Source organism: Prionailurus viverrinus, chromosome B2 (genome assembly GCF_022837055.1).
Source record: "Prionailurus viverrinus isolate Anna chromosome B2, UM_Priviv_1.0, whole genome shotgun sequence".
NCBI classification, from domain to species: domain Eukaryota; kingdom Metazoa; phylum Chordata; class Mammalia; order Carnivora; family Felidae; genus Prionailurus; species Prionailurus viverrinus.
In genome coordinates this window covers 16,754,847-16,898,250 of record NC_062565.1, presented here as the reverse complement: position 1 = coordinate 16,898,250, position 143,404 = coordinate 16,754,847, and the positions used below count along the sequence as shown (strand labels likewise).

At 45.0% G+C, this 143,404-nt stretch overlaps 1 protein-coding gene, 3 long non-coding RNA genes and 1 other non-coding gene across 13 annotated transcripts; 2 read left to right on the top strand and 3 right to left on the bottom strand.

Moving 5' to 3' along the window:
- Nucleotides 1–22,090: 22,090 nt before the first annotated feature.
- On the bottom strand, nt 22,091–31,424 carry LOC125166226 (uncharacterized). 3 transcript variants are annotated; one of them, XR_007152403.1, is made up of 3 exons: nt 31,108–31,423; nt 30,784–31,018; nt 22,091–22,273 (listed from the first exon to the last, which is right to left on the bottom strand). It is a non-coding gene; the product is annotated as an uncharacterized LOC125166226 (long non-coding RNA). The 3 variants fall into 3 exon arrangements; XR_007152405.1 differs by lacking the exon at nt 22,091–22,273 and adding an exon at nt 23,447–23,955 and having other exon boundaries at nt 31,108–31,424; XR_007152404.1 differs by lacking the exon at nt 22,091–22,273 and adding an exon at nt 29,961–30,140 and having other exon boundaries at nt 31,108–31,424.
- Nucleotides 31,425–33,626: 2,202 nt separating this feature from the next.
- On the bottom strand, nt 33,627–118,965 carry ADTRP (androgen dependent TFPI regulating protein). 5 transcript variants are annotated; one of them, XM_047860105.1, is made up of 7 exons: nt 118,034–118,148; nt 117,128–117,381; nt 106,945–107,079; nt 105,448–105,549; nt 74,151–74,266; nt 59,711–59,862; nt 33,627–33,649 (listed from the first exon to the last, which is right to left on the bottom strand). In XM_047860105.1, the coding sequence occupies exons 2-7, from the start codon at nt 117,278–117,280 to the stop codon at nt 33,642–33,644; spliced, it is 666 nt and encodes a 221-aa protein (XP_047716061.1). In that variant the 5' UTR covers nt 117,281–117,381; nt 118,034–118,148; the 3' UTR covers nt 33,627–33,641. The 5 variants fall into 5 exon arrangements, with proteins under 5 accessions (XP_047716061.1, XP_047716060.1, XP_047716059.1 ...); XM_047860104.1 differs by lacking the exon at nt 33,627–33,649 and adding an exon at nt 49,950–50,784; XM_047860103.1 differs by lacking the exons at nt 33,627–33,649; nt 118,034–118,148 and adding exons at nt 54,545–54,642; nt 118,803–118,965.
- LOC125166261 (uncharacterized) lies at nt 90,931–92,662 on the top strand. 3 transcript variants are annotated; one of them, XR_007152416.1, is made up of 3 exons: nt 90,931–91,811; nt 92,003–92,199; nt 92,575–92,662. It is a non-coding gene; the product is annotated as an uncharacterized LOC125166261 (long non-coding RNA). The 3 variants fall into 3 exon arrangements; XR_007152418.1 differs by lacking the exon at nt 92,575–92,662 and having other exon boundaries at nt 90,931–91,072; nt 91,597–91,811; nt 92,003–92,409; XR_007152417.1 differs by lacking the exon at nt 92,575–92,662 and having other exon boundaries at nt 90,931–91,152; nt 91,597–91,811; nt 92,003–92,409.
- A 2,565-nt stretch (nt 118,966–121,530) lies between the features above and the next one.
- On the bottom strand, nt 121,531–124,088 carry LOC125166263 (uncharacterized). The gene is made up of 4 exons (XR_007152419.1): nt 124,036–124,088; nt 123,763–123,902; nt 122,620–122,792; nt 121,531–121,712 (listed from the first exon to the last, which is right to left on the bottom strand). It is a non-coding gene; the product is annotated as an uncharacterized LOC125166263 (long non-coding RNA).
- Nucleotides 124,089–129,808: 5,720 nt separating this feature from the next.
- Nucleotides 129,809–129,893, top strand: TRNAQ-UUG (transfer RNA glutamine (anticodon UUG)). The gene has a single exon. It is a non-coding gene; the product is annotated as a tRNA-Gln (tRNA).
- The last annotated feature ends 13,511 nt before the right edge of the window (nt 129,894–143,404 follow it).

The window sequence follows — 143,404 nt, the reverse complement described above, 5'->3', positions numbered from 1 at the left end:
TGAGGAAGAATTCATTAGGTGAGGGGGTAGGAAGAGGTGAGATGGAAGGTCAGATCAGGGACAAGCAAGTTCAAAGACCTTAGGGTGTGAGGGAGACTGGAGCATGTGAGACCCCAAGATGCAAGGGGGAAGGGACTCAGTGTTGAAGGGGAGAATAGATGCTATTACATGAGCGAAAACTCGTCATGGGTTTTACATTCTTCATGTTTTTTGAAATTAAAATTTTTTTAAAGTATTTATTTTTGAGAGAGAGAGAGAGACAGACAGAGCACAAGCAGGGAGGGGCAGAGAGAGAGAGGGAGACACAGAATCTGAAGCAGGCTCCAGGCTCTGAGCTGTCAGCCCAGAGCCCGACGTGGGGCTCGAACTCACAAACCGTGAGATCCTGACCTGAGCTGACATCGGACACTTAACTGACTGAGCCATCCAGGTGCCCCATCTTCTCCATATTTATTATATTCCCCACCACCACCAAAAGAAAAAAAAGTCTAACACACACACTCCAAAATTCTATTACTCACCTGATCTGTAGTGGTCTCCTGCTTTTGTAATATGGTCGGCTTGAAGCCAATGTCCAAATACTCCTGAAAAGTTTGGGAATTTTCTTTTCCTCAGTACAGGGACCCATAAGAATGGACACAAGTGCCTCTGAGGAAGGCTAGTTGTGAAATTCAGTACTATCACCTGCAATGCTAGAAAGTGGGTTATTAAGCCTTCATTTGAGGAAGTGTGGACCTGTGAACTGATTGAGATTTAGAAATGACCCCAACCTTCTGATACGGTGGTAGCCTTGGTTCACCAAATCTGGAATTTTCTCAGTTATATACATCAAGCTGGGCCAGGAACTCGATGATCAACCTACCATGCCCTAAGACCTCAGCAGGTCAGTCTTTCCGATGAGTCCTAATGTCTACCAAGGTGAGTGTGTACCTATTTGTATTTGTCTGTTCTAGTGTAATTACATACCCTTTGCCACCTTGGGACGTTCCCATGGTCATCGCAATCAAGGCAAGTTGCCTTTTCAATGGCAGCATCTTCCTACAGTAGAAGAGCCACTATGTTGCTTTTCAAAGACGTTGGTGTTTCCCTCTCCAGTGGCTATCTCAGGCCCTGATGATGAGATCATCTATGGGGCTACTTCTACAACTGCATTCCTATCTCTTGACATCTTTGAGTTATTTTCTTCTCTATTGAACTCACCATTTCCGGCCTCTCAGCTTTCCCGAGACTGAACTTCCAATTGAGCCAAGGCTTCTTCAGCTGACAAGCACTCTATGAGAACGGCTCTCAGCTGCTCAGCGTAGCATTAGTAGATCCGGAATCATGGGTGATTGTACCCACAGTTATCCTGATCAAAATGATGTTTATTCCTCCCGCCTGACTCAATAGCCCTCAGGATCCCTTTTCTCACACATCGGCGGATCTTTGTCAATATAATTGAGTCAAGTCTTGTAAGGCTTTTGGTGGGTAAATCTACTGGGTTTGGCTTTGTAAATCTTCCCCTCCCCTTAGGAAATTCTGGGCTCTGATTTTAGTTACATGTCTGGGGATATCAAGGATTGGCATATAAAATGGTTTGGTGGGGGGTGGGGGCGCATAGAGCATTAAGAGAATCTGCTCTTCTCCATCTGGGAGAAGGTCAGAATCCTCAGGCCAAACATGGAGATGCCTAATCAGACAAGGAAAGAGGAGACTCAAAAGGGGATGCTAAGAGTGGGTTGAGGGTTGGGAAAATTGGAAGTCTTTAAATCTTCCCATATATCCCCATTCCAGTTCTCTTCTGATCAATGACCTTATACATACAAAAATCAAAAACACAGAAACATTATGTAGATATGAATTCAGCTGATAATATAATTGGGGAACTTTACATCACACTTGGCCTTTGATTTTCAACTACCTCAGTGCCATCCTTTTGACATAGACTTCGAAAAATGAGAATAAACAAAGCTGCAAATGCCAGCTTTAAAACTAGGATGACCCTGGGGGTGCCTGGGTGGCTTAGCCGGTTGAGCGTTCGACTTCGGCTAAGGTCATGATCTCGCGGTTCGTGAGTTCGAGCCCCACATCAGGCTCTGTGCTGAACGCTTGTTCAGAGCCTGGAGCCTGCTTCAGATTCTGTGTCTCTTTCTCTCTCTGCCCCTCCTCTGCTCATGCTTTGTCTCACTCTGTCTCTCAAAAATAAATAAATGTAAAAAAAATTTTTTTTTAAAGAATTCAGAGGACAGAGACGTGTGGGCTTGAAGGCTGAGGGAATCCTTGCTATAGGAGGTGGGGGCTGAGATAAACCTTGAAGAACATTTAAATAAGAATAAATAGGAATCCAATTTTGTCAAAAATTACAGATACGTGATAGAAATAAAGATAATATGTTCCAGGGACATTGACTGGGCTGATTTCATTAGTTTGGAGGAGTAGGACTTAAGGTTGTAGCCATACTGAGGAAGATGTTGCTAAATTAAGTTTGAAGTATTAATACATGGGGCCATCTGAGTGGCGCAGTCAGTTAAGCATATGACTCTTGATTTCGGCTCAGGTAATGATCCTAGGGTTGTGGGACAGAGCCCTGCGTTGGGCTCTGCACTGAGCATGGAACCTGCATACAAATCTCTTTGTCTCCCTCTGCCCCTCTCCAACTCATGCATGCATGTGCACATGCTCTCTCTCTCTCTCTCTCTCTCTCTCTCTCAAAAAAGAAAGTACCAATACATGACTTTAATGCTAACATATCTTCAAGTATAGTGCAAATGTTGATTGCTATTGTTATTTTTTAATTAATAGCACCCTTTCAATTAATAGTAACCCATACCAATATACTTGACCCTTAAGTGCTTTCCACAAACAGTATCCCATAATCTCCTAATCTTGCATAATGTCCATTCATTTCTTTAATACTTCTGGGTGTCTGCTCTGAACTGGGCACTGTACTAGGCATGGAGTATATAAAATTATATCCAATATTGCCCCTGCTTTCAAGGAATTCACAGTTAGTTTTTATGTGAACTGGTCTGTTGAGCAGGAAAAAATTAGGGGGATGAGCTCCGGAGGGAAGTCAGGGCTAAACACATAAGTTTTGTTCGTTGCTGAGATGTGCACAAGGCACATGTGTGTTTTAGAAAGAAAAACAAAAAACAGATTTCGAAGAACAACCCAAAGCAGTTGGAGCCTTTTTAAAAATTTCTGAATCATACACACATATATATGCACATGCGTGTGTGCGTGCACACACACACACACACAACCATTTTAGCTAATCTTGCAACAAGGAGGTAATGAGAAATGTTACTTTGAGGTCAGAAAACTGTTATTATTATAATGTACACATTCCCTTGAATCAGTGGAGTATTGGGTAACTGGAGAAATGGATGTCAGGGTTAGATAGGTGATCAATATCTTTTTAATGCTTATGATAAGCTTATAGTTAAATATTTCTAGGCTTGAATCAGGTTTTATCTTCTTAGGGAAATGTGAATCATTTTCTCAGGAAGCCCAGTCTTGGGACAGAAGAAAATAGCTCATTCCCAGAGGTAGAGTTGAATTGTACTGAATATGTTTGGGGCTCGTCTCCATTCTTTTAGGGAGACAAAGATTTTAGGAGGAATTAATAGAAATGTAATCTTACCATCCACATACTACATCGCCCAGGGAATTCTTTATCTCATCTTATATTGCAATAGAGCTGACTATGGAGTAAAAGGAGATTTTGGAGCCTTGGAAGCAGCAGCATAGCATGACCTCCAGCCAGGGGTCCTGAAAGTCATTATCATTAAGAGCACCCGGTGAGAGAGTGATCCCCACAGAGATGCTTGGTGAACAGAGGCTCAGTGGGGAGGAGAAAGTGAGGAGAGGAAAGGCTGGGGCCAGAACCCTGTGGAAGACTCGTGATTAGGGGGCAGGAAAGACAGAGAAGATAAGATGAAATGGAACAAAGGATGAGCACAGTCTCAGGAAAACATTGAATCACAGAAGGCGAGGAAAATAATTTTCATCGGAGTCAAATAGCGCTAAATGAAAGAACATGACAGATATCTTTTAAAAAAAGATCTTTAAAAAGATCTTAGAGTTGGCTTCTCAAAGTTATTAGTAAAAGTTTGGAAAACAATCTCTGATCTTAACTTTCTGAGATCATCCAGTTGTTTTGTTAGCTGCCTTTTTGTTTCCGGAAGATTCTGAAGAACAAATCAATTTATACATATATACAAATAAATGAGAAATAGGTGTACTTGTTACTCAAAGATCACCTTGCAGAGATAAACATTGGAGAAAAGAGATGAAATATGAAAGCATACATACGTTTATAACAACTGATAGCAAGTTCGGGGGCTTTCTTCTATCCAGAAGCCATGGCTCCCTTTGTCTACAAACCATGGTACTCCTTCTTCCATCTGGAAGTCAAAGCCTTGCCCTTTGAGTGTTGTCTCCCAGGACCCTATACCTTCCCAACTGGGCAACCACCCTGCGCCCACTTATCTTTCTCACCCAGGTACCTTTGCTTACCCTCCACTTAAACTTTCTTTGGTGCCTTTATTCAATAAGTATTAGATGCCTTCTTTTTGCCCGGTAAGGGAGTTACTATGGAAACTCAGATGACCATGGCCTCTGTTCCTGTAAAATTTTGCATCTCATGGGACAGGAAGACATTAAATAACAGCACATATAATCATGTAACTCGGAGCTATGTGCAGAAGAAACTGATGTAATCACATGAAAGTTAAATAAAAGTCTGGACCCAGATGCCCAAGATCTGAGGGGTATGTAGGTGTTAATTTGGTGAAAGGTAGGGGAAGTGTCGGAGGCAGAGAGAACAGCGTGAAGGCCAAGAAGGGAGCCCAGAGCACAGAAAGTGACACAGCAGCACAGGATGAAGTAATGAGGAAGGCAGGGGCCAGACTGGGCCATGAGCTGGGCCACAATAAGGCTTCGATCTATATCTATTTCCTATAGGTAGTTGAAAGCAAGTGAAGGATGTAAACAGAGGAATTACACAGTCGAATTTATGTTTTGGAAGATCATTCTGGGACAATGTACCTGAATAAACATTAGTTTTGTATAACAATAGCAGTAAATGAAATTATAAATAATTACACACCATGACTAACTGGGGTTTATTCTAGGGATGCAAACCTGGTTTAATACGTGAAAATCAGTCAGTGGACATCCACCATGTTAACAGGTTAAAGGAGAGAAATGACATGGTTAAATCAAGCAATTCAGGAAAAGCACCTGAAAAAATCCAACACACCCATTCGTGATAAAAAAAAAAAACTATCAGAAAAATAGGAATAAAAGGGAACCTCCTCAAACTAGAACAGAATGTTCATAAAACACCTATTGTTAACATCCGACTTAGTGGTGAAGAACTGATGCTTTCTCCCTAAGGTTGAGGGTAAGGTAAGGATAGCCACTCTTAAAACGGCTATTCAGCATAGAACTGGAAATTTTAGCCAGCACAATAAGGAAGAAAAGAAAAGAAAACGCATATAGAATGAAAAGGAAGTAATAAAACTGTCCCTATTTGCGTATTACATACTGTCCACGTAGAAATCACGAGGAATCTACAAAACAACTCGTATAGCTATTGAGTTCTCTGCTATTACAAGATCAGCATACAAAAATCAATCTATATAGTATTTATATATACTAGCAATTAGCTTGTGGAAACTGAAATGAGATATACAATACTATTTACAATCACTAAAGCAATGAAATACTTAGGTGTAAGTCTAACAAAACATGTACAAGATTTATGTGCCTAAAACTACTAGACAGTGATGAATGAAATTAAAGATCTAAATAAGTGGAGAGGGGCACCTGGGTGGCTTGGTTGATTGAGCATCTGACTCTACTTTGGCTCAGGTCATGATCCCAGGGTCATGGGATAGAGCCCCATGTCAGTGGGTGTGGAGCCTGCTTGAGGTTCTCTCTCTCTCTCTCTCTCTCTCTTTCTCTCTCTCTCTCTGCCACTCTCCTTTGCTGGCACATGCTCTCTGTCTCTCTCTCTGTTGGATAGATAGATAGATAGATAGATGTTCCATTTTCATGAAGAGGAAGACACAACATAGTAACGATGCCAGTTCTCCCCAGATTGATATACAGATTTAATATAATTCTTATTAAAATCCCAGCAAGATTTTCTGAAGATATAGACAAGATTATTCCGAAAAGTGTATGGGAAGGCAAAGGAACGAGAATAGCTAAAACAATTCTACAAAGGAAGGGTGAAGTGGGAGGAACTACTCTACCTAATGTCAAGATACCATGTAGCTACGATTATCAAGACTGTTCACATTAGTAGAGGAATAGACGCACAGATCAGTGGAACAAATTAGAGAAACCAAGAAATATCTTCACGTAAGTACACCAACTGCTGTTTGATAAGGCTGCGAAACCAATTCAGTGGAAGAAGGATGGGTTTTTTTTTTGGTGTTTTTGTTGTTGTTGCTTTGTTTTTGTAACAAATGGTGCCGGAGCAATTAGACGTCCACAGGCCAAAAGCTGAACCTTGACCTAAACTTCACACCTTATATGATGATTAACTTAAAATGGAGTATAAATGTGAAGGTCAGACATAAAGCCATAGAACTTTCAGACGATAACATAGAGGAACATCTTCGAGACTCAGGGCTTGGTGGAGAGTTCTGAAACACCAAAGGCACGATGCACAAAAGAAAAAAATATGAATAAATTGGATTTCATCAACATTGAAAACTTCTGCTCTGGAAAAGACTCTGTTAGGAGGATGAAACGACAAGCTACAGACTGGGAGAAAATATTTGCAAACCACATATCCGACAAGGGGTTCTTAGCTACAATATGTAAAGAATTCTCAACGGGCAGCTTCAGAAACAACAACAACAACAACAACAACAACAACAAACAAGCCAATCAGAAAATGGGCAAAAGATATGAAGAGACATTGGACCAAAGAATATATACAAATGGCAACAAGCATAGTAAAAACGTTCAGCCCCACTAACCATTAGCTAAATGTAAATGAAGACCAAGGCGAGAGAACACCACACACCCTTAGGACAGCTTAAAAAAAAGTGACGATCCCAAGTGCTGTTAGAGATGCAGAGAAAGTGGATCTCCCAGACGTTGCTGGTAAAATGATACAGCCAGGCTGGAAGATGATTTGGTAGTTTCTTATAAAACCAAATACACAGTTCCGCCCCTGGGCTTTTCAGAGGAACGAGGCTTATGTTCACATTCACGACTGTATACAACTGTTCACTGTGGTTTTACTTATGTGAGCCAAATTAGAAACAGCCGAAATGAATTCATGGAAGTTCACTCATCCATGACATGAATACTGCCGAACAAGAAAAAGGAACAAACCGCTGGTACGCAGTAACTTAGATCTCAAGGGCATCGTGTTGGGTGACACAAGCCAATCTCCGAGAATCACCTACTCTATGATTTTTGAGGAGACAGCATTTTCAAAAAAGACACAATTAGTTAGAGATGGAAAACAGATTGGAGGGTGAACGGGTTCCAGATGATGGAGGCAGACAGTGGGGAGAGGTAGGTCTGACTCCCAAGAGGTGACATGAGGGAGGTTCCGTGCCTCGATTGCTGTAGCGGTGGTAGCATCAATCTACACACGTGATAAAATGCCACAGGACTAAACCCACACGTGGCGCCAATGTCAAATTCCTGGCTTTGACATTGTACTATAACTATACCAAATGTAACCGTCAAGGAACCTGGGTGCAGAACGTGTCGGCGGGTCCTCTCTGTCCTATCTCTGTAACTCCCTGTGAATTTATGAATACTCTAAAATTAAAGTTAAGAAAAAAAGCCCCTTTGGTTGTGGCATGAAGAGACTAAGGGAAGAAATGGTAGAATGGTTCCGGTGCAGGGGAAGCGACAAGAGATCAACTGGGAACTTTCCTCTAGTCGTCGCTCTGACGAGGCTGGTAGTGGGAGACATGGAGACAAGTGAACGGATGCGACAGATCTTTTAGGGAGTAAGATGGCAAGTATTCCTTTGGTGTTGGATACGGGGTGAAGGAGAGGGCATTGTCAGCAATAACGCCCGGGTTTCTGGAAAGACCACTACAGTGATGGTGGTGTAGTCAGTGAGCTAGGAAATGGGAAGAACAGAAGGAGTGCAGGGACTTGGGTGGGGAGATCGAGTCCGCTTTAGGCTGGATTTGGAGTGCTTTCGAGACAGCGAGGTAGAGCTGTTGACTCTCAGAAATGCAGAGCTGAGTATGTGGGAATCCAGAACATAGGATACTTAAAGCCACATTGGATGAGATCACTTAGGGAAAGTACAGAAAGCGGAAGAATGAAGTCCTAGGATCTGTTCCTAAGAAATTCCAACATTTAATAGGCCGGGGAGAGAAGTACAAGCAGACAAAGGATATGGAGGAGGCGTTGCCAGAGAAAGAGGAGAAAAGTTGGAAGTGTCAGGGAAGCTGAGGACAGAATGTCTTCCAGGGAGAGCGCGACTCACAGTACCGGACGGGCTGGGTAGTCCGGTTAGATTAGAACCGAAGATGTCCCTTGGGTTGGTGATATAGAGGTGGCCTTATTGAGCGTCTCTTTCCCTCCCAGAGCATGGTGGAGTCGATTAAGGAGGCAGTGGAAAGGAAGACAAGTCTGTATCATTTTTCCTGGCGTTTGGCTGTGAAGGGATATAGAGAGAGCTGTGGAAGGAGGTCTTCATTTGCCTGTTGTTAGCCTGTCTCAGAGAGACGCCAATGGAAGAGGACTGAAAATACACCCGAGTAGAAGTGTATGATTCGGCACCTGAGAAGCTCAGAGGCCACAGCTTCCAGAGCACAGAAGTAGACACATCACAAGTCATTTTTCGGAACCAGAGAGAGAGAAGTGCCTCTCGCTCAGCAATGCCGGGCTTTGCGTTGTAATGATAATTATGGCACTTGGGTTTGGTCTGTGTTTTTCCACGTGAATAGATGTTCTTTCCTTAAGTTACTGCTTAGAAGGTTAAAGTTAGAAGGGACGCTGGCATTGACCTAGCTCAGAGGCTGAGAGGAGTCGCTCCTCCCTGTGGTGGGCAGGACTTGGATGGAAGCCACTGGAATCCCTCTCATCGCTGCATTCTTCAGCAGATCAGCACACTTCTTTGAGCCCAGGCTTCTCTGCTTACAACATGAACCATAATGCTTTCAAGAGGAGGGGTCTTTGGGATGATCTCTTTTTGTCGATACGGCTTGGAAACATGATTGTATGTTTCTCTGTTCACCAGCTTCTCGGTTTGAAGCTGACAAGCCTTACAGAGAAATCTGATCAAGCCCCTCGATTACAGTACAATAGCCTGTACTGCGGCACCATGTTATACTTGGAATATAAACAGGTGACTGGTTTTCAGGTGTCTATTTCAAAAGGACTCGTGGCTCACTTGTATTTGGGCAGGGAGGCCCCGATTCCTTGCCGCTTTTGCAAAGACTTAGGCCGACACCCAGCAGCCCGCAGGCCCCGTCAGCAGGGCAGCCCAAGGCAGTAGGTCAGGCATCTGTTCCGTATTCCTGCTGTTGCATCCGCTGAGACCAGAGGTGGTGATTCTGTTTTTCTATTACATCAAGAAGAACTCCGTTTTCTTGAGGGGCCATAGGGTCAGTAGGATCAATTTGCATGCCTGTGTGTGTGTGTGTGTGTGTGTGTGTGTGTGTTTGGAACCCTGCCCATATAACACTTTCTTCTTTTTTTTTAAGTTTATTTATTTTGAGAGAGAGAGAATGAGTGTAGGAGGCACAGAGAGAAAGGGAGACAGAGACTCTGAAGCGGGGTCTGTGCTGACAACAGAGTCCTACGTGGGGCTTGCGCTCACAAACCCATGAGATCATGACCTGAGCCAAAATCAAGAGTTGGACGCTTGACCCACTGAGCCACCCAGATGCCCTGGAGCCCCGCCAACTTAAAATCTTTATGATATTCTCTGCATAGAAACATCTACGTATACATCTTTTTATGTATCTGTTTTGGCTTTTTGTTTGCTTATTTGTTTATGTTAGGGATATTTGAAACAATATTTTATTATGAATTAACTGTAGTCTTCTATCCAAGTGGTAAAAATAGCCCCAAAAGTTTTCACGTATTCTTCTATCTTCCGCAAATGAAACCATTGTACAACTGTCGAGACCGGGAAAGTAAAAATAGTACAGACAATACCACTAATTAATCAACAGACCTTACTCCAATTTTGCCAGTTGTCACATCAATGTTCTTTCTATAACCTAGGACCCAAGCCAGCATTTCACAATTGCATTTAGTTGCAATGACTCTAATCTGGGACAGGTCTCCGTTGTCTTTTTTGTCTTTCATAACTTTGATACTTTTGAGCCTGTCTCTCAGTGTGGGTCTCTCTGATGTTTCCTCACAGTTGAAATCAGGTTTGTATGCTCCTCTCTTTTAAGCACCGGGTTTTGGAGTTTGGGAGCCAGAATTCACATGCTACCCATGCATCATGCGCCTGTGTTCTTAGCGAAAGGCAAATTCACTTACAGAAGAAAGAATCTGCTTCTGGCTGTACCTCTGGAGCTATAAAATTAATCCTTAATGCAACTAATATAGCACTTATGGTTCACCTCCTGGGTTTTCATGAAGTATATTTTTTAAAGGAACGTGAACTTTAAGTGTTATATTGTTTAATGTGCTATTTAAAACAGCTAAGTACCTGAGGGTATCAGTTCTTAAATCCCTATCATTAGTCATCATTAATTCACAGGGAACACAGCTAAATCATCAGAAACTAATGCTTAGACCAATTATTGGATCAACAGAAATTCTTAAAGACTACAGTCACCCATAAATAACTTCATGGTTTAACAGCAACCAATCGCGGGGCACGAAGGGGCTCAGCCCCCGAAAGATTTGCAGGCTGGGTACGACTATTGACGTCTCCAAAATGAGTGTGGGAAGGTGACAGTGGTCTAGAAGTTCTTTCAAGCTTTCAGTTCAAATGCCACGTAAAAACTATAACTGGGACAGGAATCAAGAGCCAAATTCCAGTCCCCCAGCTTACTATCATGTCACCTTAGTCTAGGAACTCAACCCCACTCATGTATTCCCTCCTTTTTAAAAAAAGAGAGAGTGTCTTCTGTGTGCTCAGCTCTAAGCCAAGCACGGGAGATCTTACGCTGAATTAAAATAGATAAGGTATTTGGCCAGAAGGGATAAGGGAAAAGTGTTCTAGGTGGCGGGAGCAGTGTGAACAGAGCCATTTGGCAGAAGAGAGCAAGAGTTTGGAAAAGAGACCACGGCAGCTAGATGGCAGGGAAAAAGGGCAACAGAACAGAAGCTGACTTTGTGGTGGAGGGAACGGCGAGACTGTGGGAACACCACAGGGAAAAATGAACCCAAATGGATCATAGAGCTAAATGTAAACCCTAAGCTTACAAAATGTTTAAAGGAAATGGAAGAGAATTCAAGTTGAGAGTCTGAGGTAAGCAAAGATTTCTTGGATGTGGTGCTACAAGCAATTGAACACAGAAAAAAAAAATGGTGCAGTGGACTTCATCACAATTTAAAACTTCTGCCTTTTATAACACACTCTTTTTAACAAAATGTTTAATGTTTCTTTATTTTTGAGAGAGAGAGAGAGACAGAGAGAGAGAGAGCAGGGGAGGGGCAGAGAGAGAGGGAAATAGAGGATCAGAAGCAAGCTCCTCACCGACAGCAGAGAGCCCAAGGCAGGACTCGAACCCACGAACTGTGAGATCATGACCTGAGCCGAAGTCGCATACTTAACCGACTGAGCCACCCAGGCGCCCCTAAAAGACACTTTTAAGAGAACAAAATGGCAAATCCCAGGATAGCAGAACATGTGAAAATATTTGTAACCTGAATATGTAAAGAGCTCTCTCAAAACTCAATAATAAAATAAACCCAAACGACCCAATTAAAAACGGGGCAAAGGACTTGACCAGATACTTCAGCAAAGAATATATATGGGTGGCAAAAAGAAGCAGATGAAAAGATACCTCGATGTCATTGTTAGAGAACCACAAATTAAACCGTGATGAGATCTCTTCATGCCTATTAGAAAGGCTAAAATTTAAGAAGACTTATCACACCAAATGTTGCAGAGGATGTGAAGGGCCTGGAACTCTCCTTGCTGGTGGACATGTAAAATGGTGCAATCACTTTGGAAAATTCTTGGCAGTTTCTTAAATTAAACATTACCTTATCATATTATCCAGACATTTCACCCCAGGCATTTACTCAGAAGAAATGAAGGCACATGTCCATGCAAAGACTAAGATATGAATCTCCATAGAAGCGTTATTTGTAACAAGCCAAACCTGGAAACAACCCAAATGTCCATCAGCAAATGAATAAATCGTGGTATATCTTTACGACGGAATGCTACTTAGCGATCAAAAGGATTGTTAAATGATTGATACTTGCAACAAGCTGAATGTCCAAATAGTTACGTTGGGTGAAAGAAGCCAGACAAAAAGTGTGTACTCTGTATGATTCTATTTATGCAAAATTTCCAGAAAATCATTTTCTGTAATGACAGAAAACAGATCAGTGGCCTCTTGGAATAGGCAGAGAGGGGGGGAGGGGGTGGCAATGAGTGGAAAAGAAGACTTACAAAGGAGCATGAAAAGACTCTTGGCAGTGATGAATATTATCGCTCGTGTGATTTTGGTGATGATTTTGCAGGTCAGATGTATGTCAAAAATTATCAAATTATATACTTTAAATATGTGCGGTCTGTTGTTGTGTCGCGTCTATTTTATTCAATTGTACGTCAATCTAATTTTATTCTAGTGTATGTCGACTCTATTCTACTCTTTGTCGGCCAGAGCTGGGTCATAGGTGGGTCTTGGGCCACATGCCTGTGTCATGGCTGAAACGGAGGCTGGGAACATGCATGCTTGCCTTATAAGATTGGAGGGTTCCCCGAATGCTGCAAGGGTCATCTGATGCTGGATGGCCAAGAATTGCCAACATCAGGAGTCCGGGCCACTTTTAAGCTTACCCTCCATGCCCTTAGCTAAGAAAGGAATTTTTATAAGATTTCTGTTGAGAATCCCATGAGATCATATATGTGGAAGCTGCCATTTTCAGTATAAAGGCAAGCTGTTATTTTTCAAACCAATGAAACTTTGGAACTGAACATTTTTTTGTTTTTGGTCCAACTAAAGTCTTAAAGGAATACACAAGAACTAAATAGCTGAGGAGAAGGCCCCATGAACAAACAGTAGGAGAGGCCAGAAGACAGAGAAAGGCCTTAGATTCTAGGTTGTGAAGCAACCAGCAGAGGGCCCAGAGAGAACAGCCCGATAAAGCTGACTCCTTGAAGGAAATTCTTTCTCTGGCTATTTCTGGAACTTTAAAATCTAGTGACGATGGGGGCCGTAGCAGAAGCATTACAGTTAATAAGTTTATACACGTTGAAATCTGACACAGTGCCTATTATAAATAATAAATAAGTTGAATAAGAATACCTTTACAGCTGTCATAAAATATTTTTGTATTACTGCGTGTATATCCGTATAACACATATTACCAAGTCAAATCTGGGAAAACGCTATCACACCCATCTAACTGTTCTACATCATCTTACGGCACCGTCTTGCATTTGCATATCCCCAGCCACGCGCGCACGCACACACACACACACACACACACACACACAGTTTGTTAACACCAACTGAACTGACTAGATGCTGTAATTCCACACATGACTCCTATGACTTGGCCTTTGCTCTACCACAGTCAACACTGGAAATGGAAGCATTTAGTCTATAGGACACCCAGGGAAAGACCTTATAACTGCATTTAGAAGGTTATATGTTGGGGCGCCTGGGTGGCTCAGTCGGTTGGGCGTCCGACTTCGGCTCAGGTCACGATCTCGCGGTCCGTGAGTTCGAGCCCCACGTCGGGCTCTGGGCTGATGGCTCAGAGTCTGGAGCCTGTTTCCGATTCTGTGTCTCCCTCTCTCTCTGCCCCTCCCCCGTTCATGCTCTGTCTCTCTCTGTCCCCAAAATAAATAAACGTTAAAAAAGTTAAAAAAAAAAAAGGTTATATATTTCACAGCACCCCTGGTATACTAACAAAGTAACATTAATTCCTCCAGGTAATTGTTTGCCATGTGTTTTTAGGTAAACTTCTGTATTTTAGAAAAGTTTTAGAATTACAGAACAGTTGTGAAGACCAGAACGGAGAGTTCCCGGACGTTCCACACCCACTTTCTCTTATTGTTAACATCTTACATTCGTGTGGTGAGTTTGCTAAAGTGAATAACCAGTATTGATAGGTTATCGTTAACTAAGGTCCCTACTTCACTCATATTTTGGTGATTTTCACCTAATGTCTCCTTCTGTTCCAGGATCCCATCCAGGGAACCGCGTTGCATTTAAGTCATTGGGTTTCCCTAGGCTCCTCTTAGCTGTGACAGTTCCTCTGCCTTTCCTTGTTTTGGATGACTTTGACCGTTTTACAATTTACTGCTCAGAGATTTTGTGGACAGTCCTTCAGCTGGGATTTGTCCATTTTTTTGTTGTTGTGATCAGACCTGGGTTATCTGTTTGTGAAAGGAAAGCCACAGAGGTGAAGTGCCATTCTCACCACGTCATATCAAGACACATGCTACCGACATGACTTATCGCAGTTGGTGTGGACCTTGGTCGCCTGAGTTAGATGTGCTGCGTGTTGTGTATTGTTCACTCTGTGATGTAGCAGGTCTGTCTGCCACTTATTTTGTCATTGTTTTTCTAATATTTTATCATGAGAACTTGAAAACACACACCAAAGTTGAGGTTTTAGGTTTTTATAATATTTACATAAATCCCCAAGATAGATTCTACAACTGATCTTTTGCTACACTTGCTTGGCCACACACCTGCTATCCATTCTGCCACCCATCGCTGTCAATTCATCTTTTTTAAAAAAGTTGTCATTTATTTACTTATTTATTTTTAAAAATTTTTAAGTTTATTTTTGAGAGAGAGAGAGAGAGCGTGAGCAGGGGAGGGGCAGAGAGAGAGAGAAGGAAGAGAGAGAATCCCGAGCAGGCTCCACATTGTCAGCACAGAGCCCAACGTGGGGCTTGAACTCACAAACCATGAGATCGTGACCTGAGCTGACACCGAGAGTTGGACGCCTAACAGACTGGGCCACCCAGGGGCTCCTTGTCATTTATTTTAGATTCTGCCGGTGTTGCCCCACAATACAAGAAGAGATAGAACAGCCTTGTTGCAAAGAGACAAAGGAAGAGGATCATACTGGATTTTAAAATCCAAGTTGAGCTGCCGTGGCAGGAGCACATTGAAGAGAATAGTGGAGGGTAAAAATTAGCCTGCAATTTAGGAACTAGCGGAAAGTCCTTTGGCGTCATGAAGTGTGTCCAAAATACCACCGCAACTCCAAAGATTACCAGCCAATAGCATAGAAAGAAGCTGAAGAAAACTATGGCCCAAGGCATGTGTGATTTCGGGGCGTTTGAAGAAAAAGGAAGACCATTTTCCAGTTTGGGATACCAGGAGCGTATCTCCAAAGGAATTGTACCAGACAAACCTGGAATTGCATTCCCATTTCCAGGAACCGTCCCCAGCACTAAATGGGAAATGCCAGGGTGTCATATTTTAATGATCTATTCCTTTAAGGCAGAGAAGGACGCAATGAATATCCCTTTACACTCCTCCTTGCCTGTAAGTGTGAGTATTTCTCCGGGAGAACAGCCTTTGTGTTCCTTTGCTGGAGATGCTGTAAAAAATAGTACCACAGCCTGGGTGGCTTCAACAACAGAAATGTATTTCTCACAATTCTGGAGGTTGGAAGTCTGAGATCAGTGTCTGCAAGAAGGATTCCCTGTAAGCATTGTGAGAGTCTATTCCAGGCCTCTCGCCTCGGCTAGAAGATAACCACCTTCTCCCTACGTCTCTTCACACTGTATCGCCTCTGTCTCTGTGTCCAAGTTTTCCTTTTTATTAGGACACCAGTCATGTTGGAGGAGGGCTCACCCTAATGGCCTCATTTTAACTCGATGATCTTTATAAAGGTCCTGTCTCCCAATAAGGTCATGTTCTGAATTGCTAGGCTTAGCACTTCAGTGTAGGAACTGGGGGGGGCAATTCAACCTGTAAGTCTTCAAACTTATTTTTTGTACAACCCTTCAACGAATTTGGAGAAACTACGCACCCCTCACACAGTTTAACATTGACCTTTAAGAAATTACAGGCTTAAAACGGTTCTGAAGGGTAGAATTGCTAGCATTTTGTAAATATTAACATTTAAAAATAAATAGTGACTCTTTCAAGTGTATCCAAAAAAATCTAAATACCATAACAATTTGATTCAATAATCATCATCTATTAAAAAATGCATGCATAATTTCCTATGGAAATTTGATATCTTTCCTGTTTCCACATTCCGTTCCAATTCCCCCACAGAGTTTTTATCTTCGTGTTATATATTTTCACGCTGGGAAGTCCCAGTTTTGATCACCCTATTATACTTCTTTTTGACAAGATTATAAGTGGAAATTAAAATTTTTAAACGTTTTATTTCCTGGGATCAGAAGGCTGTAAGTGTTTAAACTTTCTAATTGGGAGTGTTATCAGTTGAGCAAGAAAACAAAACTGTATTAGAAAATAATTATCCTCTTATAATTTATTGAGCAGAAGAAATAAACTATCTTTGAAAATGCTTCTCCACAAATGATATAAATGGTGCTTCTCCCTCCAATTAGTTCATGTATCCATTGATGAATGGCTTTATACTAGAACAATACGATTTCTGCAGTGACTTTTATTTCTGTCCTCCACCCCATTTTTATAGAAGTAACTGCTGAGAAGACTCATTCAGAGTAATAAATAAGTGGGAATGAAAGGTGTTTGTTAAAGCAATTTTATCCAATTATTTGAATTTTCTTCAAATTACATGCCAACTACTACCTAGTAATTTACTACCCAAAATTATTTTTAGTACTCTTCTTGTTAAACATCTATTAGATTCAGGGTGCCTGGGTGGCTCAGTGGGTGAGGTGTCTGACTCTTGATCTCAGGGTCGTGAGTTCAAGCCCCGCATTGGGCTCTGTGCTGGGCATGATGCCTATTAAAAAAAAAAAATTCTACTAAATTCTTCAAATTGGTGAAAGTTGAAAAACCACCTGACAAGCAAATGAGAGTTAGTTACACTTCCAAATTCCAGAAGAGACGCCTAGATTTATGAAACAGCTCTTGGTTACACGTTGCTCCTTCACTGTAAGCACCTTGTTTAGAACAGATTGCTCTCTTAGAGTTCTCCAAAAAAGCAAACTCTAAAATCAAGTCTTGGGGCCCCTGGGTGGCTCAGTCGGTTGAGCGTCCGACTTCGGCTCAGGTCATGATCTCACGGTCCGTGGGTTCGAGCCCCGCGTCGGGCTCTGTGCTGACCGCTCGGAGCCTGGAGCCCGTTTCGGATTGTGTCTCCCTCTCTCTCTGCCCCTCCCCCGCTCATGCTCTGTCTCTCTCTGTCTCAAAAATAATGAATAAACGTTAATAAAAAAATTAAAAAAAATAAAGTCTGTTATCATCAAAACCTTGAAGCTGCAGATTTATCTCATTTAACTTATAAAAAATATCCTTCTTACACTGATAAAACCAACACCCTCTGTCAAGCCTATCCACAAAATAAAACATCTTCTGACAGCAACAGTTTAACTTCGTTTTTGATTCCAGTAAATGTTAATACAGGATTCAAAAATCTCATTAGCCATTCCTTGAATCGAATTTGAATTTAATAGTACATACATATTAAACACTACTAAAACTAATGAGAAAGAAATTTCAAGATGCATATTGTAAAGGGATGATTTCAATGGTGTAGAGATTATTAATTTATTCCCTTATAATAAGTTATCCAAACAAGAAAATGAACTGACGTGTCTTGTCATTTAACTTACGATATTTTGTAAATGATATTTAGATACCATTTGGCTAATACCGTAAATTATTTTTGAAAAGAGGTATATGATGAAAAACATGGCATTGCTTTGGTAAGTGTGTCTGTGTGCATTTTTGGATTGTTGGTATTGTGCTATGGGGAGTAATTAAATTAGAACCCAGTATAGATGTCAGAAATAACATCATTGATTTTTAGATCTCAGGATAAAACTTGTCCTCATATTTAAAGGAAAAGGGGGCATCTGAGCGGGGGCGGGGGGGGAGGGTCTTAGTCTGTTAAGCGTCTGACTCTTGATTTTGGCTCAGGTCACGATCTTACAGCTGTGAGATTGAGCCCCATGTCAGGCTCTGTGCTGCGCATGGAGTTTGCTTAAGATTCTCTTTCCCTTGCTCCCTGCCCTTCCCCAGCTTGCGTGGGCACAAGAGAGGGAGAGAGAGAATTCTAAGCAGGCTCCCCACTGTCAACCCAGAGCCTGGCATGGGTCTCTATCTCACCAACCATGGGACCGTGCGTGACCTGAGCCAAAATCAGGAGTCAGATGCTTAACTGACTGAGCCATCCAGGCGCCCCAACATGAAGCGTTTTATAAATAAAATGAGCTGGGAATTAATTTCAGCTAGAATAGACATTTAACGATATGCTTTTATACTGTGCATTTTAGCTGCTTTATTGAAGAGCACACACCAAAAGAAAGAAACGATGAACACATTTTATTTGTGGCTTTTTATCTAATTTACTTTGGGCAGTTTGGTGTCTCCATGTCAGATGCATTAAAAAAAAAAAAAAACACAGAGTCACTAACCTATGCTTTTCTGGCTTTTTAATGTTGTTTTTCTTTCCAGCTAATGATACGCTTTAGGCATAAATATTGAGGATGGCCTAGAGGAACTGCGAAATTTTAACTTGACGAACAAGCGATGTCTCGCAATACGACTAGTACGTGACGCTGAACATCACATGATCACAACAGAGCCAATGGTTCTCGAAATTCGCTCTGATATTCAGGTGCTTTGGATGACAAGCATGTTTCCAGACGAACTGTGCCTACAAACCAAGGTTTTACTGTATCTCATCTCAGAGCAAGGCTTTACTCCTAATAGAAATGTGCCTACAAACACTAAAAGACCAAAAGCTTTATGGTGCTCTGAGTGGTCCTTAAAGGAGGCTTCTCTTTTGTTACTCACAGGTTTTTGAACTCAGGAGCCATGAACTGAAGTAGGATTTGGGATGGATGTAGGAAGGGCTTTTGTGAACACAGGTAAGCTCTTAGGTCAGTCCAGTAAAATCCTGCAACCTGACGAACCCTTTGAATAGCCCTGGTGTAAAGAATACCGGGTTCCTGGGTGTGCACATGTTCAATGTTAAGAAACACGGCCAACATGCCCTCCATGGTGTTTGTGCCCATTTACACTTCCATCACCCGTGCACGAGTGTTCCCATCACTCTGGACACTTGTCTCCATTTGATACGATACCATCAGACTTTGAAGGTTTCATCCCCTTGGCGGGTGGATTTTGCTTTACAAGATTTCCAAAGAAGGACAATGAGTTCATGGATTTTGCTTTACCTTTTCCAAATTATTGATGAGTTTTGGCTTATCGTTTGTCAGCTTGTCAGTTTGTCAGCTGAGTTTCTATGGTGGTAAATGATCCTTATTTCTTTCTTCCTTTTTTGTTTGATTTTTAGAATTAAATTTTGAAGCTATATGTATATATATATATTTTTTAATGTTTATTTATTTATTTTGAGAGAGAGTGAGAGAGAGTGGGGAAGAGGCAGAGAGGGAGAGAGAGAGAGAGAGAGAGAGAGAGAGAGAGAATCCTAAGCAGGCTCCATGCTGTCAGCACAGAGCCCAAAACAAGGCTCGATCTCACAAACCATGAGACCATCGCCTGAGCCAAAATCAAGACAGAGTCAGGCATTTGACCCACTGAGCCACTCAGGTGCCCCTAAGTTCTTTATATATTCTATAGGCTGATCCTTTAGTCTGGCTTAGTGTTGCAAGTACTGTCTCCTAATCTGTCCCTGTATCATATCTTTAACTTTAGAGTCACTGTCATTATCCTCATCGTCCAGGCCTATTTAAATACCTTGTGTGTATTACCTCATTTAATTCTCACAATAGCCCTATGAAGGAGGGATTATTATATCCCCATTTTACAGGTAGAGAAAGTGAGGCATGCCAAGCCTTAAGGAAATTGATCAAGGTCGTCCAGCCAGTCAGGAGAGGAGCACTCATCCTTAATCAATAGACTTGCCTCCTATAACCTCATCTTAATACAAGGCAAGCAATATTGCAGTGTTTAAGATGTAACTTCAGTATAATACAAATGGTATTGAGTTTTATAGTCAAAAGCTATAGGCCATTTCATTTTGATTGACATAAAGTCCTCACAATGGATTATATATTATGTGAGACCTGTGGATTACAAAAAGGAGAAAGAAAAAGACACAGTCCCTGCCCTCAGGGTGCTTGCAACGCAGGAGGGAAGGTAGTCAATTGCAATACTGTGTAATGAGCCCTGTAATAAGATACAGCCGAGGACGCTAATAGAACATGCAGGAGGGGCCCTAACATGCAATCATGTGTGGTTCTACCAATAATCATGTCATACGAATGATCTCTGGCACATGTGCCAACCTTCCCTTGTCTTATACATTAGTTGAGACATAAATGTCCTAATTCATACGGCCGATCTGCTTGTTGAGATCTTTTTGGGACTCTGACTTGCCCACGGCAGGTTTCAGTGAGCATTTCCACCAGCATGCCAGTTACAGTTTGCTTAGAACGTTGTCAATGTCCTTATTCGTATCATTCACCACCCAAAGAACTGGAAAGAGACGTGGGATAGATTTTTGGAGACAAGTTGGGGGGGGGGGGCAGCATGCAAGCCAAACTGATCAGCGTTCTGACGGTGGTTCGTCCCGTTTTGCCTCTACTTCTAGAATACAGAAGGGCAGCATGGGCGAGGGGAACACAGAGCAAGGTGGTGACAAGCAGCTCTGGCCACAGAGGTGGGGCTGACCACGGCGGCTGTCCCGCTGTTTCCTTTCCTTTTTCTTCTTTTCCTCCCTTCTCCCCGCCCCCAACCACCATCAGACGCTGCAGAATCTCTTCAAGAAATTAGTGAAGCTTTAAGTTCTCATTTGAGCTGAAAATTACACAGCATCGCTTAAAACTGCTGGCACCGCAGTTTATTCCTGTTTAAAAATGGGGGGGGGGGGGACAAGTAATGCTGGACGCTAGATGGGAAATTTCAATTCTTCACTGCGTTTTGGAGGGAGGAAAGATTAGGAAAGGCGGGAGATCACTTTTGCCTGTGAGCCCTGGTGGTACCAAGCGGGAAAAGCGCACCCACCCGTAAAGCCATTTGTGACTTCGTGCGAGAGCAAATGTTGTCTTACCTGGATTTTTCCTATTCTGTCATTCCAGATTGGTTATTTTTAAGCCCGCAAGCGCAAATATTCTTGGCTGCTAGTGTTCGGTCTCACCTCGCTTGCTATTTTAGCCACTGTCCTATAAAGGGACGGCCCTGTGATCTCGCAGGGTGCCGTGGAAGAGAGGGAAGAGCGGGGAGGCAAGCAGGAAAACGTGACCAGGGGGGCAGACGGGCTGCCACCAGGGCTGTTAGCAGGCACAGGTGAGGGGCGGGGGCAGGGGGAAGCGACCAGAAACAAAGTCCAGCAAAGTGCGGCTGCCGGGAGATGGGCTGGTTGCCATTCGTGAGAGTGAGTTTCCTTAAGACTATGAAGGAGTAAGGCTGGGGTGACGCTAACGACCGTAGCAAACAGACAAGAAGATGTAAGGGACCTTCTCGGCCTGTTATGCCCTATCCCCTTCCCTATTGGAGGAGGCAAAGGTGGAGGAAACTGGCGGAAAAAAACAAAAACAAAAAACAAAAAAAACCCACGGAGTTTGCAGCATCGGTGCCAGAATCACAAAGCTGAGTACTCAAGGATGAGTTGGAGGCCGAGAGAACAACTTCATAGCTGGCTCCCTAATAAAGTCCACAAGGACAGAGCCTCAGCCACTTTATCATTGAGTTCACTCCTAAGACACAGCTAGAGCCAGGACAGTGATTCAGGAAGCAGGGCAAGACATTTACCTTCCCCAGGAAAGAGAATACTATCAGTTTCCCTATGAAAATGTTGATTTTTAAGGTACCTCCGGGGAGTTACGCATGCACGCTATTGAACATTATTTATTAGCGCATGCCTTTATTTAACACATGTCGGGATGTACCTTCTGGGTTCATGGTCTTTACTGCCTAGGGATTCTGGAGGTGGAAAAGAGGGCTCATTTAAAGCCAAGTTTTCCACTGCGGCGATAGCAAATTTATCTAAAGCTGGCCAGGCTCCTAGGCAATTATCTTTCACCACGGTCCGTTCTCTGTCGCCAGGAGGGCTGCGTGAGAGAGAGAGAAAAAATTAAAAGTATTTTAAAATATAAATGCCACGCCATCCCCGCCACTTAATCCATTGCTTTTGCAATCTCTCAGGAAATTTGGGAGAGGAAGGAAGTTTGAGTCTCTGTCTTTAGGCACTGATTACATAAGGTGAGATTAATTTTCCCATATGGTGCATGGAATCCACCTCACTGCTCTGCAGGCATACTTTTGCCTCACGTAAGTCTATTTGTGTCGAGCTAAGCACACAGAGTAGAGTGTAGCTTAGAATAGAAAAAAAAAAAAAAAGAAATGGGAAGGTAAGGAGAAAAAGAAGTGTGAAAGGCAAAGAGAGAAACAGAGGACAATTTCATTCCAGGTTCATCCTTCAGGATGGGTCAAACCCATTAGGATCGCGTCATTCATTCCAACATGTAACATGTATTGAACATTTACGTGCCAAGTACTGCAGGATAAAGTCTCTAGACACGAGGCACGCAAAGACAAAACATGACCCCTACCTTCAAGAAGCTTCCTTTCCCGTGGAGAAGCTGCGCGAGCGGAAGAAGTCATGGTGCAACGTGGCAAGGATTCTAATTAATGAGATGTGCTCAGGGTGCCGCGAGAGAAGAGATGAATGGCACCAAAATCCCACTGGAAGTCTGGAAGGCTTCCTAGAGGGGATAGCACTTTTGGCTGGTCAAAAATAAAGGGAAGATGCCTGGGTGGCTCAGTCGGTTAAGTGTCTGGCTCTTGACTTTGGCTTGATCTCATGGTTTGTGAGTTCGAGCCCCACGTGGGGCTCTGCGTGGATAGCCTGCTTGGGATTCTCTCTCTCCCTCCCCCCCCCCGCCCCTTCCTGATTCGCACAAACACACGCACTCTCTCTCTTTCTCTCTCGCAAAATAAATAAATAAACTTAAAAAAAGAAAAGAAAAGAAAGTAGATAAGATTTGGGGAAGTGGGATCAGCATCTTTCAAGGCACAGGGACAGGAAACGGGTCAGTATAACCAGAGCATAGGATGAGAGATGGAACAAGAGATAGGAGGAGACAGGGCTGTCAAAAACCGTGAAAGGTATGGAATTTTCTCTATTTGCAAGCTAACAAGTTAGCTTGGCATGGTTTTGTGGATCGTGGCAGATGACACAAGATTCCCGGGTCAGAGACAAAGTACTTTATTATTAACGGGGTAGCAAGCAGCTTTATCTTCAGCATATTTGCACTGGCCTCCTTTTTCCCCCAGATGACACAGAAGTCATGTGATGGACCCGGATGCATGCTACACATTCAGTAGGTTTGCTCTGAAGCTGAGGAACCCAGACCCAAAGGCACAGCCCTTTTGAAGCAAGCAGCTCTCAAGTCCCCCACTCCAAGGGAGCAAGCAGAAACACAGTGATCATGCTGTCATCACCTGGATCTCCATGGGTCCCTATGTGACTGGCTTCAGGAACAGCTCAGTGTCAGGAGAGGGCAATTCTTGCAGTCTGGCATGCTTGGTAAGGGTGTGCAGAGACACTCGGCCCCCATGTGGACCACCTCTCCCAACAGGGGCCAGACAGTAAGCAGGAGCCATCTCACGAAGGGCGCTTTAGATGACGCTGAGGAATTTGAGCTTTGCCCCAAAGCATGTGGCGCCCTTGAAGACTTGGCCAGAGATATGTGCTGATAGGAGCTCCAATGTGAAAGGATGACTCCCGTAGCTGTGTGAGGAAAGGATCAGACAGCGAGCTGAGACAATGAAGAAAAGCTCGTTAGGTGGCAATCCCAGTATTCCGTGTGTGAAGTGAGCTACCGGAAGTCAAGGTAGCAGAGGAAGAGGTCGGGGGAAGGTGGTTAGTCCAAGGGTATTATGCAAGGTAGGATCTGAAGCATTTTTGTGGAGTTGGTTAAAAACATTATTTTAGAGAGTGTCTAAGTCAATACTACGGATAACTTAGTGTCCTGAATTTCATTAGCATTTTACACGTATCAACTCATTTGACCTAACTCTTTGTGAAGGAGATACTATTGTTGTTTTACAGATGAAGAAACAGGTGCAGAGAACCTAGAAGGAGAGCCCTCCCGGTTGCCAGGCAGGCAGCTGGGTGGGTGGTGGTGTCTCCCATTGACATGACCCATAGCACATGTGGGGCAGGTCTGGGAAGGAAGATGAGGCATTCGGTTATGACCTGAATGTTTGTGGCTCCCCCCACCCCCCGATTCATATGTTGGATCCCTAACCCCCAAAGTGATGCTGGTATTTAGAGATGTGGTCTTTGCGAGGCGGCTAGGGTTGATAAGGCCATGAGCGTGGCACCCTCATGATGAGGTCAGTGCTCTTCAAAGAAAAGGAAGACAAAGAATTCTCTCTTCGTGAGCATGCACTGAGTAAAGGTCAAGTGCGTGCGCAGAGAGAAGTTGCCGTCTGTCAGCCAGGAGGAAGGCCCCCGCTAGGAACTGAACTGTCTGGTCTCTTGATCTTGGACTTCCCAGCCCCCAGAACTGTGAGAAAAGAAGTTTCTGTTGTTTAAGCCACTCATTCTATGGTGTTTTGTTACGGCAGCCCAAGTACACGGAGATAGCCCAGTTGAGCGTACGATATCTGGTCAACATGTGAATGGTGATTCTTAGTAGGTATCTGAATCCATAACTCTGGGCTCCAGAAGGGAGGTCTTTGGGGGAGAAATAGATTAAGGAGTAGTCATTGAAGGGATGGTAAGTGAAATCACGAATTTAGATGAAACTGCCTGGAAAAGTGGGATGAATAAAAGGAGCAAAGGGTTATGGGATGAGGCTGAGGCAGGGAAACTAAAGAGATCCCAGGAAAAACTGCTTTTTTCACTCCTTTTTCTGCTTCTATTCTTGCTAGGACCTACACGCCCGCCTTACACAGGCCTTATAGAAACAGATCGTGTGTGTCCTCCTTGTGAAGGTCGTGGCGTTGATGATTTCTTTGGAGTCCTTCAGCACAGAGACCACGGACTCATCAAGACCCCCAGGTTCCAGGGCGTAAGTGACTTATGGAGGACACCTACACATTCGCATTTGTTCCTGGATGCCTGAGAAGACACGTGCATGGTACCACAACCCTCAAGAGAAACCCCAGACCCCGAGCAAAGATGGGACTCCCTCTCTTTTCCCTTCTGAGTCTCCCAGACACTCTGTCTGTGTCTACACGCCACATCTTCAGTCAACTCTGCTCTCACTTCTCCTTGGCTTACACATGATTTCTATCCTGCCTGAAGCCAAGGACTCCCCTCTGAGTCCTCGGACCCAGCCAGCCTGCATCAAAGCTATGAAGCTTGCATCAAAGCTACATTTCGGGGGCAGGTAGAAAGGAAAGCCCCAGAGAAGACTGACAAGGGATGATTAGAATGGTAAGAAGGGAAAAAAAAAGGAGAGAAGGCACAGAAGCCAAAGGCGGGGAGAATTTCACGTAGAACAGAGTGCTTAATAAAAACTTGACCTCAGGGGTGCCTGAGTGGTTCAGCTGATTAAGTGTCAGACTCTTGATTTCAGCTCAGGTCATGATCTCAGTGTTGTGAGATTGAGCCCCAAATTGGACTCTGCACTGGGCAGGGAGCCTACTCAAGATTCTCTCTCCCTCTCTCTGTCTCTCTCTCTCCCTGCCTCTCCCCACTTTCTATGTCTCTCTAAACAAACCAAACAAAAAACTTGACCTCTGAAAGGTTGAGTAATGAAAGCACCATGCGCATTGAGTAAGGTAATTTGCAGGTAATTTCTAAGTGTAAAGAGAGTAAGTTAAGGTAGTGGACAAGGGAGGAATCATTGAAATTTGGACTGTGGATGACAAACTTGAGATACTACGTGTTAAGTTACCTCAACGATAACTTGAGAGGATGTTCAACTGTGTTGGTTGGCGGGATAAGTGAAGCAACAAAGTGGACAGCCGTTTTTTTTTTTTTTTTCTTTTTCTAAAAAGATGAGATTCGATATCTCTCTGGAAGAGAATACTGTTGGCTTTTAAGAAGGTCATAGCAAGAATATGCACTCTCCTTGCATAGACTGGAAAAAGAGTGGGCATGTGTCCCAGAGAGCCTACTTGTAGTCTAGACAGGATTTGGATTCTGATCCTGGTGCCTTGCTCCGCTGCAATAAAAATGGAAAGTGAGGGGTTAAGAGAACAGAACCAGCTCTCTTGTTGGTCGCGCTAAAATGTAACTGTTGTTTTTTAAAAAGCGTTAGAAGTGTTGTAAGATAGTAGGAAGCAGGGATAGGCCAAAAAGACCATGTGGCGGAGACCTCTCTTATCTTTCACTGCAGTTAATTAATCAGCTCAGAGAGTAGATAAAGGAGGAAGAAATGCTTAAAAAATAAATAAATAAAACATGGGCAAAGGGTCAAGCAGAGCACTTGTTGTAGGAGATGATTATTATAATTAATGGTGATACATATGGATGATGTCAATTTGCAAAAGCTCTGAGGGCCTGGGAATTCTTCCATTCTCTTGTCCTCTAGACCTCGGCTAACTCAGCTACTCTTCCCTGTTAACCCGCTGACCCTGCTGCTGTCTTCGTATTTTTGGTGTGTGTGTGTGTGTGTGTGTGTGTGTGTGCACGCGCGCGCAGGCACATGTGCGTAATTCTAAATAGCTAGATATATATCGCTATGGAAAGTAGTTCTACAGACACCAAGTATCCCAGAATAACCAAAAGGGCTGGACGATAGGCTTAGTTGAATGTAATCCAAAGTGCAATCAAGTTCACGGTCTCCCGTGATTATCAAGAGGTAGCCCTCTCATCTAAGATGGAAAAGTAGGATGTCCTTTCCCAATATGGACTGTTGCACGTTAACCAGCTTATTGAAGAACTACTAAATTTTAAAGTTGGAAGAAATCAAAATTTCTAACTTTTTATCCCTGTAGATGAGAAAAATTGAGGCCTAGATAGGCTAAGTTATATCTCCAGGGTCACACGGCTGGACAGTGGCATGGCTAGGATCGGTACAAAGGTTTTCCAGTAACTTACCGTTACTCATTTCACGTGGCATATGTGTGAATAGAAGTTAAATATATTATTGTGTGTTCGGACACATTTGAATATATTTTTTAAAACTCTGCTCTCACTGCTTTACACGTATGTTTTTCATGCACAGACATGGGTTCAAAGACCTATCCAGCTTTTACTTGTATAATCTTGAAAGACAAAATTTTGTTATTTGCAGAATATCAAGCTATATCATTGAGAACCTTAACCCTTTTACCATTCTATATCCTAGCTTTTTTTTTTTTTAAGATTTTATTTATTTATTTCGAGAGAGAGTGGGAATGAGCGAGGAAAGGACAGAGACAAAGGGAGACAAAGAATCCCAAGCAGGCTTCATGCTGACAGCACAGAGCCTTGACTTGGGGCTCGATCTCACGAACCGTGAGATCATGCCCTGAGCCGAGATCAAGAGTTGGACGCTCGACCGAATGAGCCACCCAGGCGCCCCCTCGATATCCTACCTTTTAAAGTCTAAATATCTAAATCTTTTGGGGGAGGGGTGCCTGGCTGGCTCAGTTGGTAGAGCATACAACTCTTGATCTCACGGTTGTGAGTTCAAGCCCCAGGTTGGGTGTACAGATTATTACTTAACTACATAAAACTCATAAAAATAAAAAAAAAAATTAAAAAAACGTCTTTGGGGAAAATTTCAGGCTGATGATAAAGGAAATAATATAGTTGGCTGGACATAAGCTCAAGGTCTCTTTGATAAGCCTGTCACAGAACGATTCCTTAGGAGACGGGCTGGTCTCTGAGCTGTGAAGGGAAGAACAGGAAGGGTCGAGCTAGAGAAAACTTCAGCGTCTCAGTGGCGATCTCTCTAGCTCTTGTTTGGTCTTTTCGGGAGACCTGTGCCAACTCGTCCATTCACCTTTGAAAGTTGCTGTGAATTCCCTCTTTTAAATATAGCAATCACGTCCCAGATGCCTGTTATTCTCTCTGACATCAAACGGACAGCTCATGTTCTTTACTGGCATTGTTTCCAATAGCTCCAGAATGGCCTCCTACAGCAGGCCGTGGGTTCATTAGTCATAATTTCCCATCTTTGCTCTTTCTTTCTTCTTTCCATCAGAGCCTGTAGCACCACGTATGATCACATAACTTATTTTCATGAATGTTTATATTTGTTACTGCTTATTTCCATTTACCTTTGGAAAGCTCTGATGACAACTTCCAATTCAACTACTTCTTAGCTCTGTGGCTAGAACCAAATCACTCTGGCTTCTCAGAGTCTTTTTTTTTTTTTTTTTTTAACCTCTGTAAAGCTGTAAAGTTTATACCTGATCTTCTGCTCCAAGGAGATTAAAAGTAGGGAAGTGCTTGACATTTTCCAGTGTGATAAGCTGAATTCAGAGATGGGCCCCAAGATTCCCATCCCCTGGTTTATATACCCTGTATAATCTCCTCCCCTTGAGTGTGGGCAGGACCTGTGACCATGATAGGGTTTCACTGCTATGAAAGGATTACTAATCAGTTGACTAGGAGTTCATCAAAAAGGGTGGGCCTGGCCTAATCAAGTGAACCTTGAAAGAGGAACTATAGCTTTCCTAAAGGGAGATATAAAGCCAGAGAGGTGCTCCTGCTGACTCTGAAGTCAACAGTCTTGCTGTGAGCTCTCTATGGAGGGTGGGCCTGTGACCTTGGCAGGGACTTGAGTGTGGCTTCAGGGAGCTGAAAATGGTCCCCAGTGGATAGCTACCAAGAAATCAGGGATTTCAGACATACGGCTGCAAATAAAAAAATTCCACCATCATCTGAGGGAGCTTGGAAACAGGCTCTTGTCCAGTTGAGCCTCCCAGTGGGAATACAGTCCAGCCAATGCCTCCATTACAACCTGGTGAGACCATGAGCGGAAAGCCCAGCTAAGAATGTGGTGGAACTCTGGTCCACAAAAGCTGTAAGGTAATAGGTGACTGCCATTTTAAACTAAGTCTGTGCTAGCTATTATGCAGCAGTAGAAACTAATACAGCTACTCAGTACCAAACACCAAGAGGTGAGGGGTGAGGGAAATGGACGTTCTCTCTTCTCGCCTGACACCGCCCTCCCCCTTTCCGACCGCTGGGGCACAGGCGAGATCAAGCAGATGTGCCTACCTGGAACTTTGAATCTCGGGGGAGGGACACAAAGACTCAGAGACTATTAGAGGTCAACCCCTGAGGTCAGAGGCAGGGGGAGCAGTGCCTCGCTCAGCTTTCAGACAGGATGTGACCATGTGGTCATGCCACATGGAACCAGGTCCCCTTCGTTCCTGACTGTTCTCCGTGTTTGGTGTTCGTGTAAATCCTGTGAACTGATACGTTGCCTTTCCGATGCATTTATTTCTGTTGCCATTAGCCAGAAATTGCTTCTGTGATTTGCCACCAAGAACTTAGATTATTATAGATCATACATGTAAAAGTGCCTCGTAAACTGTGACAGATACCATGGATGTAACATATTATTTTGACTGTTTCTCTGCCTTCGCTTTTCTTCAGGCTCCTGTGTATGACCTCGGGCCCTCTCTGGGCTGTTATAATTCTTGGTGTCATTCTGTCCACTGATATTCCAATAAATAAGGGTACCTTGATTCTAATAAACAAATGGAACTAATAGGTCAGTCTGTGTGAAAACGAAGAAGTCGTTATCAAAAAACACTGAGGGACATTTAGGCTCTCAGAGACACAGAGAGGGACCATGGGGGCTTGAGTGGCCTGTGTAGGTTTAAAGGACTTGCCTCCAGTCAAACTCAGAGGTCAAACCGAACAATCCCTACCTGTCTTCAACCCTTCAGGAGGCAAGTGTCTGCTACCGTGGGGGTCTCCAGGGAAGACGTGTCCTGGGCGATCCTTCAGAATGGGCTTGCACCTTAGAAACGTACCTTCCAACGGGCTCAAATTCACATCTAGGGTTTACACCTGCCCTGTAATGAACCAGAAGCCTGTGTGTTATCTTCTCAGACTCCCTGCATTTCCACCACGGACAGAATGGGAAACAAATGAAAAGAGAAGCATCGTCTTTGAGAACAGATGATTACAAAGCACAGTTTAAAAAAAAAAAAGAAGAAGAAAACCAACACACAGGGACGCCTGGGTGGCCCAGTGGGTTACGAGGCCGACTCTTGATCGCTGCGTAGGTCATGATCTCACTATTGGTGAGTTCAAGGCCTGCATCGGGCTCTGCGTTGATGGCGTGGGGCCTGCCGAGGATTCTGTCTTTCCTTCTCTCTGCCCCTCCCAAACAAACAAATCCCAAACACACAAACACAAAACCACTGCCTTCTTCAGAGTCGTCTCAGGGGCCGCTGGTGCAGCTGGGCAAGAGGGGTGGGGGCGGGCAGCCACCACGCACAGTCCTGGAGGCTATGCTCTTGGATCACGTGTTGGGTGTTGGGGCTGTAACCAGTGTGAGAGCACCTGAGAGCAGGTCTATTTTGTTCTGACCAGCTAAACCCTGGGCCCGTGGATCAATTTACATATGGCCAGCGGGGGCCCTGGGGACCCTTTGTGCGGAAAAGCCTCTGCGTTTGAAGAATGAGGACTCCGACCATGACTTTCCCCACTCACCATATTTGCATCCAGTTCCCAGCGAGGAAGGAATGAGGTGTTTGTCCGTGACTCCCGGCAGGAGAGCTCCGGTGAACTGAAAAGCAGGCCTACCTGGGGCCGGAAGCAGTCAGGGACTAACTGTTGTCTGTAGAGCACAGAGCAGGTGGAGGGAGGAAGAGGAGTCACCGGTGGCGGCGTGGTGTTGCACAGAATAGCTTCCCAGGATACCCACCGGAGGACTGCATTTAAGTTCCTAAATAGGGAAACAGCTGCCAACGTGACCTCAGTAGAGGAAACTGTAAAAAAGAGTGAACAAATTTAGCAACCTCGGTGGCAGTTTACCTGTAACCCTTGGGACAGAAATGGGGAGCGTGACAGAAAGCCAGTGGCACCGTGACAGAGGGAGGGGTGGAGCGCATGCGTGGTAGAAGGCGCTGCTGGGGGAGGAGCAGAGCGAGGACCGGAAGCAGGCGCACCGACCTCGGGGGCATCAGGCCAGACTGGGCTGGGGGGGGGGGGGGCACATAGAGGGAACATAGAGGGATCAGGCTGGTGCTGCCCCGGCCTGGCTCTGGGCAGAGTCACATCGGTCTGAGGTTCTTCAGGTTGACTAGGCATTTACTGCCCATCCCTTGGCATAGGAGCAAGCGGAGGGCGGCCAGGGTCTTGGCAGCTTTTGAGCCCCATGGCGTCTACGTGATCCCTTTCTTTGACAGTCCCAGGCTTGGCGGGGAATGGGGTCGTGTGCCAACTGCTGCAGCAGAATCAACTGGCCATCAACCCCTCTTGGTGGCTATGAGGTCAGAAGAGTTGCACCCCTGTCCCTTCGCTCTGTAGTTATGAACGTGGCCTGTGATGTAGCGAGGCCTTGTAGCTTTCAAATTTCCTCTGCAAATGATGCTTTCCATTGAGGATAATATAATGTCAGTGTTCCAAGGCTCAAAAGATAACTCAAAATAGCAAAACAAAGTGTAAATCATATTTCCTGGTTGACGTAGAAATGAATATGGTTGTAAGCGTGGTACTTTGTGTTTAGAAAAATCGACCGCCAGTTTATACACACCGTTCCCTTTATTCGTATTACCGAAAAGTCAGAGGTGCCGCATTTAAACTTGAAACTTGCAAGCTTCCATGAGAGAACAGGGGAGGCTGGGGTTTGCAAATGCTTGGACAAGTTGCTGGAAACTGGCCCCAGATACTTTTGTAATGGACATTCTGAATAGTGGCTCTGTGCAAAAGCTTTGGTAAGGCTGAGAGCAGGAGAATACTGATTGGGAGCCCTCCACCCTACCAGGGGTTGACCAGTTGGCCAGGAAGGAAAAGCACCATAGTAGGAACAGGTGGAAGGTGATATAAGATGCATTGTATCTTCTGATTGTCACAACATGATGGTAGGATTAGTATCTCCTTTTTAGAAGTTAACAGTCACATACCTAAGGACACATGGTTAATAGGTGGTCAAATAATGATGATGGTGGGGCGCCTGGGTGGCTCAGTCGGTTAAGTGTGTGACTTCAGCTCAGGTCATGATCTCGTAGTTCGCGAGTCCGAGCCCTGCACCGGGCTCTGTGCTGACAGCTCAGCCTGCTGAGTTGCGGGTTCTGTGCCTCCCCTTCTCTCTACCCTCCCATGCTCACGCTCTGTCTCTGTTTCTCAATAATAAACATTTAAAACTTAAAAAAAAAAATGGTGATGATGGTGATGGTAATGACAATGAGGGGGAGATGCTACCTGTGTATCGTGCTTTTCTGCTTACAGAATAAATTATTATTCAATAAGTGAGATCCTTGGATCCCTATAGTACACAGGTGATGCAGATTTTGTTATGATCATTTTTATTTCTGGTGTCGGAAAATTTGGACCAAAACAGCTTTTTAAAAATAAGTACTGAAACGTAATACTTATTGAAATAATGAATCAAAATCCCTCTTTCAGATTCATTGCAGGCCCTCCAATTTTTAGCTGTGTGACATTAAGCAAATGACTTAACTTCTATAAACCTTAGTCTCCTGGCACTAACTTTCCAGAGTATAAGGCATGAATGTGATGATCATTGTAAATTGTTTTGTATTGTTAGGGCTTAATAAATATTAACTATTTAAAAATAGTCATCATTAGAGGGGCTCCTGGGTGGCTCAGTCGGTTAGGTGACCAACTCTTGACTTCGGCTCAGGTCATGATTTCGGGTCATGATCGTGAGATTGAGCCCCAAGTATTGCGATTCTCTCTCCTTCCCTGTCACTCCCCCACTTGTTCTCTCTCTCTCTCTCTCTCTCTCTCTCTCAGAAAAGAAAAAAAAATCTTAAAAAAAAATAAAAATAAATAGTTATCGTAGAGATTCAAAAGTCCTTGCACCTTTTTCATGGGATTTATTTCACAAAATTGTTACAAGAAATTTTTGAAGATTTTTTTTATTTTGTATTTATTTTGAGAGAGAGACACACACACACAGGATGGGGGGGGAGGGGCAGAGAGAAAGGGAGAGAGAGAGAATCCCAACCGGGCTCTGCGCTGTCAGCACAGACCCCAATCCTGATGTGCTTCAGCTCACAAACTGTGAGATCATGACCCAAGCTGAAATCAAAAGTCGGATGCTCAACTGACTGAGCCACCCAGGTACCCCAAAAGGACTTTTTAATTAGGTGTTCATATCCCTGAAGTGTACCATGGCATAACCAAGACAAGCTGGATTGAAGATATGTTGTCTACTTATGTATTTTGTGTCTCTTGTGCTTTCTCCTCAGTATATGAACTCAAGAAATACATGGTTAATGCCTCCTCTTTCAAGAGCTTACAATCCAATCGGGCAGCCATTTTTGTGGGTAATCCCAGTACAGTGGGGTGAGTGCATGTTGACTCAGCAGTTCCACTGTTAATTATTTTCCTAGGAGAAAAGAGAAGATGGTTCAATATGTAGCCACAAAAGTACTTGCACAGGATTGTTCACGGCAGCTTTATTTACAATGGCTCAAACTGTGATTGACTGAAATGTCTAACAGTAGGATTATGGAAAACCAGATTGTGATAAACCCATACACATTAAAAGCAACAAAAAGGCTGAAATGTGGATGCAAAGACATGGGAACCTCAAGAACATCATGTCCATGCTGAGGGTAAGAAGCTAGACACAAAAGAGTACATCCTATGCAATTGATACGAAATTCTATAATAGATCATGTTAATCTATGGTGAAAGGAATCAAAGTGGTTGCCGGCGGTCGGAGGTGGAACAGGTTTTGACTGGGAAGGGGCATAAGTAAGCTTTCTGGAGTGATGGAAATGTTTTCTATCTTGATGGAGGTGGGTGTGGGATAGGATTCAGAGGTGTATGCGTTTGTCCGAAGTCACCAAATCAAACAGGTAAGATGTGTGCATTTCACTGTATATAAATTCTACCCTAATAACAAAAAGACTCTTAAGTCTTTTATGTTTTTACACTTTTATCAATGGTGTTTTTTAAAATCTTCTTTCCCAAATATTTACTATTAACATATAGCAAGTCAATTACTTTTTGTGTATTGACCTTGTATCATCTATTGGTAAATCCACTAATTCATTCTGGTAGTTGGGCTTTTTTATGTAATTTTCTTCAGGTTCTGCACATGGTAAACCTCCTTCAAGCTTCCATTTCCCTTAACTACCCACTTATGTTTCCCATTTGTGTCTCTCTGTTCTACAGTTGGGATCATTTCTTTGATCTTCTTGTTCTCTGCAGCTTAGTTGATTCTGCTCTCAGACTCCTCCTTTGAGTTTTTAATTTCAATTTTTGTATTTTTCATTTCTGATGTTCCATTTGGTTATTTTTCAAATCTGTTAGGTCACTCTCCCTGCCCCCACCCCAAGTTCCTGTTTACTGTAGGTAGTTTTAATTCTCATTTCTTTAAACATAGCTATTTTATAATTTGCTTCTGATTATTCGGGAAACTTAAGTCTTTCAGGATCTGCTTAGATAGTGAGGTTTCTTTTTTCTGCTGTTTTTTTTTCTCCCACTGTTTATAACTTATTTTCTTGTGGCTAGGCTATCATGACTTTGCACTGCTCGCTATCTATGAGACACGATTTTTGGTGGTTACCGTGGCTTGGGTGAAAGAGCTCTTTTTCAGTTTTGCATTGGCTTCTGCCAGACATGTGTGGACACTATCTCTCTGTTATCAATTCAAATTAAGTCATGGCTTAAAGTTTTCTGCACCACTCTTGGGTTTTTAATTTAGGTTATAATTTCTCAGGGGGCTAGTCTCTGGGTAGAACTACCCAGGGACAGATTGTGTGTGTGTGTGTGTGTGTGTGTGTGTGTGTGTGTGTTTCCCCACTCCTTTGCCCTATCCAACATTATGCCATCTCTATCTTGGGAGGTTTTTTTTTTTTTTTTATGGGGGCAGTGGGGGGGGAGGAGTGGCTTGTTTTACTTCTGATTTATCTTTATCCTGAGGATTCTTCCTTTGGGATTCTAGGTTAACACAAGAGAGGTGTCTAATATTAACTTTTCAACCTGGTGGACACTGAGCTTTGACTTCTTCTTTCTCTGTAAAGTCTTCAAAACAGGTATGTAAGTCCCCCAAATAAGTCTTCAGGGCGAAAGGCTTTTGTTGCTTTTCTTGCCTTTATGGGTTCTTGGAGCCTCTTAGACTTGGTCTGATAATTTCCTGTTGCTATTTTTTTCATGTTTTTAAAGAGATTAGAAAATTATATTTTCCATTGATTTTAGCATGTTGGTTCAAATGGCCTAGCCCTTCATTATTGGAAATAGAGGAAAATAAAATTTTTAATATTTCTAATAGGTCCTTTTTCATAATTTCTAGGTATAAAAATACCTAAATTGGTAAATTTCACTATGTAAAAATTTAAAATTCTGCATAGGAAGAAATAAAGGACATAAAAAGGAAAGAAATCATAAGGACAAAGGAAAACAGAAGTATTTGAAACTCAAAGAAGCTCAAACTCAAGAGAAAGGAGTGATTTTAACATATTTAGAGCTCTATATTATTGTTGACTGATGCATAACAAATTACCCCCAAATTTAGCAGCTTAGGACAACAAACATTTCGTACATTTAGTACCAACAAACATTTTAGAACATTTAGTTTCTGAGGTACAAGAATATGGGAGTAGCTTAGCAGGATGATTGTGGCTCAGAGTCTATCGTAAGATTGCAGTCAAGACTGCGGTCAGCTGGGGCTGCGGTCTCATCTGAAGGCTCAGCTGGGGCTTGAGGGCCCCCTTCTAAGGTCTTTCATGTGAATCTTGGCAGGAAACCTCACATCCTCCCTAGTCACTTGCTGAAGGTGTCAGTTCCTCACCACGTAGACTTCTCCATCAGCAGCTGGCTGACGTTGCAGCTGGTTTTACTCCAGAACAAATGACTCATGAGAAAGAGTCACCAAAAGAGAAGCCAAATGTGTTTTACAGACTAATATTGAAAACGACACACCATTCCTTCTGCCCTACACTGTTGGTCACTGAGACCACCTGGTACAGTGTGGGAGGTACCTATGACTGAATGTGGATGTCAGGGAGTGAAGGTCATCTGGAATGTCTTAGAGGCTGCCCACTATAGGCTCCTGAAGTTCAATACAAAGTAAAAAACCCCAAAGAGAAAAATAAAAGGTACAAAAGTCTGTGCATTAAAAACACATACAAATAATACATATTAAGATACATCTTAAACATGACAAGGGGTTCAACCTCATTCAAGGTAAGAATCATATAAATTAAAACTATAGAGAGATGCTGTGTCTACCCATAAAACTGTATAACCCACTCTACTTTTGAAGATTTGGGGAATCAGGGTCTCATATTTTGTCAGCAAAGGTAGACATTGGTGAAACCTCGAAGAAGAGTAATTTGGCAATAACTATCAAGAGTAAAAATACACATTTCCTTTGATCCAAAAATTCCATTTCTAGAAATTTATCCCAAGTATATTCTGGCACATATGCAAAATGATGTCTGTCTGAAGATCTTTATTGCAGCATTGACTTACAATAGCAAAAGATTGGAAACCATCTGAATTTCCATCTAAAGGGAACTGATTACACAAAGTATGGCAATATACATATAATGGAATTCTATGCATTTCTTAAAAAGGAATGCAGCAGACCTCTTTATACTGATTTAGAATTTTCTCCATGATGTACTGAAAGATGTGAAAGCAAGGTGCAGAAAAGCATGTTGTCACTTGTGAAAAAAACATATATTTATGATTGCACATGAAGGCAATATCTCTGGAAGCATATGCAAGAGACTGGAATTGTAGTTGCCTTTGTAGAGGGGGACTGTGTAGCCAAGGAATAAAGGTATGAAAGAGACTTGCTTTTAATGCATTCATTATTGTATATTTTGAATTTTATAATGTGTGTATTAACCACTCAAAGTAATTTTTAAATATATATATATTTTTATGATTTTTCGAGAGAGAAAGAGAGTGCATGATTTGGGGAGAGAGGCAGAGGCAGAGAGAGAGAGAATCCCAAGCAGGCTCCACACTCCACACGGAGCCCAGTACAGGGCTCGAGCCCACGACCCTGGAATCATGACTCGAGTTAAAATCAAGACACTCAACCGACTGAGCCACTCAGGAGCCCCACATATATATTTTTAAAGTATGTTGTGATAAACTGAAATGATAGTGCCTTAAGCTAAGCTGACATCAATAGAAACAAAGAGAAACAGAATTGGCAGGGCACGGCGGATAACTGTATCGGTGAGTGGGAGAAGGGAAAGTTCAGAATGGTGCTCAGGTTCCTGGTGCAGGACCTGAGCAGATAGAAGACAGAGAACCCAAGAGCATACCTCTTAGAAGAAATTTCTGTAGCTGATAAAATTATCAAGTTTTAGTAAAACAAAACCCACATTTTAAAAAATTCAAGGCTATTCTTTTCTATATTGTACCATAAGCTTCTTGCAATTGGAGATTATACTTTAAATGTCCTTGTATCTCTTACAGAATCTCATATGGTGTTTGACTTGTTATAGATACACAGTAGATATTTGTTAGATGAATGTCTGAAGATGAAATTTGTAAAAATGTGTTTTATCTCTTCAGAAGGTAGATTAAATAATTGCCCAGATATGTGCTGAGGGTGAGCATCAAAGAGATTGAAAATAAAAAATCTTATCATCTCTTTACCCGAGGGTGAAGGGGCACAGGTGGAGAAAAGATGAAGTTCATGCAGAAAGTTGCTTAATTGGAACAAGACACAGAACTTTCAAAACACAAGATAATTAGTTTTCCTATCTCTAATATAAGGGAAAGAGCCCATTTAGCCACCAGAGGGCTCTCATCATTCCATTTAATTGTAGGCCTAGAATTATTCATGAGACAGACAAATGTAGTCAAAGACCCACAGAGACTAGATCCCCTCCCCCACCCCATTAAATTTATACTACCGTTGTAAGCCACGTCATCTTATTACAAGATGAGAGAATTGAAACTCAGCACATGTGCTTTAAAGGCTACATTTCCAAATGTCAAGGATTGTCTTGTGTGAATTTAAAACTGAACTTATCTCTAGGACCCTGTAACATGAGGACTGCTTGGAAGGTTTTCCCATATATGGGATGGCAAGAAGGAGGAAGTTGCAATGCACTGTATGCCCTGATGCAAACCACTCTAAAGTAGCAATGTTTGTGGAAATTTTAGGGCTTGATGAAGACCTGCAGGGTTCCAAAAACTAGGATTACTAGAGTCTACGCATTTACAATCGTGTATTGCTTTCTCCCGCTTTTATTCTGCTGGGTGCTCTGTAATGGTCTCTTATTTGTACTCGAAGTCAGGGAATTTGGGGGACCTTCTTGTTGATTCTGTGAAGGCATTCAGACAATTAGTTAGTGTCCATTCCATTAAAATCTTCTGACCCCGGTGCCCTCATTAGCCGCTTTGTCCTCTGTGACTTAACACTGAATCTACAGGATCACAAATGATAACCTATAAATATCCTCATTGGATTAATAGAGGCTTTGAGTTAAGCGAGCAGAGAAGGACATGGATGTTTATTGGTTTCCAGACACTGGGCTGTATTCTAGGTCCATTACGACATTCCATCCATACATTGCAGTCACTCTAGCACAAGGTAGGTATTGTGCCCTCAATTTATAGATGAGGAAGCCCAGCTGTGAAGGCTGAATGAGTCACCCAAAATGGTAAATGTTGCGGTAATGGGACTAACTGAATTTTGCCTGCCTATCGTGTTTGTGCTCTTTCTGACATTACATTTCCCCCCTAAAATATGAACTCATGCCTTGGGCTTTCTTTATCTCTGCCTACCACCCTCTCCCCGAGCCATTCAGGGATCTTTGGTGGGGACTTCAGGCAGTGGCTCCCGCAGTATCTCCTGGGAGTGTGGTCTAATGGTGGTTACAGCAACAGCACAAGGTCTCTCCCCAGTGTCCCCCCCCCCAACTGTCCATCAACCACAGTGGACATAGGAGACAGCGACGAGACCCCAGAAGGTCTTTTGTAGTAACTGGTTTGGCCATGGCTGCTCTTCCCATTCCAGCTACTGATGACCTTTGACCCTGGGACAGCCTGCCAGGAAACACAGGTAGGGTTAATGGGCCACCAGATCAGTAACTGTGCTCCCTGATGGGAACTTTATGTATTGACCATCTGCACTGAACTTGTATAATAATTAGACTTGCTTCCAGGAGGAAAGCACAGTGGCCCAAAGTCAAGAGGACATATGCTTATGGGTTTGCTCTGATTCCTTCACACCTTCTCACCCAGTTCCCCTGGAAAGCAATGCTATAGGACCAAGATGGTAACGTGAGGTTGGTTGTAAAATCTGTTAACTGTGGAGGACAGTGGCCTTTAGCACCTCAATCAGAAAGCCACTCCAAGACCACAGTCTTGTAGGGTCATTAGCACATGTGAAGAGGTACCAGGCAGACATCTTCCCTGTGCGGTCCAGCCCATCCCCATCTGAGGCAGAGCATTTTGAAACCCCAAGCCCCCTCAGAGTCACGTGTGGAACAGTCTTGCAAGTTCATTTTCCAAGCAACGCTCCAACACTAGGGTTTTCTTGCTGAAATCTGTTCCACTGAATGGGCTTATCCGAGGGAGGGCAGACTGTTGTGTCTTTGATTGGATGATGTAGGATTTTGGGCGATTCTTGAATGAAGGGAAGAAAGACAGACAGAGAGAGAGAGAGAGAGCGTTTGGCAAACGGAAGCTGAGGGCTTATTATAGGCCTATGAGTCACAGGCACTGCAGGCAAATGATCTGGAGAGGGGCGAATGAGTGGGGGTAGGCGTGAAGCAGGGCTGGAAGACAGACCCAGGGAAAGAAAGCCAGGGCAGGGAAGAGGAAAAGTAGAGTGGATTAGTCAGGGTTCTCCAAAGAAACAGAACCAATAAGGTTTAGTGTCTGTGTGCAGATGTGTGTTTACATATATATGTATATGTACATACATACGTGAGGGGGCATTTTAAGTGATGGGCTCATGGAGTCGTAGAGGCTGGCAAGTCCAAAGTCTGCAGGGTCAGCCAGCAGGCTAGAGACCCAAGGGAGAGGCCATGCTGCAGTTCCCGTCCAAAGCCTGACCCCTGGCAGAATTCCCACAAGGGGCCCCCACCGTGTCCTTGCAGTTGGGTTCTTTTGCTTCTAGGGAAGTGTGTTGAGGTCTGAGGTAAGCATGAGGATGCCCAACCACAAAGCCTGCAGAGGCCTTTGAACCATTCTCAGATCCTGGCCCCACACTCTGCCTCAAAGTTACATCCAAAGGAACCAGGCAGACAGTCACGCCACCAGATTTGCCGAGCATTAGGATGGCTGGACTCTAGAAGGCAGCTTGGAAAGAAGGTTCTTCTGGGTGATGTTTAAAACAACCTGAAACTTATTATGTTCAATCAGACTTCAGCTGCCACCATGTCCGAGGAAAATCCAAGGAGAATTCCCATACATCAGTGCTTCCAACTTTGGCTGCACACTGGAGTGACCTAGAGGTGCTTTTAAAATTCCCAATGCCTACGGTGCGCCTGGGTGGCTCAGTCGGTTGGGCGTCCGACTTCGGCTCAGGTCATGATCTCACAGTTCGTGAGTTCGAGCCCCACATCGGGCTCTGCGCTGACAGCTCAGAGCCTGGAGCCTGCTTCAGATTCTGTGTCTCCCTCTCTCTCTGCCCCGTCTCCACTCATGCTCTGTCTCTCTCTGTCTTAAAAATAAAAATAAAACATTAAAAAAAATTTAAATTCCCAATGCCTAATCTATAGCCCAGATGGATTCAAATCTCTGGAGGAGGGATCTGGGCATAAGTATTTTTACAGTTCCCCAGGGATCCCAAGGCTGAATAGTTCTGCTCTACTCCTCCATCAGCCCTTTGTATTTCTGTTCAATGTCCATTTAGCCCATTTTCGTGGCCATTCAAGCTGTGAGGCCCAGGAAAGAGGCTCTTCCACAATAATGAGGTTTTCTTGGGCCTACACCCTTCCCATATTGCTCCAGAAGCCTTAAACTGAACATGTTTAACATTTTGACCTTGAGGACACAGAAAGAAGGGTTAACCATCTAGACATTACGGAGGAAACAGAAGCAAGATTTGGTGGAGATCACACGGCATAAAGGAAAGGGGCCAAGCATCCAAAGCTACCAGACTGGGCTTGGACTCCATTCTTCTTGGGTAATTCCTCCTTGGGAAAACGCACCAACCTCACTGAGCCTCAGTTTCTTTATCCTTAACATTTGGGACAATAATGTCTACTTTCGGGGCTGTGAGGAGGTCTAGAGGTAATAAACAGCAAATGACCATCTGTAGCAGGTTGTAATTGAGACAGATGAGTGAGAAGAATTAAAATCTGGAATTTGAGAGGCTCCTGAGTCACTCAGTTGATAAGCATCCCACTCTTGATCTCGGCTCAGGTCATGATCTCACAGTTTGTGAGTTCAAGTCCCGCATCAGGCTCAGTGCTCTCTCTCCTCTCTCTGCCCCTCCCCCACTTGTGTGTGTGTATGTGTGTGTGTGTGTGTGTTCCCTCTCTCTCTCTCTCTCAAATAAATAAAGTTAATTTTTTTTAAAAAGCTGGAATTTGATATCCAAAGACCTCTGACCCTCAATTCCCTCATTTGCAAAATAGGGATAATGTTCTGGGTCGAATGGCCTTTATGTCCAGCTTGAACCTCAGCATGTAAACTTATTTAGAAATAGCATCTCTGTAGATGCGATTGGTTATTGATCATCTTCAAAATAAGTTAAATGAGAAGCGATCATCTCCCCTAGTCTCATAAATCAAGAGGTATACAAAACAAAGAGGACACAAAGAGATCACAGAGGCCTGGAAACAAATGGACTTGTGTAACTCTGAGTTCCTGCCCTTGTAGATGGGACAGATTTCCTGGCTGACATGGTGTACTAGGAACAAAACTTCCTCTTTTTTCTTCCTCCAACTGAAGAGCCTCATCTGGAAAGCCATTACTTCTCCTGCTTCACCATTATGGGGGGAGAGCCTGGCATCTCCATGGTGCAGGTGGATTTAACTCTGGGGCCCTGTATCTTTCTCCCCGAGGCACTGCCCCTGTAGCCAGGAAGGGTGCACTAGGCGATGGGGCACATCTCTGCAGTGGGGTGGTCTGAATGAGATCCTTCTTGGCTTCGGGGAGCCCTAAAGACAATGACTGGTGTCTTTAAAAGAGAAAGGAGAGGTAGATTTGGACACCGATTTCAGAATCCTGCCATAGTAAGAGACACAGAGACATGCAAGGTAGAATGTCATGTGAAGACGGAGGCAGAGATTGGAGCAGTGCAGCCGCACACCAAAGATTATCAGGGGCCATCGGAAGAAAGGCTTCTTCTCTAGAGCCTTCGGAGGAAGCATGTGCTGCTGCCACCTTGATTTCAGATTGCTAGCCTTCAGCACTGGAAGAGGATAAACTATTGTTTTTAAGCTACCTAGTTTGTGGTCCTTCATTGTGCTAGCCCTGGGAAACTAATAAAGATAATAATGGCTGTACTACTTCTAGACTGTTGCAACTATAAATGAATATATACTGTAAATATAATTATAAATATATTTAAATTATATTATAAATATACTTAAATTTAGCCATGGTAAATGTTAACTGAGGCTATCCAGATATACTGGATAAACACTCTAGCCTGATGTTCACTGGTCCTTGGAGGGTCTTTCAAGGGTGACCCTATGAGAGATGAAGTGACATGACAAATGTCAAGTGGAGAAGGGGGCAAGGTGAGAGGTAGTAAGGCAATCTGTCAAATGCAAGAGCTGCCCATACTGGGCATCTCCACCCACCAGCCAGGGAAAAGGGGCTGGCTGCCCTTAGATTTCAGGCACATGACCACAACCTCCTTGTAACACAGACACAAGCACACTCAGTCACGAATAGCTTAGAGCCTTGCTGGCTCTCATCCTCGGAGACCTTCCACCCTCATCCCAGAGTTGTACTTCCAATCTCTTTCCCAATAAGGAACCACAGGACCAAGATTTACGTGCATGTGACATTTTCATTAAACCCCTCAGGATGTGCAGCAATCTTTCTTTATCGTCGCTGTAAGTTATCCCAGGGCTCAACATGGCTCCCAGGTGGGCCCAACAGAGTTCATCTGTGAGTTGGAAGGACATTTGCAACAGGTCTTTTCTTCCCCATGGTGGGAGGTTTAGCCAGAAATCACCACTGTTGAGCAGGGAGACCATGACTGAATTGGCTGCAGACATATCTCTTGGCCTCTTCGTCTCTGTTTGGTGATAGGTGAGGGCACCAAAAGGTCAAAATGGCCAGACTAGAGTCTAGCAGAGGAAAATACAGGCAATGCCAAAGCCATCTATTTTATAAAAAAAAAAAGAATTTTACTTAACCACATGACTTTACAAATTGGCAAAGATGAGAGAATGCGTGCATATAAAATGGCAATGTGAGTGCATTTTAGAAGATACTTAAGGAAAATTTTCCAATGGAACAAAACACAACTAGATTGGGAGTTTTCATCATCACATATCAGATTCCTGCCAAGGTAAAAGTCATACGGTATTTGTTTTCTTAACTCAACTTCATCTAACTTCATAATTTGAATCTTAATAAAATTAAGTGTTGAGTGAAAACAAATCCCCACAGTGTCACCAAATGTATCAGCTCAGGTCAGACTTAAGCCTCAGCGGAAGGTTTTGTAAGCTCTTGTAGTGGAAATGTTTTTTCTCTTCTTCCTGTCTGCATCTCAGAGGGGCTGAGTCTAGCAGAGCAGCTGTTAACACAGCGAGCGGGAGAAGCAAGGCTCACTTCTATATTCCCACAGACACTACAGGCAGAAAGGCTGCAAACCCCTAACCCCAATGCGAGTGGCCCGAGCAGTGAGCACCTCGTCCCTGTCCTCAGACCATGCGTGCATATGACCCAGGCACAGTAGGCACTTGTTCAATGAATGAATGAATCCTACTGAACGGTGGAGTGCTATGTCGTTCGTTGCAACCTTATTGCTGGATCAAGAAGTCAGTTTAATGAGGGGACACCTGCATAGCTCAGCTGATTGAGCATCCAACTCTTGATTTCAACTCAGGTCATGATCTCACGGTGGCTGGGTTCGAGCCCCCTGTCGGGCTCTCTGCTGACAGCTCAGAGCCTGAAGCCTGCTTCCGATTCTGTGTATCTCTCTCTCTCTCTCTGCCCCTTCCCACCTCTCTCTCTCTCTCTCAAGAATAAATGATAAAAATTATTTTAATTAAAAAAATAAATAAACATTTAAAAAAGAAATCAATTTTAATGGTCACAATTTCAGGCAATATTTCAGGTAATAGAATAGAAAATAATAGGATAGAGAATGGTCTGTCACACCTGTTAAAAGTGTGTTTATGTGTTTCTACGGAGTCGTGATGTAAAATGTATTTCTGAGGTATCAGTCGGGAAAGACTAAAAGCCTTTGGTGAAGTGGAAACTGTGGGGGCCTTGAGTTGGATGGATCTGGGTTTAAATTCCCACACCACCTTGACTGAACTGAACATGTTATTTAAATCTGAGTGCATCGTAGCGTGTGATGCACCGTACTCTGTGTATGGGCGGGTACAGTGATGAATAAGTCATGCCCCTTGCCCTCAACGCCACTCAGTATACCTTTAATAGGTGTCAGTCTATCTTGAACACTTCAGGAGGTCTGGGACTGGTTGCGAAGATGTTTGGGTAAGAAGGAATCTTGGGGAAGTTCAACCAGGCTGAAGCTCTTCAAGGGCCAATGGAATCCAATTTTTTTTTTCTTTGCTCTGCCTCCTCTCTTTTTAAGAATGGTGACAATCCAGCACTAACTTCTCTCTCTAGCTATAAAGCAAATTTAAATTCCGGTAGTGCCAGCCAGACAATCAAGACTAGAAACGTCGAGAATGGCGAGTCACAGCTGTGCCTCCTCTTTCCACTCCTCCAAAGGCTTGTAGAGTTTTGTTGACCCGTCAGTGGCCAAGATCATTGTGTAGCTCTATCTTGGGGCACACTAACCAAAGATTAGCTCCTGCAGAGTGGGATGGAGAGCCAGGAACCCACCCCCAGGCATCTCTTGGCAACTCACATGGTAAACCATTGTGAACTAGGCAAGTTTGTTCTTGGAGTCTGCAGCTGACCCTTTCTGAACCTATTCCTTTCTTCCAATATCCTCATTTCCATTCTGCTAAGCATACCTTTTCCCATATGAACACTTTCTTTCAGACGGCCAAATATCTCTCACTGATCATTGAACATGAATGAGAGCAAGTCCATGGGTCCCCTCTCTCAGTTATGTGTTAAAGGTGTCTCTCCATGTCCAGTGGAATACTTTACCCAGGCGAAGGGTTGCTTTGTATATTAGTGAGATATTTGGAGTGGCAGAAAGACCGGAGACCTTTTCCATGGTCCCGAAGAGTCATACCCTGGGAGTGGCTGAAGAAGTGTCAGTTAAGACAAAGAGTCAGACTAGACCAAGACTCAATGATAGGAGCGATCATCTGTGAGAAAGGGGTGAGAAGGAAAGGAAGATAAATGCTGAGGTAAACACGATTTGTCTTCAGTGGTCCCCTTTCTTAGGGATAAGTCTCCCTGATTTGGATCAGTGCCATGTAGGTGCTCCTTGGGGCAATCAGGGCTATCCAGTCATTCGATCTGGAGCCCCATCTGTGTGCAATCTTTATTCCCCAAGCCATTCCTTGTCTGATTTTCCCCTTTATCAAATAAAAATTATGCTTGATATTTTGATTACAGAATATGCTGCATCCTGTAATGTGCTTTCTACTTCCGGGTCCCATGAAACTATCACCTGACCATCACTGTTAACAGGATTCTTGGATCGAACATGGAGAGAGTATCTTAAATGAAACAGCAGCTCTCATGTTAACAGTCTCAGCTTCTGGCAGAAGGGGGAGACCCCTGGTGACGATGCCCATATGATTATGAGGCTGTAACCAACCCTCAAGTCAATCCTCTGTACATATTTCCAGTACTTTCTCAGGGCACAGAGCGAGGCCTTGTGAGGGATGCAGACAACCCTACATGGCTCAAGTTCTCCATGAGCTTGGAGTCAAGTGGGATGGAGAATCTTGGATGCCGCCACCACTTAAATAGTCTTATTCACTCATGGTAGGTATTATCGTGTGACTTGAAAGAACCAGGACTCAGAAATGTAAACTATTTCCTCCAGATTGCAAATACATGGTGCGGGGTGGAGTCTGCCGGGTTCCGAAGCTCACCTTCTTTCCAGCATCCCAACCGCCATGGGGACAGAAGCCAAGAGGCTGGATGGAGAAGAGAGATGTCGTACTGGGTGGGACTGGTACGTCCCACTCTAGGGTGCAGAGAAGGGAATGAGCCTTGTGTCTTGGGGAACTCCAGGGAGCTTTTTAGGAGACTGGGCACTGGCTCCCACCAAAGCCGGAAGCCACAAAGGACAACTGGCTTATACGATGATAGCTGGGTGGAGAGAGGTCTTTCCAGGTAGGGAGACCAGTTGAAGGAAAGGCTTGGAAATAGGAATAAAATCACGCTGGAGGCCCAAACAGGGGGCCCTGATGATTCCTTGTGGGACACTTGGTCTTTCACCTCCTCTTAATTCAGCCGAGGGACGGAGGGGCCCCAGTCTCAGGGACAGGAGCTCCGCAAACCTGGCCTTGCCCACAGTCTTATCTGGAGCTGCTGCCTCAAGAGGAGGAGGATGAGGGTCTCCAAGGTGAGGGGCTTTTGCTCAGAAGGCCCTGATGACGCAGGTTGCCCGTTTGGGGGGGGGGGGCGGGGAGGAAGGCTGAAGGAGCCAGGTGCTGCTATATTTGCTATTTGGAATCCTGGCCAGTTTCAATTTACATAACACAACTTAATCCGCAGAAACCGGAGCCCAGGAGGCAGGTTCTTTCTCTCTCTCTCTCTCTCTTTTTTTCTCCGAGACACGGAAACCTTTATTTTCTCCCTACACCACAAACCGGTGCTGTTAAATAATATTGGATAATTGCACCTGTCGTACTCCCCATATTGTGCTGAGGAAAAATAATTGCCGGTTTTCTGCTTTGCAGTTGAGCTGTGACTTCGTCATTTGACTCGGAGCATGTCATTTTCTCCCATTTTAGACTGTGTACAGGCAAACTGTGTGAAAGGACTCACAGATAGCAGTCCTGCGTGTGTGAGTGGGCGCAGGCCTCATTCAGCAATGATTTCTAATTTATACAGCATTGAGAATCCACAGCTATAAATAAACAGTTCTGACTGGCTTTGCTGCCTACTCAAATGCTTTATTAAAAAAAAAAGAAGAAGAAGAAGAAAAGAAAGAAAGAAAGAACGAAAGAAAGAAAGAAAGAAAGAAAGAAAGAAAAAAAAGAAAAAGAGCCACCAACGCCATGAGAAGGGAAGACAATGTCTGGGTACGGATTCTGGTCTCTGCCACCCGGGCCCCGGAGGGAGAGGCCCAGGCTTGGGACGGGTGGCTTCAGCGCTCAGCCTGGAGGCCTTCTGGAAGCCCCGCCTCCCCGCTCCTCCCTCAGCCCCCTGGGCTCCCCACGTGCAGGCGCCACGTGTTCGGGGATTACAGTAGATGAAACTGACTTCCTGTTATGACAAGCACTGCAAGCGAGTAGGTGCGGGGGAGCTGAAAATAGCTTGAGAAATGGATGACCCATTTGAGGGGAGGATGGGGTTAATGGATCGTTTAGGCAAACAGGAGAAGTCTTCGCCTCGAACTGAAAACGGGGGTCGTGCGTAAGGTAGCCACTCCAGAACGTATGGCCGGGTCATGAGGCACCAGAGTTGCTCTTCCCTCTGCCGCCGGGGATGACAGTTGCCACCGAGTTGGGGGCCCCTGACCATCACCTTCTTCGGTCCAGCCCTGCTGACGTACTAATACATTTTTGCTTTTTTTTTTTTTTTTTTTAAGTGAAAGCTTTCAGATGGCCAGTTACTGCTTTGCCGTGTGACCAAGAGATGGGAAGGTGGGTTCGGGAAGCAACCGCCCCTGTGGCCCTGGCCCAGTCGCTTCCTTCCTCCGGGGCCAGCGGAGCCCTCCAGGCCAGCTCCTCCAGCCTTACGAGGCCCACGTGGTTACGCGTGTCTCGTCCCAGCTCTGCCTTCGGTGGCCGGTTGGTGGCTTGGAAAAGGCTGTGGTGGAGTGTTTACGCCGTGGAGTGGGCAAAACACTATAAATCAGGGCCTTACACTTTCTTTTCCCTGGAGAGTTGACTTTTTTTTTTTTTTTTTTTAGGTTTTCTTTTAAAGCTTATTCATTTCGAAGGAGAGAGGACGCGGTCACGTGTGCATGTGCGTGTGCGTGCTCAAGTAGGGGAGGGACAGAGAGAGAGAGAGAGAGAGAAAGAGAATTCCAAGCAGGCTCCCCACCGTCAGCTCAGAAGCCCTACACGGGGCTCGATCACACGAACCGTGAGATCACGACCTGGGCCAAAATCAAGAGTCCTTCGCTCAACCGACTTAGCCATCCAGCCCCCCCCCCCCGCCCCCCCGAAAGTTAATTTTTAAACATTCACGGAGCACACCAATATCAGAAACTCCGTTTGTTCATCTGGAAAATGAGAACCGAATATATTTTGTACCTATATTTTTGTGCGGGTAAAACGAGACCACGGGGCTGAGTGCAGCTTGTAAATTACATGCCCCTGTACAAATATTATCACCGATTCTCTCACTGGTGGGTGTTGTTTTCTAACCACGCAGGGCCTGGCGTAGCCTTACGCAGGCAGCAAACCCTGCGGACCTCCTAATGCTTATTCAGTGCTCATCGCAGGTGTTCTGCCGATTTTCCCTTTACCGCGGCACCCTGGAGCCACCTAAGGGCTGATGTGCGTGCCCAACCGGAGGTGGTTCTGAGGGATTTCTGGTGTTGGAATGGCTGCTGCACTTTGGTCAGTCATGCAGAAATCAAGGTTTCATTTGGTTCCAGGGACAGCGAGGCCGCAGAGAGAGTTCTGCGGGCTCTTTCCGGCCAACAGCTCACAATGGCTCTGAGAAGTATGCAGCCCGAGTCACTTTCGGGGTGTGGAAAATGTGGGTGATCCCCTGCGGGTTTCCCATTTGGGGAATTTCCGCCTTGACAACTGCCTCGGGGCTCCTGCGGAGACCAGGTGCTTGGAGCAGTCAGGCAGCAGCAGGTATAGGAAAGGAGGCAGTCGGTGTTCTCAGCTCAGCCCAAAAAGACTGGAGGCTCATATCTATATATTAGTGGATCAAGGATTAGGAAGACAGCAGGTTTCTCGGTGCCTGCCCTAGGCTTCCTGTGGGCCACCCGCCCTGCTGTGTCAGTTGGCGGCCTTCTCTGACACTTCAAGACTTCTTGGTCTTTCTGAGGTTTTCTGGTGTTGGGATAGATACGGCACGGTGGCCGGTCAAATGGCAATCAAGGCTTACTGTGATTCCAGGAACAGTTTTTACCAAATTTTACCGATTGTTGCCAAATTTCTCCTGTACGGCGTTAGGTTAGGAAGCCCAAGCACAGTCTACTCTGGGGCCCACACCCAACCCACCGGGACCTGGTGACACGCTGCCAGACTCCAACATGTTGCCCCACATGTAAACCCTTGTTACCCATGTTCTTTACAAAATGAAGGCCCAGTAAATAAAGACCCTGTAAAGAAAGACCCACAAAAACCCCCTAGGAAGATCAAAGTAGGGTTCACGGATGTGCGTTGTTAGTCACCTGGCAGTCAGCTTTGTTAAACCATAAGAGCTCACTCAGCGAGGTGTTTTGTACCAATGCGTTCTCGGGGCTCCCCAGGGCCATGTCACTTCCCGTCACTTGCTCCCCAAGTAAGAGGTACATTTATTTGATGAAGTAATCCACATTTGAATGGAAGAGATGTTGATGACATTGCTATGTCCCGTCTTTGGACCTGCCCCAGATGCTCGCTCCCAAGATGGACAGATGTCCCCATATTTTTTTTTTTTACAACTTAACTGTCTCATTGCACCAGTTTGCTATCCTGTGAGGCGGACAGACAACTTCGGCAGCACCCGTCTCCCTAAATTTATGTCTAGACTGTGGAAAACAAAATAGATGAGCAATCCGTGAAAATGACTAGTTTACGAAAATACTTGCTTTTAGGAAAGTTGGGCTTATTAAAAATGGCACTGGCCTGAGAATTAGAAGATCGGGGGGACAAATGCTATTGTCTTTGGCCCTCATGCAGGTTACTTTTTATCTAGGTCCTCAGCACCCTCCTCTCCAAAGTGAAGAGTTTTGACGACCCTAAGTTGCTTTCTCTCTCCTAGGCATTCTCTAACGCCAAGTTTATGCAAATCTCCTTGGCCTTTGGCCAGATTTTGACTGCAGAGGCCAGAAGAAGGGAACGAATTCTGAGACAGCAGTTGTTTTTGAACAACTGTCCAGTAAAACCTTTCAAAAAACGAAGAGTCCCCAAATTAAGCTACCTTCAGAAACCCTCCTATTAAATTTAATATCATCCTCTGTCCTTTCTGCCTTCCTATCTGACTCGATCACCTCCCCGCCAACCAGAAAGAGAAGAAAAGAAAAAAAAAGAAAAAAGAAAAGAGAAGTATCTCATGTTTTCTTCCTCTTTTGTTCTTAAAAAATGGCCTGTGATCACTTCCTCTTCTTCCTTGGCTGGATCACGTCACCTGCACAATGAAGAACAGAGAGAGAGAGAGAGAGAGAGAGAGATCAGACTTCAGGGTTTCCCTAATGGGTATTCTTGTGTGAATAGACATTCACTGTGCCTTGGGCCAGTGGAAGATCAAGGGCAATTATCCCAAGGCAAGTAGATGCACTTTACGAAGTTCTGAAAATCTACCACCTCTCCAGAGAGGGCAAGAAGTGACTCTGTTGTCCCCACTTGGTGCTTGGCTCACAGCTAGCCTGTTGACCAATGGTTCCATTTGCCTTCAAGGCTTCTGCACGTCTAATGTGCACCGACTGATGTCGCTTTTGGTCAAGTCTTTACAGGCGGCACACCACCCATCGACTAACTCGGAGATTGTTGCAAACGGAGATGAAGAGACATCAAATGAGAGGAGAAATAGAAGAGTGGCTATTCACCTATTTACGGTTCATTCCGCAACCTCTCATCGAATCACCTTATCAGAACGGAAAAGTACTGGCATATTAGATTCTAGTAAGCTCTTGAGAGGGGCATTCTTCCACTGAAATTATAGCATTAGAGTTCTAGAATCACTTCCATTCAGCCAGGTTGGTACCTCCGTCTTTATTGATCATACATCTTCACACAAGCTCTGAAATGTCTAACACCTCACGAATGCATTATCCTTCCCACCTGTTGCCAAATGTTAACAATCCTACTTCGAAAACTTTTCTCAAGTCAGCCTCTCCTTGCCCATTCCAGAGCCCTGTTAGTTCTGGCTTTGTGCCACAGCGACCTCATGCCCCTAGTTTCATGCTTCACCCTTCAGATTCTGCCCCCTCCATCAATTATATCCTTAAATATCTTCTACTAATTTTATTTTGCTAGAAGTCCCCTTCTCGGGGGCTGTAGTGACTGATGACCTGAAATCCCCCTTATCACACTGATTTTCTAGGACAGCAGACTCCTAATCACACAGCCTTTGGGGCCATCCTGCATTCATGTCTCTCAACACTTAAGGACCGTCCTCTCTCTTATTCTTCTACTCATCAATCCAGACACCCTCAGTCACTCCAGAGAAGCCTTCCTAATGTACCCAGCTTTACAGGCTTCATGTCATTTTCATTTATGATCTCACTTATTTTTCATTTTCCATGTAGATTCTCTCCTCCCCAGGTCCCTGACTACAAACAAAGGACCTCCTCTTTTCTGAAGCATACCCATTTTGTCTGTAATGAATCCTTTTTCAGCGAAATGACACATTAATTCCTCCCTGTTCAAGATCTTGGGCAACATAAGCTTCTCACCTTTGTCCCCCCCGCCTCCCCGCAGTCCCTTTGAAGGTTCCTAAAACTCTCTTTATCCATGCTGTTTACCAACCCCCCAGCCCCTCAAGTGTAACTGTAACCATAACCATACTTCTGCAACCCCAGTTGCCAATGATTGGAGAGTCCTTCTCCATTTAAGAAACACGACAGAAACTGAAGACTTCGAAAGAGCCCGGGAGCGGAAGTGGTGGCAGGAAGTTCCTTTGTGGGAGGAGCGCAAGTGTCTCTTTCTCCTGGATCAGAATTTCCCACGTCTAACACTAAACAGCTAGACGGAGCACTGAGACATTTCCACACACCCACAAACACATTAGAGAAGGCATCGAGTATGTCTCTGTGTGGACTTCCAACAATCATTTCTTCTGTAGTGACCTCCGTGGTGTGAACATCACAGAAACCATATTTTTCTTTTTGTTTCTGGCAGGTAGGGGTGGGTCCTCAGTCCTGAATGCTCACGGAACTGAGGGGTCTCTAGGCTTTGAATGCTCAGAATTGGTCTCTGACCACGATTCCACAGCACATGGCTGGAGATAAAGGAACCGTTGACTTAGTAACGGATAGCATTACCTTACGCAAAGTTCACAACAAGGACTCCAAATTCTGACCGGGAAACCGTGTTTGTTATCGCTCTTTTCTTCGTGGCAGGACGGTTCTTCCCGTGGGATGCCAACTAGGACTTGGCAGGGAGTTAGGGAGCTACGTCCACCCCTGCCTCATGTTAGTCCTTTCTTAATCTTCTGTTAGATAGTACCAAGGAGTAGAGACATTTTAGGCCAAGCATTTAACGTTTGTCTTGTGCAAGATCCAAACGTTTTCTGCCGTCATGGCAAAAAAAACCAACCCATTCTTTTAACCAACATCACTATGGATACCATATGTAATTATATTCCTTATTATTCCAATAGTCAGAAAACAGAGTAAGGAAAAACATTATATTCACAAAGATTTACACCTATGTATCTACAATCACAAAAGCTACTGCTGCTAGACTTTGAACTGAAAACTTGAAGAATATTTGCCTAGTTTATGCGGGTTGGCTTGGAAAAGGGTGAGAAGGCAGATGGTTGGGGAGATAGGAGGTGTTAGAAGAATGAGGTTTGCACATGAATGAGTAAAAGTTTCAGTGCAGACGTAGCAGGAAGGCGACGGATTCGAGGTTCTGGCTGGAGAAACCCTCGTGAGGAAAGAGGCAGTGAAAGGAGGAGAAGCAATAATCCAGTTTGGACTCTGTTTGAGCTGAGGGAGATGAAATTAGGGCGAGAAAGGCAAAAAGGAGATGCGATTTTGTTGTTGACTGAATTTCTGCTCCTGTGAGACCACGCTTTAGAAATACATACGGACTGGGGCGCCTGAGTGGCTCAGTCAGTTAAGCCTCTGACTTTGGCTCAGGTCATGATCTTAATGCTCGCAAGTTCGAGCCCCACGCTGGGCTCTGGGCTGACGGCTCAGAGCCTGGAGCCTGCTTCGGAGCCTGTGTCTCCCTGTTTCTCTTCTCCTCCCCCGGCTTGTGCTCTGTCTCACTCTCTCGAAAATGAACAAACATTTAAAAAAATAAAAAAAAAAATAAAAAGAAATGCATGTGGAGTCATCTCCTGATAAGATTCTTTGGTGAGGAAATGATCAGGGGCAAGATGCAAGATAGAAAAAAATCGCAAAGCAAATATCTTCATGTATAAAACTAAAGAGGTAGACTAGATGGCCTCTAAGCAGCTTCAACAATGAAATCTCCCTTTTAAAATAGCTGGTCTATGGGGCGCCTGGGTGGCGCAGTCAGTTAAGCGTCCGACTTCAGCCAGGTCACGATCTCGCGGTCCGTGAGTTCAAGCCCCGCGTCAGGCTCTGGGCTGATGGCTCAGAGCCTGGAGCCTATTTCCGATTCTGTGTCTCCCTCTCTCTCTGCCCCTCCCCCGTTCATGCTCTGTCTCTCTCTGTCCCAAAAATAAATAAACGTTGAAAAAAAATAATTAAAAAAAAATAAATAAAATAGCTGGTCTACAGGGGCCCCTGGGCAGCTCAGTCGGTGAAGTGCTGGGCTCTTGAGTTCAGCTCAGGTCACTACCCCAGGGTCATGGTATCACCCTGAGTCGGGCTCTGTGCTGAGTGTGGAGTCTCTCTCTCTCTCTCTCTCTCTCTCTCTCCCCCTCTCCTGCCCCTAGTCTCATTCACTCTTTCCCTCCAAATAAGTAAATAAACACTAAAAAAAAAAGATCCTGTCTACAGAAAATAGTATTAAAGGAAGGCCTTAACGTTATTCTGTCCTAGCCATAGACAAAGTCACTTGGTTAGACTAGAATTTTCAGTTTATAAACTCTCCTTAGGAAGAAGAGGATTTGTGGTCACAGGCCCTGACAAAGGATAGTCTGATTCAGGGCACAAGTCTCTCAGGAATGTAAGAAGAGGGGTCAGGGGCCAGAGATAAGCTGATTACCTCTCTGGCCACAGCTACATATAAGAGGCTTTGCCATGATGTCCTGGAGGCACTTAGCTCCTTCCTGTGCCTGACCTGTCTTGTGGGTTGTGTTTCTCTTCCTGAGGAAGAGACCTGCATCTGGACGTCAGCATTCTTGTGTCTTATCAAGGAGAAAACAAGAAAAGAAAGAGAATTCAGTACTTCAATGGCAGACAAGGAAGCCTGAACCGGAATCCCTTGACAATCCCTTTCTCCAAATCAGGGTGGAAAGAAAATGTCTGGAGCCTCCCTAGGTGCTCAGACATGGCGGGCCAAGCTTACACCAATCTGCCAGAGGCTGTTTCACCTTGCCTGATTCTACTATCGTTTGAGATGTATGTTCCATCTAACTCGGCCCGAAAAGTAGAAATCGAATCTTTCCTGGTGGACGTCTGGTCCCCCCAAAGTGACCCAGTGCTGGTCCAGTCCTCTGTCCTGTAACACATGACAGCTAGCACAAGAACGGGGGTGAGATGGCGACAGGTCAGGCAGGGTGGCCCTCTGGCACCGCCTGAGAGCTCTTCGGGCCACAGCATCCCCTTGGAGACCAGCAAGACCTTCCTGAGGGCCTGATAGCGTTTGTCTCCCTGCACACAGGGCCGGTCCCGTGAGTCTGCGTGCTCCTGGGGGACATCACGTACTATCCAGGTTTACATGTGATCACCGGCATCACCTTTTCCTACGGCCCTTCTCACTCCTCTCCACTGTCACCCGCCAACGTGACACGTGAGGAGGTAGGAAGAGGGTAGGCGTTCAGCCACTGTGGCCATCACTGCAACAGGCCAGCAGCATCAGTGTCTTTCTTTGGGTGTAGGCGTCAGAAGGCCAGAATGCCCTGCCATACCTCAAATCTGCTGAATCTACTGCATTTTAACAAGAGCCTCGTGTTAGCAAGAGCTGGAGGCGCATGCAAGTCTGGGAAGTGCTGCCCTGAGACGGTGGCTCCGGATGTTGCCTGCAAACCACAGTAACTGGAAAGCTTTGAAAACTATCGATGCCAAGGGCCCACCACCAGAGACAGCGGTGTCATTGGTCTGGGGTGGACCCGAGGATCAGTGTTTCTCAAACGCCCCCAGTGATTTAGCAACAGTAATTTTACAATGTGGTGAGGAGATTAAGGACCGTTGCTAGAGAGTTCCTCGCATGGTCGATGGGTCCTCACTGGTATTTTCCTGACCGCTTGGTGCTTGGCTGATAACTCCTGTGTCTCAGGATTTCAGAACCGGGGATTCTGATTAATTCCGGCCTCGGTTAGCCTGACCTCCTCCATCACGCTAGCTTTGGAAGAATTGTTTCACCTCTGTCGATTTGCCCGCAGCTGTGTGATTGTTGCTTTTCAAGGGCATTCGGCTGGGGAAACTGGTCATTGATGCGTAAAACTGAGGGAGAGGATGGGAACGTCCGCATAGAAAAGGTGACTGGGTTTTGAGGAGGGAGAATGACGTTAACGGCAATGGTCATGGGTTCTATGTGCCAGGCCCTGCTCTAGTCACTTGACACTTCTCCCATCAGTTACGGTTTTCCGGGATGTTAGGAGGAGGCTACTCGGATTGTCTCTGTGACGCGCAAGGAAAACGGGAACACTACTGTGAAGGCACTATTCAGTGCCTTGCCTGGTGTCACAGGCCTACCAGGAGTAGGACCAAGGTAGGAACCCTGGCAGTCTGGCACAGAGTATTTCCCCTAACCACCACCTCCCCCTGCGTCACCGAAGCACTCCTTAGAGTTTTGCTCTCATCCAAGGAAGCTCAGGTGTGAACAGGTGACAAAATCGAGGAAGCCCCGGATTTGGACCGAGGAGGTGGCTGCCTTCGTCTCTCCCTGGATCCAGAACAGAAGGTTCGGAGAGGAACCCAGAGGTAGGAGAACCACACGGTTGACCGTCCAAGCCTCGACAAGGCTAAGCTACATGCACACTGGCGTGGCAGACGTTGACCAGGACTGTCTGAGGCAAACTGGCGTGAGGTCCCGTCACTGAGTCGTTGAAGGGTACTGACACAGCTTACTTACGTGGCCCGTTTGTGGCTTGGTGGGGGACGTAGCCTAGTTTCCTGATTTCTAGCCCAGGGCTCTACCCCCCGCTTTGCACCGCCTGCCATAACGTGCATCTCTTTTCAACAGCTCCCCAGCCAGGATTCCATAGCGTCACTGTCTCTACTCCTTAAACTCTCCGTCCAGTGCTTTAATCTCCAACCATCAGAGTCACTCCTTGACCACTATATCCAGAATCCTTGTGCACAAAATCCCATTAAATGCCTAGACAGAAGAACCCTCAGATATCTCTTGTCTGCATTGATTCATCCATGGGATAAGCTAATGGAAAGGGGAGATTCAAAGATGGAGAAGACATACCCTAACCCTTATAGAACTCAGGGTCTAGGGTAAAAACAAATCTCTGTGCAGACCAGTGAAGGCTTCCTGGAAGGGGTGAGTTGATATGATTCAGTGGGTGTGAGACAGGCAAAGACTGGGGAATGTGAGAGACTGAAGCCCAGGATGGTGAGGAACAGCATCAATGTGTAAAGAAAACAAGCAATTTGGGGGTGCTGGGGCACACATTTAGAAAAAGCAGAGGAGAAGCCAAGGCAGGGATTGGTTCACAGAGACCCTCACGTGTCATCCCAAGAACTTGGATTTTCATCTGTAAATTGGGGAAGGCTTAAAGTGTTTTAAGGAGACTAAGACGTGAGAAAGTGTGTTCACATAGATAGTTCTGTTTACTTTTAGGCAATTTAAAAGTGTTCACTGCCATTGGAATGTTAAGTGATCTAATTTCTCCCTCTCTTTTAAATTTTTAAAAATGTTTATTTATTTTTTTTTTTAAAGAGAGAGAGAGAGAGCAAGCAAGCCAGGGAGGGGCAGGGAAACAGGGAGAGAGAAATCCCAAGTAGGCTCTGTGCTGACAGCGCAGAGCCTGACTCGGGGCTTGAACTCACGAACTGGGAGATCATGCTCCGAGCGGAAGCCAAGAGTCGGAAGCTTAACCCACTGAGCCACCCAGGTGCCCCTGTAATTTCTCTTTTAATTCTTATTAGACCATTTGTAATTATGATCTGTTTAGAATTTAACCCATTTATGATCTTATTCTGATGCTATATAGGACTTTTGACTCAGTCTATTCTTTAAGGAGACTCTAGATTTCTTAAAAATCTAGACAGAGGAGAGGGATGCGTGGCCACCCACAGTAATCTCTATCACTCACATGAACATTCCCATGTGTGCATGTGAGGGTCCACGTGTTGACCCTAGCCTAGTTACTCATTGGGACCTAACTGTAGTGAAAAATTAGATGTAGTTCTTAACCAACGAAGCTTATTTAAAAGCACTTTGTGTTGTGGGGCACCTGGGTGGCTCAGTTGGTTAGGCATGACTCTTGGTTTGGGCTCAGGTCAGGATCTCACGGTTTTGTAGGTTCAAGCCCTGTGTCAGTCTCCTTGCTGACAGTGCAGATCCTGCTTAGGATTCTCTCTCTCTCTCTCTCTCTCTCTCTCTCTGCCCCTCCCCCGCTCATACTATCTCTGTCTCTCTCAAAATAAATGAACGTAAAAAAAAAAAAAAAGAGCTTTGTGTTGAACATAGTGATCTCAATACTACTAAATTTGGTGAAAAAACTTTTAATTCAGTGGATGTTTAAAAGCCACTGTAGAATAAGAACTTAAAAATTCATCATTATTGAATTAAATACAGTTGTTTTAAAAAGTTAACGTTCTCTAAGCCCTGAGTAATCATATTTTTCTCTGCACGTCTTGTTTCTGTCACATTTCAAATGGATTAGGTTTTTTTTCTTTCTTCATATATATATATATATATATATATATATATATTTAGGGAAGACATCAAAAATCCTTACCAAGAACTTCAAGTTGCCAAACCAGTTAGAATTAGATGTCAACACATCTGAAATGTCAACAAATTCCCCGCCCCCCCGGATAATTTCCTGCGATTTGGAATGCTGATTTTGGAAATAAATAAACACAACATGAATGAACTGGTTTTTAAGTGTTTGCTTTCAAGGATATTGCCTTTAAGATTTCCCCAACCAGTTAAATTCTCCAAAAGGAGAAAACAAGTGAAAAAGCCAAGTTGCCTGCTTATTTCTCTAGGGTCTCATTCTCCTCTCAGAAATATACACTCTTGTACTGAAGCTTCTGAAACTGTCATGTTGTTTTTCTTTTCTTTTCCTTTTTTTTTTTTTTTCTTTTTTGCATACACGGGCTTATGTTTTCACACCAGTTCATAGATTGGGCGGAAGAAGCCACTTCTGCCATTTCTATTTTGATAGAACAGAATGGCATGTGGGCGAGTGATGTGGGGGACTGTATGTGACTCTTGTCTTCCTTATATACAAAATCAGGGGAGAGTTCCTGTACTTCCCTTTGGGTAGGGAAAAAAAAATCATGATTATTTTGCAGCCTGACTTTTTGATAGTTACTTCTCCAACAAAATAATATTCTGGGGGTCGGGGCAGTGTGGGGAGCAAGGAATCAAAGAAAATCTATTTTAAAGTCTGCTAAGTTTTTTTTTGTTTGTTTGTTTGTTTGTTTTTTTTAATGAAGAAGCAATATGGTTCCAACCACCTAGAATTGGGAAGCTTAGTTTGCTGACCTATTCACTTGGCCTAAGACCCTGTCTAAATGACAATTCCCATCTCAAGTACAGGGGGTGATTTCATCTGGTAAATGTTGTGCTAAGGGTTGAGAAGCAGCCGAATGGGAGAGGGATGGGAGGCCATCTGGGAAAGCGCTACTGAGGGTGAGAACTAAGAGGTCATCTGGACCCACACCTTCAAGAAGAAAACCTTGACATTTAACAGCTTGGATCGCTCAGTCCCTCACTTAAGGGAGGAAGACTCTGAGTTCATTTTTTCACGTGGGGATAGTGACACCTTGCTCTTGCTCTGGGTCCTGAACTCTCTAAATAGGATTATTTTTAGCCTTAAAGTTAAAGGAGGTGCTGTGTGTGTGTGGTGGGGGGGGGGGCAGGGAAAGAATGTGATGGGGTCCTTTAAGAAAATGCAAACTTCTTCCAGGCTTTCCCTTTGCCTGCTTTGGTAGGACCTGAGTCCTCTGGACAGAGCCATCAAGGACCGCTTCCTTCTGCTTTGGACTAGATTCTCCCTCTGTTTTCAGGAGGAGTGGAGAGAGTGTAAGGAAGATGTGTCTCTGTAGGTAAAAGAGAAATAAACTGACCCCATTTCCAGTGGTTGAGCTTCTCTCCAAGTAGATAAATGCTGGCAGTAAAGATGTAGCTGAGGGAGAAGAAGGCTGTCAGCCCCACAGGGCTGAGTCTGGCAAACAAAGGATACACCCACGTACCGGTCTCAGAGTAGATCCATAGGACCCTGCAGATAATGACAAATCACAATAATTAGGACGATGGGGGGTGGCGTGGTGGTAAAGCCGTTTTATCCTCAAGATCAATGGGGTTCTGGAGCCCCGGCAGATGAAAAGAAGCCATGGGGATCATTTGTCAACAGCTAAGGTGTTCCACAAATCTACAGAAGTGATTCTTTTCTGGATAAATAGGCTTGATTCAAAGAGACATCCTATTTCATAAGGTGTGCTGGGCTCTTCTACCTAATCCATTAAAATTCAATGTTGGTGAAAGAATATGGGAGAACATCAAACACATCATCAGCCGAAGAGAGTATGTGAGGACGCGAATTATTCTTTTCCCTGAGAGGTAGGGCCTGCCGAGACATTGAACTTGCCGAGATGGCATCATTTTCTGGCTCTCAGCCAGACAAGCGGGGTTTGCGTTTCTGTACCTAAGAGTCAGGTGTAGCCCTGAGTCTCTTAGGGTAGGAGGGACAGACATGGAACATCATCGCTCTATTGCAATAAGCCTTTTAGAGGTAGGAGAGGTTTCATTGTTGGCCCTGATTTTCAGCTCATGAATCTAACCATGGATACAGTGTTCAGTAGGAAAGGATGGATTTACAGGAGGTTCGGATCTTGCTCACGTGAGGATAAAATAGAAGTCACTTCTGTAAGCCAAGAGAAGGAAAAGGAATGCTAGGAGAGGAGCCACGATATCTAAGAGAAGCCTGCAAAGGCAGCATGCTGGAAACCAACTGCGTCGCACGATGCCAAAATCTGAAATAACTTTTAAAATTAAACATGGGGAAGATGATGTATCTAGCAGAGTTTATAATTGGTGAAGCGGACAGAGTCTGAAACCAGCCTTCTGTGATTCAAAGTCTAGTTCTGTCACCTATTACCTCTCTTACCTTTGGCTGTTTATCGAACCCCCTCTGCCTCCTGCCCTCATGTGAAACGTGAGGGGTGCAAACAGCGTCCATATTATAAAGCTGTCATCAAGATTAAGGGAGTTAACCCATGTACAATAAAATAGTGTCTGGCCCACGGTGATCATTTAATAAGAGTTTTAAAGCTTTCCTCTCCTTAGGGATGGCACAGAGGGGTCTTAGCAACCTTTCTTTGAGGCTCCCTGTCTCCAGTAACAATTAGGATAGACCGGGTCATGCTTCAGAAACAACAGGCGAATTTTGATGCCCTAGGTTATCAGTTCAGAGGGAAGAATAAAATTCTGAGCTTAATTAAACTTTCAGAAACCCAAGTGTACTCTGGATTGTTTAAAATGCTTTAGATTTTTCAAATGCTTATGGAAGAGACAAGGACTAAAATCAGTGTCAGGACTGGGGTGAGGCAAGGGAGGCACCTATGGTATGAAATTCAAGGGGCCGTCTCTGTACATCCTGAACACAATCAATATGGCGAAAAGGAAGCCTATGGAATGGGAAACAATATTTTCAAATCACATATCTGTTAGAGGATTCATATCCATGATATACAAAGTACTCCTACAACTCAACAACAGCAACAAAACACCCCAAACAACCCCATTAAAAATGGGCAAAAGGATAAACGGACCTTTTTCCAAAGAAGATACACAAATGGCCAACAAACGGTACTCAGCACGTCATCAGCCAAAGAGACTGCTGTGGAAAACAGTGTGGCAGTTACTCAAACAGGTAAATATAGGATTATCATATGATCTGGCAATGCCACTTCCTGGTACCTACCCCCAAAAAATCGAAAGCAAGGACTCAAAGACATATTTGTATATCTGTGTTAATAGCAGTGTTATTTTATTTATTTTCTTTTTTTTTAACGTTTATTTACTTTTGAGACAGAGAGACAGAGCATGAACGGGGGAGGGGCAGAGACAGAGGGAGACACAGAATCGGAAGCAGGCTCTAGGCTCCGAGCCGTCAGCCCAGAGCCCGACGCAGGGCTCGAACTCACGTACCGCGAGATCGTGACCTGAGCTGAAGTCGGACGCCCAACCGACTGAGCCACCCAGGCGCCCCAGCAGTATTATTTTCAAGAGCTAAAACATGGAAGCATCCAAGTGTCCATCTATGAATGAAGAGATAAGGAAAACGTGGCATAGACGCACAGTGGAATATTATTAACCCTTAAAAAAGGAGGAAATTCTGACACACGGTACATCATGAACGAACCTCGAGGATACAAACCAGTCCCAGAGAATACCTACTATACGATCAAATCCATAGGGACAGAAAGCAAAACTGTGGCTGTCAGGGCTTGTGGGAAGGAGGGAATGGGGGATTACTGTTTCATGTGTACAGATTTTCAGTTTGGGAAGAAAGAGGTCCTAGAGACGGATGTTGGTGATGGCTGCACAACATTGTAACTATTTGATGCCACTGAGTTTATTTATTTATTTATTTATTTATTTTTTTTTTAAAACATCACTTAAACTTCACAACAATTTTTACTTTTTTTTTTTTTTCAACGTTTATTTATTTTTGGGACAGAGAGAGACAGAGCATGAACGGGGGAGGGGCAGAGAGACAGGGAGACACAGAATCGGAAACAGGCTCCAGGCTCTGAGCCATCAGCCCAGAGCCCGACGCGGGGCTCGAACTCACGGGCCGCGAGATCGTGACCTGGCTGAAGTCGGAGGCTTAACCGACTGCGCCACCCAGGCGCCCCTGATGCCACTGAGTTTAAAAATAATGAACATGGTAAATTTTTGTTATGTGTATTTTACCAGAATAAAAACGATTCAAGGAAGCATCTGTCTTAGGGTAGTAGAAAGCAATCTAGGGCTGGCCCTGGGTGCCTAGTCCTGGCCATGCTTGTATCACTCTGCTGTCCCAAACTCATCTAGATGCTTCTTTTACATAATTAAAACTTTACTAGATACAAAACAAACAATAATGATTATTGTTTGGGAGGAAAACGTTTCCTCCACCTTTCACGGTCCTTTTGGCTGGTCTAAGAATTACATTGACACGTGACAAACAGGAGAATACCAAATTTAATTTTGTATGTATGGGGGCTCCACAAGAATATGGGGCCCATCTGCAGTCAAACAATGGAAACTTAGATGTCATTTGAAACCAAGGGATAGGGGAGGGTGTTCTGGGTCTTCAAAGGGAAGGAAGACAACTCACAGGAAGATGAGAGAGAGTAGAGGTTTGTTAACTGAATGTTTGCTGGGCCATACACAAGGAGGGCATAAACAGACTTTGCTAGGGTCCTCCCCGTCCCCCTCACCAAGTTCATATTACACTGCGCTTATCTATGGGGACAGCTCCCTTTCCAGAGCAGACCCTCCATTTAAATTCTTTTAGGCAGTTGGGTGAAGGTCAAAGTTTCTTCCTCAACCTTCTGCTTCTTAAAACTAATCAACATAAAATAGTCCTCATGCCCGGCTGCCTGGGTGACTCAGTCAGTTAAACATCCAACTCTTGATTTCGATTCAGATCATGATCTCATGGTTCGTGAGTGCAAGCCACTCATTGGGCTCTGTGCTGACAGGATGGAGACTGCTTGGGGTTCTCTCTCCTCTCTCTCTCTCGTCCCCTCTCCCATTCTCAAAATAAATGAATAACAAAATTTTTAAAAAATGAAAAGAAAACAGTCCTCATGCCTAAGAGACGTTGTGGGTTTCGTTCCCCTACGTTGTCATTGTTACCAATATTGGGATTCTGTGCGATGTGCGTCCCATGGGCATGTGCATTAGAAGGGTATCTACAGCACTTCTTTCTTACATGGCTGCTTTTCACGACAGACCAGAGAAGGTATAAAGGACAGAAAGTAAACCCCCAAGGAGCTAGGGCTGGAATTTGGGGTCAACAGGGAGATCTGAATGCACTCCAAACAGATTGTTTTAATTAGTTCACTTTGTTTACTTTATACACCAGAAATTAGGGCTTCCTAGTTTCCATGCACATTTATGTAAGATAGTCTGTGAATAAGGACATTCCCCTGGAGGCCTGGAAAGTTTCTCTTTATTTACTTCATTTTTGTTTCCTTCAGCATAAGGTTCCATAAAGGAAAGTTCCTGAGGTAAGTTAATGAAGTCTGTAGTTTCACAGAGAAAGCGCAAAGAAAGTTAGAAGTGTATTGACTGTCAGCAGAAAAGTAATGAAAATACAAATACAACAGCAAGTAGAAGTGCCATTATTTAATGAAGGGCAGTCAGAGAAAGAGAGACAGAGAGAGAGGAGGAGGAGAAGGAGGGGGAAGGAAGGAAGGAAGGAAGGAAGGAAGGAAGGAAGGAAGATGGAGGCCAAAATGGAATTCATCAATGTCTTCTTAGTCAATGGCAGCTCTTTCCCAGCCCCCATGTAAGATGCCACGAAACCACATCTAATTGTTTATCTATTGCACTCATTTCCTAATCTTGGTCCAGGCTCCTTCATCCAGAAGGGTTTCTGTAATTGTCTACTTACTTGGTGGGCTTTCTCGGACCCTTCAATCCACTTTCCTTACCACAAGCTACTAGCGATCCATTAATCTTTCCAAAAAGGAAATCACTCCCCTGCCTCCAGTGGACCCCACCAATGCTTTAGGAACATACCCAAGCTCCTTTCCCCAGCCTACCTGGCCTTGTCCTGCCCACCTGTCCACCTTCAGATCTAGAACCCATCCATATTAGACCCTTTTCTGTTTCTTAAATAAACCAGGCACTGCAGCTCTGGGCTTTCACTCATGCTGTTGTCTCTGCCTGGAACACACTCCTCCTCGCTCTGTGCCTGGCTGAACCATACTCACACTTCAAGTTTCAGCTTGTAAGTCAATTTCTCTGGAAAAGATTTCCCGAAGATCCCATAACACCCATTCAGTTAGGTTCTTATGCCAGATACTTCCTTTACCATGAACTTACCCTTGTTGTTTATTTGATTGTCTTTCTCAACCTGGAATGGGACAAGGATTATATCTATCATGTACGTCTGTTTCCCAAGTGCTGGGAACATGGCAAGTTCTTTATATTTTTAAGCAAATGACTCTTTGGGGTGTTTCTACTAGCACCTATAGTTCCCTCTTTATACACACACACACACACACACACACACATAACATATATATATATAACATATATATATATATATTAATGTTTATTTTTGAGACACAGAGAGAGCATGAGCAGGGGAGGGGCAGAGAAAGAAGGAGACACAGAATCCAAAGTAGGCTCTAGGCTCTGAGCTGTCAGCACAGAGTCCGACGCGGGCTCGAAATCACAGACTGTGAGATCATGACCTGAGCCGAAGTTGGATGCTCAACCGACTGAACCACCCAGGTACCCCAGCACCTATGGTTCTCTAACCGCTGTTCACTGCAGCTTCTGCAGACAGCTCTCAGCTGTGTGACCCATCAAGAACATCACAGCCTCTAAAACCAGGGAGGGGCGCCTGGGTGGCTCAGTCGGTTAAGCGGCCGACTTCGGCTCAGGTCATGATCTCGCGGTCCGTGAGTTTGAGCCCCGCGTCGGGCTCTGGGCTGACAGCTGGGAGCCTGGAGCCTGGTTCTGATTCTGTGTCTCCTTCTCTCTCTGCCCCTCCCCCATTTGCACTCTGTCTCTCTCTGCTTTTCAAAAATGAATAAATGTTAAAAAAATTAAAAAAATAATAAAACCAGGGAGATGTACCCTTGGCCTTCCAGGCTATAGTTAATCAATTGCTCACTTTATTAATACTTTGAAGAGGCCAATAATTCTGACCCTCAGTTCAGAGAGCAATACTCTATGTCCTTCTAGAGCTGTCTGCTGAGTGAATCTATATGAGTCAGGCTGGGCAGGCACAGACTGGCAGCCAAAAATTAATCTTTTATAGTTTTCTTATCCTAGATATTACAGCATCTGATGGTTCTCATAAAATTCATATTTTCTGTGTCTTATCAGTACACAAACAGTGGAAGTCTGTGGGTTAGGGACTAGTAAATAAAAAGGGGTTTTGTGGGCTTTACACATATACTTGATTTTTTTTAATTTATTTTTTTTTTTGAGGGAGAGCGAGCACAAGTGGGGGAGGGGCAGAGAGAGAGAGGGGGAGAGAGAGAATCCTAAGCAGGTTCCACACTGCCAGTGCACAGCCTGATGTGGGGCTCGAACTCACAAACTATGAGATCATGACCTGAGCTGAAGCGGGATGCTTTACCAGCTGAGCCATCTAGGCTCTTGTATGCATATACTTCGTAAAGCATGAACACTCATGCTGTATCAGTAGAATAATAGAATTAAAGGGCCCTCTGGCCCCATATTTTCATGCTGACTTCCTACAAAAGCATGCAAGATGGTCACTGTTGCATCTGAGACCAGAAGGCAAGCACAACCTGAATTCACATTTTGTCAACAAATTCAACAAATTAGCAGAAGACTTCCTACCATGAAAATGTCCTTGAGAACAACTGGGACCTGGTGATTCTTTAAGATGGGGACAGAGCCTATTGCTGCCTTTAGAATGCAGCCCCGTGTCACCCTTCTGTTCACCTGCCTTCCCAGGCTCCCAAACACAAACAATGGAAGGTCGAAGATACCTGCCAGCTCTGGCTTTTTAATAGTAACTTGTGAATTTCTACCACTGTCTTTTTTTTTTTTTTAAGTTCATTTATTCATTCTGAGAGAGGGAGAGCGTGAGAGCAGGAGAAGAGCAAAGAGAGAGGAAGAAAGAGAAACCCAAGCAGGCTCTGCATTGTCAGCGCAGAATCCGATGTGGGGTTTGAACTCAGAAACCATGAGATCATGACCTGAGCGGAAATCAAGAGTCAGATGTTTAACCGACTGAGCCATCCAGACGTCTCTTCTACCACTGTCTTAAAAAAATCCATGTTAGGTAAAGAATGTCAGAAAGAGAAGAGAAGAGAATGAGGCGAGGAGAGGAAAGAGAAAAGAAAAGAAAAGAAGAGAAAAAAAAAGAAAAAAGAAAAGGAAAAGAAAAGAAAAAAAAGGAAAGGAAAGGAAAAGAAAAGACAAGGAAAAGAAAAGAGAAAAGAAAAGGAAAGGAAAAGAAAAGAAAAGAAAAGAAAAGGAAAAGAAAAGAAAAGGAAAGGAAAGAAAAGGAGAAGAGAAAAGAAAAGGAAAGGAAAAGAAAGGAAAAGAAAAGAAAAGACAAAGAAAAGAAAAGGAAAGGAAAGGAAAGGAAAAGAAAAAAGAAAGGAAAGGAAAAGACAAAAGAAAAGGAAAAGAAAAGGAAAGGAAAGGAAAGGAAAGGAAAGGAAAAGAAAGGAAAGGAAAAAAGAAAAGAAAAGAAAAGAAAAGAAAAAAGAAAGGAAAGGGAAAGGAAAGGAAAGGGAAAAAAAGAAAGGAAAGGAAAAGATAAAAGAAAAGGAAAAGGAAAGAAAAGAAAAGAAAAGGGAAAAAAAAGAAAGGAAAGGAAAAGATAAAAGAAAAGAAAAGGAAAAGAAAAGGAAAGGAAAGGAAAGGAAAGGAAAGGAAAATAAAAGAAAAGGAAAGGAAAGGAAAGAAAAAAAAGGAAAGGAAAGGAAAAGAAAAGAAAAGACAAGGAAAAGAAAAGAGAAAAGAAAAGGAAAGGAAAAGAAAAGAAAAGAAAAGGAGAAGAAAAGAAAAGGAAAGGAAAGAAAAGGAGAAGAGAAAAGGAAAGGAAAGGAAAAGAAAGGAAAAGAAAAGAAAAGACAAAGAAAAGAAAAGGAAAGGAAAGGAAAGGAAAAGAAAAGAAAAGGAAAGGAAAGGAAAGAAAAGGAGAAGAAAAGAGAAAAGAAAAGAAAAGAAAAGAAAAGAAAAGAAAAGATAAAAGAAAAGGAAAAGAAAAGAAAAGAAAAGAAAGTAAAGGGAAAGGAAAGGAAAGGGAAAAAAAGAAAGGAAAGGAAAAGATAAAAGAAAAGAAAAGGAAAAGGAAAGGAAAGGAAAGGAAAGGAAAGGAAAAGAAAAGGAAAGGAAAGAAAAGGAGAAGAAAAGAGAAAAGAAAAGAAAAGAAAAGATAAGAAGAGGAAAAGAAAAGAAAAGAAAGGAAAGAAAAAGGAAAGGAAAGGAAAGGAAAAGGAAAAAAAGAAAGGAAAGGAAAAGATAAAAGAAAAGAAAAGGAAAAGAAAAGAAAAGGAAAGGAAAGGAAAGGAAAATAAAAGAAGAGGAAAGGAAAGAAAAAAAAGGAAAGGAAAGGAAAAGAAAAGAAAAGACAAGGAAAAGAAAAGAGAAAAGAAAAGGAAAGGAAAAGAAAAGAAAAGAAAAGAAAAGGAGAAGAAAAGAAAAGAAAAGGAAAGAAAAGGAGAAGAGAAAAGAAAAGGAAAGGAAAAGAAAGGAAAAGAAAAGAAAAGACAAAGAAAAGAAAAGGAAAGGAAAGGAAAGGAAAAGAAAAAAGAAAGGAAAGGAAAAGACAAAAGAAAAGGAAAAGAAAAGGAAAGGAAAGGAAAAGAAAGGAAAGGAAAAAAGAAAAGAAAAGAAAAGAAAAAAAGAAAAGAAAAAGAAAAGAAAAAAAAAAGAAAAGGAAAAGAAAAGGAAATTTTAAATGGAGTAGAAAGAAACGGTGAAGCTAGAGGGCTAAATTATTTACCTAGACGTTGAAAAATATCAGCAATAATGAGAGTTGTTTGGGGTGGCCACCTGTTCAAGACAGTTAAAACTGTTGCCCACCCTTGCTATATTGCCCCCTTCTGGGCCGGTGCCTCATCCTCCCTTCAGGGACTGTTGGGCTCTTGTACCTTCTCCATTTTCTACCATTGGATCATTCTTTGCTACTCTGCTGCCCCATTGTCCTTCCTGCCCCTTAGAGGAGGGCATTGCCCCCCAGCATTTACTTTCCATCTCTCTCTCTCTCTTTCTCTCTCTCCCCACTCTCAGTCTCTCACTCTTTTTCCAGGAAGCTCATTCTACCAGGAGGGTTTACTCCCTGGATCTCCACTGTCCCACCTCTCCTGGGAAGGATGTCCAAATGGAAGTTCCTCTAGGCAAGTGGTTCTCAGCCTTGGCTGAAGATGAGAACTGCCATGGGGAGCTTTAAAAATCCCAATGCTCAGGACGCACCCTAAACTAATTAAACCAGAATCTTTTGGAATAGGACACAGATAGGGGGTTTTAAATGGAGTCTTTCACTTACACCCCCAGGCCATTTTGTTTCCCTAATGTTTCTACACGCATTAGTGCGACCACCATCTTCCCTGGTCTACCAGCCAAAAACTCATAGAACCGTCCTTGACTTTTTCTTCTCGTTGGCCCATGGCATGTCAATGAAGCCACAAACCTATTCTGTTACTTCCACAATGTGTCTCGGGTGCCCTCATTCCCGCTTGTACAGGAGTATCACTCTTCAGCATCGTATTACTTCTAATTTTTGAAACAGGCATTTGGGTCGAGCAAGAGCCAAGGTTTGCACGGGAGAGACAAGTGTGGATGACCCTTCCCTCTCCCAGCCCTCCACTTTTACCTGTCTCCAGATTGCTCCCCAGCTGGCCTGGGCTCCAAATGTGGACAACTAGGGGCCTTGTGTTGGCATCTTTATATTTATTTCATATATTAATTTACATGGGGGCAAAGGAGTACCTCTGTGGTACTGGGAAAAATGGGACTGGGAGTCTGATCTCAAGATTCAAGGGTGTGAAACTCCAGTGCGTCTAGACAATCCCAGACAAGCGTTGTATTTAAACCCGGGAAAAAGTTAACAGTGGTTCCGGGCAGCGATTTACCATGATGCCTTAGTGGACGTAGACACTGATCTTGGAACTCAGCTTAGTGCATCGCTCTGGCAGCTTTTAATGTATTCCGGCGCTGAGGTATCTGTATGTGTAAATGTGTGTGCATGGAAATGGATGCCCAGATTTAGAGGATTGTTGTCCCTGAGGGCCCAGGCACCTTTGATGGGGAAGCTCACCTGAGTGAGCCGAGTATAGAAGACAGAAATGATCTCTCTTGCCTCACAGGAGCTGCTATTGAGGACGACTTTACAGACACCTCCCCCGCTGCTGGGTCATAGCTGCGTATCTGTGTGATGCTCGTCCCTGGCAAGACCTCACGCGACAGCAGAGACACCTGCGGCACCTACAGATTTCTGGTCTACGGAGAGCAAGGTGGCGACCCACTGCAGGTCAGCTGGGGCTGTCGTAGCGGCCGGTAGTGTTATCCTATGGACACAGGGGACCTGTGGGCGATTACAGGGTGGGTCTCAGCAGACGGGGGGTGGAGTGCAACCTGACTTGGATGTGGAGCCCGGTGGAGATGGGGGGCCCAGGAGGCTAGGTATGCAGGACCAGTCGGCAGAGGTGACCACCAGGGGCAGGTGTGAACACTCATGGGCTTATTGGAACGCTCAGGGAGGAGGATCTTGGAGACCCGGGCCACCTGCCGCCAGGAAAATAGTGCCCGGAGCACCCAGACATGGGCTGACACGGGAGCTATGACGTAACCATGGATCAAGACTAGGACATTGGGATCAAACTCAATGAGAGGAATATTCCGCCCACCTTTTGTTTGGGTGTTATTTTATTCTGTTTTGCTTCCCGTGCAAAGCTGCTTCCTCCTCTGTGTTCCCCGTGGCTCCTTGTATTTGCTGTATTTCCTCACCTCCCATCTCGTGCTCTGACGACGCGCGGCTCATCCCCACTTATGAAGCACAAACCCCCCGTAGACTGGGGCTGGGCCTTATATAACTTGGCTCTTCCCAGCAGGACCAGCCTCGTGTTAGGGGAAATAGTTGTTCACTAAAAGAGCGGATCAGAGCCAACGGTAGGAACAGGTCTGTTTTCCCGCTCCTCGCCATGACCTCAGAGAGAGCTGGGTGAGGAGTTTAGGGGTGAGAGAGAAGGGAGCGGGGAGCAAGCTACTGTATTTATAGGTGAGTAAAGCTTGCCAAAGGAAATGAAACGTTTGCAGTCATCGCTCCTTTGCAAAGCTTTCTTTTCCCACTTACGGGCCAGCCCTCCAATTCTGCAATCTGAAAAATGACAAAAATCAAGGGCCACATGTGAGGCAGTCCCCACGGTCCCAGTGGCTATTTTTAGGTCGTCGTGACACGGTTTCGGCAGTGCGATGCTTCCCCGGCTCAGCGTTACTGCCGTTTTTCTGACTCACGTGTGTTTCTCACGCTCACCCTGGCCCCGGCCCATACTCTTTACCTCATTCTTGCCATGCCGTTTCCCTATTTGACCATCCAAACCGGCCTGCCTAACAGCTGGCCCCCAGCCACTTCCCTAAAACGTCTCTGTGGATAGCCACACTTTGTGGAACTTGGTTGATGGCCATCTGTCGCTGCGAGGGCCCCACGGGCCCCAGGGCATTGCGTAAGGGCGGAGGCAGCCGACGGCCGAGTCTGAGCTCCCACCACCGGGAGCGGGCAGAGGTAGGGGAGCTGTAGTCAATGGAGCAGCAGAAGTGTCCTCTCTTTGTCCCAGCAAAAGTGGAGCCTAACGGGGCCAAATGCCGCCTTGGTACTTCATCGGTGATGTGGGGGTCCAAATCGCAAACCTCTTCCGCTCCTCACCCGGGCCCACCCAGTCACGTTCCTACTGGTGACAGGTCTCCGTCACCTCCCTCCCTCCCCTCGTTCCATTGTATCACTGTAACATCCAGTCCGAGCACAGAGCTGGGAACAACGACATCGCCGAAGTTTTTCGACCGTGGAAATGAGGTTAAGCTTTGGCTCATGCTCAACCCCCAGCTCGCTTTGCAGAGTATGTTTTGCTCACACGGGGAGCTGAGCAAACCCCTGGCCGTGTGGAGACGGTGGAAAGCGAACTGGATTTGGAAACGGGAGCCCTGAGTGTAAGTCCCAGCTTCAACTTTCCCCAGCCACAGGACCTGGGGCATATCATTTAATCTGTGAGGCTTCAGGCCTTCGGTGCTAGATGACCTCCCAGTCACTTCCATCACTCGCCCTCTCTGATTCCGTTTGCAGATTGACCGATATTGTCATCGGTTGGCTAACATCCATTCTTTCCAGCTACCACAAGTGCCACTAATTGGTCTCCCCGTCTTGTTCTTCTTTAATTTCCTCCAGAGTCATCTTTCCAATCAATCATTTACTCCTCCGCTTAAAACTTTCCCACAGACAAGCCCTTACCTCCTACGGTCCAGATTCGCTGATGTGAATTCATGAGCCGGCTTTTCCTGTCCTCCAATTCAGCCCTACCCTCAGCAACTCCAGCCCTTTGCAGATGCTGTTCCCTCTGCGTGAAGATCTTTCCCATGTCTGTCTTGACTTATTCCTTCTCATTCTTTGGGTCTCAGCTGAGACATCAATTCCCTGCCGAAGCCAGCTCTCAACATCCTTCCTGGGCACCCACAGCACCCTGTGCTTCCTCCTATTATAGTCCCCTCACCCTGTTGTCCCTGTGGGCAATTTCCTGTCTCGCAGACAGACGCTGAAGGCAGCATGGTGCCTTGCACACCGCTGTGTCTTCAGTTGGTTAACCCAGTGCCTGGCACTGATGAATAATCGAATGGACACATGATACTCTCGCACCGGGCCCCCGTCTCATTGCAACTCTTTTCTCCACCGACAAGCTAAGCTCTCTTGACTGCTGCTTCTCATCTTTGCGGCCGCCACAATTACTCCCTGAGATACCAGTGGCGTTAGGTGCTTTTCTACCCTCTTGGTCTCTGAAGATAAGAGGGCAAGAGTCAGGTGTGACGATGGGTGACCGCCTTCCACGTCGTTAGGTGGAAGAAGTTAACAGACCGAAGATGCTACCGTATATAGAAACTCCAAAAGTTACACTCAGCAAGGAGAACTCAATCCGATGAAAGTCTGCCCCAAAAGGCAAAAGGATGGAAATTCGTGTGGATAATCTGCCAGGTGCCACCCTGCTTCGGCTCCACACATAATAATACGAGAAAATATCTTGATACATACATACTCTTACCCAACCTCAGGATCCAGATGTTCTCTTTAGGGATTTAGTCCTAAGGGTTAAGCCAGATACGGTAAGTACGTGGCACGTATCTTCCCACCTGCCTTCTTACACTATGGACAGATATTGCTAAGGATGACAAAACTCTTTTTTGTAGGGTCTCAGAATCCTTCTCGACACTGTGCTCCAGAATCAACTGCCAGTAGGTGTCCAACCATCACCTGCTCCCTAAAAGTGTCCTTTGTTAAAGTGCAAGGACCCCAGGAGTGCCTGGGTGGCTCAGTCGGTTAAGCCTCTGACTTGATTTCAGCTCAGGTCGTGATCTGACAGCCATACGACTGAGCCCCGTGTCAGGATCTGGGATAGATGTGGAGCCTGCTTGGGATTCCTTCTCTCTTTCTCTACTCCTCCCCTGCTCATGCTCTCTCTCTCTCTCTAAAAAAAAAAAAAAAAAAAAAAAAAAAAAGCAAAGGCCCCGGACTGGAGACCAGACCAGTGTAGAGTTCTAAGGTAGATTTATTGAGCAAGTACTTCCTTTGTTCAAAAGAAGAGAGGCAAGAAAGATGTGGGGCACTCAGAGAAGGAGAGGTGCAGCAGGGGAGGAGGGACATACATTCCAGAAGGAAACAAAAGGCACGGGAGGAGCCACCATCTGAGTTCTGAGCGCAAAGATTATGGGCTCTGAAGCAAAGGACGGTGAAGCCAATGAAACAAGCAGTGTCCTATGGAATGTGCTCTCATTCTGGCTGCTACCTCCAGCAGAGCCCTATACTTAATTGAACCTCCATATATAAGGAGGGATTGGGGGATTACCCAGACTGTCAGACACGAACGGCTTAGATGAGTCTAGACTGGAGAAGGAACAGCAAGATTAGCTTCTGATCTGCAGGGATTATGCTTGGCATGCCCCTGTCTGTAGAGCAAGATACGGTAGCGGATGAGAAGGCGACAGCATGGGAAGGGGGGCGGTTCTAGTCATTGGGTGGAAGGCCAAGCCTTTTCCCTTGATTACAGACCATTGGGCAGCGTTCCTGAGTTTTGGTGGCAGCAGGTAGTTGAATAATGAAGTCTAGGCCAGCTCTCCCGTGCCTCCAGCGTGGCTGGTCTGCAAGGCGCTGGGAAATTGCCTCAACGCCCTGTAGGAGCTCTGGTGCCCGAGGTTGATGCAAATAAGCCCCTAAAAATACAGGCAACAGAAACGGGCCAAAGGAGCATGCCCAAGCCATCAAATGCCTTTTTAATTGCAAACGGAACCAATGATCAATATTTTCTTGGGGGGAGTAGCATGCATAGCTGTGCAATGATGACTTCTTCACGAGACAGAGAGAGGAGTGTGCAACTGCTCCCTGTGCACTCACACCTGTGCACTCTGGTACAAGTGACGTTCCCGTGAGCATCCACATCAAACAGTAAGAATCTTTCCTGCCTAATGATGTAATGATGGTTAAATCCCTGTTAACCCAAGATGGAGGCACTCTTATAGAACAGAGTGCTTCTTCTGGGGTATCCAGAGTCTTAAAAGAAAAGTCTAAGGAGATTTCCTCTTTGCGATGCATACCTGCTGATGTAAGCGAGGCTGGCCACAGCCAACAAGGTGAGTCCTTTCTTCTTCAGTGGGTAGCAATGTGGCCTGAGGATGACTTCAACCAGCGAGAAGGGCAGTATGGATGTGTGCTGGAGGAGAAGAAATGATATAAATCGTCACGTCAGACAGCCCCGGTGGCCTGCCATGCCCCCAGTTCTCTCCTTCCTTTCCAATCTAACTTCTTATGCAACTACCAGCTGAAACTTCCCCAAACTTGGCTCGCATCATGCTCCTTAGATGCTCAAGAGCCTCCAATGGCTCCCTACTGCCTGCCATCCTGGTCCAAACTCCGTTGTCTGGCCACCAAGGCTCTTTGTAATGTTCTAGCACCTTCTCTGCTCCTGCTTATTGCTCTCTGCTCTTCTCTTCCCACCCCCCCCACCCCCCCCACACACTTACACACCCACCCCCACACACTCCTTCACTAGAACAAAGCTGTTTCCTTCATTCCCCTTTGCACTCAGCGTGCTAGTTCCCACCCTCACACTTCTGTTCATGCCCCAACTCTCCGTGTGGAATGCCTTCTCTCCCTATATTCTAATCATTCATGTTCTTCACAGCCAAGACAATCTTCCACGATGCTGTCTCTGAATTTTCCTCCTGCTAATTTCTCTCACCCAATTCCACTGCATTTGTATCCCGCTCTATGCAGTCTGGCACTTACGATGTGTACTCGTAAGATCTGGGGGTGGGGTGGTGGAGAATACTGCTTACTGGGAACATCTAGTAGTGTGAGTATTTTATGTATATATATTTTCACACGTACAGCTATCATTCCCCTTTCATCCCCAGGCCTCGATTGCCTCGGCTCTTGGTAGCCTCTCGTGTCCTCAGGCTCCGCTTGTAAACCCCAACTCATCCCCATTCCTGATCCCCAAGGCAATAGTCGCTGGGGCTTAGAGATGTCACAGAGCCCATATCACCGTGCTCCCTTGCCCAGCTGTGTGGCTAGGGCCCTGGGTGCCGGCTCTGGGTGGCCTTTGCTCTCAGTCATGTCTGCGTCGTGCTCAGAGGCATCTCCAGAAGACCACAGTTTCTTCTCACTCTACCTGAACTAGGGAGGGTACGGTCAGGAGATCCAGACCCACAGATGACAAGAAATGTGGCAAGTTTTTAGGCGGTAAGGGTGGAAGAAGGAACAAATCTTAATGGAAGGCATTGCTGGGCAGAGAGGGCCTCCTGGGGCCCTGACAAGGCTGCAGTTGGTTGGTACAAAGTAATTAGGCCTCTTCCAGGCCCTGGGTTCCCTCATGTTAGTAGCAAAGCTTAGAGGAACAGTGTTGCAGACAAGCTATAGCTTTTATATATAATTTTTTTTTAAATATCATAGAGAGAGAGAGGAGAGAGCACAAGTGGGGAAGACGGGCAGAAGGAGAGAGAGAATCTCCAGCAGGCTCCACACTCAGCCCCATTCAGGGTTCCATCCCACAACCCATCATGACCTGAGCCGAAATCAAGAGTCGGACGCTCAACTGACTGAGCCCCCCCCAGCCCCCCCGCCCGGTGTCCCCATGCTACAGCTTTGATAGACTTTGCCCCAGGTTGGTCCTGAACTTACTGACGGGTTGCATGTACAAGTGGAAAGACACGCAGGCCAATTGGCATACCCCACATCTTTCTCTGGTCTGATTTTCGGCTATAGTTTCTGTGTCTCTCCCTCTAATAAAGAGCGTCGTGATTACAGGCACCAACTTTCAGATCTGACCGTGGGCTCGTGACTTGAGCCTGAACTTCAGCTTCCTCGGCTATACGATGGAGGATAGCCAGTCCACATGTCACAGGGAACACCACCCTGAGGATTAGGGGTAGAGCATGTAAAGGCCTTCGTCCTCCGCCCCTGAGCACTTCCAGTGAGTGTTAGCTGGGATTGCCACCTTTATCACTGTGACCGCTGTCCTTCATCCCCTTGGTGGCCCAGTGTGGCTGAAGGGAGGTTCTGGGCTGCCCACAGCGCCAGGTGTTCAGATGCAGGCGTGTGAGCAGCTGGAAGAGGGTAGCACAGCGGTCCCTGTGGCCACCCTGTGGCTCCCTCCCCAGCCCACGGTGGTTGCCTACGCTCCCAGCCGTGGCCACCTCCGAGCCCTGGCAACGCCCCGTGACTGCTGTCAATGATCTTTTCACCCAGAGGCCACCTCGGGAGGCAAGAGACAGGGCTTGTCTGCCCAGCACGGCCACCTGCCTCTCTACCCGCCCTCCCTCTGCCGCAGCCAGGAAGATCCGGCTTCTATTAGGAAGCATTAACAGTCCCATTATACTGGCCATTGATCTGACAGATTTTATTAACCCTGTCTGTCGTCAGCAGCTTCCATTCTCTACATTAACGATCATTTGGAACAGAATTCCTGGGGAATAATGTAGTGCGTTCGCATTAGGAGCAAATGAGTTCGTAGTGATTAATGCTCTTGCAACAAATAACTCAGGAATGCATGACTGGTCACCTCTTCTAGAAGCCTGCCCTTTGCAAGTGACATTCAATTGGATTTCCAAATGACTTCTCCCTGATGACTTCTGGGAAGTTTACCTCGGTGATGTCATTAGTGACGGGCCATATACTGTGGCTTAATACCAGCTAAAAGGTCTTTAAAAGAATCGCATTTTTTGGCCGGAGCTGAGGGATAGGAGGAAGAAGGTCGTCTGAGAGCTTTCTAAACATGGAACTACCGTGAGGAGACAAGCGTGATACAATAAACTTCCTGGTGTTTCAAACGTCCTGGTATTTCACCTCGCATTCGTATACATTGTATAACCTTTATCAAGCTGCGCATGATTTTTTTTTTTCCTCTGAGGAAGAAAAAACAACTCAGGAAGAGAAAAATCAAATATGCTTTCTGCTTCCAAAAAATCTAATAATTAGGCTGGGATTGACACAAATTAGAACACTGCCAAAAATTACTGAAAACAGTGACTCATTCTGTATTTCAATTAACAGTTTCTCAGTTTCCCTTATAAACAGCGAAACTGACAAAAATTAATTATCTCAGAGGGGGTAAAATATTTCCTTCCAGAGTAAACAAAAACATCATGGGCTGAAACAATAGTGCGTGCTCACGGAGAGGATGCAGTGAAATGATCTTCCCTTGTCAACTAGCCATCATTTTGGTACAGTTTTTCCTTGAATATCTCGTTCCAAATGCATTGGTTAAAAGGACAGTGTTGCTCTTTCCCCATCCTTCTCTACCAAATTATGCCTTTTTCTCCTGTCCTCAGTGGAACGCCCACTTTGGTCTGAATCTCTTGCAGACGTAATGCTGAGCCTGAGACAGGGATTTAAGAAGTAGGATATTAAAGCATTTTATCTTTCAATTTTTATTTAAAAAAAATGTCAATGGTTACTTTTTAAAAATTTTTTGAATATTTATTTTGAGAGAGACAGAGACAGAGCGTGAGCCGGGGAGGGGCAGAGAGCGAGGGAGACACAGAATCCCAAGCAGGCTCCAGGCTCTGGGCGGTCAGCACAGAGCCCGACTCAGGGCTCAAACCCATAGATGGTGAGATCATGACCTGAGCCGAAGTCGGACGCCCAACCGGCTGAGTCACCCAGGTGCCCCAAATGTTTATATGAGAGAAAGAGAGAAAGACAGAGAGAATGTGAGCAGGGGAGGGGAAGAGAGGGAGAGAGAGACAACCCCAAGCAGGCTCCACACTGTCAGCGCAGAGCCCTACACGGGGCTCCAACTCACAAAACCAGGAGGTCATGGCCTGAGTCGTAATCAAGAGTCAGACCCTCAGGCGACTGAGCCACCCAGGCACCCCTTTTGGTAAAGCATTTTAGATACCTTGTTGCAAAATAGCCTTGGCCATAAGAACTTAAATTTACCAGCGCACAGAGCATTCTTACAAGGTTACATGAGTGGCAACGTGAAACATAACCAGCATTTACTTTTTACTCACTTCGCCCCAGGGAGCTACCGAGCTGTTATAAAGAGCTAGCCTGTTGGGTTTTTAAAAAAATTTTTTTTAATGTTTATTTATTTTTGACAGAGAGACAGACAGGGCATGAGCAGAGGGAGGGGGAGAGAAAGGGAGACACAGGTTCCAGGCTCTGAGCTGTCAGCACAGAGCCCAACACGGGGTTCAAACTCACTGACTGCGAGATCATGACCTGAGCCGAAGTCAAACGCTCAACCGACTGAGCCACCTTGGTGCCCCAAGAGCTTCCCTGTTTTTGAGGCTACGGGTACAATCAGATGCATTTGCCTGAGTCTGGAGAAAGAAGCAAGCCTTAATCCCCGAGATAACCCATGGAGCCCCCAGGTTTCCATCACAGTCATGCAGGCTCCAAGCCCTAAATCCATAAGCCTAGGATGGTCCCACTCTTATCTCTAAGATCCTCGAGGGGCAAGAGCACTTAATTTTCTCCAGTGAAAGGATTCAGGGAGTCTCCACATTTTGAAAACCAGGTAATGCTTAAAACTACGGTCTCTGCCTTTTTCCTCTATGTCATTTCCTTGTTGGACTGGCTCTCGTGTTGATTTGAGTCGATCAAGATAAACACGGCTGCTGCTAGCCTCTTGGACTGGTCATTGAGAGACTTTGTCCTTCAGAAGCTGTTTCTCACAATGAGCTTCCGTAATATCGCCCACTTTGTGTTCTTCTCAGTGTTCGCCTCCTTCCCTCCGTTCAGGCAATGCTGAAATCTTAGAATCAGTTCCTCACACTGACTCTAAACTGAGGTCCTTTCCCCCAAGTCTCTAAAACAATGTCTTTGGTTTGTTTATGGTGCTAATGGATTGATAATTTTAAATGAAGTTTTAGGGGTGCCGGGGTGGCTCAGTCAGTTAAGCGTCCAATTCTTTTTTTTTTAACTTTTTTAAAAAGCTTATTTAATTTTGAGAGACAGAGAGACAGAGACAGAGCACAAGCAGGGGAGGGGCAGAGAGAGAGGGAGACACATAATCCAAAGCAGGCCCCAGGCTCTGAGCTGTCAGCACAGAGCCCAACGTGGGGCTCGAACTCGGGAGCGTTGAGATCATGACCCGAACCAAAGTCAGACGCCTAACTGACTGAGCCACCCAGGCGCCCCTAGTGCCCAACTCTCGATTTCGGCTCAGGTCATGATCTCACGGTTCGTGAGACAGATCCCCGTGTAAGGCTCTGTGCCTCCTTAAGATTTTGTCTCTCTCCCTCTCTCTCTGCTCCTCCCCCACACGCTCTATATCAAAATAAATAAATAAACTTAAAGAAAGATGAAGTTTTATTGCACCAGCAAGATCTCATTTCTGGGGACATTCAGGGTATTTTTTGCTTACTATGCATTAAATATAACACTTCTTCTGTATTAAAAAACACAAAAGCCTTTACAAAATCTCCTCAGGGGCAAACACATGGCCAAAACATCCATTAAAACTTAAATGTAAATACAGCAGACATGGAAAAGGAGGCAAAACAAACCTTAATAGAATGCTATTATACTCAGGCTTGTTATTACACTGCTGGGCCATGTTCCTTAAGCTCGCAAACTCCATGTGGTAAAAACACACAGTAATAACTGTTTTGTAAATCCTTGTAAGACCATCTCTGATTTCAATAACTACCATTCATTTGCCAGCGAAAAACTTTTGCCTCCTTCCTCACCACTGTAATTTCTGACTCTGACACCCACAGGTTGGGACAATGGTGAAGGTCTCCCTGGGAATATTTTGTATCCAAAAGCAGAGACCATCTGTATTCTTTCTGGCCCCTACGTTGTTACAGTTACCATTTTGCTTTAAATCCATCAGATACATGAAAATCCAGAAACGTAGACATAGGTTATATCTTTCCTTTCCTTTCTTTTCCTCCTTCCTCTTTCTTTTCTTTCTTTCTTTTTTTTTTTTTAATTTTTTTTTTCAACGTTTACTTATTTTTGGGACAGAGAGAGACAGACCATGAACGGGGGAGGGGCAGAGAGAGAGGGAGACACAGAATCGGAAACAGGCTCCAGGCTCTGAGCCGTCAGCCCAGAGCCTGACGCGGGGCTCGAACTCACGGACCGCGAGATCGTGACCTGGCTGAAGTCGGACGCTTAACCAACTGCGCCACCCAGGCGCCCCGTCTTTCTTTCTTTCTTTCTTTCTTTCTTTCTTTCTTTCTTTCTTTCTCTTCCTTTCTTCCTTTCCTTCCTTCCCTTCCTTCCTCTTTCTCTTTCTTTCTTTCTCCCTTCCAAACTTTTCTTTCTTTCTTTCTTTCTTTCTTTCTTTCTTTCTTTCTTTTTTTATAAACTTTTCCACCTACACTGCCTGTAGGTGTCTTTTCAGCCTCAAATACCAGAGAATAGAAGACACTGCCATTGGATTTGTAAAAAGTCCCTTTCCCACTTTCTAGAAAGTCAAGTGCACAAGGTAGGCACCACTATAATTAAAGAGCCAATGTTCAAATGCCTGGGGAGGGGGATTGGGAAGATAAACCACCCACAGAAAGAGCCACGGGTTTGCCTTTGATCTTCGTGGTCTTCCTGGGTGGGCTGACACAGCCCAGCGTGGCAAAACTCCAGACACAGAAGTTAAACACCAGTAGTCTTATTTACCAAGGAAGAGTAGTGATGTTTGCAATTTACTCTGAAATATACCAAAAATAAGATGAGTTGATGGATGGGCAGATGCACAGATTTGGGGTAAAGCAAATCCAGTTAACTACAAATAGTAGAATCCAAGTGGCAGGTATTACAGCGGATCACTGCAAAAATTCTTTCAACTGCACTTGGTTTGAAAATTTTCATAACAAAAGCTTGGGAGCAATGTGAATAGTCTTTCCTGACCTGGAAAGAGAAGTAAATGCTCCACTGGGCTGAGCAAAAAAAAAAAAAAGCATGGTGTTATTTATGAACTCATACATGGCTTGAACAGAGAGTTAAGTGATACATTTGCAAATCTTCTGAAGAGGGTTTCTAAGTGATTTCTCACTTACTACACTGTTGTCCCTTGGGTTAATATGGAGTTTGGCCAACAGCTCAGAGCAGCAGATCTTCTGATAGGAAGCTACTTGGCTTTGACAGCATCCAGCCTGGTGAAGAGGTGCCTGTTTAGACTCTATCCAGTTAAGGGTAGGACAAAAAGAAAGATCTGGGATCTTAGGACTCTACAATCTAGGGATATATTTGCCTTTTCCTGTTCTCTCTCTCAGTACCTCTCCAAAGCACCCAAATCCCTTCCTCTCGTTTAATTCTCTCTGGCAATAACAACACCCTAGACACCTGCTGTAATCACCGACCCACTGCTTCATGTTTTCTACCCAAACTTGATTCACTTTTCCTTTCCAATTCATCCCATGGCTGTCTATATCCTTTTATCTTCCCCAGCATCACCCCCCCCCCCAGCTTTACCCTTTCTTGTACATACTCAACATTGCAATTAGACTAACCTTCCTAAAACAAGTTTCATGTTGCTACTTCTGCTCAAAAAGCCTCCTGCAGCTCCCAGCTGCCTCGGGTCCACTGTTTAAACTCCTGATCTCATCTCATCTCTGATTTTCCACAGCTTCTCAACAGGCTCCCCCCTCCTTTGACTCAAACCAATCTCCTCATCATTCTGTTTCTTTCCCTAGACTTCCTTTCTTTTCCCCCTCCATTTGCTGAGCTCTAGAATGCTTCTCTCCCGACCAGCCCCACACACCTTTGAGGTGCCCTGCAACCCAAAGCACCCGCCTTACCATGAGGACACATGAAGGAAAATCAGGACCCAGGAGACACTGAAATGCAGATCTACCAACCGGAGCTTTGCTGGGCTGCTCTTACTGAGATTGAAACTCAGCAATAGGTTGCCAGACAACCGAAGTAAAAAGAGAGAGATGGAACGAACAGTCTCTTTTCTCATTTGTCTGTGTTTAGGGGAAAGCAAATTGTTCCACTAACATTTTCCACTAGTAGGTGGTGTCCCCGACGCAGAACAGGTCAGAGATCTAGGTTCCATAAACTGATACGATCTGAAAGCAAAATAATAAAACAGAATCTCTAGGTGGGGACTCTGCCCGTAAGGAGATAATATTGTGTAATTAGGCTTCTCATGATCAGAATAGTAGATCGACTCCCATAAATACCCTTTCCCCCCCTGGGGTGTTTTTGGTTGGTTTTGTTCCCCTTATGAGTCGGACAACAGCCCGTATTTTATTCTGTGCTGAGAGGCTGGAGCGGAGGTATTCTACCCCAGTTGGTGACACAGAGATCTAAATGCTTGGAGGATTTCAGTCAGTGGTAACAACGACAGCCCCTTACTGCAAAGGAGAAGCCTCACCGAGGAAGCCAGCCCGCCTCTCGGAGCTGAGCACGCAGCCCTTTCTGCAACTTCTGGGGCCCATGCCCTGGCCACGCCACACCCATGTCACATCCTGCCTTTGCACGAGGTGCGCACGCTCCTGTCCCTCCCACAGCTCTTTGGGGCTGCCCTCCGCCCTGCGGTGCTCAGCTCCATTCCGTTCTGTTTCTTACGCTGTCACTTTCGTGTTTCCACGGTCAACTTTCTTCCCCTGGTGTCATCAGATTATCAACTCTTTGAGGGCAAAGATCTCATCTACTTTTTCAGGACGCCTCCCTCCTCCGCTTAATAAGTGCTTTCTGATCGATTTCCTCGATTTGAACGTATGTGTTGCAAAGTAGAATTAAGTCCTTCGTGCAGCCTGCAGAGCTCCCGAGGATCTGGTTGCCTCGCCGACCTTACCTCTAGGCCGTGCTGTCCCTACATACAGCCTTCGCCCCTCTTCTGCCACCCACAGTGATCCGTCACACACATGTCCCTCCCCTCCGTCGCCTCCTTCACCTTCTTCTCACCTTACAGGGCTTGGCGTAGATATCGCTGCCTCCGGGGAGCCTTCGCCGCATCCTGAAACCTCCAGGACGTTCCCTTCCCGGCCACAGCTGGACCTCCCGTGCTCCTTCACATCAGAGTCACATCACTGTGCTCACGTGACACTGGCCAAACCTCCCAGGGATAGAAACGACTCGAGGCTTAGGGCTATTCCCGTTTCATCGCCAGCGCCCGACCCACTACTTGCCCTTCTCCGGCCACGTGACTGTTTGTGGCATTCATGCACAGATCAGTGGAACGATGGAGTGGGGCAGAAGTGCGAGGGGCCGTCCTCCACCTCTCCTGGCAAGACCATGCAGCGTTCTGGAGGGAGAAGACAGCAGCTGAAGGCCAGGTGCAGCTGACGTGGGCGGCCGCAGAGCGGGCTGTGTCCACGGTCGCAGGGCCACATCAATCCCTCTTTGGGCGATCACCATCCTTTGCCACGGCTACAGATGGAACCCCAGGTCCTGAGAGTGGACGTCGTGGGTCACAGGGAAACCCATGAGAAAATGGGACGCCTGGGAACAAGCTCAGGGTGTCAACGTCACGACGACTACCCTGGAGACTCAGCTAAAGGGGTGTCAGCACCCAGGAGCCAGCAGCCCTGCAGGAAGTCAAAACCTATGTAACCAGTAGACGCTGTACTTTGTTCGTCTTGGGGTCTGCTGGCCTTGGCCCTCCGCTCTGGGATCGGGCCGGGTGGAAAGCCCCAGGTTTCGTCCGGTATCTTCTTTGCATCTCCTCCTCTGAATTGGAGTGTGATCCACCCTTCCTGCGTGCTTCTGAGCCTGGCTCCAGATAGCACACATGGAGACTTGTTTTTAAGACATAGACAGATGGGCAGCTCTCTAGAAAGCTGCTCCAAGTTGGAGAGAGGAGACTGTTCTTTTCACGAAAGAGAAAGTTGCAGAAGCATGAGAATCTGCTCTTGCTTTAAGAGCCACGGTGTCTCGGGCCACCGTCGCTTCCCCTCAGATAGCACATCGTGATGTCAGTAAAGGACACGATGTGTGGGCAGCTGGTTTCCCTGGGAGATAACAGCGATTCAGGAAAGCACCCTGCACGCACACGCTCCGGGGCAAAGTTCCAAATTCCCCACATGACTGATCCCATGAGGGACCGGTTTCCAAACTCTCTCGCCTTCCTGCCTCCGGCTCTCCCTTGCTGACCCATCACGGTATTCCTGAAGCGACACGCCAGCTGTTCTTGAAGAGGGGTGCTTGCTGCTCTCTGGGGGCATTCCCAAATGCGAGTAGTTGGTTGATTTGGGGTTAGCCTCCACGGGGGTGAAGAGGGACACGTGTGTTCACCGCAGGGGAGGCAGGGGTCTAACCGGCAGAAGGGAAGGCATCTGGGAGGGGGCCACAGGGGCAGAAGAAAAGAAGAAGTTTGCTTGGGAAACACCCTCATTCGCTATCCATCAACTATCTCACGAGAAGCAGTTCCGTTTCACACTCCGGGAAACTGGAAAGTATATGGGGCAGGGACTTCAAACTCAAAGAAACATTAATGAATTTCAGTGCATATTTATTAGAGCCCTGCAGTGCGACCTAGGACTCGGCGAGCTCTAAAGCATAACAGAGTGGAGACTCTTCGGGAAGTATTGGCCAACAAGAGGTACCACTGGCGGGAGTGCCTGGAGTTCACGGTGAAAGTCCTTGTTTAACGCAAAGACCCCCTTTCTCTTTTGCGAGGCTCGCTAGGGGCCAATCGGTCTGACCTAAGCGACTCTAGGGTTTCTCTTCCTCAGCAGCATCCCAAACTGTGTCTCCTCTCACAGCGCGTCACTAAGCGGTGCTTTGTTCTTTCAGAACAAAAACTCATTTTAATCCCCTTTTATTAAAAGATGATATAGCACACACTAGTTGTTCAATGATAAACATTTTTTTTCCTTGCTGAGAATTCTTTTATTTTTTTATTATTAAAAAAACATTTGTTTTAACCTGTATTTATTTTTTGAGAGACAGAGTGTGAACGGGGCAGGGGCAGAGAGAGAGGGAGACACAGAATCCAAAGCAGGCTCCAGGCTCCGAGCTGTCAGCACAGAGCCTGACGCGGGGCTCAAACCCATGAACCGCGAAATCGTGACCTGAGCGGAAGTCAGACGCTCCACCAAATGAGCCACCCAGGCACTCCATCGAGAATTGTTTTTTTTTTTTTAAATTGCTCAGTCAGTTGGTCATCTGACTCTTGATTTTGGCTCAGGTTGTGATCCCAAGGGTCATGAGATCAAGCCTCACATCAGGCTTTGTGCTGAGCACAGAGCCTGCTTGGAAAAGTCTCTCTCCCTCTGCCCCTCTCGCTCACTCGCGTGTTCTCTCTCTCTCTTTAAAATAAAAAATTCTGGGGGCACCTGGGTGGCCCAAGCCCCTGGGTGGCCTAAGTTGGACTCAGGTCTTGATCTCACAGTTTGTGAGCTGGAACCCCACGTCGGGCTCTGTGCTGACAGCTCGGAGCCTGGAGCCTCTTTCAGATTCTGTGTCTCCCTCTCTCTCTGCCCCTCCCCCGCTCATGCTCTGTCTCTCTCAAAAGTAAATAAACATTAAAAAACATTTTTAAATAAAGAATGTTTTAAAAAGCAAAACAAAAGGGCTGTCTGTAGGTTATCACACTGAAGATGTCCAACAGAATGGTTGAAATCCGAGTTTTGTGCTCAGAAGAGACATCTAGCTAGAGACAGAGACTTGGGAGCCATTAGAGTGTAGCTACAACTTTTTTAAGTAGCAGAAGATGAGATGACCCCCCAAAGAGTGTATGAATGCAAAGAATAAAGAATCTAGGAATAAACACTATGGAACACTTGCACTACTGATGGTGTAGAACTGATAGGTCTTTGAGGAGGGCTGCCTGTGTGTTGTAGGATGGTTAGCAGCACCCTCGCCTCCTTCCTAGATGCCGGGAGCACCCACCCTCCCCCAGGTGTCCCCATCAAAACCATCTCCAGATATTGCCAAGTGTCCCCTGGAGAGCAAAATCAATCCCAGCTGAGAATGCCTGATTTGGAAGAACATCTTGCAGAGGTAGTCAACAAGGAGCAGTCAGAAAGTCTGGAGGTAAGACAAAGGGAAGAGAATTCTTCGATAAATATGGTCAAATGTGTCAAACGCTGAGAAGGTATTAAAGCTTGAGTCCCAACCCCCTTGGTTTCAGAGACAAGAAGGGAACGCAGGAGCTTATTTCTTACGTTCCCCAAATGTTTTGTTCTTTCTTCCAGGTTGACCCCCATGTTCTTTGTTCGGTTCCCTGTCCCCTTGGTTTCAACCTTTTATTCACGGTGTTCTTGGACTTGGACCTTGGAGCCCCTGGGCACTGGGGAAATAGCACGGGGATGTGTCTGTGGTTGCCACGGATGTCTGTTCCACAAATCCCAAGGGTGGGTGGAAATTAGAACACCTTTCTGAGTGCAAGATCTGGGAACTCACATGCAGGACAACTTGGTGACAGTTTGCTTGCCCAGAGTCCCTCCACGCCACTGGGAACGCAAACCTGGGGCGCTGAGACAGTCTTCCCGTTGTCAAGAAGTTTGCCTCACTTCCTTATCGCGGTTTTCTTAGGAAAAACAAAACAGAATTTCTCAAAAGGTCACAAAATTCCTTCGCACCACTGAATAGTAAAATGTGGCTTTTATGAGTTCCTAGATGTGTTTGGAGAGGCAGACCCAAAACACACAAGTTCTTACTAGGAGAGCTCTCTGGAATAACCCTCTGAAATAATCATGCACTTTTTGGTTTCCAAACTCAGGAAAAAAAAAAAAAAAGCCCACAAAGGTTTTTTTGTTTTTGTTTAGCCTTCAAATCTGAATTTTCACTGGTAAAATCTATTCCTAGGAAGGGAAGTGAAATGCTGAACTCTCGCCTGCCTTTATGAGGCTTTTCCAAAAAAAAATTTTTAAGTTTATCTATCTGTTTTGAGAAAGAGAGCGAGAGAGAAGGCACATGCACAAGTGTGAGCTGGGGGAGGGGCAGAGAGCGAGGAGAGAGAATCTCAAGCAGGCTGTGCACTCTGCCAGCACAAGGACCGATGTGGGGCTTGATCTCACGAACTGTCAGATCATGACCTGAGCCAAAATCAGGAATTGGTTGCTTAACCAACGGAGCCACCCAGGTGGCCCAAAACTTTTTTTTTTTTTTTTTAATTCTGCCCCCAACTTAAGAAAACTCTTGATTACTACTGAGATGTTCAAACATTAGGTTCTGTGGCAGGCCACCCAAGGATTTATTCTGTTTCTATTGAAGTTCTATGATGTTCATGGATTCACTCAGTGCCTACATATACTCATGCACCCCATTACTAGCCTCTTTGCCCATCAATAGAAGCCCTTAGTTGGATATATTATCAACCAAGAAAGGCAGCAATAAAGAAGCTGGGGAATTGGCCTTTTACACATTTTTCACAGAGATAGAAAGAGGCTCTTTGGATTCTCGTTTTTCCTTTGACCACCTTTCTTCCACCTGGTTACCTCCAATGTGGTCATGTCTTTATTCCTGTTCTTAGTTTCAGCCTCTGCCATTTTTCTTCCCTGATTCAATAACTTTTTTGAACTCCCGTGGGCTACGTGAATACTCAGTTACCCAATTCACATCCGAGAATGGTGATGACAGAAGAAAGCGTGAGCCGGAAAGTGTTTCTGCCAGAGAACGGTCCGTTTTGGAGCCACAGCCCTGATCGGAAACAACAGTATCTTTCCTTTCATAAAACGTATGGAATTGTTATGTCTCTGTGCATCTCTTTGAACAAAAGTCAATCAGTAGTACGTCATATCTCAGATATAACAACCAAAACTCCCATAGATATTTCAAGCTATCAGTAATCTCTATAGAATTTTCCTCACTTACACCTTTCTGAACAAAAGAACACCTCACAGTTTGAAAGCATATAGTGTGAGCCACAGACTCTCAATGCAGGGCTGCTAAAGGCTTCCTCTCTGCCCCCAACACCCCCTTAGCCCGAGCACACCCCACTCTGCCCCTAAGGGGGAACTTTGGGGCCAGTCAAGCGCACAGAGAAGCTAAGACAGTAAGAGGTGAAGATTTCACTCATTCTTCCACGAAACAATCTTTATCAAGTGCCTACTTCATGCCAGGCGCTGTGAGAGGTGCTGGGATTAAATGGTAAACAATGTGGGCCCTGCCTTTGTAGATCTTATAGTCGAATCAGCAAGATTTTCTACAAACAAGTAAAAAAACCCACAGAGATACCAATCATGATATATGTTATGAAGTAAACAAACAGGAATCCATGCATTAGGGCCAGGGACGTACGTTTAAGTAGGGTAGACAGGAAAGGCCATCTTGGAGAGGTCATTTTTAAGCTGGGGCCCAAATGATAAGCGCGAGCCATGGAAGAGTAGAAGGAGATCATTTCTGGCAAAGGGGACAGCATGTGCAAAGGTCCTGGTGCAGGAAAGAGTTCTGAGGATTTCGGGCTCCGAGCAGAGGCCAGGTTCATCAGACATGGTAGGCCACAGAAAGGAGTTTAGGTGTCATTCTCGGGGCAACAGAGAGTCACTGAAGAGTATCAAGAAGGGAACACTCTGTTTCAATCTCTTTGGCTGTGGTGTGGAAAAGGTTAAGAATGGAAGCAAGACCAGTTGGGAGGTAATGAATATTTTGGATGGGCAGTGCCTGTGGACACCAGGGTGTTGGCGGTAGAGCTAGAAGGTGAACAGATTTGCTGAGCATTTTGGGGGTAGAATGGATTCGGGGTGAGTGTGGTGGAAGGCGGGGAGGTGGCAAGGTCAACGCTGGCTTCTGCGCTGAGCAGCTGGGAGGACGGCGGCTCCACTGTCTGAGAGAGAGGAGCCCGGGCCAGGTTTGGCGGTGAGTGCCACACTGACCCACCGGTCTCTGCGACACCCACAGGTAGGTCTTGCACGGTCTGGCAACGTGGAGATCGTTGGTGACCAGAATAGGAAGGAGCAAAACAAGCGTAGACGCTACTTAGTAAGCTCTTGGGCGCTGTCCCGTTTGGAGAGACTCACCTGCTTCTTTTCCATTGTGGCTTGTCTGCCCAGAAGGAAACTCCTAATTAGCCAACCCTGCCCTCACGCCACCCCTGCCCCCGCCCCCGCCCCCAAACCCTGGTGAGAATCAGGGATAGGCTCGGGACAGTGAAGTTTTAACTTGAGGTCTGTCTTTGCTTTGGGTGGTAAAGAGAAGGGTGTCCTTCCTTTCATCTTCTCTTAGAGTGGTCGGATTGAAAGGCTGATTGGAAGCCAGAGAATGGGTCTCAGAAAAGGGACCAAGCAGCAGGCTGCCATCTTGCTTCTGGCCGGGCCTTAAGCAAAAGGGACAAGCTGGACCACTCTGATTGACAAGGATGGAAGGGATTAAGGAACTGGGGGTGTGGGGGAGAGGAAGCAGCTCCCGTGTTGGCAACGTCTTCATCTTGGGGCATTCACAGCTCGTGGAGGCTTGGAGGAGAGCTAGGAGTTTGGTTTCTGGTTAAATCTCTCCATGGGGCCCAGCCCACATCGCAAACAGGGCTTGCATTTCACCCTTCCCCTGGTGGGGTGGCCCAGGCTGTCCCGGAGGCTTGTGCAGAACCCCCACGTTGACGTGAGCCGGAAAGTAAATCAAGAAATCCCGAGGACATTAAAAGTCAACACCAAAGCTTTACTTATACACCAGCTAAACAGCACGAGCCACGATATAAAGAAGCACATACTACTTCTGCTTAATTGTGATGCTGCCCGGCATGGAAGGCAGGCAATTTGGTCACCTGAAGGGATCACTTTATGATCAAGAGCCTCTCCTTAATGCCAGAAACCTCTAAGGACCTCCCCTCCAGGGACCCCTGCCAGGATTAGAAAGGAGGACACTCCACCAAATGCATCTATAATCACAATTTAATATTATTAAATGGCGGCCTGTGGAATAAACCTTAGGGAGCTGGGCTCTTGCCCCTGATAAACGGATGAACCAAATGGATTGCTTCATCACTCGTTCTCTTTTTCTGCCGGTCCCTTTCACCCGAGTACTTTAGAAACTTTGCGTTTTCCCCTCAAATGTATTCTTTTTTTTTTTTTAAATTTTTTTTTTTTCAACATTTATTTATTTTTGGGACAGAGAGAGACAGAGCATGAACGGGGGAGGGGCAGAGAGAGAGGGAGACACAGAATCGGAAGCAGGCTCCAGGCTCCGAGCCATCAGCCCAGAGCCTGACGCGGGGCTCGAACTCACGGACCGCGAGATCGTGACCTGGCTGAAGTCGGACGCTTAACCGACTGCGCCACCCAGGCGCCCCTCCCCTCAAATGTATTCTGATCTTCCGTATTGCCACTCCTGTCCCCGTGTCTGACGACATTAATAACTGGCATCGTTCAATCAGGGGTTAGTTGCATAATTTAGAGATTTGTGCCTTTAGAAGCGGTAGAAACGCTTGCGGGGTGAGGGTGGGGAGGTAACTCGATGGTGCTCAAAGGCCTGTCCCCCATAAAGCGCACCTGCATTCGTGGGTTTGAACCTACCCCACGGGAGTCCTGTGCCCGCTCTTTTCTCTACTCCCTGGAACTGCCTCTGATTATGGATTCAAATTTTTATCAGTGTATTTTTTTTTCCTCTTCAGTTTTTCTTCTTCTACTGATGCAGAAGCCATAGGCTCCATTTTTATGTCGCCCTTATAGACATTACAACGTGCTCCTTTAACTCAGTAGGGGCCAAGAGAAGTCCTTATCTCTCGCCCCTTCCTCCCCATCCCCCCGCCATCCAAGGCAGCCTTAGAATGCCTTCCTTCCAACCATCCTCTCCCAATTTGCATCGTATTTCCATCCAGCATTTTTTTTTTAATTTTTTTTTCAACGTTTTTTATTTATTTTTGGGACAGAGAGAGACAGAGCATGAACGGGGGAAGGGCAGAGAAAGAGGGAGACACAGAATCGGAAACAGGCTCCAGGCTCCGAGCCATCAGCCCAGAGCCCGACGCGGGGCTCGAACTCAGGACCGCGAGATCGTGACCTGGCTGAAGTCGGACGCCTAACCGACTGCGCCACCCAGGCGCCCCTCCATCCAGCATTTTAATGCATTCTTTTTTTAAATCACCGGAAGTTAAATTTCTTGCCGTTTGCTTTTGGGATCGCCGACCTCCCTTCTGACATCATTTTCCTGCTTCCTGAAGTATCCCCGTTAGCCTTTACAGGTGGTAAAGTCTGTTTCTGGGTGCCTGAAAAGGCCTTCCTCTTGCCCCTGTTTCAGAAGACACTTGCATAGAGTAAATAGGTTGGTGGGGTTTTTTTGTTTTTGTTTTTGTTTCTTTCTTCAATGCTTGAAGCTGTTACTTTACTGTCTCCTGGCGTCTTTGTTGCTGACGAGATATCAGCTATCAGATTTCTATTTGGGAAACCCATCTTGTTAGTCTGGCTGTTTCTAGGATCTTCCTCACGTCTAAGGTGTCCACGGGGTCACACAAGTGGCTACATGTCTGCCCTTCGTCCTGCGTGACAATATTTGGTTCTTCTGGAATCGGAGAGTTAATTTTTCGAAAATTCTAGGAAATAACCAGTGATCCGCTCTTCAAATATTGCCTATACCTCCCTCTCTTTGTTAGCTCCTCTTTTGGTTCTCTGGGGGAATTTCCATAACTTTCTTGTCAGTCAAACATTTTAAAATATTTTTAAAAATACTTTATTAAATGTCTCAGGTGTCTTGTCATGTTTGTTTCAGGGTACTTATGCCCACTCTGCAGCCAGAAACAGAAGTCACTGGAGACCTTGTTTCCTTTGGATGGATCTTTCCTCATGTGAAGGGTGTGGGCATGATTCAGAAGGAAGCAGGAATTTTATGGCCATGTATCCGCCAGGAGCCCAGCAGGAACACAGAAGCCCGTTGAGAGATTCCAAGGAGGAAGGTCTTGGGGGGATAGGCAACCGTTGGACAAGGTAGGGCAGTAAGAGTCAGGGAAACTTCTGCTCAAAGGGAGGATTTGAGGGAGTTGACCAAGAGGCCGTGGCAACCCTCATAAGCCTCTGGGAGCTGCCACCATTGATTTAGCTGCTGTAGTATAAAGTGTGTGATTCCTAGATGCTTGTGCAGCAGATGCGGCTAAACTTGTGTCTGTTTTCCCACAAAGCTGTTCTCAACTGCCACTAGAGAATAACGGCTTCTTCTCTTGCACATCTCATGAGGATGCCCCTCGTTGGCTGAGTCTCGCCTGGAACCATATGGAGAAAGTGATTCTAGAAGCTGTGTGTGGTCCCAGGCTTCTCCTTGCTACGCATAGAAGGTTGGAGAAGGGAGTCATGGTGATTCTAAGTTGACAACGATTTGGTATGGGTCATTATGTATCACTGATAGCTTCACGTTGCACATAGATAATTTTCTTTGCTCCTAATAACATCCCTGGGAAGAACAGTAAACACGCCTGTCTTAAGGGACCCCGTACCCAGAGAGGTTTACTAACGTTCCCAGGATCACACAGCAAGACAATGGCAGAAATGGGGCCAAAACTGGGATTTTCTGGTACTTAAAGGCCATTCTTGTCAGGAAATAAAAAATTAACTTGTAGGAAACATCTGAGTTCAATCATTTGTGCAACTTAGACACAGAGGGAAGAAATTTTGCGTCCTTTCACCCCAACCTGATTTTTGAGGATCAAGCTCCAGCACCCCTTTTCCTAATAATTTACCCCTTTCAACTTTTCAGCCCCAGAAGAAACTTAACAGATGTGAAGATAGAAAATTCTTCACCAGGGACGCCTGGGTGGCGCAGTCAGTTAAGCGTTCGACTTCAGCCAGGTCACGATCTCGCGGTCCGTGAGTTGGAGCCCCGCGTCAGGCTCTGGAGCCTGGAGCCTGTTTCCGATTCTGTGTCTCCCTCTCTCTCTGCCCCTCCCCCATTCATGCTCTGTCTCTCTCTGTCCCCAAAATAAATAAACGTTGAAAAAAAAAATTAAAAAAAAAAAAAAAGAAAATTCTTCACCAGATGGTCCATTTCCTGATGGCCTGCACTTGACGACGTCTTGGATTATTTGCACCCTACTGTACTCTATGGGTCAACGCCCCTCCCCAAAAAAACCCCCCGACTACCATTAAGTCCCATTGTCATTGGGTATACAACTCATATTCCAGGTGTCAAAAATCATTCAACAAATATTTCTTAAGCACCTTTTGTGTCGGGCTTACAGTTTCTGTGATCATCATGATACTTCAATGCTTCTAACTCTGACATTATTAGGTTAGCAAAGTATTTTAAAATATGTCAGTAAAAGCATGCATATTAATTAAAATGTTCCCACATATAAGCCTTAAACTAACCTCCCTGGGCTGATTGGAGACAAAAGACTTTTATTAAATACTGTTTGATAGGTTAAGTATTTTAGTTATCTCTGCCAATCATTGCTACAAATGCATATTGAATAAAAATGAATAAAAGAATATTTATTGCCAAGCATGAAATGGGTAAAAAAGAGAACTATCGCTGTATTATTGTCTATGAGAGTCACACGTCCTAACTAAGACAATCGCAGAAAGTAGCGTTTTCAAACAGTGGCCCTACCCTTTTGCCCCTTATCTAACATCAGGCTTTCATCCTGTTTTGTTTTGTGTTGCTTTTTTTTTTTTTTTTTTTGAGAGAGAGAGAGAGAGCGAGAGCATGCAAGAGTGATAGAGGGGGAGAGAGAATCACAAGCAGGTCCACTGCTTGGAATCCAATAGGGGGTTCTTATTCGATCATGACCTGAGTCAGATGCTTAACCCACTGAGCCACCCAGGCACCCCTAATTCTGGTTTTAAACATTCATAATTAGACAGCTGATTCTCTGAGCAGAGAGATGCAGATTTTTGTGTTAATGGAGGGTCTTTGTAATGGCATCCAGGGCATTTTTAGTTTTCAGTAAACGCTTAAAGACTACAAGTATATTCACAACAAGAAAGGCAGGTACAAATACGCAAACCCCCACAAGTGAGGGAAGACATTCTCTCTCCAATCATATGAAAAGCAGGGTGTCCATAAGTTATAAAAAGTCTTAGACAATTGGCAGAAAGATAGACTTTAACAATGAGAATAGGTGGACAAATTTCACAGAAACATGAACGAAAGCTTTCAAAAGTCTAAGTTCTACCCAAATGTTGATAACTCTAGCTCCTTAGATAAGTATGTGTTTTACAGAGTCACAGGGCTCAGCCCAGCTGTCCACTCCTCACTCCCAGGTTTAATCAAGGCAGACTTTCGTGGGTAGAAATCAGTGGAATAAGAAGCCGCTATGTTTTCTGATACTCTCTGTCTTGATAAGTGAGAGAGGCATTTGTGATAAGAAAAACAGTCTGATTAAAAGGAAAGTGCGCTCAGAGGCGCCTAGATGGCTCAGTCGGTTAAGCGTCCGACTTCGGCTCAGGTCACGATCTCACAGCTGGTGGGTTCGAGTCCCGCATCAGGCTCTGTGCTGACAGCCCAGAGCCTGGAGCCTGCTTTGGACTCGGTGCCTCCCTCTCTCTCTCTCTCTGGCCATCCCCGGCTTGGGCTCTGTCTCTCTCTCTCAAAGATAAATAAACATTCAAAAAGGATTAAAAGAAAAAAAAAAGGAAAATACATTCAACCAATCATAGTTAGAGCCAGAACTTTCATTTTTTTTTTTTTCCGAGAGAGAGAGAGAGAGAGAGAGAGAGAGAGAGAGAGAGAATTCCAAGCAGGCTACACGTTCAGCATGGAGCCCTATGCAGGGCTCAATCCCACCACCTTGGGACCATGACCTGAGCTGAAATCATGAGTCAGACACTCAACTGACTGAGCCACCCAGGTGCTCCAAGAGCTAGTACTTTGTGTAGTTTTCACAATTTTTCAAAATGTGGATTTTCAGCTTTTTGTTTTGTTTGTTTTTGTAAATACTAGCTACCCCTTAAGGCCGTCTAAGACTACTCCCTGCTGTTTCCACAGCACCAAGGGGAAGGCCTGAAATCAGGTCTATCATCTGCTCCTTGGTTTTTATTTAGAAAGAAATTATGACAGTAACAATAATGACTGAAAGCAATTTTTTTTTTTAAATGCTATCCCTCCAGAACGCCTTATTTCTAATTCTGATGTACTCACAGAGGAAGAGACCTTGAAGGTAAGCAGCGGCTCATAACTGCAGGACCAGAAACCTTTCAGGGACTTGGAGAGCCTCCCAGCGCTAGGGTCTGTGTTGGGACACCGTGGCATAGGCAAATCGAGTCCGAAACGATCCATGTAGCAGCTCTGGTAATTGTAGACGTTCCTGGTCATGACTGCAAATGGTCCCCCCAAAGCTGCTTTATGGCAGCCTCCAAGCCTGCATGCATTTGGATGCATGGGCCCAATTACAGCTTCAAATTTGGAAGGGCCATTAGGTCCGCTGTGCGCTAAGCAGAATACAAAAAAGCCCACAGCCCCAGAAAAGGGAAAGAAAGCCCGCCAAGTTACCAGGTCTTCCCCTCCCAGTCTTCCCCCTCTATGCAAAGTCACCCCCAGTGTCTCAAGCTAAGTCTCAGGGGAATAATCTTGGCTTCGTTCTTTTGCCTTACACTTTAAGCCATCAGCAAGTTTGTTAATTCTACCGCCCGAACACTCCCGAAGTCCCTCCGTCTCTGCTCATCTCCACACCTGGCTTGCGGGCCCCAGCACCACGACCCACACCTGGTTGCCTGCAAAGGCGTCCTCAGTGGTCCTTCACCTGCACAGTGTTCTGTAGATGGCAGCCGGGGTGGGCCTCTCCTGACACAGACCGGATCATGTCACGCCCCCGGCAATGATTCCGCAGAGCCTTCCCATGGCAAGAAAAACAGGATGCACAGTCCTCAGCCTGGTGTCCACGGGGCTTCATGCTCTGGCCCCGACAGCCCCACCAGCTGCTCTCCGACCTGGTCGGCACCTCTCCCTTGCTCTCCCTTCCTCTGTGCCCCGAGCTCCTTCCCACCCTGGGGCTTCATGTGCGCTTACCTCTGCCTGAACTCCTTTTTTACCCCCTGCTCCCTCCCGGCTACCGGCCACTCATCCTCACAGAGGCTTTTTTTCTGAGCCACAAACCCACACTGTGCTGTGGGTCTTTCTCATAGAATACGTAAAGTTTGTCCTTATCCATTACTTTAGGAGACTGTTTAATATCTGTCCCTTCTCTAGACTATACACTCCACGAAGACGGGGGCTACGTCTGTATCATACATCATCCGGCCCTATACACACAGCACACGGCAGACAAGATCTGGACGCCCAGCAAAGGTGCAAAAATGTCCTGCTCTTGGGGTGCCTAAGTGTCCGACTTTGGCTTGGGTCGTGAACTCGCTTTTGTGGGTTCGAGCCCCACGTCGGGCTCTATGCTGACAGCTCAGAACCTGGAACCCGCTTCAGAGTCTGTGTCTCCCTCTCTCTCTGCTCCTCCCCTGCTCGTGCTCTGTCTCTGTCTCAAAAATAAATAAAGATTAAAAAGTAAATTAAAAAAAATGCTCTGCTCTTATTTAGGCTCCTTAATTCATCCTTCCCTCAAAAGCACGGGACTAGGACAAGGATTTTATCTCTAAAAACGAACAAGGGGGGGCGCCTGGGTGGCTCAGTGGGTTAAGTGTCCGACTTCGGCTCAGGTCATGATCTCACAGTTCGTGAGTTCGAGCCCCGCGTGGGGCTCTGTGCTGATGGCTCAGAGCCTGGAGCCTGCTTGGGATTCTGTGTCTCCCTCTCTTTCTGCCCCTCTGTCGCTCATACTCTGTGTCTCACTCTGTCTCTCCAAAAATGAATAAATGTTAAAAAAAATTTTTTTAAAACAAACCAAAGGACTGTAAGTATACGCCCCGCGCGCGTGTAGAATCACTGAGCATCAAAGCAGGATGCCCACTTTGAGCAAAGCTTTTACTCCCACTCCTGGAGCCCAGTGGCCCCCCCAGGCCTCCCGGCTCAGCGTGCAGGACCTCCCTGGAGAAAGAGCTCTCTCTTGCCCCCATGTGCTCACTTCCGTGAAACCTTCGAGAAAATGGATGAATCTCATGAGTACCTGCAGGTGAGACGGGGGGGGGGGGGGGGGGGGGCAGCTGGTAAGAAAGTACGGTCGCTGCTAGGGCGCCAGAGTGGGCGAGATTTAGGACCGAGCTGGCAAAGCAAGCGCCCGTATACACGAATGTGCCCATTAGATCGTGAGAGGGAGAGGAAGGGCAGGGCGGGGAATTCAAAACTCAAGACAGAGAAGCGTCTCAGAGCCAGGAATCCATGCCATGGGCGTGCAGCGTGTGGGTAAGTGGAGACACCATCCAGGAGAGCAGTGTCCTGCAGAAATGTTCTCCTGCTCGGTAACGCGAGCACCTGGAGGTGAGAACGAGGTGGTGGACTCAGACAAGCTCGAAATTTCCAGCGGGGCACGGGTGACTGCTCTACAGGCAGAGAGGATGCAGAGGCCAGGGAAGGGGGCTGGGGGCTGGGGGCAGGTTGAAAGTCCCACAGCGGCTCCCTACTCCAGGAGAGGACCGGGCTCCACAACTGTCTGAGTGGCTTCCAGTGGGTTTCCCAAGCAGCCACAGGCATGGGGGGACTTTGTGCTGCCTCTGTAATCAGGCAGGTGACGTTCATTGGAATCTGGTGGCGGAGAAGGCTCTCCCACCCGCCCACCCTGCTGCTCTTGGGCATTTTCACTTCTGTTCTGAGATCACGGGATGTTAGTAGCTCTTTCCTACCCACTTAGCTTTTTTTTTTTTTTTTTTTTTTTCTTTCTTTCTCTTGGTATTTCAGAGGGGTTTAGGACCTCCTGTTATGAGTTTCTCCGTCCTGGTTATTCTTCAACACAAAGTCATTCTTCTTGTTGGTAGTGTTACACACGGTTGCCATGGAAGTAGGGATTAATTACATCACATGGGAGGGCAGACTCAGCAGCACAGCCTCAAGGGCACCAAATGATTTTAATTATTCAAATTCCTAGTAACTACTTAGAAGACACGTATATCGTTTGGATATTAAAAAAATAAAATAAAAGTCTTGGACCTTCATTTTGAAACTGGGATGTATTTCCTAATGGGTATTCTGTTTAGAAATACGAAGAAATACTAGATCGTGGAATCGTAAAAGACAGCCACTCTTCAGCACACCTGGGAAGTTCTCCAAAGTGGGATTTAAAAAAAGAAAAATAAAGATAAACTTTCACCACTCGGGTCCCTCCCTGCTCTCAGGAGATGAAGAAAGCATGGGGCGCCTTGGTGGCTCAGTCGATTCAGCATCTGACTTCAGCTCAGGTCATGATCTCGTAGTTTGTGAGTTTAAGCCCTGCATGGGGTTCTGTGCTGACAGCTCAGAGCCTGGAACCTGCTTTGGATTCTGTGGCTCCCTCCCTCTTGGCTCCTCCCCCACTCACACTCTGTCTGTCTCTCTCAAAAGTAAATGAACATCAAAGAAAAGCACGCACTGTGATCGCTTGGTTGTAGTTATATAAAACTGTGAGTGGATTGGTACTCCTTTGGTAGCTCATTATCAAAATCTGCTGTTCACCTTAAGACTTCCTGAGGGGCAAGATGGCTTTATTGTCCTTACTCAGTGAATTCTGCTCCCTAATCCCAGCTTAGCTTCTGATTTCACTGCTGAGCCTGAAGCATTCACTCAACCTGTTTCCCAGGTGAATGTCTGTTGGAGAGTCTAACCCGCCTTAGATTAGGAAAGGAATAGTGCGAATAAAGTAATAGCTAGAAATGGTTTTAAACAAGAGGACAACCCATAAATAACACTGTAGTGATTAAACCTGGAAAAAATATCCAAGGAAATATCAGGGTGTGGCCATTGACCACATTTTCATTCTTGGTTCAGGAGCTTTGGAACAATGCTTTGGAAAAGGATCTCTTCAGTGGCACACCATCCATTCAAGGACTTAACTAGTGTATCCCTACCCTCCTTAAAGTCCCAGGATGAATCATGTCCCAATACCATTTTCTGATCTTTTGGGGCAGTCATATTTTCGTTCTGACGTCAGCCTAGTCTAGAATAGAAAATCACCAGAGAAGATTTTAGAATGTAATGGCACAACAGATTTGAAGAAGGGGGAAGAGGCCACAAACCAAGGAATGTAAGCAGATTGTAGGTGGAAAAGGCAAGGAAACCGATTCTCCTGTGGAGTCTCCAGAAGGAATGCAGCTGTACCGATGTCTTGACCTTACCCCACAAGACGCATTTTGATCTTCTGACCTCCAGAACTCTAAGCTGACAGATTTATGTTGTCTTAACTGATTAAGTTTCCATTACTTTGTTAAGTAGCAACAGGAAACTAATGCATGTAGTATTACCAAGGCTCTACCTCCCCTTATCACTCCATCAAATTGCTCTTGTGCAAGTCACTGGAGAGTTTAGTATTGCCAAAGCCAATGGAAGATTCTAACTCAGGTCATCTTACAATATCATCATACTTGACCTCTCGGAAGCTTCTGACATGCAATCCTTCCTCTTTCTTGAAACATTTGTGTACTTGACTTCTGGGAGACCTAAAGGCATTGGGTTTCCTCCTAACTCATGGGCAGCCCCTTCACAATCTCCTTTGTAAAACTCTGCTTTTCCTCTCAGGCACAGGAAATGGAATGTTCTAAGGCTTAGTCCTGGAGTATCTTCATGAGCTGTACTTACCCGTTAGGTGGTAACTTAATTAACTTTAAAAAGAATCGTCATGATGTAGACAACCAAATTTATAGCACCAGTCCGAAAATCTCCCCAATGCTCAAATGGCAACCTGCTGTTCTGCACCTCGATTTTGCCATCTAACAGGCATCTCAAACATGTCCAAACAGAACATGTCCTCCTCAACCCTTGCACTGTCCCTAGGATCTCCATCCATACCCTTTCCCCATGCCTTAGGTTAAAAACCTTATCTCTCTTGGTGCATCTGGGTGGCTCAGTCAGCTAAGCGTCTGACTCTTGATTTCAGCTCAGGTCATGATCTCGTGTTTGTGAGATCGAGCCCCAAGTACTTGCTCTAATGTCTGCCTGAGCCCTTTTGCCAAAATTTCCTGTGGTCGCCTGCCTCACTTTATCCAAATTTCTCTGAAAATATCAGCTCACCACAGAGGCATCCCTGACCACTCTGATTGGCCTACACCCTATAAACCTACTAGTTTTATACACACACACACACACACACACACACACTCCTTTGTCCCCTCACCCTGCTTTACTTTTCATTTTAATACTTTCACTCCTTGACATCATTCACTATTTATTCATTTATTGCTTCTCTCCCCCACTAAGATTATATATATTCTCCACAAGGACAGATTTCTTTGGTTTGTTTGTTTTCACATCTTTAGTGCCTAGAAGAGGGCCTGGTACATAGAAGCTACTCTATAAATGCTCGTTAGCACTGCCTCATGTTAAAGTTAAAGGTCTTGCTTATTATTACATACATTAGCTGGAAAAAAATATATATGGTTATATATTATATAAAAATATGTAGATATAATATAAAGGGGGCTCCCTATAGTGAGATAACATTTGATAAAAATGGTGTCCATCAAGGTACGGTTTGCAAAGGTATTTTTGAGGAGAGTTTATTTCCAGCTATCTCACTGTAGGAGAGCTGCATGGCTTCCAGTGAGTTTGGACTGTGATTCAAATATCCTCCAACAGATCTCACTTACCACCCTAAGAGTGACGTGGGCTGGGCACTCTACCAACAGGACATACTCTGGCTGATGTCTTACATCATGGGGACGCAGAGGTGGATGGGAGGTGGAGTATCCCATGGGAACTTGACCAGGTCCCTCTTTCCTTTCAGATGTGGACGTTCTGGTTAATAATACTGGGGTGGGGGTTGTTTTTGTATTTTTTTACTGTCACAAATATCCTCCCAAAGATGCTGCAAAACACAGCCTCTGCATTTAGTAAGTTAAAAGGCTGAGTGGGAATATATATGTGTACGGTATACATATATATATATATATATGATATCTATAGTTTAGGCTTTTTGCAGTTAGGACACATATCTCACATTTCACCCCAAAAAGATGAAAACAGATCTAAGTATATCATAATGGCTTTTTTTTTTTAAATGAATAATCCTTGGGGAACCTGGGTGGCTCAGTTGGTTAAGCATTAGACTTTGGCTCAGGTCATGATCTCGTGGTGTGTGAGTTCGAGCCCCGCGTCGGGCTCTGTGCTGACAGCTCAGAGCCTGGAGCCTGCTTCAGATTCTGTGTCTCCCTCCCTCTCTCGGCCCTTCCCCTGCTTATACTCTGTCTCTCTCTCAAAAATAAATAAACATTCAAACATTTAAATGAAAAAAATTTTAATGCATAATTCTTGATTCTGTCTTTTCGATTTGAACTGAGCATCAAAATCATCTAGGGGTCCTCTTTCCAGGCATATGCTCAGTTATGCCAGGAAAGGTTAACCTGAATCCCATAGATGGAATTTATAGACTCAGAGACTTCCCAATTCACAAAAAGGTCTATTCCCTAAAGGCTGAAAACCACTGACCTATCCATAGATATCTAGATTGTGGGTCTCCTCTGCTCAGAGGCAGGGCTGGGATGAGGAATCAGAAAGGTATGGAGGATGGGCTGGTAATTTTTGACAACAAAGTGTGGCTATTTGGTACTGATAGGTCCACAGCTGACCTTCTTTAGTCATCAGAACTCACCTACTCGGCAGCCCAACTATTTCACACCAGGTTTATGGGTGGGAGAGAAAAATCTGAGATTGGGTCTGAATTTGTGCGAGACAGCGTCTTGCATGCTATGAGGGAGGAAGAAACTGGAAGGTTTAGAGTTTCACTGTCACGACATTTTGACTCCCCAGCACATCCCCAGAGAGGGCCCACTGGCCTTCTAGACATGAATCATGTGTCGGTCACAGCCAGGCCAGGACACAGGGGACATAGAAGCCCTCCTGTCTACGTCATTCATTTTGTAATAATGACTGACTTCTGTATGATGCCTCATATGTCAATGTCTTACGTTCGTATTGTTACTTTATTATTTCACCTCTGTGTGTATATACTAGCCTCAATCAGATTTAAGGGTGCTTGAAATCAAAACCCTTGTCAAACATTGATCGTGATGCTACACACATAGTTGGTACTTAATTATTTCTTTCAAATGAATAAATGGCAAGGCATTTAATAACTAAGAAGCCATATCTGGCACCTGCTCCAATTTAAAGAGCCAAGGTAAGGCCTGTCTCTTAAGAGCAGATGATTTTGAAATGTCTGTTAACACGAACGAAAGCTTTTCAGTTCTAAAATTCTGTGACCATGGATTGAGAGTTTTCTATGACCATCACATATCTATGCCATCCTTGATATTTCATAAAAGTGCTTGCACATGCGTTCTCAATTAACTGGGTACTATTTTCAAACGTAGAGGGGCTCTGAGGGGGGTTCTCTGATCTATTTCAACTCTCCTTAGGGGCAACCTGAACAATGTAGGTTGGTTTCCAGAGAAATAAGTTCCCTAGCTCTCTTCAGGTTAGGATCTGATGGTTTCCTCAGTTACTGAGTCGTCTTCCTGCTATTTAAATCTGTCTGCTCTGGTTCTATCTTTAGTAGTCATTTAGATAAGACCCAGGGAGGTAGTGTTTTCCCCGGTGAAACCTGGAGGAATACTTTGCTGATCTTCCCTTTCTTTCATGAAGACTGGAGAACCACTCAGCAGTGAGTCAGGTTGATCTACTTGAGTTCCTAGGGCACCAGCGAATGGCAGCCTGGCAATGGTGAATGCAAATATCTCACGTTACTATTTGGTTTGACTAAAAAACAAGGGTACAAAAATGTCCATGAGAGATGACAGTCAACTCTGAATGACTCTTCTTCAATGATACGCCTCCAAGGAGCAAGAAGGGTCAGGCTGGTAGGGTTCCAAAGACCTGATGAATCATGAAGGTTTTATAACCACACTGTGTCAAAGGAGAGAGTGGTATTTCTTAATATGACAAATACTACTCATAAAGCCCAGGGCAACATCACAAATGGCAACAGGGGAAATATTTCAGGGCTAAGGCTAGAATCACAAACATGAGGACTGTTGTGAAATGAGAGAATCTTTAAGGAAAGCTTGTGACTGGCTATGGACAACAATAATCCTTATCTTGTGGAAGAGAAAAGGGGCGATTCCCTTCAGAACAAGGCCGGCCCCATATGGAGACGACTGGTACCAAACGTCTAGCCTAACCGCTCATTATCACCCTGGCTGCCACAGTGGTGGTTTCCAGGTATTCACTCCTCTGTATTGTCATGGAAGGACACTGTTAGAATTTAGAAAGAGTCGACAAATTGACCCAGTGATAGCCATTTTCATATTCATTCATACTGGTATTTAAGAAATTAGTAGAGAGCATTCCTCAAGGCAATAGACTAGGAGAATTTAATAATTAGGACAGAAACTAGAGACAGTAAGGGACACAATCTGGGAAAGAGGGATGAGATGCAGTCTTGAAGACACTGGATTTGGAGCAGAACAGAAGGAAGCATGACACTTTGAAGGTGACCGCATCAGGGACACCCACTGTTGGTTCTGCGATGCCGACATTTTTCCATCAAGGCTCTGTTGGGAGTTTCTCCAATTAAACGAACAGAAACACAGGAGAGTCTGTGTCTGACCCAAGACAGTTGCCTCCCCCTCTCCTCTCTTTGTCACCTGTGTCACTCCTCTGTTGACTCTAGTCCTTTCTCTCTAAGGGATTCAAGTTACTTAATTGACCAGAGGCCACATAGAAGGGTCAACAGAAACCCCTAGATTGTGAAAGCACAAAAATATCTTAAGACCTCTGTTGTACAATATCTGCCTTGCTAATTAGTTTGTGGGTATGATGCACATTATCCAACTATCTGCTTCCAAAATTATCAAAAATCCATATGGCTGCTTAGCAAGGTCACAAATGCCAGGCATCACCATTACAACTATTTGGAAGAAGTCCAACTTGACTTCTATGTGGAAAATGGAACCTGCGAGAGGTAGGGAAGCCTGTAATGGTTGTAGGAAAACTCCTACATGAACTCACAAAGCCAGGAAAAAGGTGTTTGACATATGTGTTTGGCTCCAAATAAGAGATATTTCCTAGACTCTGCCTTTATAGTTTAATAACATCTAGCTCAGTCACGTGTCCCCAGTCACTTCATTTTCTTAAGTCATATTTTGGCTTATGAGCATACAGATGGGGATTCTGGACTTTTTTTTTTTTTTTTAAGTGAGAATTCTCACTTTGCTATGTTAATCAAGCTGAGTGACATCTTTTTGATTGCCTGGTGAATTATGACACCCGATCGAGCCACAAATTTTGCACTTATTGTACTAAAAAGCAACAGTGAATTAGCCTTGGATTTAAATCCAGCTGTCCCATTTTTGAGCTTGGTAGCCCCACGCAAATCACTTAACCTCTCTGAGCCTCTTCTTTTTTTTTTTTTTTTTTTTTTGTGCAAAAGATCAGGATTACAGTTGTCATCTAAAGAAGGTTGTGTGAATTAAATGAACGCATATTTGAGGAACAAGCTTAGCACAGTGTATCGTGCCATTAAAAAGCAGAAATATTCCCTACATGGGTATCTGAGATTAATGCTGATGGGAAATTGGGAAGGTGAGGAGTGGTCTCACCAAAAGAAGGTGGTGGAGGGATCCCCGAGAGGTGGGACTCATTTAATGTATAGTTTTTGTCCCGAACTCGAAGTTAGATCAGAACTTGCGTATCTTTGTCAGTTAATCATCAGTATCTCACTGAGTACATAGTAAAGGTAAAAGAATATATTTTTCCAGGGGTAGGGCACACAGAGGGGCAGAGTTAATGGAATGAGTTGCTTTTCCAAATTGGTAATCATCTGAGCTTTAAGACAATGTAAGGATTAGGAGCAGAAGAAAGTTTGTGAGCTTGAAGAGCTTTCATGTGATGTTGCCTCCTTCGTAAATATTGAGAGCTGAGCTAGGACTTTGAATGATTAACGCATGCATGCAATGCCAGTGACTCAGACCTCCCCTTTCATCCAAGACCTAAACAGCCGTGTGCCAGGACCACTTGTCCAGCTCACTGTTACTGGCGTTCAGATACCAGTGACCTGAATATCTCAGAACAGGTTCTGTTTACTATCCAGCCCCTCAAAAATAAACACGCGAATAAAAAACGAAATGGGAATATATCCACAGAAATGTGTTAATGATAATTCCAGTTGCCATGTATAGACCTATCAAGTATTAGCTAAAAAGCTAAGCTGTGTGAGCTGCTCCTTGGATGCTGGGGTGGATTTTTTTTTAAAGGTTGCTTGACTTCTTTCCTAGATCAGGTTTTCATTACATGCCATTTGCTGAAGTCACCTCTCTTTCAGGACTGCAGCCGCCAAGAGGTTGCCTGTCCTTATGGCTGGGTGTCTTTTCAACGACTTCAGAAGTAACTTGGCAAAAAGGGTTGCCTCGACATCCCCTCCGCTCGCGGTGGGTCCAATTACAGCAGCCATGTTTGTTCATTTTGTATCCTTACTGTGCTCTTGAAATAAATAGTGATGGGATGGAGAGTGAGAAGTGAACAGGATGCTGGGGGCTGAGAAGTTTGGAAACATAAATAAGGCACTGTGGAGTTCTTAGTACAGAGGCTGTTGCCTTTCCAAAGTCACTGAATTTCCCCCTCACTCACCATTGCATGATTCAACCATTCTGGAAAGATATCATCTAGGGCCTTCGGGTAAACGAGCTCTCGATCGTAGAGAAAGAGGATCCAGAATGACAAAAATACAAACTGGAAAATAGAACACAAAAATAGCATCATTAAATTTTTTTTGTCAGTCGGAGCTTTCTAAGTTAACCAAGGAAACATGGAGAAATAAGAATAGACACCAGTTTTAAAGATATCCCCCAGACACGTTATAGAAATGTAAGATGAAGACAAAATTCCTCACTGTTGAATTGCTAGGTCCACTCTGGGGATTCCAGAAAGTTGGGGATTAATTGTTTGTCATCGTAGCAGACAGGGTGGATATAGATAAACAGGATTCACTGGCTCTTAAGTCACTTTATTTTATTTTCATTTAAAAAAAAATTTTTTTTTTAATGTTTATATTTGAGAGACCGAGACAGAGCATGAGCGGGGAGGGGCCGAGAGAGAGAGGGAGACGCAGAATCCGAAGCAGGCTCCAGGCTCCGAGCTGTCAGCACAGAGCCCGGCCCGGGGGTCAAACTCACGATCTGTGAGATCATGACCTGAGCCGAAGTCAGACACCCAACTGACCGAGCCACCCAGGTGCCCCAAGTCATTTTATTTTAACCAATGACCTGTCTTGTCTAAGCTTTCATCAGAACCACTGAGAGCAGCCACACGGGGTGGTTTGAGTCTTACAGTTTCCTTACCCATCTAAGTTTGAAGGCTCAATGCTAGAGGATTCAGGACAAGGATAGGTGGAAAGAGGCAGCCATTTCTAAGCACAGATTCTGCTGGGCGGCCGACGGGCTTGATCCCAGTTCATTCCCATTCTGCCCGATGAATGGAAACAGGAGCCACGTCATTGAAACGTGGACCGTATCAGCAGATACGCTCACTGTCACTGGCATATGTTGTACTTCTTTCCAGGGTCCATTCATTCAACAAAATGAATGAGGCTCTCACTGTGCACCCCACACGAGATATTTTGGACAGACTGTCTCGCTCTCTCCCCAATTGTCTTTTCCACGTACCAACTCTGAAGTTCTCATACCCTTTTCTTTTTTTTTTTATGGTTTCCACTTGCAGAAGTAACATATGCTCATTGTAGCAAGTGAAACAAGATGTATAAAAGGGAAAATGAGTCATCTGTCTCCCCAGCACCCTGCATTCCCGGTACTCCCATGGAGCCAAGGTTATCTTAGCTGTCATTTGATGAAGAAAGATCCTTCAAACTTCCCCATTAGACATCAACAAGGATCTTGTATCGAACGTTCACCAAGACAAGTAGGCAGTGTTAACTCCAGTCCGTAATGAACCCTATTTCCGGGTGCCAGTGGGCAACACGGTACAGTCCTCAGGCAAGACATTCATGCAAACGCAGTTGCTCTGGTTTGCAATCATGGGGCCCTGAACAGCCTTGCTGCCCAGGGGGGGGTGTGTTGTTCCTGCGAATCTACCTGGGTATTATATTACTAACACACCTTCGTCACTTACTGTGGATATTGGAAAAGCCAGCGTGGTAAAAAGCAGGTCTCTGAAGGCGGTCACGAACTTAAGGTCTCTTTCCCCTTTAATTCTTTTCAGCACATCTTCCACGCAGGCGACCCCGTAGAAAATGGCCTGCAAGAGCTAAATTCATTACAACAAATGAGGACATTTTCATTTGCTTTAATTAATACATTCTTCACCGACGTAAAGCTCCGTCCCTCTGGGAGCAATGTTGATTTGAGGAGGTGGGGGGGGGGGGGGGTGCTGTTGGCTGTTTTGGTTGAGAGCCAATTCAAGGGCTGGTCTTCCAGCTCAGTGGGCCCTGACCTTGCTTGCTAAAACTGATTGAGTAAAGTCGTTTAGGGGATAATAATGTGTACAGTATTTAGCGTAATGGACTTGAGCTAAAATGGAAACAAAATATTCAGCTTAAAAGGAGAATGTAATGAGATAGATACCTTAGCTGCACAGAGGTGGGCAAAACCAAATAAACAACACGAGGGCAAAGAGCCAGACGCAATGGTGGGCATATTCTGGCCTCTTCCAGAAGGAACCAAAAAATGTTTAAATGCCTAGCGTTACAATCGCATTAAAGAAGCCAGAATCAGGGTCCAGAGCACCACAAAGAAGCTCTGTGCTCTTATGAGGGAGAAGCACAAAATGGCATCTTGCTTACCTGAGGGAGAAGTTGATGTCCTTCTCTGATTGCAAGGGGGTGCGCGAAGGCCTTACAAAGAAAATCTGGCTAAGGCAGTGACTGAAATCCACAGGGATAGAGCAACCCAGGGGCTCTGCTGTGTCACTAAATACCACGAGGTCCCTGAGGCCAGACATAAGAGAAAGACGGCCTTCTTCAGAGAAGTAAAACCAAATCAAGGGCAAACTTTGCCCATTCTTACCATTTCGCACAAACCCACGGCTCCTGATTTAAGACCTCATGGGTCACACTACAGAGTTGGGGTTGGTTTTGAGTTGTGCTTGCGTTAGACCCCATCCTACTCCTTAAAAGTTCTGGGCTGGTACAAAAGGGGCCATCTGGACTCCTCTCTGAGAGTATGAGTCAGGCAAGTTCTGGACCCCAGGGCATTGTACTCAGGAGGGATCAATCAGCTGTCAGGGAATGACCTCTGAGGTCTGAACTCGAGGAGAGTTCTAGCAGAGTTGGCCTCCTACCAGTCTTTAGCGTGAAGAAGCAGGTGGGAGAGGATACAGAGGTGAATTAGGCGAGCAATATGCATAGCTGGGTCCACAGACCAGCAGCACTGGTGTTACCCCAAAACTCATGACAAATGCAGACCTCAGCCCCACCCCAGACTACGCAGTCAGAATCTCTGGGCGTGAGGTCCAGGAACTCGTTAGCAAACTCTCCAGGAAGTTCTGGAGACACTCACTGGGTTAGACATAAATTTATCACTTACAAATCCTACTGACTCCTCAAAGCTAATAGACGACTTTCACTGATGTTACGTTCCCGGCTTTTAATTTCTCGTAACAACCTTATGAGGTAAGTCCTATTATTATGCTCTCTCCCGACCCATTTTACAGATGAGGAAACTGAGGCATAGAGGCATGAACACACTTGCCTAAAGTCTCATGGTGGATACATGGGGATTTGAAACCCACAGTCTGGTTCTTGAGTCAGACTTTATTTTTTTTAATTTAATTTAATTTTTTTTAATATGAAATTTGTTGTCAGATTGGTTTCCATACAAGAGTCAGACTTTAAAAAACAAAGGTTTCTAAGAACATTTCAGGTAAAGCACCGTGAGAGGTCAGAAGAAAGAAAGCTATCTCCGGGTGGAAGAATGAAAAATGACTTTGAAAAATACTGATGCCTGATTGCCACCCTTTCCCTCAGAGATTCTAATTTTCTGGGGGTGTGGCCTAGGCGTCAGGATTTTTTAAAAATCTCCCAAGTGGTTCTAATTAGGACAGATAAGGTTGAGAACCACTTGCCTAGAGGAACTTCCATTTGGACATTTGGATCTGGCCTTCCCAAGAGAGGCGGGATGCAATGGACAGAGAGAGAGGGAGAGAGAGATGGAAAGCAAATGCTGGGGCAGTGCCTTCGTCTAAAGGGCACAGGGCCAAGAGGGTCAGCAAAGTAGCAAAGAATGATCTGATGGTACAAGACAGAACATACAGGAGCCCCAGAAGGGAGGAGGAAGCTTCGAGCCAGAAGGGTGGTTCCAGGGAGGGGTGGGAAGCAAACGTTAAATGTCATACACCCGCGGCCACCCCAATACTCGTCATCTACTTTTGACACTCAGCCCTCAGGCTGTAGAATCTGGAGTACATGGATGTTAGAGGAAGTCACCTCCTCCACCCTTCCCCACTCCCACCCCTCCAGCAGCCCTCACCTCACCCCTGGTTTCACTTCCAGCTGTTTAGGCTGCAGCAGTCAGCTGCTTTAGTAAGGAAGGACAGGCATGGGGCCCGGGCCCTGGCGAGGAGGCCCACACTCTTCTATCAACATAGCAATTAATCACGTCCTGAACTCGGAGAGTCTGCCAGGGTTTCTCTCTTTGGGGAGAGGCCTCCTCCGCCCAGCATGTGAGGTCCATGTGACCGCTTTCCTTAGCAAGAGCTTTCTAGAGTCCCCATGAGTCAAGCTGGTCCTAACTCTCTCTTGCTTTTCCCAGTCAAAAATGTCGAAATTGGACTGGGGAAAAGAACACATTACTCAGAGGCTCCCTGGCTTCTCCTTCATCAATAAAACTTTTCTCCGTGCCGCAAACTGGCCAATCGCTTCTCCACCTCTACCCCCCAGCTCCCATATATACGCCACGCTGTGAAGATGCCAGCTGGGTGCGTAGAGCAGCCTGGTCCCCGCCGATCTTCATCTTGCATTGGCATGCCATCATCTGTATCAACAAGGAATATTTGTGGAGCCCTCACAAAGGAGCTCGGGAGGGAGGCGCTAGGATGTTGCCAAGAGAAATACGTGAGCCAGAACTAGGGCGGAGAGGAGCCACACAGCTGAGCTGGAGGGCAGGGAGAGGGAGGAGCCATAAGCTCATTCAATGGGTAGGCTCCTTGGAGGGCCACAAGAACAGGTCTCGATCAGCTCGCCCAATGGGACAAGGGTCTGCTCGGTCCCTAAGGACAATACAGTGAAATGGTTATCAAACAAGCATAGCAAGAACAGTCAAGGGCGACAATGGTAGTTATTAGGGACTGAATGATGCCCTCCCCCCAAATTCACATTGAAGTTATAACCCCCAGTGCCTCTGAAAGTGGCTTTACAGAAGTAAGTGAGCTAAAATGAGGTCGGTAAGGGTGAGTCCTGATCCAATAAGGCTGGTGTCTTTACAAGGGGAGTTCTAGGACACAGACAACAGCCAGAGTGAGGCATGACCGAGTGAGACACGGGGAGCACGTCAGCATGCTGAGGAAGGGGCCTCAGGAAAAACCAACACTGCTGATACAGTCATCCTGGACTTTTAGCCTCTGGAACTGTGAGAAAATAAATTTCTGTTGTCTAAGCCACCCGTCCATCATACTTTGTTATGGTGGCCAGAGCAGACCAACACGGGAGCATTAAAACAAGGTAGCAACAACAGGCCCTGTTAAGAATCTTACGACAAAATTACTGTCATTTACATTTCTTTTCTTTTTTTTTAATGTTTTTTAAAGTCTATTTTTGAGAGGCACAGAGAGCAAGCGAGGGAGGGGCAGAGAGAGAGGGAGACACAGAATCCCAAGCAGGTTTCAGGCTCCGAGCTGTCAGCACAGAGCCCGACGCGGGGCTCGAACTCACGTACCTCGAGATCACGACCTGAGCCCAAGTCTGACACTCAGCCAACTGAGCCACCCAGGCACCCCACTGTCATTTACATTTCTCAACTATTTTGGCCACCAGGAAGGCACAGCTAATGGTATCTTCTTGACCAGCATTTGCCTGAGAGCTACTGCCCTGTGATTTATCTTTTCGACCAGGTCTGCTCTAAGTCTCTTTGGTCTTTGTGCCTTTTATTCTGAAATGTTGCTGGTCTAAGTTTGTTAGCTGGCTTCCACTTTTTTTTTTGTTGTTGTTGCTAGCTAACAAATTTACCACCTGGGAAGGCTGAATTACATTTTTTTATAACTAGGGCAATTTAAGAAACCATAGCTAAAGGAAATTTCGTTTTTATATTCATGTGTCTTCGCAAGATTCACAAAAATCTTGAAATTATGGAAACTTAGCCTTTCTAAGTCATTAAGTTCATTTCTTTGCCTTTAAGCCAGAACTGTCTTCAACTGTCTCAGGAAATGAGAATTTCTTCTATGTAAGAAATAACTCCAGAGAGGGAGATTCCACAAGTTTTTCTGAACAAGGCATTACAACTCTCATTGGATGAGTCGTCATCCAACGCCCAGCCCAGCTCTGTGCCTGACTTGAACAGGCTGGACCTTTCTTAGGTCATGCCTTCCAAATGAGGCAAGGTTTACAGTGGGAGGCTATTCCAGAATAAAACAGCAAATGGGGACTAACTGTGGTATTTTCTATAATTGCAGTGATGAGAGTAGCGGTGTTTGGGGGCAGGTAGAAGAAACCTTTGCTAAAATCTAGCTGCAGAATGTGCAATATACTGTTTCAAGCATCATTCGGGTGCAGTTAGCTTCAGTAAAACACTGAGATAAGAGAATGAGATAGAAGACATAGGAGAAATGGAGAATATAAGCTGGCAACAAGTGGAGGAAAACGAGAGAAGAAACCAAGAACACTGGCGGGGGATTGGAAGAAGAATTCTAAGAACGCTCAGCCAGTGTTGTGTGCTGATGATAACCGGCTTCGAGAAACAGCAGGATAGGGGTGGGGAGACGACGCTACAGGTGGGATGGGGGGCCCGAGAGACCAGGGTTTAACTCTTCCCAGTTAGACCCATGCTCTGGTCATTTATTCATGCCACCAACATTCACAGAGTGTAGGTGCCACAACCTGTATTAGATACAGTACAGGCCAGGGCAGGCCCTGTGCTAATGTGTCTTTATCAGGACGAAGAAGAGAGGAGAAGCAGGAGGAGGCATCTTTCCTGTACATTCACTCTTTTGTGTTATGTAGGTCAGGTTCCCTGGGAAAGGATCAGATGCTTAGATCTGCCTGCAGAGTGTTCATTGAGGGGTACCCCCCGGAACAACTGTGAGAGGGAGGGAAGAGGGGGGACAGCAGCTCTGAGCGGCAGGAAAAGAGGAAAAGCAATGCATTGGCATGAAATCGTCTGGTCCCCACAGGAACTCTGGATCCGAGCTGACTCTTCGGTGTGGTCCCAGAGCCCGGCCTTCGCACCACAAATCGGCCAGTCACTGGGTGCAGCAATTCCAGGGAGGGCCCTAAGTCTTGTCTAGGCAGCTCCCTTCAGCTGAAGGGCAATCCTACGACAGGACCCTAGCTGTGAGTCATCACCAGCCAACACTCTTCCCGGGAACTGGGGAACGGGTACCTCGATGCTAGGGAGATGGGGGGGATCCTGGGGGCCACACCACAGTATCCACTACCTATGAGGACACTGAGGCTCAGGGAAGTTAGGTAACCCACACAAGATCACACAGCCTGTGAACGACAGAGCCAGCACTCACACCCAGGCCACCTGTCCTCTATCTATACAGTGTGTAAAGAACCCACCAAAATGTCATGGCTGCTCAGTAAGCTACAGCTATTCTGTTTTGGGTGCTGGTGGTGACAGGTTCCTGCCATCGGTTCTCCTCCTTTCAGCCGCCTGAGAGCTAACAACGGGGGCCTTAAGCATTTTTGGGAAAGGACAGTTCAGTGTATTTCTGACTCTGTTGCGCATCAGAGCTCCGCGGATTGATATATTGACCTGATGATGGAAATCCAAGGTTGGCCCCGAGTATCGAAGTGGGGGCCGGAGCATAAATGGGTCCCTGTCTTCCCAGTGTTCGGGAGCTGCTTTGGAGTTTGGACCCATGGAGGCTCCTCAAGGATCTCTCTTCCGCTGGCCCTGCTTTACCGTCCCTGAGGACCTCTGTGATGAGGTTGCTCTTGTCATGGTGACAGCTTGAAGAGAATGAGGTCGGAGCTGCCTGAGGCTTGGGCAACTTTATGACAAATGGAGGGAAAGGTCGTGTCTCGGTTGGTGAAGTGGGGAGGGCCCCACCCAGAATCTCCCCTGGAGATTCCAGTTATGTGGCACCACCTCCAACAGGGCTTCAGAAGGAACCTTACTTTTAAAAAGAGGAAAACCCAGCAAGCCGTTCAAAGTCAACAAGCTAAATCGAAGCTAAAAGTCCCCTCCGTCCCCCACCTCCTAGCTTATATTCCTTGAGGTCAGAGACAGTCCCTGGATGGAAATGGAGTGGGCTACAGAGGCGGGGACACAAAATTTGTGGAGGTCCCGGGAGCTGGAAGCCAGAGCCAACATGGGGACCATGAGGATGTCCATAGCACTGCCTTGTCTCCACTCCAGCTTCAAGGGTTTCCCCATTCATCATATGCTCCCTGCTTGAGCCTGCAAAGTCTACTCCCAGGACGGCCCCAGATCCCGAGGGCTGCACCTGCACAGCTCTAGCGGTGGGCTCCGCGGTGGCCATCCTTTGGCTGGGAAGCTGGAGTGTGTCACCCACAGAGGGAGATACCGGAGCAGTGAAGCAGGTGGGCGACCCTTGCCTGGAGCTGGGACCCACCAACCATGGTGCTGTGAGGGGACCAATGTCCCACTAAACCGCCTTTCCCTCCGCACGACCTCTATTCAGAGACGGGATGACTAGAAGCTCATCCCCACCCTCCCACCTTCTCTTTTCATCATCCAGCGCATACAGCATTCTGAGTGCTTCTGTCCCGCCAGGCCACGCATCCCTCACGGTCACTCTGTGATGATGCACTACTTTTCTTTCTATTTGGCAGCTTTGGGAACCCAAAACACAAAGAAATACCTAGCCCAGTGTCACGGAGCCTGGAGGTAGGGAGGCTGAGGTACCATCCCAGAGACTCATGACCCTAGAGCTCATGCTTATAACCACCTGGCTACACAGCCTCTCCCTCCCCACAGAGAATCGGCTGCCCCTTCCCTGGGGAGGGTGGACTCCCTCATTAGGCAAAACCTCCCAACTGCCCTCTCCTTCCTTTACTCTCCTTAAGCACCAGGCAGGAATAGGTCACGGTGCCCAACTCTCAGTGACACCCATCCCACCCCAGCCCCCCACCCCCACCACCAAGCCTGTGTGTCTTCCCTTTGAACGCCCTGGGATGCTTCAAGAGGAAATGGGATGCTCAGAATGTTGACCCGCACCAAAGCGGATTGTGCTCTTGAAAGGAGGCATAACTGACACTCAGCCAAGTAAAAATGGAGACTGTTTCAAGGGAGGGGGTGTAATTTTCCTGGAGAGCAGGCTGGGGTACTGACTTCCACAGGCTTACATAAAATAAACTGAAGAGCGTTAGAACAGGTTACAAGACTTCTATGACTTTATAAACACAGCCATCAGCTAGTCACTAATTAATCCTTAGTTAACACCAATTAATCATTAAGAGATGCAACCCTTCATCAGCCCATGAGGCCTCAAAAGCAGAGCAATGTTCAGGCCCAGTATCTCACCTTGGGTAACATATGTGAAATCTATTCTTTGAATCGATCTGCTGACACACAGCCAACCACAGTCAACCCATTGTCGCCAACTGAGAAACTGTGCATCCAGCCACACTTTCAGTGACACCTAACAGAGCCCGGAAAGGAAAGAGCTGCAGGTGAGCCCCTCTCTGCTCATTTCAAAGGCCAGAAGATGTCAGAAGAGATAATATTGTACAGGGAGGCAGAAAACACTGAAGGTCAAGTTCAGTCAACATTCCAAGTCGCTCGGTTTTTATACGGGAGTTACGCCATGCCAGCCATTGTAGAACAATCCAGTGTAGAACCAGAATGTCAGGAGACAAAGCTCCTGGTTTAGAGGATTTATGATTTTATCGGAATGTTAAGACTCACATGTGGGTGGAAACAAGAAAATCATACTATACCTAAATAAGCAAGGGCTGAGAGATGTCATAAAAACTCAGGGAAAGGGGAGCCTGGGTGGCTCAGTCAGTTAAGCTTCTGACTCTTCAGTTAGGCTCAGGTCATAACCTCATGGTTCGTGAGTTCAAGCCCCACATCAGGCTCTGCACCGATGGCACAGGCTCCTTGGGATTCTCTCTCTCCCCCTCTATCTCTGCCCCTCTCCTGCTCACACACACACACACACACACACTCAAAATAGATAAAACAAACATTAAAAAGAGTTTAAAAAAAACCTCAGAAATAAAAAAACAAATGTGGGCTGGAGTTGGTCAGCAGAGATTTTAAGGAAAACATGGGATAGCAGGGGTCTAAGAAAACAGCAAAATGGTGGAGGGGCAGGTAGGCCTCTCATTCAAGGACGATGTAAATACAGGCAGAACAGTGATGACAAGAAGCGTAGGGACCAATGCTGGAAAAGACTCAGGCTTTCCTGGAGAAGACACCAGCTTTTCTGGGGAGAGGGGGGCCTGAAGGCTGGGTAGGCAGGTGAGCTCACACATCAGGAATTTGCAATTGGTTCCATCAGGTAGGAGGGAGCCACTGTGGTTTCTTCAGTAGCAGACCACATTTCTCAAGCAGGCTCATGATGTTTATAACAAAACTAAACCAAAAACAGTGCTTTGGGAAGATTAATCTGGAATCTGAGCGGTAGATAGATGAATTGCTAATGAGAGGGCAATGAAGCGATAATCTCGTCACCCAGGTACAAATTAATAAGAGCCTGTAATAAGAGGGATATTAAGATTGGGGAAGAAGGAAGGAGCCTAACAACAGGAAAAAGATAGGATTTGGTGGCTGATTAGTCAGGGAAGCGGAAAGGGGATTAATACTAGGAAATGATAGTGTCTTTGACAAGATAAGTGGCTTTTTTCCATACTTGGATATATGACAGCTCTGGGGCATGGAACTGAGTGAAAACGAAGAAGTCAGGGAGCTGGTTTGTGGGAGTAGGTAATAAGTCTGTTCTCAGCCGTGCTTAGTGTGAGGTTCCATACTGGAACTTGGGTTAGATTCCACTATCCACCCCGACTACAGACACCCTTGTCTTTTAGTTGACCATTTCTAAGATAAAGCCAATGGATGCAGAGAGCAGAGGTTTTTACTGAATTATTGTAGCTTCACAAAAGCATTTCTTTGTTGTTTTCCATTTGTGTGTCTATTTCATAAAATCCTATGACTCAAACAAGCAGTCATCTTGATAATTTCCAGGGACAGGGGAGCTACGGGGGCTTGGGTCTTCCAGGCCAAAATCAAAAGGCAGCAAATGGCCAGAGTGGGGGAAGCAGAACATCCAGGCGTCTTTGCTCCGAACCTTCTGAATTTCCTCCCCTTACAGCGTAACGCGTTCTGACCACGCATAACCTCTGCTTAGGATCGTGATTCCAAAGGATTGGAATATTTTTGCCCGCTCTCTGAAATCAGAGGTTTTCACCACACTCTACATTTTAGTTAAAAATCTCAAACATCCATTGGCATCCCCAAAGGATGTGCTATTTTTAGCTTTTAACTCTGAAAATATTTTTACATATTTCCAACACATTGTTTTTAATCGATTTTTCTCCCATTCATTTTCGCTTCATTCATCAGAATGTGGTCAGCTGGGCTAGAGAGACGAGAAGGAATCAAGTCATTGGATTGGTTTGTAAACGGTTGAAAATGTGTATTTGCCATTTGGTTGGGTGGTTTACCCTTTAAGATGGAGCCTGAGCCTATAAAAAATGGAAGTGGGATCTGAACATGGCAAAACGTGTTTGCTTGTCTTAGATAAATCTGTTAGTCTGCGCTGGGAAATGGCATCGTTCCCCCCATTGGAAATTACGCTTCCCACACAGCATCCGCCACTCTGCCTTCCCTCACAGATTTCCCCAAGCAAAGTTCAAAATCCTGCCTGTGTTTGTAGTCAGTCCCCTGGTGAAGCCATTCATTTAGTCTTTCCATTTGGGCTCTCTGAGAAGAGCTCCATGGCAGGATCCTTTTCGAAAGATCGCTGGGCAACTAGTCCAACACGTAGCTACAGGTACCTTCTGAATTGGGTCTCTCAGAGCAAATCGTCAAGGAAAAAGCCAAAGTTTCCAGACAATGAAGAAGGAAGGCAAAGAATGGGATCTGGCATCCGATAAAATTCAGAGGTGATAGGTGCAAAAACACTGATACTCTAGACAAACAGATCGCTTCCCGGTATGGTCATACCGACTTACCAGATTTAGGAAGGTCAAGTATTTCCACTGTCCACCATTTAGAAAGATTTTGGATTTCCGCTGGTCCCCTCCTTGCTGCGAGATGTAGTAATTGAGAAAAAGATACCAGCTCCAAGCAAGGAAGTGGTAAATGCATGTGCAAGTTCTCCTCATGGCTAGCTCTGACCACGGAGCCCTGAATGTCTCAGGGAGCTCTCCTCGGCGTCCTTCTCCTCCTGTGGGTCACAGTTGGAGTCCCGGGGCAGGCCAGAGAGCTGTAAAATATACCCCTCAGGAATTGAGAGTTCCAACAGGGCTGAATGTTGCTTCTCTCATAGGCTCCCTCCCTGATAAACTTGGGAGACAGGATTATTCGTGGCTTTGAGATACTTTCCTTTAGATAACAAGTAATCCTCAGATTTGCATAAATACTTAGGCAGGGAGGAAGGCCAGAACTGCCCTTTGCACTGTTTGGCTGGGGTGGGGGTTAAATGACCTCATTGTGAAACGCCAATAAACTAATAAATACTGTCCTGGCCACATTCTCTTTTCTTTCCTTTTCATTTGGACAGAACAAGAAAGCTGGGACAATACTTCTTGCTAGATGAGGATCAGGTCGATGTACCAGAAGGGAGACATTACAGGCATGTTTATGCCACCGAGGGAGAGGGAGGTAAGGAGAATGGGAAAGGATGTTGTAATCTTGTTCCCGAGGTCTCCAGGGCCCTATGAAACCTGCAACAAACTTTGCTCTCCGGGGAACGGCTCCAAGGCTTTTTTTTTTTTTTTAAGTTTTATATCTAAGCCCAAGAGAATCAAAGGTTAGCCAGGGCTCCCCCATATATTTATTTGCATGGGTATTTCTGAGCCCTGAGAGGGAAGAAGCATAGCGTGAGGAAGAGTTATGTAGTCATGACCCCAACATACCTGAGTTTAGACATTGCTGGGAGACAGTGAGGGTCTCTGCATTGCCTTAGAGAGGAGGAGCATGTGCTCCGGCCGGGCAGCAGAACAGGGCCCTGCTCAGGTTCAACAGGAGGACCCTGAGAGAGCGCCAGAAGTGTCATACCTTGTGACATCACCAGCTTGTTTCCCCGGGCAACTGACTCAAAGGGTTCTAAGCAAATCCCCAAGGGAAGGGCTCCCAGTGCCAGTATGTAAGTCTGGAGTTGATGCTGTTGCATGATTTAATCAGGGCTTGCGAGTACTGGGAGAAAGAACCATAGGCTGCACGTGGGCTGCAAAAGAAAAACAGACCCACCTCCTAAGAGTCATCAGGCCCCAGACATCAGGAAGCGTGGTTGATGGTGGCCCAGGGTGGGGAGCGCAAACCCGAGCCAGCAATGGAGGGTCTTCCTCGTAAGTGTTGCCAAGGGAGAGGGTGATCTGGCAAAAATGGTGACATAAAACTATAGACACAACTCCATCCAAGGCCTGGGTTAAAATTGCAAATGACAGGGGCGCCTGGGTGCCTCGGTCAGTTGAGCGTCCACCCTCGGCTCGGATCGTGACCTCGCAGTTTGTGAGTTCGAGCCCCCCGCCCGGCTCACTGCTGTCAGCACAGAGCCTGCTGCAGATCCCCTGTCCCCTTCTCTCTCTGCCCCTCACCTTCTCATGCTTTCTCTCATCCTCAAAACATTAAATGAATAAAATAATGGCAAATTACAAAAGCAGCTAATGCTTTGCCAATACTTACTGTGACAGGCCTTGTTCTGAGTGCTTCACACCTTAGCTCGGTTAACACTCTAAACACCACTATGAAGTAAGTACCACGATGAACCTCACTATTAGGAACTCCATTCTCAGATGAGGAAATGGAAGCCAAGCTGCTAAAAGGATGCTCGAAAAGTAGCAAGAGACAGAGCTACAGGCTGCACTCTAACCAGCGAGCCTGACCACAAAGCGACAATGTTTGCTCTGCAGAACCTATGACTTCCTTTGCAAACGTTTCTCCTCCACTCCCCGCTAACCCCTCTTATTTCTCTATCTCTCCCACGGGAAAGTTCTCTCAGGAAAGGAGAGGTCCGTTTTGAAACTTGGCGCACATATAAGCTATTGTGCTATGTCTCCTGGGGTGTTTTCATGGTACCTGCCATTATGGATTTAGGGGTTTTATCCCCTTACCCAAAAATATCAAGCAAAAATCTGCAGATGTGTAAGGATTTGGGGAAAAAGTGAGAAAAGAGAGGAAGAGAAACATGCAAATGTCTGGGATGCGTACACCAACCTGGGGGTACCTTTTAACACCAGGATTTTTTTTCTTTCCTGCATTAACCTCAATGCCCATCGATGAAGCCTTTCATAAATATTGATACGATTATTTAAATTTGTAAGTTGCTCAATGTTTGACATTGGAATCCAATCGTCAGCTTTTTAGTGAATGGATAAGATGATATATGAGGATTTGTGTATAGAAAATATATAATTTTTTAATTCAGCATATTTCTTATAAAAATGTTGTGAAAATGAAATTCTACCTGTGACCATGTTCACATCACAGTTTGTACCTGTGGCTGAATAACCAGATACATTTTCATGAAGCACTTTGGCCATCTGTCTCCTGCTCTGAGAACAGGTAGAACTCTGGGGAATAATGACTGTTACTGTTTAGCTACACAATATTATAAACTAATACATACTAAATCTGCTGTTATCCTGCCTTTCTCCATTTTCCAAGTATCTTGAGACCTCACATCATATCCAGGCGAAGCAACAGAGAATTGTTTCCTAATTTAATAAAAAACTGACAGAAACATGCATTTTTTTCATAGGAAGTACTAAAAATATACAATAAGCATATTTTATACTTTGAATTGAACAGATAACTTGACTACTAAAAAGAACATTCTTTGAAACTCTCTACCCTCTGGGAGTTTGGAACACCAGTCCTTGATGTCACAAATGCTTACTGACCAACTGCTAATTGCCAAGTCCTGTGGATGCCTTGGGGAAAGAGAGAGAGAGAGAGAGAGAGAGAGAGAGAGAGAGAGAGAGAAATATTGAGAGATCCAATCCCTGGCCTCATGGAATCTTTATCCTAGTAGGGGGTGTGGACATTAAAGAATAATACAATTGGGTGTTAATTTATAATTCTGGTAACTTCTGTGGAGGATAATAGCACAAGACCTGGAGTGGTCTGAGGTCAGGGAAGCTGGCCCTAGGAAGCCACACATGACCAGGGCTTCCCTCCCCATGCCCCCAACATGCTCTGACTGTTCTACCCAGTCTTTTGTGTGAGCTCCTCTATCTTTGCTCTTCCTTATGTGTTGGTGTTTCCCAGGGACCTGCTCCAGCCCTCTGGCCATCTCCTTACATACCCACCCTGGTGACACCGCCCACCACAAATCACAGTGTTTGCCACTACTTTCCAGTTTATGACCACAAATTTTATATATGTACTCCCAGCCCTCTCCCCATCCTCACAAAGCTTCAAATAGATCTTTGAGTACATGTTGCATATTTCCTGAATGAGTCAGATGCACCTCAAACTCAAGATATCTTAAATGAACTCACCGTCTTGCCCCAAACCTGACTTTCTGTCTTTATCCTCTGTCTCGGGGGGATGGCCCCATGGTCCGTCTGGGAGTCTTCCTGGTCTCCTCTGTCTCCCTCTTTCCCCAGATCCTGACAACTTCATCTCTAAATCAAGCACAAGTCGGTCCTCTTCTTTCCATTCTGTCTCTAACTGCCCTGGTTCAAGTCTTTCCAATCTCTTTCCAGGACCACGACAACCGTCTTCTACCTGGTTTTCCTGATTCTAGTCTTATCCCCAACTTGGTATTCTCTCCAGCCTCATTTTGGTTTTACATTTGATGTTCCTCCAGCCACACCTGGCTATGTCGTGTGCCAGTGCCTTTGACGGGATACCATCCTCTAAAAACTGCAGCTCGGCACTTTCCTTCTCTAGGAATCCTTCCCTGAACATCTCCTCAAACAGGCCATATTATGGCCTTTTGTAGCAACCTGGATGGAACTGGAGAGTGTGATGCTAAGTGAAATAAGTCATACAGAGAAAGACAGATACCTTATGTTTTCACTCTTATGTGGAGCCTGAGAAACTTACCAGAAGACCATGGGGGAAGGGAAGGAAAAAAAAAAAAAAAGAAAGAAAGAAAGAAAGATTAGAGAGGGAGGGAGCCAAAGAAACTCTTAAAAACTAAGAACAAACTGAGGGTTGATCGGGGGTGGGAGGGAAGGGTGGGTGGGTGATGGGCATTAAGGAGGGCACCTGTTGGGATGAGCACTGGGTGTTGTATGGAAACCAATGTGACAATAAATTTCATACTTAAAAAAAAAAACAGGCCATATTAAATATTCCCCTCTAGTTTTCTTTAATACGCTGTACATCTCTGCAAATTGCATGATGATTATTAGCGTCTTAGTCCATTCAGGATGCTATAACCAAAAAAAAAAACAAAAAAAACAAAAACGTAGTCTGAGTAGCTTATAAACAACAAAAATGTATTTCCTTCAGTTCTGGAGTCTGGGAAGTGCAAGGTCAAGGCGCCAGCAGATGTAGTGTCTGATGAGAGCTGCCAGGTTCATAGACGGTCATCTTGCTACAATTCCACATGTGAGGAGGGGTGAGGGATCCCTCCGGGGACTCCTATGTAAGGGCAATAATCCCATTCATGAGCGCTCCACCCTAAGGGTCTAATCACCTCTCGAGCGTCTCACCTCCTAATACCATCACTTTGAAGGTTAAGATTTCAACACAAAAATTTTGGAGAAACAAAAGATTTACTCCATAGCAATTAGAAATAAATCTCTTTAATCAACTGTTCTCTCCCTGGGTTCAGAGGTGGTGTTTGGGGATTCTTAGAGCTCAGCATAGTGCTGGACACACAGTAAAAACTTAAGAAATATACTAAATACACTAAAGTGTTCAGCTGCTTAGTTCTGCGGACGAGCTGGAACACTAAGATGAGTAAGGTATATCCCGGGCTCTGGAGGAACTCACAGTCAAGTAGCAGAGACAGATATCAAAACAAAAAAATTATAGCATGATGTGATAAGTACTATAACAGAGGCACACATAGCCTACTAATGGAACCTAAATTATCCTGCATATTTTCCATCATTCTAAATATACAGAAGATAGGGTTCAAGATAAATGCGTTGAGTGAATCATGGGAAAACTCCAGAAGCTATGTAGGAGAAGGTAAAGATTAAAGCGATTTCACTGAACACAGTAGCTCTGGCCGCCAGCATGGATAAGGGCTTTGCCTGGGAGAGATTATAAACCATTCCTAGGCCAGTCATAAAACGATGAGGTACGAAAAGCAGGGGCCCAAGCTGGGCTTGAGTCTACTGTGTGACCTTGGGCTGGCTGGCCGTCAGCCTCAATGGGATGTTAGTTACCTTGAAGGTGAAATGGGACTTGGGGTACCTAGGGTGGTGACTGTCTTGCTTCCGAAAACCAGGACATTTACTGAGCCAAAGGAGGAACTGGCCAAGGGTGGCCTCTGAAGACACTGTTGGGAAGCCCCAAGCCCACACTGATATATACTTACTCATTCCATGGAGCCAACTAGAGCTCTTCAGCGTTGGCAGGTTGGTTACAGGTAGCACAGCGGTGAGAAGGAAATCAGGCTGGCAGAGCTCAGCATTCTCGAGGTCAGGGTGAAAAGGCTGAGAAGTATGGTTTCGTTTCGGCACAAGAGAGAAGCCCCTCCAACTGCAAGTGCTGAACAAACAAAATCCTAGCAAATCCCAGTCGTGTTAAGCTGCAAGGTCAGTAGACCTTGTGTGCATTCCACTTGCCTCTTAACTTGCACCCGGCCATTTTGAGATGGCTCATTCCCTTGAAAGCTGATATGCCTCCACACGCCTTGCAACCTCCCTTAACTTCGCCCACTCTTCAGTAAATAGTCCCATCCTTAAATTCCCATCTGAGAAGGCAACCGTTTCCTGCTGGAACCCTACCTGATGGGGCCAACCAAACTGTGAGCTCCTCCAGGGGTGTCTGGGACACCTCCGGGACCTCAGAACTATTCGTGGTTGTAAGCAAATTCCAGATGCTAACGAATATTTGTTTGCAAGGGTCAATTCTAGTATTGTGGTATTCTTAATATCTACCTAGGGGGTCTTGAACCCGTGGTTCTCCTGACTGTTACCACCCTCATCACCTAGAGCTGGTTGTGTTTTCCTAGAACCCTGCTGCCTCTGACTCAGTGTCACTTCATTGACTTCTAAAGGACTCTCTCCAGTAAAAAGAGAGTGATTCTGGAAATAAATAAATTAACAAATGTGTGTGATGTGCAGTTGGAGCCAAGGTGCAGGGGGAGCAGGCACTTCTTTTCAGTGCATTTTGCTCCCCTACGAGCCTTTGTCCATTTGCTATACATGCAGCTAAGAGCTGAGTTAGAATGAAGCATTTCACTCATTGGGTTATTTATACCCCATCCCGGCACATTTGTTTTCTTAGAGCTCACTGCAACTACTCTGCTTTTTAAAAACTAGAACATTCATTGGAGACCCCTTCTGAAGTCTTTCGGGTGAGAACATGTGTGAGTTTCCAGCTACCAACGTCAACTCTGAAAAGCAGAAGAGTCTTATCCTTTTTTTTTTTTTTTTTTTTTTTTTGGTCTAGTAGAACTTTCCTGGCCCACCACTCTACTCTGCCTGTTGCGCTGGGACACCTCCTTCAGGCCCACCTTACGCTTTGGCCTCCAGGTTTGTTTTCACAGTGGAATGCAGTGTTCTGTGGTGATCTTCTGGAACTCACTCAAAGGAGAGAAGTTCTCTGTTGGCAGTTTTGAAGAGGCATTTTCAATCCAGAGGCCAAAGCAGCTTCCTGTTTACAAGCGTGAAATTGACACATTGTTTTCAAAGTTCAAGGCAGGAAAGAACCTTTTGAGGTCAGTTAATTCAACCTCTTTCATCTTTTAGATGAGAAAATTAAAGCTCAGAGAGGTGAAGGCACTTACCCCAAATCACAGAGCTGTTAATAGGGGAGCAGTGACTAGAATACATGTCTCCCAATCAAGCCAGGGAGCTCTCACTGTCTTTTGAATTGCTTTGTTCTGTACCCAAGTTCTAGAATTTTCAGGTGAATTTTTCTTGCTTGAATTTGTGCGTCACTTGATTATGTGAGGTCTGATGAAGTTAGTAAAGAAAAAGTATCTACTCATAAATGCCTTTTTCAGGGGTGCCTGGGTGGCTCAGGTCATGATCTCCCAGTTGTGAGACTGAGTCCCACATTGGGCTCTGTGCTGGGCATGGAACCTGCTTAGGATTCCCTCTCTCCCTTTCTCTCTGCCCCTACCCCACCTCTTCTAAATAAATAAATAAATAAATAAATAAAATCTTAAAAAAAAAGAAAAGGAAAGAAACAAAGAAAGGAAGGAAGGAGGGAAGAAAAGAAAGGAAGAAAGAAAGAAAGAAAGAAAGAGAAAGAAAGAAATGCCTTTTTCAGACTCCATGTCAGATTTCATGTATTTTGCAAACACCATGTTAATCAGACTTAAGTTTTTTCATAAGAGAACTCAGATACTGCCGACAGATTTTTTCCTTCTAAATGAATTGGCATACTTAAGAAACATATTCAATACTGACCAATCGGCACATTCCAGTTTCAATCTTTTGGGCACACTCTAATTTCAATCCTTTGAAATTTCTCGTGTGAATTTCTGCTTTCCTGGGAAATTCACCAGAAGAGGATCAGCAGTTAAGCTCTGGTTATCTTGTTTTGGCAGTCTGTATAGAAATACGTATGAGTCATATATAGTCATATACATAACCTGCACTTTGATTTGCTGATTTTCTATCTAATAATTATATGATTTGCTGAAAGGGGGTGTTGACATCCCTAACAATAATTATGGATTTGTGTATTACTCTTTTCAGCTCTATCAGATTTTGCCATTAGGTATCTAATACTCTTGTTTGGGACATACATCCTTAGGATTGCTATGTCTTCCTGGTGATTAGGAATTATCATTATGCAATGTCTTTCTTTGTTTCTAATAAGTTTCTTTGCTCATATAAGGTCTACCTTATCTGATATTAATATTGCCATTCCTTCTTTTTTAAGTTAATGTTTATGTAGTTATATTTTTTGATCCTTTTACTGACCATCTACCAATTTTGTTGAAATTAAAGTGAATTTTTTAAAGTTTTTATGTATTTAAATAATCTCTACACTCATCACAGGGCTCCATCCAGTTCATGACCCTGAGATTAAGAGCCACACACCCCTTCAACAGAGCCAGCCAGGCGCCCCTAAAGTGAATTTCTTGTAAATAACATAGATGGGTTGTGGGTGGTTTTCTTTTTTTTTAATTTTAAACTCACTGTGCCAATCTCTGCTTTTTAATTGGCAAATTTAGACCATTTACATTTATGGTAGTTGTCTACCATCTAATTACTTGTTATGACTTGTTTCCTCTATTTCTTGCACCTCTGTTCCTCCTTTCCTTCCAGTGTATTGTGTATGTTTTTAGTATTCTATCTTGATTGCATTATAGCGGTTTTGAGTGTATCTATTTGGACAGTTTTCTTAATGGTTGCCCTGGGTATGGCAATATACACATGTGACTTATTAGAGTCTATTATTATTAACATTTTGCCATTTCAAATGACGTGTGGACTCCTTGCTTCCATTTTAGTTCCTATACTTCTCCCACTTTTAAATGTCATAGTCTTGAACATCAGATAGTATTGTAATTTTTGTTGTACTCATTAAATATGATTTACAGAGATCGTGACAAGAGTTAGTCTACTGTATGTATCATACTTTTGACTTTTACATTGTTCTTTCATCCTTTCCAATGCTTCCAATTTCCCTCCTTTATCATCATCTTTTGGTTTGAATTATCATTGGCCCTTGAACAATGCTGAGGTGAGGAATGCCAATCCCCAGCCGTCTGCATACAGCTGTCAACTCTTTAGAAACGTAACTGCTAATAACCTACTGTTGACTGGAAGCCTTACCAATAACTGCCAATTGACAAGCATTATGTATATGTTATATATCGTGCTCTTACAATAAAGCAGGCCAGAGGGAAAAATGTCACTAAGAAAATCATAAGGACGAGAAAATACTTTTATAGTACCGTTCATATACTTATTGAAAACAGTCCACATATCGATAGGCTGGGCCACGGAAAGACAGCAGTGAGGGTGGGCCTGGCCCCAGCATGGTGATGTTCCTCTCCCGTTGGCCCCAGCTCAGCCGTATCAGCTGTTGGTTGGGCCCAAAGCTGGCAAGAGCAGCGTAGAGGAATAGTACGGTTGCCACTTCTGCCTACAAGTATACCATCAGCCTGTAACTGTGGCTATTTGTGAGTGCCCAAGGAGGCCTCAGAGCCAGGGCACCACATGGGGAAGGGTCCATGCCCAGCCCAGGTGGGGCCTGAATCTCCAAGCTTGCCCAGAGCAGCTTCCACAAGCTGGTGTATGGAGAACACGGGGCAGAGACATCAGGGGCTCAGGCTCCCTACCTACTGTGGTCCCTGCCCTCTGTGCCATTCCCCTGCTCAGCCTAGCCTCCCTCCTGCCAGCCCCGGGCACTTCACCCAACCACCCTGTTGGCACAGGGAAACCTGCAGCTTCAGGGGCCCCCAGGGGCTTCTGACAGCCTTGGTCGGCCTCCCTGTGTCTCAGGGGCCAGCAGACAGGGCCTCTGCCCCAGTCGCCTTTGATCTGGTCCTGTGGAGACTCGGGTGCCCAGCTGTAAATTAACATTTTGTGGCTTCTGCTGTCAACTCTTAAAAAAAAACTCTACATAGAAGTGAACCTGGGCAGTTCAAACTGGTGTTTTCAAGGGTCAATTATATTTCCTTTCACCGTTTTATGAAGGCAAGACCGCTAGCAACAAAATTCTTTAGTTTTCCTTCATCTGAGTTTTCCTTCATCTGAGAATGCCTTTATTCCCCTTTCATTCCTGAAGACTTTTGTAAGATGTAGAATTCACCATCGACAACTTTTTGTTTTTATCCTCGCAAAAATGTGTGGGACACCTGGGTCGCTCAGTCGGTTAAGCAGCCAACTTTGGCTTAGGTCACGATCTCATGGTTTACGGGTTCGAGCCCCACGTCAGGCTCTGCACTGACAGCTCAGAACCTGGAGCCTGCTTCCGATTCTGTGGCTCCCTCTCTCCCTGTCCCTCTCTCAGTTGTGCGTGCATGCACTCTCTGTCTGTCTTTCTCAAAATTAAATAAACATTTCAAAAAAATTTTAAAAAAGGAGAAAAAGAAATCTATTTTAAAAAAATGTACAACTTCCTCTGGCCTTCATGGTTTCAGATGAGAATTTTTTTTTTTTAATGTTTTAATTATTTTTAAGACAGAGAGAGACAGAGCGTGAGTGAGGATGGGGTAGAGAGAGAGGGAGACACAGAATCTGAAGCAGGCTCCAGGCTCTGAGCTGTGAGTACAGAGCCCGACGCGGGGCTCGAACTCACAAACTGTGAGATCATGACCTGAGCTGAAGTCGGACGCTTAACCAACTGAGCCGCCCAGGCGCCCCAAGAAACGTGTTTTTATTTGAATTTGTGTTCCTTATCGTTGATGTGTTGTTTCTCTCTGGTTGCTTTGATGACCTTGTCTTTAGTTTTTAGGCATTTAATTATGATATGTTGTGGCCTGGATTTCTTTGGGCCTATCAGATTTGGAGAATTGTTCAATTTCTTAAATCTGTAGATTTATGTCCTTCACCAAATTTGAGAAATTTTCAGCCATTATTCTTTTTAAATACTGGTTCATTCCAACTCGTTTTCTACTCTCCTTCTGGGACTTCGGTAATACGAATTTTGGAATTTTTGTTATTATCCCCACGGTTCCCTGTGACTCTGTTTATATTTTTCCAGTCTACTTTCTGTTTTTTGTATTGCGTAAATTCTATTAATTTGTCCTCAAGTTCATCGATTTGATCCTCTGTTATCTCTACCCTATTACTGAGCCCACCCAGGGAGGTGTTTGTTTGCTTTTTTATTTCTGTTATTGTATTTTTCAGTTCCACAATGTCAACTTGGTCCTTTTTAATAACTTCTATTTCTTTGTCAATGGTTTTTATTTTTCATTTGTTTCAGGAGAATTCATAATTGCTCTTTAAGGCATCTTGATAATAACTCCTTAAAATCTTTGTCAGATAATTCCAATATCTGTTTCTCCGTTGGTGTCAGCTTATTGCCTTTTTTTCATTCAAGTCGTACTTTTCCTGGTTCTTGGTGTGGCCAGTGATTTTCATTTAATCTTAGACATTTTGCTTATTATCTTAAGGGACTCTGAGTCTTATTTAAATCTTTTATTTTAGCACTCAGGGCCCGGCCTGACTTTTGTAGGCTCTGGTTCCAACGATAACTTAATTTCTTGAGACTTCGTAATGCTACTTTGATGTGCTTTGTTGATCTGGTGCCACTGCAGCTCGCTCCTAGTATGACAGCCAAAAATATCTCCAGACATTTCCAAAAGTCCCCTGGAAAGAATAACATCCCCAGCTGAGGAGCGCTGCTTGGCAGAAGCCAGAAGTATTCAATGTCCCCGGTGTGGGACAGGCCGTGATCCTGTGGGGAGGGGAAGATATATTCTTTCCCAGAGCCTCATGGGAGAACTTCAGGTTCCCAGTCTGCGTTTGTGTGCACCCACTGCTCCAGCCTGGTTTGAAGAAAAGGCTTTATTTGCCTCTTACTCCATTTGTTGAAACTTGTACTCAGGGAGGAGATTGACAATGCTTCCTGCAATGAAACAGGATTTGATTTCCTGTATAACGCAGCTCAAAGGCTAATCTAGCCGGAGACAAACAAGTGGTCTTTATTATGGAATTAGAGCTATGAAGTTTCAAGGTGAAATCCTCTTAGCACTACATATATACGTGTGCATATTTATATCTTCTCCTTTAAGACCTGTTGCCAAAGATCGTTATCAGTTATATCCTTTTTGCTTGTTAGTTGGTTTTCTTCTTATTTCTGCATTGCTGAAATGACATTACATGACCTTTTGAAAGTTTTTGCTTTTCTGCCTGGAAACATGGGGCAGTGTTTCATAAAAGTGAGGAAAATGTTGCTGTGCTTTTCAAAATCCCCTTAACTTAAAAAAAAAAAAAAATGCCAGATTGTTTATTGCAGACTGGACTCATTTGGTCAAAAAGAATTGTTTTGGCTAATCATTTACTCAGCTGCCCTCTGAATAGAAATGGCATCCTCAGAGTATGTGAAAATTACATGAAACCTCAGAGAATTCATGTTAACCAAATGGCTGAAACTTAAGGTCAAATCTGTTGGCCTCCTTGGCATTTTCTCCCTGCCAAGCAAGTCTAAATTATTACATGTTAATTATTTAGCTGGAAACGCTTCACATTATCTGGTTAGTGGAGGTTTCTCTACGGCCGCTAGGCAATTTGCACCATTCTCCACCAGAACGTTCATGGCATTTGGGGCTACTTAAAGTGAATCCAGCCTTTAGTGGTGTCAAAAATAAAGCACAGAAGAAAATCAGCCTCTTCCTGTTACCTTCGACAAAGGTAGATTTCTCTGAAATGTGGCCTGCTCAGGATAAGAATGTTTTATACACTGTCAGCTCCTGGAGACAGATGTACAGCTGGTTCCCAGCTGATTGGAGGAAATGTCTCCTTCGGACTCTTGACTTTTGTTTTGTTTTGTTTTGTTTTTCAATATATGAAATTTATTGTCGGACTCTTTACTTTGGTACCGATCCTTTGTATAGTTGTCTTCAAAGAGGTCAAAACTTTTGTGCACAGGGCGCCTGGGTGGCTCAGTCGGTTGAGTGTCTGACTTTGGCTCAGGTCATGATCTCGCGGTTTGTGGGTTCGAGCCCCACGTCGGGCTCTGTGCTGACGGCTCGGAGCCTGGAGCCTGCTTCGGATTCTGTGTCTCCCTCTCTCTGCTCCTCCCCCACTCATGCTCTGACTCTCTCTCCTTCAAAAATAAATAAACATTAAAAAAAAAATTTTTTTTGGGGGGCGCCTGGGTGGCGCAGTCGGTTAGGCGTCCGACTTCAGCCAGGTCACGATCTCACGGTCCGTGAGTTCGAGCCCCGCGTCGGGCTCTGGGCTGATGGCTCAGAGCCTGGAGCCTGTTTCCGATTCTGTGTCTCCCTCTCTCTCTGCCCCTCCCCCGTTCATGCTCTGTCTCTCTCTGTCCCAAAAATAAATAAACGTTGAAAAAAAAAATTTTTTTTTAAAAAAAAATTTTTTTTTTAAAACTTTTGTGCACAGTATTCCACCTGCTCCCCTTCTCTGTCCACCTTCCAAGAGTCAGAGGAAATCTTGCGAAAAGCATCTGGAGAAGTCCTAATGGAAAATACATGAAGTACAGCCACTTGTCTTCAAGGCTATCCTCAGACCATGAAGCCTCCTTGCCAATGAACTTACTTGAGGTGCAAGAAGCTGACTTTTTCCCCCTGTTTTTGGAAACAATGATTACTTCACTGAAGGCCTAATGACATCCTCCCCCACCACAGTAGTAACGTAAAAAGAGTTTTTGTATATGTGTGTATATATATATATATATATATATTTTTTTTTTTTTTTGGCTCTTCAGTGGCATTAGTGTGAGTATCGGTTGGCCCAGGAGCTCAGAGAGAACATGCTAGGTCTAGAAGCCCTGGGACCAAGGGCCGAGTAGAAAAATCCAGCCCTCAGTCCTGGCACTGCTCTTGGTCTGTTACCGCCTGCCAGCAGTGACGTCATTGTGGGGACGTTATCAGAAAGAGGGTGACAGAGGAAATGTCTGAAAGCTGCCGGGTGATTTCAAAGACTCTCGAATTGCTTTCTGTCATTTCGGTGAGGCTGCCAGCCTGCAGCTAAATGTTTACTTCTAAAGAAGTATGGCCTCCAAAGCAAAGCAAGGCAAACTACCTTCATGCAATGGCCAGGAGCTCCAAAATCAGCGTGCCTTACTTCACGTCCTGGTCTCACTTCTTCCCACCTGTGTGTCTGTGAGCAAACTCGTGGAACTTTCTGTGTCTCTGTTTCTGGGGCTGTGAAGTGGAGATAATAATGGTGCACAAGTCATAGTGTTTCCAGTCGGGTCGAATGAAACACTACGTGTGAAATGCGAAGGAGAGAGCCTAGAAGATGGTACGTATTCAATAAGCGTGAGGTCTTATAGAAAGTCCTTGGACAATGTCTGTCCTCGCAGCCACCATCTGATCAGAATGCGCATCTGAAGCACAAGCACCTCAGCACCAGGAAGTATGTTTGCAGTAGCAACTTCTGCCATGTATCTTTGCTGAATGGCATGGTATTGACAGGCTGTCTATTCCAAGCAGCCTGAGTTCTTTCCAAAACACATTGATGGGAACAATTTTCAAATGTATTTCAGAGTTGTCTTCAGGGCCACATTAGCTTTTAAACTGAAGAAAAGTTGTTACCCTTGACCTGGGGCTTTCCATTCAAACTTCAATGACCAGTAATTTCCCAACGTCCCTGCTAAGTTTGTTAGGAATTGAAAAGAGCAACTGAAATTGACCCAACATCTGATGTTTACAAATTATCACTACCTCTCTCTTGAGAGAGACAGACAGATAGACACACACACACACACACACACACACACAGATACACATGCAAGTTCATGTGGGCAAGGAAAGGTAGGAGGAAAAGCAAACACTCAGCCCTGAGCTGCTGTCTTTGATTTAATTAAGGGGGTGCTAAGTGACAATCAGAAATGTCTTCTGGTAGCACAGAGAAATATGGAAACAATTCAAATATGCCTGACTGTTTACCAAATTTTGAAACTTGAAAAAGCTGATTTTGAAAGCATAGCCCAAATACTGTCTAGATAAAACTATTTTCTTCTAAGGAAATCAGATGGTAGGAGTGACTGTTGGTCAATGGTGAAGGGAAATGTACATGACCCTAATGGACTACAGAGAGGCCTGCAGAGAATCCTGGGATTTCTCTGTGTTTGTGAGGTAGAGAAACAGCCCTCAGCACCTCCAAGTTCACAGACATGGAAGAAAAGGGAAGATGATGCTTGGCTCCCTGGTTTCTCTGCCCTTATACCCCTTTTCTCAGCTCAGCAGAGAGACATTGGGAAGCTGATCATTCACCAGCCCCAAAGAAAATAGTGTCCTGTATCCATTCTCAGAGTTCCTGAAAGGGTGCACCGTGACCATCGTCGGTGAGCTTCCACTGGACAGACCAAAACAGAATGTTCCGACCTCCTATCCTGGATGAGTGTTATGGACTGTCAACATTCGCATATTGAAACCCCAACGCCCCAGGTAATGGTATTTGGAGACAGGAGCCTTTGAAAGGTAATTAGGTCATGAGGGTGGACATCTCGTGATGGGATTGGAGCTCTTATAAGAAGAGGCTGGAGAGAGTTTGCTTCCTCTCTCCACTCTCTGTCGTGTGAGGAGACAATGAAAATACAGCCTTCTGCAAACCAGGAAGTGAGTTCTCCCCAGTCACTGGATCTGTTGGTACTTTAATCTTGACCTTTCATCTCCAGAACTGTTGGTTGAGCCACCCAGTATTTTTGTTATAGCAGTCTGAACTAAGAAATGGGTGTACCCATTCCATCTTCCCTCCATTTCTTCAGGTGTGAAGAGCTTGTTGACAATGTGAGACGAGAAGACGGTGGATCCATTTGGCTGGTGTGGAATGAGCCTAGATGGAGGTTAGAGCTAAGAGCTCCATCAGCTGCCTAAAGAAAGAAGAAAGATAAGGAAGGAAATGGAACTTATACGTTGAAGAGCTGAAATTATCATTGCTAAACATTGGCCGTTTACAATTATTGTAATGTATGATTTGCATTAATTTCTTAAAACAAATATATCATCCATATAAATTATAAGTGCTAATGCTTATTAAGCACATCAATGGCCCAAGCACGTACAAAACACTTTACGCATATTCTATCATTTTTCTTTCCTACGGACCTCTAAAGCAAGTATTTTTGTGCCATTTTAGAATTCAAGAAGCCATATCCAAGTATATGGGTGTTTAAATAATGTGTCTAAGGATACAATAACAAATTGCAGAACTGGGACTTGAAGTCATTACTATCTGAATCAGAAACCTACTGTCATCTGGGGACTCCATGCACTTTCTTTGCAACAATTCCATAAATGTAAAATCATTCCAAAATAAAAAAGGTTATTTGAAAAAAACCACATTATCTAAGTTGCCCTACTATTCTATCTTTCCCAATAACTTATAAAAGTTTTGGTTGGTTTATATGCTAAATTTCTCAGAAATTTTGAAAAATAGTGTGTTATATTATCACCTGGGGATCCTTCTAGCATCTATATTCCCAAAGTATTTTGTACTTCTTCATGTAAAGCACTGAGAAGAGAGAGTTTGTCACTTATCAATGGGAGAAGATATTTGCAAATGACGTATCTGATAAATGGTTATTATCCAAAATCTTATCTTATCTTGAGAACTTATCAAACTCAACACCCCAAAAATGAATAATCCAGTTGATAAATGGGCAGAAGACATGAATAGACACTTTTTCCAAAGAAGACATCCAGATGGCCAACAGATACATGAAAAGATGCTCAACATCACTCATCATCAGGAAAATACAAATCAAAGCCACAATGAGATGCCACCTCACATCTGTCAGAATGGCTAAAGTTAACAACACAAGAAACAATGTGTTGGTGAGGATGGGGAGAAAGGGGAACCCTCTTGCACTGTTGGTGGAAATGCAAATTGGTGCAGCTGCTCTAGAGAACAGTATGGAGGTTCCTCAAAAAACAAAAAACAAAAAACAAAAACAAACCCTAAAACCTAAAAATAGAATTACCATGAAATCCAGCAATTGCACTACCAGGTATTTACCCAAAGATATAAAAATACAGTTTCATACTCAGCCATCAAAAAGAACAAAATCTTGCCATTTGCGGCGACGTGAGTGGAGCTAGAATGTATTACGCTGAGAGAAAGAAGCCAATCAGAAAAAGAAAAAAAGTCAATCATACGGTTTCACTCATATGTGTAATTTAAGAAACAACAGAGATGAACCTTTGGGAGAGGGGGGAAAGAGGAGAGAGGGACACAAACCACAAGAGACTCTTCACAATAGAGAACAAACTGAGGGTTGACGGAGTTTGTTGGGTGAGGGATGGGCTAGATAGGGGATGGGTACACTTGTGATGAGCACTGGGTGCTGTATGTAAATAATGAATCACTGACTTTCCACTCCTGAAACTAATATTGCATTGTATGTTACCTGTAAGGGATTTTCTCTCTCTCTCTTTCTCTCTCTCTCTCTCTCTCTCTGCCCCTCCTCTGCTCATGTGCTCTCTCTCTCTATCTCTCTCTCTCTAAATAAACTTTAAAAATTAAAAAAAAAATCAGTGAACACATTAAACTCCCCCCACTAGACTGTGAAGGACTCCAGAGGAGAGACCATAGCAGGTGCTCACTATTTTATAAAACAAATAAATCCCTTTGCTCACAACTCGATCTTTCAGCCATGAATCATCAGATCGACAGGCAGTTTGTTTCTGTTTCTTTTTCTAACTTGCCTTTCCCCTGGCCGGGGGGGTGGGGGGGGGGTGTTTCTTATGCCGTGTCCCCATTTCCACTCAATACCAACAGTGGTTATAAATTCGTGGGATCTAGGAAGAGTGAGGGCATAGCTCCAGAAGCCTGATGCGTCAGGAAATGTGGACTCTGGAAACAAAAGTGCTCGCTGTGGCTTTGCTGAACCAGCACACTCTGTGCGTTCACCGAGATGGCAGGCGCATCACATGTTTGCTCAACCAACTGGTGAGGGCTAGGGCACTGTTTTAAAAGATGTCAGTTCTAGGTAATTGCAGGAAATATCCTCTAGCTCAGCACCATTCAGCAGAACTTTCTGCCATGGCAGGGATTTATAGATCTGTGCCGTCTAATAAGGTAGAGTGGGAATAGATGGTCACCAATGCAACCACAGAATTGGGTAAAACCACCTCCCGGCTTTATTACAGGGTGACCATTCTCGGGAGCATGACCTTGGGTCAGAGGATGGGGAAATAGCCTGGTTGTGGGTGGGGGTGTAGATGCATATAGACGTTAACACCAGGTTTTTATATACAGAGCTAAACACTGAGAATTGGTTTTCCTTTTTCTCTCTCTTGTCTGGAGTATGTTTGTTTTCAATAAACTATTACCCTTAGATTATCCTTTAGAAATCACACCTTTTTAATCTAATACCTCCAAAGAGTTATTTTTGAATCCTTGCCTCATTAACAACCGTGCCATTTCCCCTCCCTGAAAACGCAATTGTTTACATTGGATGTCCTGGTTCATGGTTAACAGTGAGACTGAGGTCAGGTATAAATCTTGGTCCCAAGGTAAAATTGTTACTGGGGCATCAAAAACACTGCAAGCATCATATGACCTCTAACTATACATTCTGCTATTCGCCGCAGGTATATAATTGGCAGGGTGAAGAAGGATGCATAATTTGCTTCCTAGAAACCTCTTAGGCTCCAGCAGATAGACTCTAAATAGTTGTGCCTGCTTCTCAAATCCTAAACACATCCAGAATCGCCTGTATCCCAGTATGAAAACAGGGCACTGTTTGGAAAGGAGGATCCTAAATCTATTCATTTGATAAGAAGAATGATAGGTACTGTTGAAACAGAAATAAAACACTGTTTCAAATGCAGGTTCTTCATAAAGTCCTATTGCAATGTTTAAACCTTCACCATATTCTTCGTTTTGGGGCATGACCTTGACAAATCAATAGTCAGACAATGGAATGTCTTTCTTCATTGCTTATAGGAATTAATTTGGCAAGCTATATAGTTTAAAAGAAAGCACGTTTGTACTAACCATATTTTGTGTACCTAACCCAATGTGTTCAATTGTGCCCTGTGATTACTTTGAAATGCTGCCCACAGCCTATGTCGTTTCAGAGGAAGGAGACTCTCTTGGGCTTTCTGGGGGGCTTTTGTTTGTTTGTTTGTTTGTTTTTGTTTTGTTTTGCTTTTTATTTCATATAAGACATATCCTCGAGCATAAATCTATTATTTCTTACCCATTGAAATCTAGTAGGTCCCGAGAGAAAAGTATTCTGGGAAGCATTCTATATCAAATCCCTGGGTTTTCTGACCTGGGATCCCTCGGATTTGCTAGTTCAGTTCAACAGGAAAACCTAAGGCAAAGGATCCCCTAAACGGCAAGGCCACACCACAGTACAGAGGGTTTATATCTGCACCTCGTAGTACTGTTTTCCTTCCAGGGATACCATGCCTCTCCACCACACCTCATCCCCCCCTCTCTTATATGCCTTCAGGGAGGCTTTCTGTTTTCCCAAAGGCCTATCAACTAATTTCCTCTCTGGTAAATAGAGAGTCTAAAGATAGCTGTTGCTCTTCCCTGAATGGCACAACACAGCGGTCAGTGATTTCCCCATCAGCTGGCAGTGTGTGTGTGTGTGTGTGTGTGCGCGCGTGTGTGTGTGTTGGGGTGGGGGGTTGGAGGAGAGGAGGAATGCCTTTTCCTTCTATTGCTCACTCACTCCCAGCTGGAAGTTTTACCACCAAAAACTAGACACCACACTGTATAAATATCTGGGACACTGGGAAGGGAGGCAGGCCAGGCTATAACAGAGTCCTCTTCGTTTATTCTTTCGTGGGACACAGGGAAAACTCTTCCCGATTGTAAAGAAGAGAACAAATGAGAGGTGAACTCCTAAGCTTTGAAAGGAACGAGGATGGAGGAAAGGGGACACTTTCCCAACTTCAGGACATGCGGTGTTTCAGGGATGATTCACCATATGTTCACCTGCAGTGTGGCTAGGTGAGTCGGGCACAGCCCAGCGTGGGTGTGCACACCCGAGCAGCAAGTGGTAGGACAAACCTGGGCTTGCTCTTATCTGTGTCTCGTTGGATCCGTGCGGTCTGGCTGTTCCCCAAAAGGGGCCACTCTGTAGCTGGGTCTACGACACTACGTGTACTTTACCAGGGGCCTTTTGGTAGCAACAGCGCCATATTGATTGGCTAACCTGTGAGTGACTTCGATGGTTTAAAGTTCAGAAAAGTTTTGCTAGATTGCGTAAGTCAACGGAGGAGGGTTTGGAGGTGAGGAAGGCCTTGGGCCATTTTGGAAAATACGGCCTGTTGACACCTGCCTGCTCTCCAGTTTCTGCTTGCAGGTTGTTCAGGCCCAAACGATCATGGTCAGCGCCTAAGGGAGCCAGGGAGCACCACTCACCCTATAGGAGTTGGATAATAAATACTCAGCTGAGTCGTGTTTGAGAGCAAAAGGAAACAAGATGTCCTGTGTTACGTTTAAGTCGGGGAAAACGCCAAGTGCAGGATTCGAAGGTGTTCCACTTTTGGATCTCAATTTCTTCAGCGCGCAGGAAGGTTTCCCATCACCCTTTCCTCGTCTCTGACCAAAGCGGTTAAACAGCATTAAACCTCTTCACGTGATTGCACACCAGAACCGTGATTGAGCAAATTATCTGGCAACAAGCTACTGGCACACAATAAATGTTCAGACACCCAAGAAGCACGCAGTTCTAAGAAGCCACAAACCCACGTCCCTGGCCAGCCACGACAGAGCCCCTTCTCGTCAAGTGTTCATCTGCACACGGCAAAGACCCTCAGATGTTGATTCCAATGTGGGGAAACTCCCCCAGGGCTCCCGGTGCCTCCCGAGAAGGGAAATGCAGAACTGGAGACCAAACCTAACTTCTGGGCACAGGGGATTTCCCGGCCCAGAGCACTGCCGAGCTGAGCCCAGCTCTGTCTAGACCATCGGACACGTTAAGTGGGAACGGGCAATCTAAACGACCCCTTTACCAGGCCACACACTTAACTGTTGCCAGATGAGGAGGACAGTCACCTGCAAGCTATATTCTCTTAAGAGCTGGCCTCAGATCTGTGGTTTGTTTTTTTTTTTTTTGGCACAGTGGCTCTCTTCCTGAATCTGGTCACCGTGACTGGAGATGATGGAAAGCTAAAGGCTCCCTTGCTGATGGGCGGTATAACTCATTGTGCTAATTGAAAAGTAAAGCAAGAAAGGCGTCTCTGGTTTGGGGTGTCTGTGAGGCTGTGGGGCTGAGAGAGTGCTGTGAGAGGTGAGCCAGCCGCATACCTGGCAGATGAATGGTGAAAGTCTTGGTTGCCAGGAAGTTGTGTGGGCGCGGTCACTGGCAAAAGCTACTTTTTTTTTTTTTTTTTTTTTTTTTTTTTTTTTTTTTTTGGTGAGTGGGAGTTCAGAGGCAACCCACTGCGGAGCTGGCATCACCCACCCGGAGTAGAAAGTGCAGGAAAAGGGTGATGGAGAGAGTGCGTGTGAGCGCATGGGGGTGGCGGTGCGCAAACACAGTAGGACAGGTTTCTACCAATGAAGCGAGGAATGGCTTTTCCTTTTAAAACGTAGCTTCATCGAACTATAATCGGTATAGAATAAACTGCACGTATTTAATGTGTTACCATCTGATGAGTTTGGACACACAGACTCAAGCGAACAGGGGTATCTGATGCCTCCCAAAGTGTTGGTTTTTGTGTTTCTGGGGCTTTTTTGGTGTTGTTTTTGGTTTTTGTTGTGTTTTTTGTTTTGTGTTTTTGTGGTAAAAACGCTTATCGTGGGATCTACCCTCTTAACAAATTTTAAGGGCACCGTACCACATCGTTAACTGTAGGCACCCTGTGATACAGCAGACCTCTGGAACCTGCCCACTCAGTGGAACTGAAACCTTGTACCCATGGAACAGCAGCTCCCTGTTTAGAACTGACTTTTCTTTGAACTTCTGTATTACAAGAAGTTCTAAGGGCTCTGGGATCTTCTTCCATGAAGCGAGATGAGTCCACAGTGGTTTTCAAGCATTTTTCTAAAGCACCGGAAGCCTCTTTTTTTTTTTTTTTTAAAGTCACACACCAGAGCCCCGAATTATTTTTTTTAAAAAAATATGAAAACAGAGTTGTTTTCTTAGGACTGGGAGCTGGTCTCGGGACCCAAACCTGATCCTCCTTCCTACAGCCAGGTAGGCCCCAGAGGCCCCAGAGCTTCCCAGAACAAAATTTAATAAACTGGTGGGTAAGTGGAAAGAGGTCTGGCAGATCTGGGTTGGGATCCTGACTCTGATGCTTGGGAGCATGGAGACCTTCAGTCATTCACAAACATATGTGCACCATACTTTCCCCATTTGTAAAATGGGATTAACAACTCTTATGTTACAGACTAGCTCTCAAGACGGGAGAACATGCAACCCAGCACCACCCCTGGCACATGGAATCTTTACACACTTGTTGTGGATGTAATTATTTCCGGGAGACTTTGGGATGAGAGCTACCCACTAGAGGCTAGGAGAGGGAGAGAAAATTAACAGTAAGGAGGCTTCCTTTAGGTCAGAACTCTTTTTTTTTTTAATTTTTTTTCAACGTTTTAATTTATTTTTGGGACAGAGAGAGACAGAGCATGAACGGGGGAGGGGCAGAGAGAGAGGGAGACACAGCATCGGAAACAGGCTCCAGGCTCTGAGCCATCAGCGCAGAGCCCGACGCGGGGGCTCGAACTCACGGACCGCGAGATCGTGACCTGGCTGAAGTCGGACGCTTAACCGACTGCGCCACCCAGGCGCCCCATAGGTCAGAACTCTTAAGGCTGCTACTGTCCTGCTTGGTACTCCTTTCTCAAAAGCATCCAAATGCTTTGCCTGATACGTCTCTTTGAAAACAGGACAGTAAACCAACAACCGATAGAACAGGAGAAAATATCTGTAAATTGCATTTTTATTTTTATGTTCTTTTAGAGGGAGAACACGTAAACAGGGGAGAGAGGCAGAAGGAAAGAGAGTATCTTAAGCAGGCTCCATGCCAAGCATGGAGCCCAACACAGGGCTCGATCCCACGACCCTGGGATCATGACCTGAGCCAAAACCAAGAGTTGGACGTTCAACTGACTGAGCCACCCAGGCACCCCTGGAAATTTCATATTTGATTATGAGCCTAATACTCAGAATATTCAAGGAACTCTTACAACTCAAAAAAAGAAAAAAAAAAAAAAAGCAACCCAATTTAAAAATAGGCAAAGAACCTGAAGAGTGATTTCTCCAAAGAAGATAGACAAACAGTCAATAAGCACATGAAAAGACACTCAACATTGCTTAGTCATTAGAAAATGCAAATCGGGGCACCTGGGTGGTGCAGTCGATTAAGCGTCCGACTTCAGCCAGGTCACGATCTCGCGGTCCGTGAGTTCGAGCCCCGCGTCGGGCTCTGGGCTGATGGCTCAGAGCCTGGAGCCTGTTTCCGATTCTGTGTCTCCCTCTCTCTGCCCCTCCCCCGTTCATGCTCTGTCTCTGTCCCAAAAATAAATAAAAAACGTTGAAAAAAAATTAAAAAAAAAAAAAAAAGAAAATGCAAATCAAAACGACAGTAAGATATCACTCCATATCCACTAAGATGGCAATAATAATACAGAAAATAACAAGTGTGGGTGAAAATGTGAAGAAATTAGAACCTTTATACATTGCTGGTGGGAACGCAAAATGGCTCAGCCTCTATGGAAAACAGGTTAGCTGTCCTTCAATAAGTAAAACATAGAATTGCCATATGGCCTAGCATTTCCACTGTTAGACAGGTACTCAAAGGAATTGGAAAGAAATGTTCAAACAAAAACTTGCACACAAATGTTTATAGCGACACTATTCACAGGATGCAAAAGGTGGAAATAATCTAAATGTCTACCAACTGATGGACGGATAAACTGAATAGGGTATATCCATACAATGGAACATTATTCGCCCGTGAAAGGGATGAAATACTGATCTGTGCTACAATGCGGATGAACCTCGAAAACATTATATGAAGTGAAAGGAGCCAGACACACAAGGCCACATATTGTACGATTCCATTTACGTGAAATATCCATAGAGACAAAAAGCAGAGTAGTGGTTTCCAGGGGTGGGGGAGGTGGGAATGGGAAATGACTGATAATGGGTACAAGTTCCTTTTAGGGCGATGCAAAGTTCCGGAACTAGATGGTGGTGATGGTTGCACATTATGAATGCGCTCGATGCCACTGAACTGTACATTTTTAAATAATTCAAATGTAAGTTTTCTGTTATGAAAAAGGACAGGACAAGTGTCTATCCAGGCAAAATACAGTCTGTGCATTTTGTAAGCAATGTCGAAGGCTTGGGTTCTCTTTCTCCTTTGAACGTCTTGCGTGGACACCGCAAAACAGAGCCCTGAAATGCCAGGACATTTGTGCTAAAGAAATAAAAATAAATAAATACAAATTTTTAAAAAGCTCACTCTTATTTCAGGGGCCCTTCCTCCCAGAAGGCCAAAGAAAACTGGGCTGGAAAATATGAGTACCCACTCCTCCCTCAAAGGATGATCTAAAAGGGAGAAATTTCAGGAGTCCAGCCCGGACCACACTTGGGCATAACCAAGCACCCCAGCTCACTGCTATGGACGTGGCTACTCTTAGCTTAGTCGAAGATGCCACAGTTCAGTCCTTGGCTTGTTATGTTTCCCATTAAACGCAGAACCCATTCCCTTGGCTCCTTCCCTAGGAAGGGGACATGTCAGAAACTATAGTTTAGGGATACTCTTCAGGATTTCAAATGAGATCAACTCCAGGGCAGGTGTCATGGAATCCCACGGGCTTCTTTTCGTTTTTTGTTTTTTTTTAATTTTTTTTTTTAACGTTTATTTATTTTTGAGACAGAGAGAGACAGAGCATGAACAGGGGAGGGTCAGAGAGAGGGAGACACAGAATCTGAAACAGGCTCCAGGCTCTGAGCTGTCAGCACAGAGCCCGACGCGGGGCTCGAACTCACGGACCGCGAGATCATGACCTGAGCCGAAGTCGGCCGCCCAACCGACTGAGCCACCCAGGCGCCCCAGCCACGGGCTTCTTTTTGGTCCAGATACCAGCACTTTGGCCACCTTTGCTATTGTTATTATTTTTAATTGGTGGGGCAATCATTGCACTCCTTTGCACAGCTTTCCTCTGAGTATCGTAAGGCTCCTTACCTCCGTTCCATTTCTTTGCAGCCCTTTTAGCATCCCAAGCTGGAAAAACAAAACTCTTGGTAAGGCAAACTCCTTTCAACCCAGTAAAAGACGCCCCCTTAGCGAGGGAAGCACCTGCCTACACACCTGGGATGACCTTGCTTCACATCTGACCTTTACACATGAATACTTGTCCTATTCTGAGCCAACCAGGATTTGATTTTGTTCTTCTGTCTTTAGTTAATTCCTGCTTTATCATTCAATAGCTTAAATATAGTACCACACTCCATCTTTATAGTACAGATTTCCAATACACCATCAAAAACAGAAGTAATTAGGAGTGGGAGACATCGGAGACAGATGGGGGGCACAGAAGGACCAGTAGGGAAAAGGAAGAACCACCATATTAGTAGAAGTGAATTCTGACATTCCCAGGCTGCCCTCAGACACATAGGAGACCCTGGTAACCACAGGAGCCCTCTGATTCAACTGAAGGGAGGCACAGAGCTGCCTACAATGAAATAACTAATCAGGTCTTTCCTTCCCACATCCATTCAGTAGTACGGTGTGTTGGCACAATGCACAGTCCTTGTTAACCACTCCAGGAAAAGAAAGAGCCACTCACCCTGATTAGCCGTCAGAACTAATTTTCAGCCATGTTATTATATGGTAAAGAGGAAAAAGGAAATCCAAGGAAACTGTGCTTAAAGCCAGTGCCTAATCAGGTTTTTTCCCCTTCATCTGTTTCATACAAAAGCTGCCTAGAATCACTGTGTGAGCCATTAGGTTCCTCTCTTCAAGTGTTAATTAAATGTGATATTTTAAAATATACACTCCTTTCTCCAGGTAGAACAAACTGAGCCCTTTATAAATTGCTCAATGCCCGTTGGTCCCCCCTTGCTGCTCTACTCCATTGCCTTGCACTTCTTATTCCCCTGTTGGGCCACAACTCCAACAGCAATAAGTATAGAGTAATTATTTCTGCCAGAAATATTCCCCCTTACAGGGGCTTGCCTTATTTTGGTTTTGTGTATGTGTGTGCTTGAAAGAAAGGCATATTATAATATCAGGCTTCTTTGTTTTCTCTCTCTTACTACCCACTGGTTTTCCAAGATGTCGTTGGCAAACACAACACCATTTGCTTTTGTTCCCTATACAAATATTTTCCACTTGAGCCCTGTTTCTTACTTACAACTGCTGAGTGTCTTGCTATGGAAAGCAACTGTTCCCAAGTAGTAGGACTGAATGAATGCAGTCTGTGTGGTTTTGAGTTAGGAAATATGTACTAAACTTTTGGTCTGAAATGCCTCGGAATCTGGAGCAGCTTATAGTCTCTTGGGTCCTTGAAGGCAACTCAAATGGTAGGCATGTGTGTATGGTGGTGGGAGCTGAGGGCAGATGGGGAGACTTGGAA

Coding starts and splice junctions, on each gene's coding strand:
- ADTRP (XM_047860103.1), bottom strand. CDS start 117,280: ATGAGGAGAACTTGCACATGCATTTACCACTTCCTTGCTTGGAGCTGG. Junction 105,550..106,944: donor TGGCTTTTCCAATATCCACA/GTAAGTGACGAA, acceptor TCTATTTTCCAG/TTTGTATTTTTGTCATTCTG. Junction 59,863..74,150: donor AGCCTCGCTTACATCAGCAG/GTATGCATCGCA, acceptor CATTATCTGCAG/GGTCCTATGGATCTACTCTG.